The following is a 144179-nucleotide window of genomic DNA, read 5'->3' as shown; positions in this document are numbered from 1 at the left end:
TTACTGTTTTTTTTTTTTTTTTTACATGAATTTTGCCACATATATGTCTTTGCCGATTATACACATACTAACATTATAAGAAATACCGGGCGAGTTCGTTATCAAATTATATTCCTACAACAACATATTTATAGACATGCGACAATAATTTTGGACATGAGTGTACATCTGTGGACTTGGGATGAATTTTCAATTCAGGTCCTCAATTTAAAATGTCTTTGTGTTGTTCCAATGCATGTTCCAAGCATCAGGAGTAGTTAGGTAAACTCGAATATCTTACCTTACTACGAAGATTAGTAACGAATGTTAATTGTATTTTGTTAAATCTATATGCAACCCTTCAAATATCTTCTCATGCTCGAGTAAATAACTCGCGTTCTGTCAGTGTCCCGGCTTCGATTTCAGGCGATACAAGCCCAAAAGTCGCCTCAGATACAAGCTCAAGTAGTGCTTGGGATTCCAATTTAAACAATTAAGTCCTGTCCCATATAGTTTAAGTGCTGTAATGGACCATTATGCTTCAATAAACCAATCAACTCTTAGGATTAATGGCCAGCTAGTACTATACGTTTCTATAGTCGGCTAGATAATGCATGCAGTAGCATGTCAGGTTTGCTTGCTAGGGAGGAAGATTCACTCCCGATATAAGTAAAGTTCCTCGTTTTTTTAATATTATATAACTGGTTCCTTACTATATTATCGATTAAAATACATGTATCTCGAACTCAGAGGGGCATTTCACCCCCTGCTCCCATAAATGATACCCCAGAATCCATATTCAATTGGGTGATATAGATGGTCAGCGCATTTTATTCCCAACATATTGTTTCTGACGCTTTAGACCGGAATTCGTTACCTTCTAATTTAAGTTAATTTAGCTTCCCAACTGCCTTGCAATGCTGGATCAACAACCAGTCCTCCCCAGAAATCGAACTTGGGACACGTGAACCAAAGACACATGCTTTAATCATTCCTAGAATATAGGAGCAGATATTTTACTGAAGAGTACTAAAATTGACCTTAAGTTACTTTACTGGAACAAAATCAAATTGTGAATAAACTTGTTTGTACATTTTTTACTAAGGTTTCGTAAGATATCATACGTACTTACTCTTGAGGAAATAAAAATCTTTCTTTCTTTCTTTTTATATACAGAGATAATCAAATTATATTTCTATTAGGGGACTTCCGTTTTAATCCCATTTTCGCAGAGGGGAGAAGGAAAGGAAGAAAACAAATTTAATGGAAGGACCTTGCTAATGAAATTATGAAGCAGACAAGATGCAAGCAAATGCTCATGTAAGCTTTTCAAATCCAATTAAATGATAGGAGCCTCTTTCCAGTTTTTCTCGTGTTTCTGTCTGTAAATTCTGATACTGACTGTCTAGAATTTTTACATTTGGTCCGTGGCCAAAAGAAAAAAGAAAGAAAAAAGTTTCATAAGGCAAAGTGCACGCTACAACTGATATGAGAAATATTCATATTTAGCAAAAGCTTTCATTGTTATTATTACCAAGTTAATTCATTTTTATTTCTTTATATAAGAGAAACGTTACGTAATTTTAATCACAATAAATTCTAAAATTAATTAGAAGGATCAATATTGCTGACTTACTACTTCTACGTAGAGAGAATGATTTCATGTGTAAAATCATTTCAAGCAAAATATCTGGATGCCTCCTATCAATTGGATTGTTGTAATGTTCGAGGGTCGTCCCAAATATTAATTCTACCTGCGAAAGGACGGTCATGACAAATACTTAACTTTCTGTAAATGATTCCTTACACTGTGTTTAAACTTTGGAGAGTTCGCTCGTGACTAAGCGGTTAGTTGACGTGCTCTTGGCGTGGGAGATCCGAGTTGAATTCCCGGTGGGAGATCATGTAGTTCGGATTTCATGATAAGCTGTGGGTCCACGGCTCATATATCTTCGCTCCTGAAAGGGACGCTAAACTTAAAATAAAATAATATATAATCTTGGAAAATCTTGATCAAGTAAACCTTGGAAATTGTATGCTAGTCAGGGACTAAGAGAAAGGTGTCATAGCCCTCATATCTGATTCGACATTCCCTAGTTCAATATCAAGCCATACGGATTTGAAATGAAATGAAATCTGTAGCTTTACGTCTCACGATATGTCCTTTCAGGTCAGGGCGCAAAGTTTTCGGTCGCCAGGTCGCCTTCAGAAATTTAGAGCTTTCAGTAGGAATGATGTCTGCCTAAACACATAGGACTGCGCAGTTTATGTTTCGCACAAAAATAATTGTCACTGAGTGGGAGAAAACAGGGAGTGTGAAGTCTTCACAACGGACATGGAAAGCGAAGTCTTTACAACGTTGTAATTCGTCCCTCCTTTGCCATCCTCAATTGAAATGGTCACATTTTGTGCAGTTTTACCTGTGGGTACAGCTTCATGTGAAAGAGGCTTCAGCAGTTTCAACAGAGTTAAGACTGTCGCCAGGAATCCACTTAAGACTGACACACTGGATGATTTGCTCACAATTTCCATTAGTGGCCCTTCACTTAAGGACTTTGATCCGAAAACTGTAATCGACAACTGGTACTTCTGTGCAGAGAGAGAGAGAGAGCGTTACACAAACGTAAAGTCTTAGGCCCGTTACACAGTCAAGCGGAGCTCCGCGCTCCGTCTTCCGCCTTCCGCACTACGCGTGTGTGCTTACACAGTCATCCGTAGCTACGCTCTACGCGTCACGTGATTATATACAGGATTCTTCTCAATCAGTGTTGCGAGTCAACATGAAAAGTTCGAAACGACAATAGTAGCATCTTAATATTTCTGTAAGAAGGGAAAACGAAGAACACAGAAAAATAAATGTCTCAAGATTCATCCCTTAGTTTCTCAAAGAAGTCTGAAGGAAGCTTTTGTGTCTGTGTATATAGATTTGCGAGAAGACGAGAAGTACTTCATCAATTTCCGTAAGTCAATTCAGTCGTTCGATGACTTAATTGAAAAAATTCCATCGAAATTATAAAAATGCAGTTTAAATAGGATCCATATGCACGCTCTTAAAATACAGCACTTTTCTTTAAAGAAAAGAAACTAGTGGTGCAGTAGAGGCACCACATGTACAGTTCCAATTAAGCAAAGACATTAATTGGAAGTTCCAATTAAACGAAGATATTATAGCTAAATTAAAAATAACACTAAAAAAAATATGAAAATAGTATTATAGAACAGTATAAAATATTTTTTAGCAACTCTCTATCAAAAATAAGAAAAGAAATCTGGATCAATTTTCATTTTACTTGAAACTCGAGTTAGTTGGAGGAAATTTTTCGAGCCGAGTTCTCGAGTCAAGCTCAAATATCTGTTTGGAGTCGAGTCGAGTTTCGAAGAAAACTCGCTCGAACTCGCTCCTGCCTATCCTGCCTATCCTGCCTACTGCTCTAAGTGGTCATATTTGTTCCATACCGTCACCTCATCTGATGTCACTTTAAGCACTGCTGCCAGGTGAACTACAAGCCTGGGAATGGGTGTACTGTGTTGGAGTTCTGTGGTAGATTCAGCTTCAAACAATACAGGGCTATTATAAATGATGGACCCATTTTTAAAAATTCGTAGTAATTAAAGTACAAATTTAAAATGAACAATCTTTATACCAATGGAAAGAGGAAGGTTGAAAGTTTCGGTGGGCAATGATGGTTCCCGAAGCGGCCGGTAGAGTTCACGCGGCAATTGGCCTCCATTCGTTTCTCTATCAGTTGTGAGTGAGATGGCTACCGTGGAGCACAAGGTTTTCTGCCACCGAGATCTCCTGATCTCACCCCATGTGACTAGTTCTTATAGGGTTATGTTAAGGAAGGTGTTTACGTTCCACCTCTACCAATAACTCTGGACGATCAGAGGAACCGTATCACAGCTGCCGTGCACTCAGTAACAGTAGATACACTTGCTCGTGTGGGGGAAGAGTTCAGCTACCGCATAGATGTTTGCCGTGCAGCAGACGGTGGATACATTGAACATTTATAATGTATTGCAAAAAATTTTGAAACTTTCACTTTACATTGGTATGAAGATTGTATTTCCAAAGAAGTCTCGTAAATACGAGATAAAAGTTTACGTGGTAGCTGACAGCACGGCTTTCTATTCGTTGTATTCCAAAGTATACATCGGTAAAGGTACTCAAGATCCTGACTTGCCAGTTCGTACTCAAGCTATATTCGAGTTGATAGGAGTAGTTGCGGAATCAAATCGGAACATTATAACGGACAATTAATACATGTCAATCCCTGTGGCAAAGGAACTTAAGTTAGAGGCCTCATACTAGTTGTAAACATGGAAGAAAACAAGAGATGCATATTACTATCCTTTCCTGAAAGGTCAGAAGAAGGGAAAGTGCAGTACGCATTTGATAATGCTAATGGTTTTATGCTTCTGCCAATTACACCAAAGCGAAACAAAAAGGTAATCTTTTTGTCTACGATGCATCCAGATAGTGAAAGAAATTATAAAAGTGGAAAAGAAGAAATCAACCAGTTCTACAACAAGGACAAGGAAGTAGTTGATAGTCACGACCAGATGTGTACTCTCTACATAACATCGAGAAAGACAAACTGTTGGTCCAAGCGCATTTTCATTGGGCTTCTGGACAGCGCCTGTGTTGCTTTTCTCGCGGTCTTTCCGTTCTTGCCAACTCTCTTCATTCCACTGATTCATTTCTTCATTATCCGTCCGGCCTGAGCCAAACTTGCCTAAAGGACTTACAAATTAAATGCAAATTCTACGATTCCGGTTAAGTGTAAATAGTTAAGTGTAAATAGTCTTAAAATTGCATGATTCTGTGTCACTGAAACAAGTATGTAACAAAGTTACAACCACCCACTAGAAAAATCTCACATTTACAGAAATGTTGAAACTGGAATAAATCGTATATACATTAAAACGTGAAACCATATTATCCTGATCATGCGGTCTAGTAGCTAACGTCTCGGAATTGGTATTATCCGCTGCCTGTCACCTTGACTGATATTTTATATGATGATATATATGCACATATCACATAATATTCCAGGAAACACCCTTATCTTTCACTCTCAAAAGTAATCCTGAGGGGAATTACCGCAACTTGTAAGAGAGAAGTAGTCTCAAAAGCAGTATAATGGTCAAGATCTCCCAGATTTTGCCAATAGTTGTAAGAACCATTAGCATGGTAGAAACGTTTACTCCACATCGAGAATTCTCAAGGGTGTGCTCATGTGAGATCAATAGACTACCGACGATTTCTTTAGATTCGTAGCTTTGATCAGTCATCGAGATTCACTAATGTGTGATCGCATTTTGGTTGATAATTACTGAAGTAAATGCATTTCTACCGTGTAAGAGAAAATAACCAACACGGGTGCTCGAAAATTTGAATTAAGGAAACAACGCAATGCTTAGCATAGGAATTTACTGTGCGAATAATTAGATGTTGATGGGTGTTCTGTTCAGAAGAAGTTTTGAACTTCTACGTTTGGGATAATCAGTTTAACTTGGAAACACTTGTATCCCTACCAGATAACAAACCCAACACTCTTTAGAAAATGGATAATGAGGAACACTACAGATGGTGTTTTCTGTGTTTTGGTTTAGTGTGAGACATGACTGTCTCACTATCTTAATTTGTGACTTCACTTTTAATATGATTACTCTGATACTAGCAGGTCTTTTCCGTTTGGTTAGCTTTCTCCAGTTCAAGAATTTATCATAGCACCTAACTGAAAGACAAAGAAAAAAATTAAGAATTCAGTTCAGTGACCTTGATTATCGATTAAAATTTAGCGACGCTAAAGCTGAATAGAGTTCTATTTATTCATTAAGGACTCACGATCACGCTGTTACATCTCAGTGAAAGTAGTTAGTGAGAAACTATTTCAGATATTGTTTCAGTGACTCCATTTATTGTTAAGTTTTAGCTCTTGTGACACTCACGATGACATACATAAATAAATAACATTGAAACAGCGGAGAAGGGCTCTAGGTAAACCAAATTAAATAGTTCTTGCGCTCTTTTACAATGAGCGTGGGCCCGCATTCAAAGTTCGTAGGAGTCTTAATTTTAACATAATGGTTCGGAGCTAGTTTACCACAATCTATAGCAATCATCATCAGGAACTCACAGATACGCTAAAGAGTCAATAATTAATTAATCAGCATGAAAGGAGATTGGTGATAATACCGACATAACTATATGCGAGGGACATGCCAAAAGTTTTTACAGACTCCTTAAAAAACTAGATCTTACATAATACATTTCATAATATTTATCAAAATAGTCCCCACAACCATCAATAAACACTTGCATTCTTGAATAAACTTTCGCATATACAATGTGTTTCAAAACAACACCGACAGCGTTTGGGAGGTGAATCCTGACACCAAGATAAGACGAAAAGTATAGACCAACCTGGGTGCATAAATGCTTCCTTTCGGAGTTATAGGTTGCCGAAAACGTGAAATAATGAACTTTAAAGGTCCATAGCTCTAATACTATGGGAGATAGCGTAGTCGCGTCAAAGACTTTATTTAAGAACTAGTTTGTGCCCTATTCAACATCCATGTTTCATAATCCGTGGTACTTTCGCTACAATTTTTAGATTTAGTTGGTAATTACTTCAAACTGTATGCCCGTAGGCAAACAGCCTCTATAAAAATTGTTGCGTGAGCACCTTAGGATTCTGAAACATGCATTTTTGGATAGCGCACATATTAGTTCCTTAGTGGTCTTCATTCGACTACGGTAGGTCCCATAGTTTAGGACCTATGGATCTTTATAAGTTCATTTTTTCATGTTTTCGGGAGCCTTTAACTCCGAAAGGAGGCATTTATACAACCAGGTTGGTTTATACTTTTCACCTTATCTTGGTGTCAGGAATCACCTTCCAAATGTTGTCGGTGTTGTTTAGAAACACCCTGTATGATAGGTGAAATGACGGGTTTTGCCACGATGAGAAAACGTTTATGGGAAATATTTGACTCTTCTTCCTGTTAGAATATTGATTTCAATGAGTCTATTGAAAAAGATACTCTACCTTTGACATAAAAATTGAAAGATCCTACACCGCCAAAAAATACGCCTTTAAGAAATTGATTCAACCTAAAAGCTCAGATTCAAATGGTACAAGCTACCGTCCAAAAGTTATTAGAAACAGGTCAAACCTTTTCACGAAAAAAAAAAAATCGGCAAAAAAAAATCAGTAATTTTTGACGTTTTATTTTTCAGCTCTCCATCCCCTCATCATATGGTGATGAGAATGAACTAGGACTGAAATAGCATTGAAAGCGCCACTATTAATTTCAGCGACCGAGAGAACTATGGATTGCACACTAGTATCAATCGTTATGCATTATTTTTACATGTCATTCGTTCCAAGTCTCATTCCTAGGTATATCTTACTACCACAGCATTTTTCCCCAGTTTGAAAGTGCCATGTGTATCAAATTTGGTCGAAGTTTTTCCGGGCATTCCGGAGTTACACTGGATCTTTATATAAATACATCCAAATATCTATAGCTGTCCGACCAACACCTTTGATGCTGCCGTATAAATTCCCAATCCAGCTAAAATGCTCGTTCATCCTAAATGTAGCATTAAATGTCAATGTGATTGTAATGTAATAGTTTAACAAATCCAAACTATGAATTCGACACTAATCACAGTCATTTGAGACATTTTATTTCTCAACCCTTCTTGTCCCCTTACCGATGAGAGTTGATCTTGTACTTTAACACTATTGACATTGTAATTATTAATCTCTGCGATATTGAGAACTATGGATTCGATACTAATATCAGTCGCCTCTTATTGTTTTTACATGTCAACCGTTCCCACCAACCCAGGGTACTAATGGAAGCTAAACCTAGAGACTTAAATGGTATAGACAGTGTCAACAATCAACTTAGGGGCCCCGAAAACAGAGCAGGATTTAGGTTTAGTGGGGCCCTAAGCTACTGAAGATAATGGGACCCTTTAATATGTGTCCAGATGAACGTAGGACCCTATATACAGAAATGAAGAAACCAGTGATATTTTAGGAAGCAGGCTAACAGAAGGGACCCCATTACTTATATCACAGGGGCCTACACAAACGAAGCACTGTTGCTATATGTAGATTTTACTTTATTGTTTTTCTTATATTTTGGAAATGTGCATTCAATTTTTTCCTTGAATTTTTGGGCCTCCAAGGGTATGGGGCCCTAAGCTATAGCTTGTTTAGCTTATACGTAAATCTGGCACTGCCCTTCCCCATACACACAATAATTTAAAAGAAAAGGGTAAAATACTCATTATTTCTCAATTTCTATATACATGGAAACCCTGATTCTAATTTCTAGGCTATCCCTTGACTACTAACTTCTACTTTCTCACAGAACCAAATTACTGTGAAACAAACTTACTACATTAGCCATTCTGTACTTTCCTAATGGCCCACTTGATCCTACTCGGCAAATGTTATAAAAAAAATTTTCTCGAGCAGAACACTCATATGCAAACATATACGTACATTCATTAAGGTCAACAATGTTATGCTGATCTGTCTTCAGTATGTCAATATTGTTAGTCGATTCTCTATATATTATGCTTAATACAAACTATCGTAAATCATTGTTTATATAATTAAAATTTTCTATTCTTGAACTCACTGTTGTCGTTACTAAGAGCTGGAAAATTCAGTGCAGCGAACAGGGATTGAAGATAAGACGTGTTGATACTTTGCTCTTGATACAAAATGCTCTTTAAACACAAAAAAATGACCTCACGTGGAAAGTGGGAAAAGACCTCATTTCTGCATAAACATAAGCAGAAGTTTCCCTATATAGACGATCCGTCAATTACAATTAGTTGTGAACGGAGGTGTCGGGAGTATCAGAGTTGTGATGCCAATGGTAATATTGTCTATACATACAGGTTTGATGAAGAAGTAGTGACAACAGCTTTCATTTACACCTTACAAGCATTTGCTGTGTTTTGGTACTCGCTTGAGGAAAGGCGTCTAAAAGGATTACTTCCTTATGTCAGTGTGAGAACTGATCTACGCCGCTTTAGAGAGATTCATAAGGATCCATCACTCCAATTACAAGCTTTAGAAGAGTACCTGAATTCTCTCGATAGCGAAGACAGTGATAAATCAAGTCGCTCATGTTGCCAAAACACAGGAAAAGAAGAGGAAGAAGTTGATATTTTCGACGTAGAAGACCAGTTGCTTAAAGGAATGCATACACACAACTCCTGCACCACTGTTGGATCCGATGATGAACTATCAGAGCATGTTATCCTTGAAGACATAACAGAGTCTGAATTAGACCGAATCTTCCTTAGCAGCAGCACAGGAAGTGTAGCACAACCACAAGCGCCAAAGAGATCTTCGTGGAGGGGTGAAGACGACCTTCGAAGCGAGATATCTCAGCATGACATTCGAGACATTTCAGAGTCCGAGTTGGACAGAATCCTCAACGGCAGCATAGATAGTTTAGGAAAGTCACAAGCGCCAAAGAGAACTTGGTGGAAAAAGTTATTTTGTTGCTGCTTCAACAGTAACTGAATAAAGGGAAATTCTGCGAAAATACTTAGAGCCGTCTACGCAAACTACAGACGCCTACAACAGGGAACATTTTTGGCTACCTTACAGCAATGCCGAAACTTAGGAGGAGTTAATTTCCCTGATACTTCAATCCTTATTGCACTAAAAATCCCTTTGGAACCTTAAAAAAAAAGAGGAAAATTTCATTTGTAGTTGCCGAGCCTTGGCACACAAAAAGAAGTTTAGGAGGAAAAATATCTTCAACTAACCTACATCATATCATTTCGGCTTACCTGGAATAATAGTAATATGATGGTCTGCTGGAGAATTAGTTAACGAATGAAGTGGAGAATGATCAAGCATCGTCGCAGAAATTATTGAATTAGGTTAATCAGAAATGAATTAAAACATTACTTCTGCATGAATTGGCCATCACACGTGGATGTTGATATACATTGTATTAATCGATTGTTCTACTTTGTATGTAAAGAAGTATTCAAAGCTTCTATTTAATTTATTGTATTTAAAGAATGTGTTATTGTGAATGCATTGTTGAACACATTGTAAACACTTGTGAAAGCCCAGGCAATGGAGAAGTAATTATTTTTTAAAAATGAAATGACCTTTGGAAGAGAAAATAAAGTAGAAGATGGGACGATATTGATAAAGAAAGGAGCGTTGGCATGAAAGAGGAGCAAACCATATTCACAGATAATTTGAAGGATTATTTTGTTACATTAGGCACATTAGGAACTTTAAAAAAGAAGAAAAGAAAGAAAGAAACAAACAAACAAACAAATTAGCTTCGTTTCCGTCATATCAGAATGTTACCTGAAAATACATACGATAAATTTGTAATTGCTTATTTTGGTCGAAAAAAATATTAAAAATCATACGTTGCATTAATCTGACTTATTATTCTTAATACTTTTAAAACTGTAAGAACAAGAGAAAGCTGTTCACAGTATACCAGCGGTTCACAGTATACCTAGGGTTCTCAGTCTTTGTTTATAGTGCGAACAGCGTATAATCATTAGAATTTGCTTAAAAGTCTTAATGGCAAATGGCGAACAAAAGATTTTCTATACCAAAAGCCCTCAACTTACTTAAATAGATCGATCCAGGGCTCTTTTTCCATACGTCGAAATTTAAGAAACGTCGAGTTTTTGCAAAAAAACATTTTCGTAACCAAGTATGAAAAGTAAGCAAAAATCGACAAATTATTCCAAATTAGCAGTAGGTCATACCTCAGTCACTAGATGGCTCGCAAGATAGAATTTAGAAATTTAATACTACAACATGGTACAAGAGTATGGAAAGATCCAAATAAAATTCAAACCGTTCAGAATTGGAAAAAAAGAGGAAAAAGTAATGATAACAAACAAGAGGGAAAAAAAGTCTTTTGAGACATAATGGCACCATCGGCCGCCGTCATGAAATCCACCATCTTGAAATGGCGGGAAATTTTTAAAATGAGAACCCTGTCGTGCAGTAAGTACGCCAGAAATTTTTACTTGGGGGGGTGTTCAAAATAAAAGGGGGTGTGTGCTCTCAGAATAGTGATATAATTTTTAAACAAACTCAAACAAGAAAACAGTATATTTTGTTACGCAACTATTGTATTACTACTACTACTACTACTACTACTACTACTACTACTACTAATAATAATAATAATAATAATAATAATAATAATAATAATAATAATAATAATAATAATAATATCAGCTCTTCGCAGTGGTAGGTTCAATAAAGTAAGTTCACACCTCTCAAAACAGTGAAACCTCTCAAAACGGACATTGGTGGAACCGATTATTTGTCCGTAAATGAGAGGTGTCCCTAAAAGAAAGGGTTCTCTTTCATAACACCACACCACACATATTTATGGCATGGAAGAATAAAAAAGTTTGTCTTGTTATGAAGATGTCCACTATTGAGAGATGCCCGTTAAGAGAGGTTTCACTGTATTAGGAATTAACCTCCACTATTTTACCCAGTAATTACATGTGAATTAATTACATACGAATTATTGTAATTATTTTGCAAAATTCTGCTATCATTTCAATTTATTAACCCCAGCAAGTTTTAGTGGGTGATTTTTTCCAAAATATTAATTGGCGAAAAATTCCCTCGTCCCATGCTGAAATTACATTCGTTTAGTAATTAATACTGTACAAAGTTCCAATTTCATTATTTTAATATTCTAACCATGTTGTTAACGTTAATTGTTGTAATATTATTTGATCTCTTAATCTCCGTTCCTGCCCCTTCCTGGCTACGTTATTCGCTCTGAATATCTTTCATAAGAAAATTATTCATTGATTTAGTTGTTTTCCAGAAATCCAGTTTTGCAATTTACAAATATTTTGTATGTTTCTGTTGTTTCTTCTTTAATATGCCCTAATTTTAATAATCCCAGGGCTCATAGTGGTCTGGTCTCTTGTAAATAGTTGAAAAGTGACCAAAAATGGCTAAAAGCACACGAAAAAGTTACCAAAATCTCATCATGCCCCTTTTTTCCTTTGTCAATTTCTCCATCACCTCTGTCTCTGTTTGTTGTTTTGTTTCTTCTTTACTTCTTCTTTTTAAGCTTCCTCCTTTTTTAGATTTTCAAAGTATGCTTTGTAGTTACGGTAAGCAGACTTAGCAGATGTAAGAAGCTTTTGAGTAAGTGGAACCAGTTCTGGTCTATTTCCGAATTCCTTCATCCCAGACATTATATTTAACTTCGCATTAAGAGTTCTCAAAAACGTGAAATATTCAAATTCATCACCTACTCTTAAGAAGAACATATAAGAAGCATAACACAAGACGAACATGATGAATCACACAAACATACGCAACGTTGAACGGAGCGTTAACTATTACGAGAGAAAACTAAAAGATTATTATGATAGAAGAAAGAATAGACACAGAACGGTTCTCAACCCCACCTTGAGAGCTTAAGCATCCACCAACCGTCCACTATGCTTTAGAAAGAATAAAAGCTGAAGTGAGATTAAAACTGACTGTTTTACATGTGGCAGCAAATACTGAAGCTTTCAGAAGAGTAATGAATAACAAGTTTCTGCCTTTTTTTCATTTGTTTTTATATTTTTCTTAGAAAACTGCCAATGCAAAACATAAATCACACGAAAAAGTCACTTTACCTCTCAAAAAAGTAATTTTTAGTGACTTTTTTTTTAAAGTAAATTTTTAGTGACCAACTTGAAAAAAAGTAAATTTTAGTAAAAAAAAAAAAAAGTGACTCGCTAGGAGCCCTGTTCCGCTCAATGAATTTACGTGAATAAAAATATACTTCACAAAAAATTAAGCTAGCGCCAAATGCGTTCCTGCATAACACTAGACTCAGTCTAAAATATATACAATTCTTAATCCGAGCTCCTCTTGGCTAAGCGGTTAGCGTACGCGCCTTTGGCGTGGGAGGCCCGGGTTCGATTCCCGGCGGGAGCTCATGTGGTTCGGATTCCACGTTAATCAGTAGGTCCACGTCTCATATAGCCTCGCTGCTGAACGGGGCGTTAAACTCAAAATCCAAATTCTTAATTCGACCGATCTCCATTTCTAAAAACGTTTTGACTACACCTTTCTAACGTCCGTCCGTTCATACACCACTTGCAGAGCAGGCTCGAAAACCAGCCACAGAGCTTTGGGGGGCCATGAATATGTTAGGAGAAGCCAAGTAATTAAAAATGCTCTTACAAATATGTAAATTGTGCATTTTGTATTGAGGTCTGGAGGGGACATGAAAAATTTAGGAAGGGCAAGGCTCTCCCTAGCCCCCCTCTGGTTGCGAGCCTGTCGCAGAGTAGCACTTACCAACTGAATCTGGTATAGGCTTATTACTATATTGTCACATTTTTCCTTATTGAGGAGGAGGTAGGTGAATGACCACTCAAGACGTTGCCAATCAGTCATCTGCATCTGTCCATCAATCTCTCTTCTCGGAAACGACCGCGGAGCCCAGAAGGGTAGGCAGCAGCGGTCTGTTTTGTCAATTGTTTCAATCGAAACACCGCCCGAAAGAATGAGGTCATGTGGTTCTCGAAGCCGTACATGAAAACGAGGTCGCTTCGTATTTTGAAGTGAAATAAATAAGAATATTGCCTTCTTTCCTAAACGCTAAGTCTTTTCTAACTTGATGTAATAAATAACCTATATGATACTGATTGATACAATTGGATTTGGGGGAGTATTCCTTTTCCATCCAGGGGTGTGTGTAAAGAAATTTGGAGGGGTGTTAGGGGGGTATTGGGGGGGTGTAGATTACTCCCTGCTGTCGTGTGAAATATCAAATAGGACTGATTTTTTTTTTTCAGGGAGCCAGTGGTGAAATGTTTTTGGCTCTGCGACCAACCGTTTTAGAGTTTTAACTGATTTTCTTTTGTTTCAAATGGTGTAACATGGAATGGCACTAACAAGATATGAGCTTATAGAGATCGTGTTGATCTCAGGAGAGTACAGCAGCACACCGATCGCAGACGATTTCAACGCTCGTCACCCAGAACGGGAACCCATTTCCCATAGCGCAGTGTGGAAAGTTACAGCGAAATTTACAGAAACCTGGTTGGTGAAAAACAAACCAAAATCAGGGAGGCCTCACACAGCTACTGACGAAGCTACGAAGCTACATCCACTGCTATGTTACCATCATTCACGAAACGTCCCATCCGCAGTACCCCTCGCCTAGCCCAACAATGTAGTGTATCCAGTACGCCCATCCTGCGAATTACATCTGTGCATAAGTGGCACCCGTACAAGATACAGCTATTCCAATATCTAACCGAGGATGATCCAGACCGCCGAGTCGAGTTCTGTGAGTGGGCCGCGGAACAAATCAGACAGAATCCTCGACTCGCATATGACGTGCTGTTCTCGGACGAGACCAATTTTGTGTGTGTGTGTGGGGAGGGGGGGAACGAGGTGAAGAAGCAAAATCACCGATATTGGTGTGACAACAATCCACACTGGTACGACGATTCTCGGGTCGTTCGTTCTCACAAAGTGATGGTGTGATGCGGTGTGTGAGGTACCCGTGTAATGGGTCCATTCTTCATCGAGAGAAATTTAAATGCAATTACCTACCATAACATGATTGAGGAGATCCTGCCGTCCGTCGCATTAGAGGATGGCTCTATCCCTTTATTCTATCAACATGAGGGGCACCTACTCATTTCGAATTATGTGTTCGTGAGTACTTCAATGAGTAATTCCCACAGAGATGGATGGCCGGCGAGGACCTGTGGAATGGTCACCAAGTTCCCCAGACCTAATTCCACTGGATTTTTTTTTCCGTGGGGCTACGTGAAATCCGTTGTGCATGCTTTCAACATCAGGTACATTAATCACCTTCAACGCAGGATTATCGACGCGTGTGCTAGCACTCCTGAGGACATCCTGAGCAGAGTGATGGATGACTGGCAACAATTGATACATTTAACAATTGCATAACCGTGGGACGTAAAACTCAAAGATTTCATTTCATTTAACAATTGCTCAGGAGGGACAGCATATTGAACAATTGCTGTAAAGTGGGCCACACATTGCCAGGTAAGTGCACAAAATCAGTTAAAACTTTGGAACGGTTGGTCTTAGAGCCAAAAACATTTCACTACTGGCTTTCTGGAAATATTTCAATCCTATTTGATATATAACAGGATAGGTTCCCATTTTAAAAAAAGTTCCAGCCATTTCAAGATGGCGGATTTCAAGACAGTGTCGAAGGTGCCGTAAACGTCGTCAACACCTAGTGGCATATTTGCCGGTAAATATCGATCGTCGATATAGTGACGGTCGAAGGATTACCGCTAGTATGCCACTAGGGGCAGGGATTCTTCGAGTCAAAACGAAGACGGGGTGTTGAAGTTATCACCGAGTAGCAGCAAGGACTTCATTTTGGTCCGCGCTCCTTCGATTCGACGCAGAGAATCGCGAAGGGACCAACACACACTATCGCCAGTCATGTGTATGCGTTTATTATTATATATTATTTTTCCCAGACAATTTGTTTGTAAAGTAAGCTCCAGAAGTCAAGAGTAACCTCTACCTCTACATCATGACATGAAAAATCTTGAGATGAATGCGTATAATTGTATGACTTTACATGGCAGCTGTGACTGTCACCGATTATTATAAAGTGAATATGGATGAACTACGAAATAAAGTAAATAGACGTGTGCCATTTTGTTATAAAATTACATGGCGAATGCATTTGATATGATCCCAAACGGTTATCAGCGAATATGCACAGTTAAAGGAGCACTCTGATTAACCAAATTAAAACGAATCAACGATTTATCCCTCTACAAGCGATGTTTTCTTCATCGCTTCCGTGGTGAAGTCGGAAGAACACAGTAGTAGGCCCCCCCCGTATATCTAGTCGAGTCAGCAAAAATTTTCTCGATTCTGATTGGCTGAGAGAGGTCACGTGACGTTAGGCCCCGCCCACGCGGGAAATTCAAATTTTCCAGGTCACGTGGTATGACGTCATGAGTCACCCTGCGGGGAAATCCCTCATTCTCTTTTATGACTAGGATTTTTGAAATTTGTTCCCTTTTACGGGTAAGATGTGTGTTTTGATTGGTTGACAGCTGTCACATGATCTTAGACCCAGGGATATTTGAAAATTCGTTCCCTTTTACGGGTAAGATGAGTGTTTATGATTGGCTGATAGAGGTTACATGATCTTAGACCCGCTACACGGTGAACAGGTCACATGGTATGACGTCATGTTTTACCCTTGCGAGGAAATCCATCACTAATTCGTTTCCTTTTACGGGTAAGATAAGTGCTTTGGTACTTTGATTCTGATTGGATGATAGAGATCACGTGATTTTAGGTCCTAGGATTTTTGAAATTAGGGTGTCCTTTCTGATGTATACTTTGGTACCTCGATTCTGATTGGCCGACAGAGGTCACATGATTTTAGACCCGCCACACGATGAACAGATTACATGGGAAAACCCCTTACTTATTTGTTTTATTTTATGTGTAAGATGCGTGTTTTGGTACCTCAATTTTGATTGGTGGATAGAAGTCACATGATCTTAGCCCCCCCCCCAGTTCATGAGGGAAATACAGAGCGATATGACGGCGATCCATCCTAGACCGGGATCTTAGAATTTAGTTCCCTTTTTATGGTTATGTGTAAAGTTCCCATGAAGGGTTCAACCTCCTCCTTAAATAACCCTTTTTTGGTATCATGATATTGTACTGAAGTTTACATTAAATATTATCGTTCTCTTTGGCAGATAAGATGATTACCAGCTTTCTTACCTTGATGGAGATCCTGTCCTTGAATTAGTAGCCTATGTCTCTGGAAGTAACAATGGTGAAAGAGGGTTGTCGCTTGTAGATTTCTTATAACACATTGTTGTGAGTTTAAGCGATTTTTTAAACGCTCAGTAAGCGCTTCATTAATGGAAACAGTGTTGCCAGATTTTTTTAACCTAAACTGCTCCGGTTCTTTTCGAAACGGTTCCGCAGAGTGCAAGAAATTTTAAACTAAAAAATTTTTCGAACTAAAAAATTTTAAACAAAAATTTTCAAACAAAAAATTTTCGAACTAAAAAATTTTGAAACAAAAATTTCAAAAAAATTCGAACTAAAAAATTTAAACTAAAAACTTTCGAACTAAATTTTCAAATCAAAAAATTTTCGAACAAAAAATTTTCGAACCCAAAAAAATTCGAACTAAAAAAAATTAAAAATTTTTCGAAAAAATATTTTAAACTAAAAACTTTCGAACTAAATTTTCAAATCAAAATTTTTCGAACTAAAAATTTTAAAAAAATTTCGAACCAATTTTTAAAAATAAGTTTCGTACTAAAGATGTAAACCACATTTGAAAATTTTCAAATTAAAAATTTTTTCGAACTAAATTAAAAATCAAATTTTGGACACTAAAAAAATTCTTTAATTATTTTTCGAACAAAATCATGTAAACCAAATCTTGAATATATTTTCCACCTTAAATTTTCAAGATTACCATGATTTGAAAACAAGTGTTCAGGGTTTCAAGAAATAATAAAACATATTTTTTTTCAACTAGTTGTATTTTAACGAAAAGTATGTGCTCTTCCTATACATGTTTATTAACATAATAAATACAGGATCTAGTTTAATGAATATGTTGGACGCGTCATCATCTTCGAATCTTGTAGCCGTATCCTGGAAAGAAAAAGAAGAAACGATGGATTAATTTAAGAATTTCTTTTTTTTCTGAAACAATAAAAATGAGTCAATATTGATAAGAGAGAAATAAAACTTACTCGTAAATGATGGATCTGTTTAGGTTCATCTTCCTCCTCGGGTACAGGATCACTGCATTTTTTTTCACCGATGGATGTTTACGAACTTTTTCTGGGTACTGCATTTTTTCTTGGTGTTGCAGCTTTATGGTCAAGGTTCCTCCTTGGATACGAGATGACTGCATTTCTTCCACTGATGGTGTTGGTGGTGATTTATGAACTCTTGTGGGTACTTCATTTTCTTCTTGGTGTTGCTGCTTTGTGGTTAAGGAGTGGAAAAAAAGGAAAAGGAAAAAAGAAATGGCGGCCTTATTGGGTATTTACAGTTTTTTCTTCTTCATCTTCTTTTTCCAGTTCCATCTTCTGTTTTTTAACGTACCCGTACGGAACCGTATCATAAGAATTGATTTCTTTAAATCGACGTTTTGTGTACTGGATACTGTACATTTTTTCTTCCTTTCGTGTGACGATGGTATGGTCTTTGGTCCTGCATATCTTATGGGGGATAGTGATGGTGACTTGTCCACGGCATTGATTTGTAATCATTTCTTTTAGCGTATTGAAATTTAATTGTTGTCCTGCATTGTAATTTAATGTAAATCCTCTAATTTTGCATATGTAACTGGTGACGTTGGTATCCGGATTGTATATTTCTAGGCTGTAATTTTTTGGTCCTCCACTGACAAATGTTTTGATGTATGCTCGTGGTCCGTAAGACTCCATCTCATTCGATAAGCATCCCAAGTACGTTGAAGGTTCAATGGTTGGCTCCCCGGGCTTCTCCGTAAATATTACAGAATCCGTGTCGAAATATAAAACACGTTCCTGCAACATTTCCAGGTACTTGTACAGTTCCAGACGTGCCTGACATGTTGTAAATGCACCTAACACGACATTGGTGTTTCGGTTTTGAACAGGCACATGTTCATTGTACTCCCAGAACGCATACAACATCGTATCATTGATGGGTACAATTTGATGGAGTTTAATGTCGGGGGAAGTGAGTTTTTCATAAAATTCTTCCGGCCGATCAATAATTGTGGTCTGGCTAAAGTTTGATCTTTGGCAAAGCTTTCCCCATAATGAGTTCAAACAGAGCTTAGATAAACTTCTTCGTGCAGGATTATTTTCAATTTTGGACCGATCCAATGCAATACCTTCACGCTCCAGGACGGTTTGTATGAATTTTGATTTGTCTTCTTCGGTCACACAGGAACTAGGCCAGCCAGACGCTTCCATTTTCGATTTCAAAAACGTATTGATATATTCCGTGAACAAGCCACCTGTTTTCGTGATGGGATCATATTGTTCAATGTCATAATCCCAAATTTCAAAAATTTCCACTGGTTGATATCCCAATTCTATTGCTTTCTGGATTTCATATGATACCCATGTTCCAGTGAGGCACCGCTCCTGGTCGTTGTGCGTACACGTTGCTGTAGGGTCTGGGTTCATTTCTTCGGCACACGCAGCACACAGTGGAAAGAGTAGTTTCTTGTTACATCGGTAAGGCAGGAGACCATGATAAAGATGGCGACTTGGTAATATCGTCATTTTGATTAGACCATTGACTTTATTTATTGGTGGTATATTTTCATCACCCTGTAGATAAATTCGTGGATGGCCTACCGGGTATTTAGCACACTTATTGATGTAAGGATAAAGTGAGACAATATCGAAATATTTTATTACTTCCCCCGCTTTTTCGTCGACTTGGTGGTACAATTTCACGCAATTGGTCCTTCCTCCAAAAAAGCTATCTCTTGGATTTAATGGTCTGCGGTTCATGTACGGGTGATTCTTCAGATACGTCGCCATTGCAGGATTTTGTTTTAAGAACTGATTAAATTCGCACTCCCACATTTCATGTACAATGTACCCCAATTCACGCAGTCTTGCATTTTTGCGTTGCGTTCGTTCATAACGGAATTCCATGGTGTCTTCTGGATTGCTGTAGATGGGCTGATTACGGCCTGTAGTAAAACATACTTTACACCCGTGGTAAAAACAGCCGGCATGCTCGTAGACGTGCTCCTCTAACGTCTCAGGATCTTGGTAGTAACCATCAACATGGAATCCCGCAATAAACACTTCTTTTTGTCGGGCCGCATGTAAGATTTGTTTTTCTTCGGTTTTTTCAATGTAGGCCAGCCATTGCATTGCAGCGATCGATTGGGTACTTCTCCATCGATAGCCATGTGCCGGTAGAATTCCAATGGTGTTGGGTTTAAGGAAATTCCGGCGGAATACTAAATTGGAAGCACTGGCAATCGTGATCGTCTCCAAGAAGGGATTCACTTTGGTTTCTGTTTCAAATGACGTCATAAACGAAACGCATGCTTGTCGCAGTACATTGACATCTTGAATACAATACTTGAGAATTTCTTTCTGGAAATCAAACGTGTCATTACGATGATCGTTGTACCACTGCATGAACTTGTTTCTGTCTTCGACGGCCATTTCATCTGCACCATAATACTTCGTTTCTGGAAGTGGTCCAATATACGATTGATTCTCCTTGGTGTTGAAGAAATGCGGGAAGTAGCCTTTGGTTGCGGGTAAATTGAACGCTTTTGACAATTTACTTAATGCCATAGGTAGGAAGTTCAACGAGTCAATGAACGTCAGATTATTCAACGTTAAACTCAGTATCTTGGTTCCATTTAATATGACGTCGGGTCTCCATTGGCATTGTTCTACCATAGCCTTTAAAATAAAATGTCCATCGTATCCCTTAGCGTTGTGCGCGACACAGAAAATCCTATTTATATTGGGACGCCGTTCCCGCAAGTACTGGAGAAAATTATAAACTGGATCCTCTCCTTGGAAAATATGCTGGCGCTGACCACACGTACTGCAAGACTGCTCGATATTAGCGTTTTCAACACATGCATAACATACTTGTTGTGCAACCAATAAATTTGGAATGTGTACATACGTATTATCGCCAATATTCGTGTCCTGCATAGATTCTATATCATAGAATATCAACAAGGCTTTCTTTGCGTGCATGAGTGAAGGAACACCAGGTTTCAAGCATTGGCGATCAGGAAGCATAAAACATTGATGCGATCCTGGAACAATCTTCTTACAAACATTGCAAAAGATCTCATTGCAATCATGATGTCGTTGTCCACTTCGTACAAAAGAATATACTCTGTAACATCTAGTACATTGCTTCACCATTTTGCATACAGGTTCCCCTTGATGATATACAATATTACGATGATTGTTAAAACATTCTTCGCCGTAAAATTGACGATTGCAGTCGTTACACAGCACTAGCGTTTGAGTCTTGTCGCATAGAGGTCTCTGTAGACATTTGGAGCACGTTACAGGACAATTTTTCACATGTTCATTGCGTTTACTATACTTTTTATGGCACGCCTCACAGTAGAACTTGGTTGCAAAACAAGCAGTTAAGGATTGGACGATGTCAAAATGGCCAGCCAAACAAATCAAATTTATGGGAGTGCGATTTTCGTCGTTGGGCCCCTCGTACATGATGTCACGGCCTGTGAAACTGGTATACACAGTAATTTTATATTCTTTGAGGTATGCCTGGAATTGTCGAATTTCATTTACACTGGCACCATGATCCAAATTCACTCCTGCATTTGCACATAATGCATCCACTTCATCGTCCACAATACATTTTGTTTGATATTGATACTGCTTATGTCGTTTCATATCTACATTCTTGTATGCCTTCAGGCCAATAGCAATAACAAGGGCGTACGCCAAACACCTTGAATCTTGATTTTTTACACGTACAATCCCTTTTTTGCAACGTAATAATTCTTCATTTTGAAGTACTCCTTGCCGCAAACCGCCATAGCCACGTGGAATATCCACACGATGAAAATGAACGGTGAATGGTTCGTGCAGGAGAAATGCATTGTTACTTTGTAACACTCTTTCGAACGAGGCCCACATTGTTTCCAGTGTCAAGTTTCGTGCTTGGCGAAAACTCACCCAAAACGGTTTATTCGTGTTCCGTGGTGATATTACGGATAAACCAACCATCGCCTCATCGTCGACATTGGCTAATAAATGGTCCAGCATTGCTTGGAAACTATTATGTACATACTGTATGATATCGGTTCCTACGGGCGGTGCATTAAATTGAATTTCGAGCATTCTGCCCTCAATGTTAAATCGTCTATAATGGCGAGTGATTTCATTGCGAACAATAAAACCCGATTCGGCCATGTTAATAAAAGGAGAAAACAAACAAACAGGTACGGTAAAACAAATATGTAATGTGGGGAAAAAGGAATTGAGCAGCGTGAATTTACTACAAAAGAAAAGAAGAAAGAAAAATCTTAATCACCAGATAAACAGGAAATCATAACATTCATGATAAATTCTTAACTAAACAATTCATGTAAAGGTCCTGAGTTTGATTCCTGGCGGTGACGTTCAAAATCTCATTATGAAAGCACGTGTACTAGAAATCAAAGTTTTTTTAAAAAATAATTATGTTACTGAAATGAGTGTTTTATTGCTGTCAAACTCGAGAGCACTACATCGGCATTTAACTGACCTACCATTCTATAGTGATAAAAAGAATGCATGAAATGAATGAATGTTTCATCAGTACTGAGATGTGACAAAGTACGCGTCAGCATTTTTTTTCCACTCACAACGACCTTTAAATGATGCGTTTGCAAGTTGAAGAGATTCATCGAGCATTAACGATACACATACGTAATTGTCGAAACAAAATCTGTATAGCGTATTTTTTTTTATTATTATTGTGACTAAGCGGTTAGCGTACATGGTTCGGACGTGGAAGGTCCTGGTTCAAGCCTCGGTGGGTTTGCTTTCCACGTCAGGGGCATGTCAAGCCTTTTCTGTAATTTAATATTCTCACGCGTTATCATACATTCTTTTCAAAACTAAGCTAAATGGTTGACGTACACCTCATAATACATAAACGTACATAAATCGTCTATAATGACGAGTGATTTCATTGCGAACAGTAAAATCCGATTCGGCCATGATTAAAAAATGAAAACAACAAACAGGTACGGTAAAACAAATATGTAATGGGAAAAAGGAATTGAGCAGTGTGAATTTGAGTTGATTTTTTGATTTTTAGTTTAGCGTCCCTTTCAGTAGCGAGGCTATATGAGACGTGGACCTACTGATTAACGTGGAATCCGAACCACATGAGCTCCCCGCCGGGAATCGAACCCTGGTCTCCCACGCCAAAGGTACGTATGCTAACCGCTTAGCCCAGGAAATCATAACATTCATGATAAATAATTAACTAAGCAATTCATGTAAAGGTCCTGAGTTTGATTCCCCTGGCGGTGACGTTCAGAATCTCATTATGAAAGCACATGTACTAGAAATCAAAGTTTTTTTAAAAATAATTATGTTACTGAAATGTGTGTTTTATTGCTGTAGCATGTAACTGACCTACCATTCTATAGTGATAAAAAAGAATGCATGAATGAATGAATGTTTCAACAGTACTGAGATGTGATAAAGTACGCGTAAGCATTTTTTCTACTCACAACGACCTTTAAATGATGCGTTTGCAAGTTGAAGAGATTCACCAACCGTTAACGTAACACATACGTAATTGTCAAAACAAAATCTGTATAGCGTAAATCTTTTTAACCACATATTCATGCACTCGTGGCTAAGTGGTTAGCGTACATGCTTCTAACGTGGAAGGTCCTGGTTCAATCCTCGGTGGGTTTGCTTTCCCACATCGGATCGCTGTCAAGTCTTTTCTGAAATTTAATATTCTCATGCGTTATCATACATTCTTTTCAAAACTAAGCTAAATGGTTGACGTACACGCCTCTGGCCTTGGTTCAATCCCGGGGCGGTTGCTCGAATATCACGTTAAGCTGAAGGGGTCGCTAATGCTTTTAAAGGGAATCGAACCATATTATTCTCAGACATAGTTTCTAAAATTTTCTAATGCATTCTTTTCAAAACTAAGCGCACACATTTTTCTGGCCATGGTTCAATTCCCGACGGGAGTTCACATTCAACATTAAGCTGAAGGGACGCTAAACCATATCATTTATCGTGCTTACTTTTAATGTGTGGAGGTTCCTGATTCGTACTCCCACTTTCCCATTCCACTAATTTCTTCATAGTCTAAATATTTCGTACTAAAAGTAAAACAGTGTATGAGTGATCCACCCCCACAAATATAAAATAAAAATGATTTTCGAATCTTGGGTGACAAATAAAATCTCACTGAACTTACCTCAATTCAATGAATAAAAAAGTCGGTGCAATGAAGCTTAAATGAAAACACTTTTAAAAGGAGATCTTCTTCACTCGCTAGTTGAGAGCGATGTAGGATTTGAAAAATGAAATTTAGATTTTTATTTAGGTCGCTGTGAAACGATGTCACCGTCAGCCAATCAGAAACGAGGAAATTTATAAAATGACATCACAACGAACCAATCAAAACGCTCGCTGCTTTTGTCATGAATCACGAACCAAAACGATGTGTAACAATCGATCGTGACGTCATTCACGTTTCTCAATAGTTACAACATCTAGTATCGCAATTTCGATGCCAATTCCCTTCTGCCAGGATCATGTCACTACATGTCGTAACTGTGACGACATTTCATTTTCCTCATATTCCATACGTGAATGTCAATGTTTGCTTTTTTTCCATGAATCATGCTGACACGTTCGTAGTAAAACAAAAGTAATGCGATCCGCTGACGTTTGCATTTTTCAATCATATGTGCTTCTATGTCGTCACACAAAGAAGTCTATCAGCATTTTATTTTAATCCACGAACGGAAGCGTTACACTGTCAGATTTATTTTCTTAAAGTGTATGTGTATCCTTTTCAAGAACCATGGTTCGAAACCCACCAAGCATGATTAAATCCGAATTCATTCATAGCTAAGCGGTTAGGATACACATCTTTGGTTTGAAAGACCTGAGTTCGATTCCTGGAGAAACATTTCTTAGGATTTTTCTTAAACTTGGTTTCAATTTCTAGTTCGAAAATTTTAAAAGTTTAGTTCGATAAAAAGTTTGATTTGAGAAGCGTTACACTGTCAGATTTATTTTCTTAAAGTATATGTGTATCCTTTTCAAGGACCATGGTTCGAAACCCACCAAGATCGATTAAAACCGAATTCATTTAAGCTGTTAGCATACACATCTTTGGTTTGAAAGACCTGAGTTCGATTCCTGGAAAAAACATTTCTTAGGATTTTTTCTTAAACTTGGTTTAAATTTCTAGTTCGAAAATTTTAAAAGTTTAGTTCGATAAAAAGTTTGATTTGAAAATTTTTTAGATGTGATTTACATCTTTAGTTCGAAACTTTTGGTTTTAAAAAATGTTTTAGTTCGACAAAATTTTGTTTCAATTTTTTTAGTTCGAAATTTTTTTGGGTTCGAAAATTTTTTGTTTAAAACTTTTTTGTTTCAAAATTTTTTAGTTCGAAATTTTTTTTTGGGTTCGAAAATTTTTTGTTTGAAACTTTTTTGTTTCAAAATTTTTAGTTCGAAAATTTTTTGTTTGAAAATTTTTGTTTAAAATTTTTTTAGTTCGAAAAAATTTTTAGTTTAAAATTTCTTGCACTCTGCGGAACCGTTTCGAAAAGAACCGGAGCAGTTTAGGTTAAAAAAATCTGGCAACACTGTTTCCATTAATGAAGCGCTTACTGAGCGTTTAAAAAATCGCTTAAACTCACAACAATGTGTTATAAGAAATCTACAAGCGACAACCCTCTTTCACCATTGTTACTTCCAGAGACATAGGCTACTAATTCAAGGACAGGATCTCCATCAAGGTAAGAAAGCTGGTAATCATCTTATCTGCCAAAGAGAACGATAATATTTAATGTAAACTTCAGTACAATATCATGATACCAAAAAAGGGTTATTTAAGGAGGAGGTTGAACCCTTCATGGGAACTTTACACATAACCATAAAAAGGGAACTAAATTCTAAGATCCCGGTCTAGGATGGATCGCCGTCATATCGCTCTGTATTTCCCTCATGAACTGGGGGGGGGGGGCTAAGATCATGTGACTTCTATCCACCAATCAAAATTGAGGTACCAAAACACGCATCTTACACATAAAATAAAACAAATAAGTAAGGGGTTTTCCCATGTAATCTGTTCATCGTGTGGCGGGTCTAAAATCATGTGACCTCTGTCGGCCAATCAGAATCGAGGTACCAAAGTATACATCAGAAAGGACACCCTAATTTCAAAAATCCTAGGACCTAAAATCACGTGATCTCTATCATCCAATCAGAATCAAAGTACCAAAGCACTTATCTTACCCGTAAAAGGAAACGAATTAGTGATGGATTTCCTCGCAAGGGTAAAACATGACGTCATACCATGTGACCTGTTCACCGTGTAGCGGGTCTAAGATCATGTAACCTCTATCAGCCAATCATAAACACTCATCTTACCCGTAAAAGGGAACGAATTTTCAAATATCCCTGGGTCTAAGATCATGTGACAGCTGTCAACCAATCAAAACACACATCTTACCCGTAAAAGGGAACAAATTTCAAAAATCCTAGTCATAAAAGAGAATGAGGGATTTCCCCGCAGGGTGACTCATGACGTCATACCACGTGACCTGGAAAATTTGAATTTCCCGCGTGGGCGGGGCCTAACGTCACGTGACCTCTCTCAGCCAATCAGAATCGAGAAAATTTTTGCTGACTCGACTAGATATACGGGGGGGCCTACTACTAACACGCGGTTCGCAATCATAAGGTGGGTGGTTCATGTCCATCTGGAGCACTTTTTTTTTTTACTTTTTTTAAGTGTTTTAGACTTACACTTTAAAAAATCGTTTGTTATTTCAACGACATGCCTATATGTTAACACGATTGTGTTAAAATATAACACAAACAGGTGGTTAGAACAACTCACTCTCCATTTGGAGTTGTGTCAAATGCTGGTATTTAAAATGACACACAGCCTGTACCCAGGCACGTAGCCAGGATTTCGTAATAGGGGGGGTCCGAGACATGAAATACTGTGATTATCACCCCAGAGTTCGATTATTCTAAACTATTTTACTGGTAACATATATTGGTTCGTTTAGTCAGGATTTTGTGGTGGTGGTGGTAGGGGGGGAAAGCAACATATATTGGTTTGTTAAGACTTTAAAATTAGGACATATTAGCAAGGGCGCCGATTTCTCTGTAAATTTCGGGGGGGGGTCCATTCAGATTCAGAAGGCATATATGAGGATTTTAAGACAAATTGCATTCAAATATGCCAATATATTGTAGGCCCTACATTTATAAATACAACAAGGGGGTCCACATGACCCTTGGGGGGCCGGCCCCCCAGGATCGCGCCCATGCATGTTAGTAAGTATTTTAGTAACAAACTATGAAGAAATTTCGAATAAAACAATATTTATAAAAATATGTTTTTTTTTTTTTTAAATTACAATATCTACGTTCCTTCTGTTCATCCAAATATGACAATTTTCCTTTCACTATGACCTCAACTATTAAAAAAAGTACGTATCCAATAATGTCTTGTACAATATTTTATATCTGCGTTCCTTTCTCTGTTGAATCAAATGTTAACAGGACTTGCTTCCCACATAACTTTTTTGTTTTTATTATTCCGTCAATTACTGTCTGTTCCAAATGACAAGTTAAAGGAGCAGTAGAAAACAGTTTCTGAAATAACATGTTTGATAGTACAGGGAAGCGATGATAAAAATTTATTTTTATTTTAGCTTTATTTTTATCTATTTTTAACGCTGATTCTTCCTATTTCTTGTTTCTTTTTGTTTCGTCCTTCCTTATTTTTTATTTCTGGTCTCGAAGGGGGGGGTCCGGACCCCCCGGACCCACCCCTTGGCTACGTGCCTGCTAAGTGCAAATATGATTTGATAAGCTATCTGTAATTAAATGTACAGTTTGGTGTGTAAATAGCCCTATATTAATGACTTTGTATATTTTGGGAAATTTTCCTTTCCAGTCCAAATGTTAAGGAACGTGAAGTTCAAGTCCACCTACATTACCAGATAAAGAATAAAATCACTTAGCCCACCAATATACCTCAAATCCTCAGTAACTCTTATACTGGTTCCCTAAAAGAGGGCGTAACCTTTTTAAGGTAGCTAGTCTATCGATTAGCAATACTTTGTAAGGTTAGCAATAATAGTAAACGCCATCACTAAATAGCAGTGATATCTTTTCCCTAACTATTACTTTCAGTGATGCTAGTGTTCGGATCTTATAAAATTCGGAAGAAAGATCTTTCAATGTTTAAATTATTTTTGATTGTATATTTAATCATATTCGTTTATTTTTCACAGCGGTTTGAAGCAGTACCTCAGAAACTGCCGTTCGAAACGCAACAGGCGACACAAATCATTCACAACACATTATATATATATATATATATATATATATATATATATATATATATATATATATATATATATATATATATAGAGAGAGAGAGAGAGAGAGAGAGAGAGAGAGAGAGGTGGGCCATAATTCACAAAGGGAATGCAACACAATGTTTTCCATTTTCCATGAGAATAACATTACTGTGAATGTTTCTTGTGATCACTATAATAGAAGTAAAGGAAAAACGTGCTAACCACTATTTTCCTCTTATTTTGCAGATTACATGAAGTAGACGTCCAACAAGTGCGAAGTGCAAACATTCACAGTTGCGCATAGGGAACGAAAATTATTCATCTGTATTTTGAACACCAGAGGTCAATTGTCTTCACAAAGTGCGTATCGCCGATACTTTTGCGTCAGGGATGCACCTCCTAAATCAATGATATGTCGTTTCGTTGGACGTTTCAGTAACTGATTTACCACGATCAGTGATTATAATGAAATTCGGAAGAAAGATTTTTCAATGTTTAAATTATCTTTGATTGTTTGTTTAAGTCATATTTGTTTATTTTTCCACAGCAGTTTGAAGCAGTACCTCAGAAACTGACGTTCGAAATGCAACAGCTAGTTCAGGCGACACAAATCGCTCACAACGCATCTTACATTTCATGTGTGGGAGTAAGACGAAGTCATTAGGTGTTGAGTCAGGTGTGTACGGAACAGACAATGAATCATCAATTCGAAATTTTTATTGAACAGAAAATTCATCACTGAGTAAAGTGCAACCATGTTGAAATTCGAAGCGTTATCCGAAAGAATTCACGAGAAATTTCCATTTTTCACACAAAACTACCTCTTCAAACTGCTGCGAAAAATAAACCAATTAGCTTAAACCAACAATCAAAGGTGATTTTAACATAAACGGTCTAGTCTTCCGAATTTTATAATAGCGGAACTACCAATGCAAGTAGTTGTTTGCAGAAACTTTTCCAGCAGCCCTCATATACTGGTAAATGTAACCGTTCTTCGCATGGGGAGAATAAAGTTAATGCAAATTAATTCTAAGGTAAGATCTGAAAGGTATGCAACCGAAAACATTGAAAACATGATTGGATTGCCTACCTCACAAGTTCTACGATTCACTGTATTATCTGTCACAATAAAAAGTTCATGTTTTCCGCGGATTTTGACGTTTCGCTCTACCTTTCGGAGACGCAGTTTGCTGCTATACGAGAAACTGGCCTCAATCGTGAATTCTTTTGGGGAACACACTGCGCACTGGCGAATGAATGTGCTTTGGTCCTTAGCATCAAAAAGTCTGTATGTAATGGCACGAATTTTACCAGTCTGTGAGCTAAATCCACGCCTCATCAAGGGTAACAAACCTACCATTACCGCGAGATGACGTTCATACAGCCTCCTGCAGTTTCCTTTTTGCTCAGCCACGTGACACGGTTTCAGAGCATATTGCTCTTGCGAATGACCATGAGGCGTAAATTCCTGTGAACGGTGCGGCTGATTGTCGCCTGCGATGTGCAACATTTGCTGGGCATCCCATGCTGTGTGTGTGGATTTTCGGAGGTTGCCATACGCCGAACCACATACAATAGCGGCTGGGTCCTCTTCAGGGAAGGCTGGTTTTTAGTTGCTCGTATCGGTGTTGTGGATCCAGATACTCTGTGCCACATACTTGTATAATACGATTCACAGTGTACCAACCTACACGAAAATTACGTACTTTACACACTTCTATGATGCGCGACGTCGTGAACTTAGGACCACAATGAACCCTTTCCAGAATCTGTTCTGTTTCGGCGGCATCAGACTACGCTCGACCACAATGCTCTACTGTGTAACAAACGAAATACCGTTGCTCGCCTTGTTGTAATCTCACGGCGATGGGTTGCACATACATGGCATAGCTGCACATTGATTTCGGCTCAATATAAATGAATCAACCTCTGTATGTCTTCTGGTTTCAACACTGAGAAAATATCACCTGACTTTACTACAGGTTTAAATTTATATCAAGTAGTCTCGATACTCAGAAGATAAAATTTCGAACATTTTCGCTATGATTTTACTAGTGGTGATATACAGATGGTGATCAGAAAAATGAAAACATCTGAACGAAATTGCAACTTACCAGATTAATATGGTGTCGGGCCACCTTTCACCTTCAGAACAGCCTTGATGCGAATTGTGGGATGGAGGCATAGAGGTCGTGAATGGTAGCAAGTGGAATTTTACACCATTCCTCGTGCAGGGCATCGGCCAGTTCTGTGAGAGAGGATGGAGGTAGAAATCGTCGCCGGAGTCGTGTTTCCAAGACGGACCACAGATGTTCAATTATGTTGAGATCTGGGGATTGGGCGGGCCAGGGGAGGTGTTGAACTTCATCCCGATGTTCCTCAAACCACGCTGCAACAACGCCAGCTGTATGAATGGGTGCATTATCATCCTGGAAGATGGCGTCATTGTCCAGGAACAACATTCGGACCATAGGATGCAAGTGGTCTCCTAAAATTGCGACATAATCGTTGGCAGTGATTCGTCCGCTAAGTGTCACCACAGGACCCAATGAAAACCATGATATGGCGGCCCACAGCATCACCGAACCGCCGCCATGTTTCACAGTTGGGCGGAGACACTGCAGATCATAAGCTTCTTTGGGCGTTCTCCACACATAAACACGGCCCGTGGTTGGGAATAGGGTGAAGGATGACTCATCCGCCATATCACACGTTTCCAGTCCTCAACGGTCCAAGTTGCATGCTCGCGGCACCATTTGCGGCGAGCGAAAGCGTTATGGTCCCTGATGAGCGGTTTGGCCCGTGCAACACGACCCCGTAAGTTCATGTCATGTAATTCGCGGCGGACTGTGATTGTCGAAACAGGGTGGGGGAGGTGCTGATTGAGTTCCTCCGTCACTTGCTCGGCAGTGGCACGACGGTTCTGCGTAACAACGCGCTTTAATACCCGGCGTGGCCTGTCACTCATGATTTTCTTCCGCCCACTGTTCCGCTTCCCTGATGTGGTTTTCCCGTGTGTTGTGTTGGCCGTCATCACCTTCGACACTGTCCCACGCGACACACCTAACACAATAGCCACTGCCGTCACACTCATTCCACATAACCGCGCACCAACAATTTGCCCTCTTTGAAAATCTGAGAGGTCTCCCATTTTACACTACTCCGTCTGTTGCAGCCACTGGACACTGCTGTTCCACTGCGCCTGACGTAATATGGAGACCGACCTAACACCACCACCAGCGCTGAGGGCGCCACGACACCACTGCCAACCCATACATCTGACGTGTTGCCAACTACAGGTGTTTCCATTTTTCTGATCATCAACTGTATACAAAATATATAAGCGAAATATTTTATTTAATGTTGAGGTGAACACACGCCTTATCTTTGACCAACTTCAACCTCAAGCATTGAGAAATCTCAAAGTAGTACTTGCTCCATCTTACGAAAATCGAGCAATTTTTAGAAAAAAGTATTGGTGGATTTTTAAAAGATGGGAGAATTTACCTCACATACCCTGATTACAATTCTAAGCAACATTTCTAATTGTAAATTTACGTCTGACCAATTACAAACACCAAACAATACGGGCAAGTCTCAAATTCAAAGAAAATACCTTACGAAAATCGTTGAAATTCAAAAACATTTTTCAAGTACTTATTTTTTAAAAATGGGATAAATTCACCCTCTTATTTTCGATCGATTTTAACCCTCATTAATGGGGGTGATTCCTAAGTTTTAAAGAAAGTGTAGGTCACACACCATCATGATAGAGTATTTTTTGCGAGTTATTTTTTTTTCCTTTATTATTTGGAGTTGATCCGAACCGCATATCATTCCTATATCCAAATGGAAAGAAAACTGCAATACTTAGTTAAAGTAGTAGCAGTCAGCAACCACTCGGTTTTGCCATTGATTAGCTAACGATTGAATTCTGTGACGAAAGAAGTCTGGATTCTGCGATGCGAAGAAATCCTCAACGGTACGAACCACCGCCCGGTCATCAGGGAAGTTCTTCCCTCCCAAAAAAAAAAGTGATCGAGATGGCGGAAGAGTTATACGTAGTCAGCGGGAGAGATACTGGAGGAATACGGTAAGTGAGGAGTTCCATACTGCAACTCATGCAGAACCAGCACTGTCCTTTGCACGAAGCATTGTCATGTAATATGAGGACACCATTGCTGGAAGGTTGCGGTGCATTTCATAGAGTTCAGCACTGTAACGATCTGCATTTATGTTTTCACCTCTCCTGAGAAAGATGGTGGACCACTCCCATCACAGACCACCATACCAGCAATAGCTTATTCTATGACTGGAGAGGTGGTTTAGGAAACTGTCCTCAACATTAATCTAGATTCAACCATTATCTTCACTATTTACGAGTGACATAGCAAATCCATTTTTCATCTGACGTGCAATCCGATGTAGAAAACTTTCTTCGGTTATTCCTTACACGCAGAACTGCATACCTTCAAAACAGTGATTCCTGTTGGTCGGTGCCAATTCATGTCCCACCTATATCTTTTTCACCTTACCGACTGCATGGAGCCGCCAAACGACAGTAGTATAGTGTATGCGTAATTCGCCTCCAATCACACGAACACTTTTCTGAGGGTCTGCTTCCACGATGTTCCTGAGTAGCTTAACCAAACATGATATGGGTCGGTGCCAACAGACTGACTTTGCAATGCTGTCAGCGGAACAAAGTTTGATAAAACAACGACGAATGAAGCATTTGTTCGCCATTCCTGGCCCAAATGAATTTTTTTTTTTTTTTCGGCTGTGTAGAACGTCCCAGTTAGACGTTGTAAAGAAAAATTAACTGTGTTTCTCATGATGCATTTGCATACGATCCTGTTCAACAACGCACTACCTCCTTACTATCTAAGTATCCCAGCCTGAGTTCGTGACGTTACACGTGTGACTTTAGTGCATCTTGCGTTGCTGAGGTGAGTTTCCCACCAGACGTCAACATAAATATTTCATTCGTATCAATCTAATATTTTCTTTATATCATATTACATTCATACCAAAACTTTTAAATTTGAAGTGAATTCGTCCCATATCCTTGATAGATAATATACCCACTAACAGGATTATTTCTAATGCTTCAAAGAAATCAGATGCATTCTAATATATTTTATGAAATTATCGCTGAACTCACGAACACACACATGCATGTTTCGCATTTGAGATTGTGAAAGATGCTCCTATACAGGTATGCTAAACTTAAGGCCGAGTAAGTTTCGCATACTGTCATTCCCAAGTGGCATCGACTGGTGAAACTTGAACCATACATAAAAAGTAATGCTACAGTATAAGAAACAGCAGAAACACGTGATTAAAAAAACATAAATGATACTTTCATACAGAGGCAATAATTTACTCTAAAAGTACTATGGCTCGTGATGCACCCCTGATATTACAGGAATGAAATGATCTTTAAAGGATGTGTGGTCACTACAGACAGCAATGCATATTCTACATCATCTCCCGTTCCGCTAACAAAGTTGGTTATGAGTTGTGGTATGGAGTTCCATTCCTCCGCCAGAGCTGTTGACAACTGCTGAATGGTCCTTGGAGACTGGACGTGCTGCAAGACGTCTCCCCATAGCATTCCAAATGTGCTCGATGGGATTCAAGTAGTGAGAGGCAGAGAGAGGTCAGTCCCAAAATCCTTTCGTTTCCAAAGCTTCGCCACCTACGCTGTTTGATAATATCATGCATTATCACCCATTAGAAGGTTGATTCCGGCTGCACCTCTAAAAAGACGCACGTGGAGAAGGAACAGTGTCACAATAACTAACGTTGATTGGTGAGTGTACGTTCAAAAATTTGCAACTCGGTATGCCTATGCAATATTATACCTCCCACACACACAAGAACACCGGACCACTGAAATAATTATGTTCGACAATGTTCCTGGGTTCATTGCACGTTCTCCATCCCTCACCAGATGAGTGTATGAATCTGCTCTTATCGGAGAATTGAATGTGACCTGTTTCTTATTTTTATATAAGGTCAATTCCGAGATAAATAATCCGGGCGTGTGATGAAATTATTTTTTCTAAAAAGTAAAAAAGTTAGAGTTGTTTGAACTGTTTGGCTTTGTTTGCGCTGTTTAAGTTCGATAGTTTGCTCTATAAAAGATATTCTTTTACTCTTGGATTATTGATTATTTTTCTGCCTATATTATTATTTAACGGATTTAAATTTTCTCGTAAAATTAATTTTTGCCTTCTGTTATTTCTTTATTTGCTAATTTATCCTAAGTTTTTTGGGAGGTAATACCTCTTATTTGTCGGAAAGCAAAGGAATTTTTCAAATTTTACTACAAGAGTTCATGAGTAAATCTCATTTGATGCTTGACTTAAAATATATATATATATATATATATTTTTTTTTTTTTTTTTTGCAAAAACATATAATATTAGTGGTGTAGTGGTAAGGTCCTTGATTGGCCATTGAAAGTTAAACTACGATTGCCTATTTGAAATAAAGCTTTGAACTATTTTTTTAATGTTCGCCTGAGGATTGACCAAATCTTTAACTAACTTCAATCTGGGAGTTGTTATGATCGACTGATGGGATCTAGTCCTGAATTTTGCAGAGCAGAGAACTTCATAATTTGTAATATTATTGTAATAAAGTTTTTGAATTGAAAGTGTTGTTATTTATTTAAAATAAATAAATAACTGATTTGTGTGTACATTTCTCTCTGGATTTTCGAAAACTGAAATAAAACAGCAGCGCATATTTGATGTGTCTGGTGTAAAGCTCCTTCTGCGTCCTTTACTGGATTTTTTTTAAAAATTTTTTCACTTTCTCTAATACGCTACGCATGGGGGCGTTACAGACCTCACTCCTCGGTCCAGTCAATGTTCTTGACACCAGCGCAAATGGTATGAAAGTCAACGGAATACAACGTAATGACGACTAGGCAAAGAAACCACTCCCATACAGTGAGACTGGGTGCCTTGCAGTCCTGTTAAATGTGTCTGCAATTACACCCGGTGTTTGACGTCGGTCCCTCCTTGCCTGTTTCACAATGTAGTGGCTGTCCTTTGCTATATAAATTTGAACTAAATCATTTGTATGTAAATGCTAATGAAGAATAGTTAGTGTCATATAGACACTTTCATATTGTGAGTTAATATTGTACAGGCTTTGACTGAGAAGTTCCAGGAATGATGTTTTGTCGTTAGCAGACGGGACAGAGCTTCGAGCGGAGACATTGGTGGGTGATCTAAGCTTTTAGTCGAGCCCAGTATCAGTCGTCTGCTGGCAGTTGTCACGCTCTGTGCAGAGCCCTGTCTACTGTACTCTCGTCGAGCAAACAACGGAGCAGTTTCTGAAGCAGCGTTCTTCTATCAAATGTTGTGGTAAACTGTAAAAATTGACGGAGATTCTTGAAATGCTTCAGAAAGCATACGGTTACAGGGCAATGAAAAAAAAAAAACAAATGTTCGTGTGGCATACACGGTTTACGGAAGGTATGTAGTCCGTCAATGATAGAACCCACACCAAGAGATGAACTCTCTACCACTAAGCCACTCTGTCTCCGGTATAAAACTTATCATTGCATACTTTTGTTTGATTTGTTAACTAATGTTCATAAAATTTTAATTAGAGTAGCGGAATAGGGTTAAATAAACATGTATTAAACTGTTTTTAAAATTGAATACAATTAGTACGATTTATTAAGAATAAAAGATAATACAAACACACCGGGAAGAAATCCTTTACAAATTACAAACGAAATACTTCCCCAGATAATGGCTTAGCATGTAGAAATTTTGCATGTTCAAAACATCCTGTTTCAACATCTGCTATGTTCTTCAGCAATACTGGAACTATTACATCGCAAATTTTTACACTTAATTTGAATGAATGATTGTCCGAAAAGAAGCACTGCAAATACTAAACGTAAAATGAAAAAAAAAAATGAAATCTTTGAGTTTTACGTCCCACGGTTATGCCGGTTAGGCTAAAGGAGATGGTGATGATGAGAGATGAGTGAAATGGTGGAATGAAGAAAGTGGGAGGAAACGGGAGAACCCCGAGAAAACCCACGCACACGGTGTTTGTCCACCACAAAGTTCACTTGGCGCGGGCTGGGATCGAACCCGGGACCCCAAGCACCAGAGGTGAACGCTCTACCACTGAGCCACCGCGCCAAAAATACTAAACGTGTTGCAGAAAGGAAACTATAGGCGGAAAAAGTTTCCGAAATTCGTGGTCGACTACCACTTCTCCTTCGCATAACATTGTCTGTGGTTCAAAATACTTCTCATGCACATCGAACAATGCTGTGGGCAACGCCAAACTCATGGGCCACATTTCGTCCTTCCAGTTCCCAAAGATGCTTCCACGTGTAAAGTCATTCAAATGTCTCTGAGCAATGTTATTATAACATTACCACAATGCACCTTAACAGCTCTCTGACTGAGACCACTGTCTCAGGTCTCGAGATCCCTTTCATTCAATAGTTTCGTAGACTCATTCGACGCTTAACGCCTTGTCCCCTGTGTACGTGGGGGAGATCTCTCGTAACATGCTGTCGGGCTTACACTCATTTCCATTGATTACACAATATTTTCTGTTACACTATCTATCTCGTCCTTAAGTTTAGCACACCAGCGTATTACATAGTTTCATGAATGATGCATAAATTTAGAAAATGACCCAAAATAATCAGTATCTAATAAGAAACACACATATATCACTTCAGTTGTAGTCTGGAAGTGTCATATAGCCCCACGTTCAGCATATTCTGTGTTGTAGCAAGAGGGAGATTTTATAACTACTTCTGGAAATAAAAGGTCTTAAAACGATTGTTGGGAAAATAGAACTAACATTTTCGTAATCAACTTGCAATAAATGCCAAAGTCTTCAAATAAAATATTGCAGATCTAAAAGACACGAAGAAAGTTTGAGTTATTAAAAGAGACTATTTGTAAAGTTTTTTTGAGTGGTAATCTAACACTGATAGTTATTACAATCTACGCTTACGGAAGTGTTCGAATGAATACTCTTCATCGGCGACTAGAATTTTCTCTCACACCGATATCATGTGTCCATAAAGCCACTATCCATTTCATGGTCAATGCTGACATTTTATTACAGAAAGTTGTCCACAATAAAAATAGTTGACTTTGAACCACTTACCTGGCTAGTACATTCCCTTTCTCCATGAACTCGAACAACCGCTCGGCGCTATAGTATACTTCTGCGTAGAATGAGAACGGGAATGTCTTACCACACAGCTTTGGCAACATTCCAAAGAATTGCAAAGTACGGAGACAGCGTCATGCAAGTGCCTGTTTGACGAGTCCAAACCTACAATAGTCCATTGGTGAGGCAGCTGGAGATTTTACAAGGATGGACGAAAATAGAATTCCCTTCTTTTAGCTTCGTTGTGTAGAACGCCTGGAATGATCGAGTGATATGGATGGAAACCTTGTCTATGTGGATCTACAGTATACATTTGTGGTCTCTACACCGTACAAATTAAGGGTGTGTGTGTCATACACAGGAACCATAACGTTCTCCTGGAACTATGCTGTGCTCATGGAAGACACTTCGACGAGTAGCAGTGTTCGCCGCTACCACCAGAAACTTTTCCTTATACTGCAGCACCAAGTTGCAATGGCTCTTGTGGTCTGTTTGACAGTAGAAAATAAATCGAATTCTTCTGTTCTCATCTATATAGAGCCACCACTCAGCCATTTCTACTTGTCCCCTGCGACGTTTCATACAGTTTCTGGCATTTGTGAACCTCTCTTGGATGTGGTACTCTGAGAGAGAGTGTCCACGAACTTTGAATTTTGCCCGAGAATACCAAAACAGAACCATTTCCTGGGAAATGAGCAAGAAGGAGATCACCACACCTATTGGCTCCCAAGGCCTTACATCTTCGACTTTTCTGCTTGAGGATTCATAAAGTCCAATTTCAAGACAATGAAGATAAGAAATGAGCTATGAGATATAGCCTCAATTCTTCGTAAACAACTACACTTGTTTCAATGTTGCAGAAATATACTTATGTGTAACTGAAAACTATAGCTACCATTCAAAGCGTCATTTCCGTCTTACTCCATTCAATATTTAATTGCCGCACCTTATAGCTTTATAACACCGTCTAGTCATAAGTTCTGCCCAAAACCTATGCTTAAAGATTCATGGTATATGAACATAAATTAAATTAAAGTACCTCTGTTGTGAAAACTTAGCGTTAGTTCTTCTTACACCATATTTTTTTTTTCTTTCTTTCTTTCTTTTCTTTGTGTATTGCAGATTCAAGATGAAGTGGAGAAAGAAACTAATATTCCAGTTTTGGCCTTACATGAATGTGGAGATCCTCCAAGAACAATTTCAAGTTACTGTAAAAACTGAACATTATCCAGAACTTTATCACACGATTAATAGATACGAGACCTTACCTCAAAGTGATAAATCTCGCATTGTTAGAATACCATCAGTTAGTAAAGCACTGAAGACCCGAATTGCCCATAATTCTGTCCAAAAGTAGGAACTAATGGCTTTGCAAGTGAACGTGCACAAAGAATGATTAACCCGGCAGCACTGGCGTCTAGTCTCACAGACCCATTTGTTCAAGTTGAGAGAATTACAATTACTATTTAATAAAAAGTTCAAAAGTTTCAATATGTTATCACACGGTAATAAATCATGTTCAAGAAGCGTCCACTCAAAAATAAAATTTTCAATTTGAACCCCAATCAGAACCAACGGCCAGCTACTATAATAGTAACAAGTAAAAGGCTACAAAAACAGGTGGCATGGGTCTGTGAGACTTAGCGCCAGTGCCGCCGGGTTAATGAAGACCTACGACTACATGCCTCCATAGGAAAAAGGCCATCGTCTCAATCAATCCCTAATTAAAATACGATATGAAATATCCAAATTATTCTTGTAGCAGTATATGAACAAACATGGCGAAAGTTTGTTCATAGGTGAGAAAATCTTTGTAGTTGATCATATCTAAACAACGAGACTGATAACGTGTATGCTACAACCCGTACTACGACTGCACCACGTGAACAGTTTCTCCGACGCATGTTATAGTTTGGTTACGTGTATCTTATTTGGGTCCCATTCAAATCCATTTTTGCCCCAAAAAGAAGTTGTAACCGCAACTAAAGTAAACAAAGAGGACATTCTCGAAAAGGTAGTTAGAACTCCTTGGTACAACAATGTTCAAAAATTAGCTTTGGTTGGCAAGAACCAGCACTAGCTCAACAGGCAAAGACGACTGCAGTCGGTTTCGTCGTAACAACATTGCGTTCATTATCCCAGAATAATGGCTCTCTTCAAGCCCTCAAGTCTCTGAATTACAAGATACAGTCACATTTGGAGAAAGTGTATGCTAAACCTCACATGAATTTGGAACCCTTAAAATAATATAAAAACATCTTTAAAATTTGTTTGTTTTGTTTACTGAAGTTTATCGTACCAAGCTCCCTTTTCAGAACCAAGATTATATGAGACTTAGAATATACAAGATGTGGTGAAGACTAAACATGACAAGGACGTAACCTACTACTAGAAGTAACAGGTTCTACTTGAACTGTTCCCTTTCAACAGGGGAACATTGAATTCATGGAATTATAACTAGTTGGAGCAGAAGTAAAGAAAAAGAAGCATCGAAGATAAATTTATATTCCGTATATATAATTTGTGTGTTTTCACTGAATTAACTTCTTGCTGAGGTATAAAATCTTGTCTATCATTAAAATTTGTCAAACAAATATTTAAAAAAATATATATCCATGTTCTCTACTGGTAACTTTATTGTCACTGATACTTTTACGTCGTTCAACACAACTTTTGGTGCAATACAAAAGTGATATTTTTCCAGAAACAATACATTTTTATATCACAGTCAAGTTGTATTTTTCTTTCCGTGGGTTACATAACTACATCATCACATATTAAGTCAAATTACAGAACACACAGGCTGGTTCTAATAAAATCTAAAATTTCATACTTTGTTTTTATAAAGCTCTTAACTTCTTACCAATACTTCGGTTTCCGTGTAAATACAGTGGCATATTTTGTGGTTTGCTCTCTTCCAAATGCAATACACACTATTAATATTATATAAGTAGATATATTTGTACCTTGCATGAAATACAGTTTACTCCTGAGCTGTTTATATTTACATTTATTACATTGCGTATAATAGAATTTTGTAACTGTATCAGCCTAAAAATAACTTTTTTAACTTTCTCTCTTGTAAAATACAGTCATTTTTGAAAGTAGGATTTGTGTGCATTGAAAAGTTACGGGTTGGATTAATAGCACACTGGTCTGCAATACACAATTTGCAGCAACTGACTAAAATCAAACCTATTCACATAATATGTATATGAACAGATTTATATATGTGTGGATTGTTTTTTAACCTAGCTTGACTTCTTTTTCGTAGTGCTTTAGTAAGAATTTAGTTACAAACCCTAGCTATACTTACCATCTGTTTTAAACATTATGTTAGAAGCAAATATAATTTTGAAGTAGATATGGACTCTGGTCAAGAAAAATACGTCTTTGTATATCCTATCACTTTAAAAATCTTAATTCTAACGTATTCGAAAAATGAAGGAAAAAACAGGCTTTATTCTATTTTTACTATCTTCCTCTGTTTTGAACTTCCTTTCGAAATTCAAATGTATCTGGAGCGTGCTCAAGTGAATCCTATGTTCAATACTTGTGATTGTTCCCCTCTGTTAAAATAGCTCACAAATTAATTACAAATTTATATATTTATGGCACTACCTTATTACAACATTTGCATAAAGTGATTTTGCTTTATAACAGTAGGTCACCAACAGACATTCAGCACCGCCCCATAGTATGAAAAACCCTGTCTTATGTGAAGTGTCTACATGATTTCTATTCAATTACTGCCATGACATGCATCCTACGGTTTCTTTTGATATGAACTTGGAACTAGTGTTCAAGTTTGTTACAAAAATTCCACTTTCGTTACATGTGGTAATTTCCCTATTACGCGCAACGTTTATTGACACTATTAATATATTCTAATTTAGCCAATTTATATATTACCTCAATAAAGGTGTAACGCACAGAAATATTCTCGCTAAATAAATTTTAATAAAGAAGTTTAGTTTCAAAATGCTAGTAAAACTCAATTTCTAACCTGAAATGAAACTACACTTCCTTCTTTTATTACAAAATAATAATACCAATAAACCTTTTGTATGCATGAAAAACTAGTTTATACGAGGATATTCCAATAGCTTTGCTGTTTTCTATTTATCTTTGTCTTCAAACAAATTGAAGAACAAATAATAATAATAAACTGAAAAGCATGGTTACAAAGTGTTAACCAAAAGGTAACAAACCCGAAATGATCGATTTAATGAAGACCCAATTTATAACTTCAATGGCAGTCATTATTTCATTGACAGAGATCTAAAACCTTCTTCCTAACAATCAGTATCTCGTAAACTGATTTGGTTTAAAATGAGTAACTAATTTGGTTCAAAATATTTGTAATGAGTGACTAATTTGGTTCAAAATATTTGTAAGTCCATACTACTAATATTTTTCAATTTTTGGAGTCTCCTCCCCTTTTTTCTTCTTTCAAACAAAATGGGAAAAGTAAAAGAACAGTGATATTCTATTTATCATGTTTTCAGATATCCTTTTGAAAAACAGAGTTTAAACTTTGATTTGACATACAGAACTATTTATCAGAGAACTATAGCTATGTTTTTAGTAGTGAAGAAACCAACTCCTATGACAACATATAAATATATTCAACTGCACACTATCTTATGTTTGGACACTGAAAACCAAATTATGTAATACTTAAAGACATTATTCAACAATTATAATACAAGGAAGTTAATTAAGTTAACTTGTACAGATTATTTTAGTACGGATTCCCACCGAATGTATGGCCGAAGAAAATACTTAACTATTTAGTTCTATGAAATAAATAGATCATTGAATCAACATCAGGAATAAAATAAGTAAAAGAAAATTTATTATTTTTTTTGTTTCCACTTGTTACTCCTAGACGTATTGTAATATGACGCATGACAGAAATGCATTTTTTTTCATTTATAATTAATAATATGCAATAACCAACACACAAAACTAGTGAAGAATCTAAAGTGCAGCACTAAATGAAACAAAAATACCACAGAACCATTTTAAAGCAATTTAACTCTCCACAAGACTTTTTCTTCTAAGTTACTTAAAAAGAATTAATCTTTCACCATTATTTACTATGAAATACTCGATTTAAAATACATGATTAAAACAACAAACTTCATTCAGTTAATGAATTACAACATTAATTACATTATTAGAACTTTCTCGTGAGAATCAAAAATAGCAGAAAACATGTTCTTGTTCAGAAACATCACTCAAATAACATTCAGTCTTTTATGTGACATTTTTACATGTAGTTGCAACGTGTTTCTACAATTGAAATATTTTGGCATATACGCAATAAACTTCTCTGAAATATACCAGTACAACTAAAATTTTAAACAAGAAGAGTTTTAGTCAGAATTCTAACACTTGACATTCAGCACCGAATGTTCTGTCCACTGAGGCCGCGGTGGCTCCGTGATAAGACCGTTCACCTCTGTTGCGTGGGGTCCCTGGTTCGATACCAGCTCGAGCCAAGTGAGTTTTGTGTTGGACAAACACCACGTGCGTGGGTTTTCTCGGTATTCTTCAGTTTCCTCCCACTTTCTTCATTCCACCATTTCATTTGTTTCTCATCATCACCGTCTCCCTTAGCCTCGGTGCATAATTGTCGGACATGCATATTATGAAAATCGAGTCGTTGAGCCCTATTCACACTTTCTTTAGGGGCCAGGCGAAAGCCACAGCAGCAGCTGAAAATTAGCTCACAAAAATTCTACATATAAGATATTATATCGCAAGCGGAGAGATAAGTTCCGAGGAAAGAGGACGGAATACAGAAATGGAAAGAAATCAGATAAAAATTATCCGCCAAACGGCGATGAGGCTGCTTCTAAGAAACAGGACAGAGACACATCGGATGCCCAGAGGGAGTCTTCGTGGAACAGAAACCGTGGTAGGAGACTACCGTGAATATCGTGTAAGGAACAAGTACAGCCCTGTTAGGAGACACGACATTTCGCCACCCGTAAAACGAATGAGAACTGAACCTAATTTTACCGGTAACAGAACTGAACCTAATTTCAGAAGCAATTCATTCCACTGGATTGATGAGGAACACTTATCGGACACGAATACGAACAGTGCATTATCAATTTTACCGGCAATAGAACTGAATCTAATTTCAGACGCTAGTAATCGTACAACATTTAGAAGTAAGGCAAACAATAGATCTAAGTTTCATCAAATTGGATTTCGTAATAGTTACCTAGATGGCAGAAATCGAAATAAGAACCAAAGTATTGTTGATGTAAAGGACACGCCGTATTACATTCATGATTGTGTAATTTAATGCAACCTAACCGAACTCTTTGGCAATGTAACTTAAGCTAGTGTTGTGGCGTCCGAGAAAACCATATTCAATTGATTTTTGTGTTAGTTCACAATCAACAACATATAATTTCTTTTCTTCTTCTGCACCGTTATCCCAAAACCAAAATATAAAAATGGAAGTAATCCAATGCACCAATGCAATGATACACGATATCGTTGTAAACCTCGAGAAAAATATAAAATACCTCAAAATCTCATTGTATTACATTGTGATGTAATCATCTTCAAATAATGGATATAAGTCATTCACAATTTTAAAGCAGATTATCATAACTTTTCCAAATATAATCTTTTTGCTTTTCCCAACTACAAGTAAAATATGTACACATCTAGAAGTGAGAATCTAGTCATCTAAAATTCAGAAATTCAGAAAAGGCTTGTATTAATTTTCCATTATATATATAAAAATAGCTCGTATCTTTGGTTGTCTTGAGTCTATTTGGTGCGCATATGAGTGAAATATCTATTTCATAAGTAACTTCTTTCCATTCAAACATAACAGTACCAGTAAAAATATATATTCTAACCAAAAACAAATACTAAAACGAATACTACTCTTTTAAAATTTAATTTGTCATAATTATGGTATACATTCAAATTTTGAATGAGACAACAATTTCATTTTGCAAAATGTGATAAAACTAATGTACTTAATTCCATCATATGTTTAATTAATTAATTAATTAATTTTTTTAACAGTTTCACCAATGAGGGTAACCTTATCTTTTATTTGGTATTTCTTAATATAGCTTTGTAACCACTCACACACGAACGTTACTACTACTTGCATTACCGACTATTAAACCAGATTACTTGTCAATTTCCATTTTATGTTTCAGTAACAATACCAATATGTCTTATCTTTATAAATATATTCTTTCTTTCTTTACAGAAAAATAATACAGCAAACAACCAAACATCTGAAAAAGAAAAGACTGATGAAAGTATAGCACAAAATAGAAGATTAGTGAGACAAGACCTTGATATAAAACATATGCATCATAATTATGAAGTACACAACACGTGTATCTTTCAATTAATTTTAAATAATTCAAGACGACTGCAAATGCTGCCTAACCTTTACAAATTTATGTAAATTTCACTTCTGTATACATATCATATTTACTTGGATCTAAGAAATAAGTCTGGTTGTTCTCGATAGTACACATTATCACATATAAACAATAATGAAGTTCGAATGACCCGACGTAGCCCTTCAATAGCCCAAAACAGTAATCGAAACTGAAGTGAAGTGTCTGACTTTGCCCTCTCTGGAAAAATCTTGGCGATGGCTATGTGTATGTGTGCTTAATTCATCCGCAAAAAGTACGTGTCTTTATGCTGGGATAATAAAATTACAAAAAAGTAAAATGAAGTCTCAAACTTTCGCTGGACTCTTCATTAGGCACGAAGACTACGCAAGAAAAGAGAAAAGAATGAATAACACGACGAGACTTCTAGCTGGAAACAATTAGGAGGAAGGGAGGTACGTAGGCAGACAAATCAATCGATCGACTTCCAAAAGTGCACTATCTATTATTATTACTTCATAACATCGTCGGTCATAAAATTGTAAAGCACGAATAAAAATAATATAATGAATCCAATGTCGAGAAAGTGATACGGATGCCGCACGATAATATGACCAACCATATTATGAAATCTTACAAATAGTACGTGCGTCATTGTAAAAAGAAATCAAACAAAAATAAATTCAATCTGATATATAAACTTCCTATATGAAAAAAAAACAAAAAAAAAAAACAAAAAACAATGATTGTTTCATCTCTCCCTCTCCTTCCGTTCCATTCCTCTTCGAGAGGACGAAAAAAGATACTGGAGGAGGTGGTAGATTTTTTCTAGAGAAAGACAATTAATGAAAGAAAAAACAATTTAGAAAACAAGGAGACAGGTGAAGGGAAGATAACGAAAAATAAGACTTGGAGATATTTTTCTTTTTGGGGGGGAAGAGATGGAAAGAAATAAGAGAGAAATGATGTTCCTTTCTCTCTCTTTCTTGGAAGGAATGAAAAGGGAACAAGAGAGACAGAGAGATAGAAAGAGAATTATATCTATCTATCTATCTATCTATCTATATATATGAAATGAAATGAAATTTTGAGTTTTATGTCCCACGATTATGCCGGTTAGGCTATATATATATATATATATATATATATATATATATATATATATAGCTAGCAAAACAACATCGACAACAATTAGAAGGTGATTCCTGATAACAAGACAAGACAAAAAGTATAGACCAACCCGGATGCACAAATGCTTCCTTTTGGAGTTATAGGCTGCCGAAAACATGAAGAAAGAAAGAAAACTTTAAAGGTCGACAGCTCCAATATTATAGGACCTACTATAGTCGGATCAAGATTTCACTTAGGAACTAGTATATGCCCTATCCAAATACGCAAGTTTCACAATCCTGCGGTATTTCCGCAACAATTTTTATAGAGGTGATTGGTGAGTACTTCAAATTATATGTTCGTAGCCAAACTCCTATAAAAATTGTTGCGTTGAGTACCTTAGAATTCTGAAACATGTAGTTTTCGATAGCGCATATATTATTTCCTAAGTGAAGTCTTGACCCGACTACGGTAAGTCCATAGTTTTGGAGCTATGATCTTTAAATTTCATGTTTTCGGCAGCCTATAATTCGGAAAGGAAGCATTTGTGCACCTAGGTTGGTCTATATTTTTTGTCTTATTTTGGTGTCAGAAATCACCTCCCAAACGTTGTCGGTATTGTTTTGAAACACCCTCTCTAAGAGAAGTAAACGAAGTAAAGGAGAAAGCATAACTGTTACTTCTAGTCTTCTCTCAACCAAAAAGAAAGAAAAAAAAGAAAGAAAATAAGACGGAGATCCCTTCTCCATTTCTTTCTAATTTTTAAAGAGGGGATTCATTCTTTTTTCTCCTTTCTTTCTCTCTTGAGAAAAAGTTCCTCTCTACCTCGTAATTCTTTTTTGTTCTCTCTCTCTCTCTCTCTCTCTGTCTCTCTCTGTCTTTCTCTCTAAGAAATAATTGTTGAAAAATTATAATTCTTTCTAAAACTGAAAATTCTGTAATAATCTAACACTAAATTTACAGAGAGCGCGAGAGCATTTATTAGCCTCTCTCTTTTCTTCTGACTCCCCATATTTTTCTTAAAAAGTAGATACATTAGTAACAAAAAAAACTATCTTAGCACAGTGAAAACTCCATTTATTATTATTATTATTATTATTATTATTATTATCCACAAAGTACACTTGCTTCTTTTATCATTAACCTCTTGTAAATGAGGAACGACAAATAAAATCGTGCTTCTACAGTACAACTCAGATATTAGAATAACTACAAAAAAATACACTATAAAACATCTAATTTTTTACTTCTGCGTAGTAGTAATTTCTGTGATCTGTTATCAGAAGAAAGAAAATCGGAATATTCCTTCTGTAATGGCCCGTTTTGATACAGTAGCTTTCTGAGATGCCACCTCCTAGGTGATATGCTATTCTTTCTTATTAATGTTTAATAAAGTTTATTATATTCCATGCTACATATATTTTTCTCTTTGTGTTATTCCGCAGACAGTTCTAATTTATTACTCTCTCTCTCTCTCTCTCTCTCTCTCTCTCTCTCTCTCTCTCTCTATATATATATATATATATATATATATATATATATATACTGTTTATATATTTATATTGCCATATTTTTAATGCATGTATATTGCATTTTAAATTGAGTACTTTTGAACTAGCCAAAATGATCAATTCTAAGGAATTCTAACTACTTCGTACTCTGTAATTTATTATCTATGGCTTCAAGGATTTGGAAAAGATATACAAACTTCGGTGAAAATCGAATTAATATAACCAAATATTGAAAAAATCGAATTACTATAACCAAATATTGCAATATATTAAAGTAGTATGTAGGAGTACGTGTGTCACTGTGGGGTGTCTCATTGTTAGGAAAAATATGTTCTGATATTAACAGCATATTTTTTGCATACACAGTGCATAAATATAGCTTTAAACAATCTGTTCTAGCACAACTCTCAATTATTATTGGCAAAGGACGATACTTTTTTTTTTTTTTTGGTGCCAATTAAGTTTATTTTTGTCGATTTTCTCGTAAACGACACATCAGACTTCATCATTAAGCATATCATTTTTTACGCTCTGTGTGATCTGTCATTTTACTTCCAGGTTTCTGTAATTATTTGCAGCTCCGAGTTTTCGACTCTCTCCTGGAGTCTTCTTCACGGAGGATAAGAACAAAAAGAAGGAAAATAAAAAACACCAGGGAATAATAAATGGAATGAACTTATCAAGGAAAGAGCGGTGCTGGAACATACTTCATCAAATTCAACGATCATACGTCAAATGGTGCTAATGCGAGTTGCAATATGGCGGAGTTGATTTGTGCGCTCTTTTTTCCTTAGTTGAAGGTTGCCAGCTCGTGTTGTTTTTGTTATTCCAATGTTGTGCGAAATTTGTAATTACTGCTTCCCATTCATCAGTTAACCAACCTCTGGTGCATGAGGCCCTTGCTTCGATGTGGACAAGCACTGTGTGCGTGGGCTTCTCTGTGTTCTGTTTCCTTCCACTTTCTTCATTTCACCATTTCATTCATTTCTCATCATCACCGTCTCCTTCAGCGTAGCCGGCATAACCACAGGACGTAAAACTTAAAGATTTCATTTCATTTCATTTTCACTTAAGCATTTCTTGCTTAAATTTAATTTAGGTCTTAAATAAATAAATAAATTTTCAAATACAAGTTTCTTTACTTAATTTTTGGCTTACAATATATATATTTTTATCTTCTACTTTGTGTTTATTCCATTTAAATGTTTCCACAGACCTGTCACTGGGCCTTCCCCTTTCCAATTCGCAATATGTTCCTTGATACGAACTTCGCAATTTCTTTCGTTTTTAGCTATGCAACTCTCATGACAACTGTATTTTATTTTATAAATATCCGATTGGGATCCGTATAATAACACTTAAATTGGGTGATGTTCTTTTCTAAACTTTTAAGGTTTTTATTTTTATTTTATTTTATTTATTTATTTTTTGGGCGGAAGGAGGGGGTGAAAGCTGTACGGAAACCGTACTGTGAATAGATCCTGTTCAAGGCAGTTGTCAATCTGGAAGAAATAAGGAATCTCACTCATTTTATATCATTCGTGTCGGTTTCAGGTCTATCAGAAGTTAAATCCCTTCTAACCTGTTATACCAATTAGTAAATAATGGTACTAGATACCCGTTCATACTATCTTCCACTAGAGAACAAAAGAGCCGCAAATCGTCTCCGCATATTGCAACTCACATTAGCACCATTTGACATATGATTGTTGAATTTCACGAAGTGTGTTCCAGCATCGTTCTTCCCTTGGTAAGTCCGTTCCATTTATTATTCCCTAATGCTTTTATTTTTCCTGTTTTTATCCTTCGTGTCGAAGACTCCGGGGGAGAGTCGAAAGCTCGCAAGTGCAAGTAATATTCAGGAATGACAGAAGCCTGCAAGTAGGATGACAGAATTCCTAGGTGTAGCTTCAAATTATCTCTCGATATGATCCATTAACTGATATATGTAGTATCTTTAGGCAATTTTAGTTAAATAAAATTAAAGATTAACAGTTAATCACAATTTCAGATTATACCTTATTAACCCTACTACGTACTGGCGTTTTGTTAGTATTATAATGAAGAGATTCATGAGGATTAACTGCAGTGTTAGTCTCAACGTAATAGGTGTACGCTTTCCGTTCAGCACTAATTTTAGGATTTACAAAATAATTTGTTTTTCTCAATTTTCTCCAAAACTACGCATGAGCTTTTACACTGATCAGTATCATTTTGTTCTACACAGTGACATCTATCAGTACCGGGTGTATAAGCTTATATCTGCTGTTTTCTCATAGAAGCTATCATGGGTACGCCATACCTGTTGTTTGTATGAGTTGGACATCTGGCAACACGAATCAGTGCATATTGTCAAGTGAAGACAAAAAATATAGTGTTCCGTTGGTAAGCATGTCTAGTTTTGTGCCACACAAAGAGCATATGCGGGAAGCTCTGCTTTTCTGGTTCCATTTGAAGAAGTCTGCTGCCGAATTGCATCGAATGCTTGTAGAGGCCTATAGTGACAGTGCTGTATTGGAAACAACATGCCGAAATTGGTTTCATCGGTTCAAAGACGGCAATTTTGACCTGAGCGACAAGAAGCGTGAAAATTGGCTCCAGGAAGTTTGAGAACCATCAATTGCAGGCTTTTTTGAACGAGGACGACACCCAATCGCAAAAAATGCTTGCCGAGCAATTGAGTGTTACTTAAGCAGCCATTTCCAAGCGTCTACGTACCACGGAAAGGTTGAAAAGATCGAAAAATGGGTGTCCGATGAACTGACCGATCGGCAGCTGGAGGGACGCCAAAACACATGCTAAATCTTCCTTGCTAGACAAAAAAGAAAGTCTTTCCTGCATCGGATTGTGACGAACGATGAAAAGTGGATATATTTCGGGAATTCTAAGCGTAAAAAACTGGGTTGATCCCGGCCAACCCTCAACATCTTCCTCGAGACCAAATCGCTTCGGAAGGAAGACGATGCTGTGTGTTTCGTTGGATCAGCAGGGTATTGTCTACTTTGAGCTGTTGAAACCTGATGAAACTGTCAATGCCCACCGCTACCACCAACAAGTGATCAAATTGCACCGTGCTCTCGTAAAAAAAGGCCAGGGTATGAACAAAGACTTGACAAGCTGATTTTCCTCCACGACAACGCCTCACCGCACACGTCAACAGTGGTCCAAAACTATTTGAAGACACTCAACTGGGAGGTGCTATTCCATCCCGCTTATTCCCCAAACCTGGCCCCTTCCGACTACCATCTGTTTGCGTCGATAGGCCACGTCCTCGCTGAGCAGCACTTCGATTCGCATGCAGACGTCCGCAAATGGCTTAATGAGTGGTTTGCCTCGATTTTTTAAAATAAAGCGTGTTACTTAGAAACCATGCTTATATAGTTCATTCTTTCAAATCAAAATTTCATATACTAATTATTCATTTTATACACGTCTTATACACAATTTGTATTATGCCGAAAACGTTGCATTTGCTTTCTATTTAAAATACGGCTAAACTTGATTTCAGCATTTTTTTAAAATCAATGAAATGTATGCTGAAGAAACTGAAAGGAACTGAATTTCGTACTCATACTTTATTTGAAACATTTATCGTCAAAGTTGTCAAACAATAATGTTTTTAACTCGCTTTATTCTTTTATTTTTAACATGCTTTACTAAAAAGTTACTATTTCTTACTTACCTTTTCAGTCTTGCTTCATGCATTCATTGCAAACTCTAACTGGCATATCCCACCCTCGTCGAGGCACTGCCTTCCGTCCTTTTGAGCAGTCATTACAAACTCCTCGTCCACAATCTCGACAATGATGTAACGGAACACGAGGATCAAATTTCACGTCACACACACAACAATTTGTGATCTCATGATCTGGAACCCAATATGTTGGGCGTACTGAATCTTTAATAAAACCTACAAAACAGAAAAGGATGACATCAATGACAAGACTACTACTGTTAACAATACAAGTGCATCTTACGTTAACTACGATAGGCGAATTCAGAGGATGTTATTACTACTAACTTTCATCTTCACTGGTTACACTTCGCTAATTTTAACGTACCTACATCCCCTCAGTACAATTCGATTAGAAAGTACTCGAACTCAGAGCTGAAATTATTCAAGTTTATTCAAAGAATGCAGGATGCACAACATATACATACAGTAAATACCTACATTTTACATGAAATAGAATATACTTAAAAACACAAAAAGCAATGTTGAAAATGGACTCCATTAACAAGACACAAATTGACCAGTGACATGTTAGTTGCCATTTTCTGCAATGTGTTAGCCGAGATGTTTTCAAGGCTCAGCTTATGTTGTACCATACATCTTTGAGTGTCCTGTGGTAGTGGTAGTATGCTGTGTTCTTCAGAGAATCCTATAAATACAAATTAGTGTTCTCAAATCAGGTGAGCCAGGAAGGCACTCATCTTTCGATATCAGTCCATCTTGGAAGAAATAGCGAGCATATTAATGTTTCATGTATGGCTCTTTGCTCTGTTCCTACGGAACAAACATATCGTTCATCTTCTCCAAGCATAGCCACAAAGACGTCGATAATCTCTACGAACACATCTGAGTTTACAGTTGGGTCGAAAAAACATGGCTACAATTCAAGTTATCCCAGCAACGTTCACACAATTTTGATACAAAATAAATATACAGGGTGTTCGAAAAAGAACTCCCTAGTTTTAAGTATAAATTTAATTGGGAAATGAATGAAAACTTACATCAATGAGTACATATCATGAAAGAGAATTCCTTCAAGTTTTGTATAATGTTGGTAGACTTCAACGTGGGATCCATTTGTGGCCTGCACACGTCAAGACGATATTCCACTTCTCGCCACGTATTCACCAACACTTCAGGTGTAACTGTCCCAACCGCCGCGACGATTCTTTCCCGTAAATGATTGATGTCTCTGATCTTTTCACTGTACACAACATTTTTTATGTGCCCCCAAAAGAAAAAGTCCAGTGGGGCTTCGTGGTGGCCAAGGTATTGGGCCAGCCCTGCCTATCCACCTTCCTGGAAAGCGAGTGTCAAGAGCCGCACGCACATGGTTACTGTAATGAGGTGGGGCGCCATCTTGTTGGTTAAAACACAAGCCCCTTTTCCGCCTCAATATCGTTCATTTGGGGAAAGACGCACTCTGTCAGCATGTCATAGTAAACGTCCCCGTTTATTGTTTTTTCTACAAAAATGAAAGGACCAATCACACGATCTTCCATCAAACCGCACCAGACATTAAGTTTGAGAGTCACGTTGATGCTGAATAACTTCATGTGGATGCTCTGCCCCCCAAATTCTGCAGTTATGACGATTAACTGTTCCACTGACATGAAATGTAGCCTCATCAGAAAAGAGAATCTTTTTTAAAAAAATTGACATCAATTCTGTGTAAAAAGTCAGCAGCAAACTCATACCTTTCAATTTTATCAGTAGGTTTAATGTCATGTAACAGTTGCAATTTGTAGGCGCGCAACTTAAGTCGTTTACGCACATCATACACAGTACCTTTAGGCACTCCTAATTGTAGACTACGTCTAGCCAATGACTTCTTCGGGCTCCGAACACAAGAAACACGGATCTGTTCAACATCTTCAGAAGTTTTCGGTCTACCTGATGATTTTGCTTTTAAAACATTACCGGTTTCCTTGAAAGACTTTAGCCAATGACGGATAGTTTTTGCTGTAGATGGTTCACCACCATACTGACGTCTAAAATTACGTTGCACTGTTATAACTGACTCAGTTTTTACAAGCCAAATAACACACTGTGCTTTCTGTTGCAGAGTACACATTGTTGCTGAGTTGCTCTGCACTGCACGCCTGCCTGGACTGAAATGAACTGCGGAAACAGAAGGAAAAAAAAAAAAAAACAGCACTGGTGCTGTCTCAAGGTCAAGCAGACCTTCCAACTGCAGGGGAGCCAAACTTGGAAGTGTTGATGGATCAAACACCACAAACTAGAATAGTGTATGTCATTTTGTACAGATTCTAGGACACATTAAAACTAGGGAGTTCTTTTTCAAACACACTGTATATCAAAATTCTTGGGTTAGTATCATGGCAGACTGACTTTCCTTCGTCCTTGCCTTCTTGCAAACTCTAGAGCTTGCGCTGTTCCCTAGTGGTGACAAACGTTTTCCAAGATCCCTCACCAACATCGCAACCAGTAATTATTGTAAATATTTTCACGCTTTTCTATTATTAGTTCGGTTACTACTGAAACGCACTAAATAATCAATATTACACTAACTTTTCGAGACAGAAAAAGAGTCCTTTCCAGAAGTACTAAAATATTTTATATATTTAGGGTATGAATATTCTTCTCATCGTCGGTGCTGCATTTTACTGAAAGTTACATAAATAAAATTATAATTGTAATATAACAAAAAGAAGTTACTTTAAAAGCAAGCGTCATGTGAAGGAGTTCGTTTTGTATGGTGATATTTTCCCAATTAATAATGAAACAGGAGATCTACCACTTTCAATTTTATTGGAGAGATTAGAATGGAAATGGAATATATCCTTGGATGCTTATTTGATTGCAGAAAGCAGTTTTTTGATATTCATTGCTGTTTTCACTATAGCGATCAACGTTAAAACTGGAAGTAGTAAGTTTCTGGCATTTCCGGTTTTAACAGGTTAAGAGAGATGATGATGATATCTGTTCTTAGGAAGCTAAATCGATAATAAATAAATAAATAAATAAAATAATGTAAAACTCTTGGCTATCTTTTACACTTTCTGCTCTATGTAGATTAATATTGAAAACGGAAGCTGCAGTGGATTTCTATTATTTCTGGTTTTAGTAAAGTGTTAAAGATGGAGATGAAATGTATTCTTAGGACGTTTAACCGATTGCAGGGATCATTTCTCGCTATCTATTGCCGTTTCTTCTCTATAGTTATCAACGTTAAAACCGGAGATGGTTGATTTCTATCACTTCCGGTTTCAATATCACCTCCATTAGTGAACTCGATTCCTAACTTTCGACCCTCCACATCCTAGCAAAAACTGATGGTGATCAATCACATAATTCCTGAGATTTCTTGTCTCCCAGATGAATCGACACATGTGTATCTTTTGCCTCCCGGACGGACAAACGGACAGACAGGGTAATATATAAAGAATCTTTGGTAAACCAAACTCCTTAAAAAAAAAAAAAAAATCTTGATATACTGGCATGATATTGCTGAATAATTAAAATTTCTGCATATGCCCTTCCCCTTGAAACTTCTATCCAACAGTATACTTTTAATATAGTGCTTCCAAAATATGAAAATAGCTGAATACACAACTGGGAGACATTTCGGAAATTTCACATATTCCTAATATAGTAGAAATAAAATCTTATCAGACTCTTGTCACCTGGAAAAATCCTACTCATATGCCTAATCTCTAACAATTACGATTCTCGTTTTTATATATAAAGGAAAAAATTACACTCTAAGCGGACGGAAGATTACTCATTTAAGAATTCTCTCATCTATCAGTGCTATGACAACAAGCGATAAAGAAAGAAAAAAAAATATCAAACATTACTAAAAGAAGGACTTCCAACATCTCAACAGAAGATAACACACATTCTACCATTTCGGTAATTGTAATCCTTCTAATCTCATATACATCTTTCAACGTACTTATAATCCATCCTTCCATGTCGTAGAAACATTTAACTAACTCCCCTTTCGATCACTATTCACGGAGATTTCAAATTCACCATGTACCGGTCCCTAACCCAAAATCACAACTCATCACAAAAGTATGTGTCCAAATTTCCGTGTAAGTATCTTCAAAAATCAGGTCGTAAGTATTCAGCCTTTTGCGCACAATATGGCGTTTATGTCCCAAATCTGGGTATATGAGCTGCGGCGAGTCAGGCCTAATGTTATATTTGACAACTGAAAGTTGGAGCTAATAATATGCAAAAAAAGGGTTGGAATTCTTATAATCGTGCGCAAGGTATTGCTCCATGAAGATGAGTGAGCTTGCCGCAAAACTGCATTACACTTTATAATTTCTTTCGATAAAGGCAGGCCCACGGGGAAAAAAATATATGTTTTTATTGGCAAGGTAAGTCATCAAAAGCAACAACCAAAAGTTGATTCAGAATCTTTCGTTCTGTAAATTTCGAGATCAAGATGCTTGTCGCAGTGCGCGACCCTCATTAGCAAAAGTGGAGCAAGAGTGCATGGAAGCAGTCGTGACATCGCTAATGACCTAAATATTCATCACCAAATAGTGTTAGAAACATCTGGAGGAAGTTGGCTCCAAAAAGAAGCTCGACGTTTGGGTGCTACATGATCTAACTCAAGAACATTTATTCAATCGAACTTCTACTGAAACGTAAGGAATACAAACTTCTAAAGCGGTTGATCACAAGTGATGAAAAGTGGAGGACGTACGAGAATACGCAAAAAAGATCGTGGTCGGAGCGATGAGAAGCTCCATAGTCTATGGCAAAGCCTTTACTGATGTCCAAAGTTATGCTGTAAGTTTTGTAAGACTGGAAAAACATCGTGCATCACGAGCTGCTGCCGCCGGGCAGAACAATAGACTCAGCCGAGTGCACCTAGCGCGAGTGCACCTAGCAATTTAAAAAGAAACGTCCGAAACTGGTAAACAGAAAGAGTGTCGTGTACCACCCTCACAGCGCTAGGCCGCATACATCTTTTAACAAGCCGTCTGGGAGATTTAAATGTATCCACCACATAGCCCAGCCCTGGCATCGTCCGACTCACATTTGGTTCGGTCTCTGCATTCCATGAGTGGTCTTAAGTTAGTTTTAGGAGGCCTGTGAAAACTACATGTCAACATTTTTGACAAGAAATCAGAGAAGTTCTATAGCGACGGATAGTGGTGGGATTATGGTCTTCCCAGAAAAATGGCAGCAGGTCATTGAACAAATAGTGCATATGTGGTTTCATAAAACTATTTTCAAATAACAATATAATATATGTATTCTCAATTTTCAGCTCCTAACGCTCAAAACTATTTGGACATGATGATACACGAGTTTTGGTACAGCCTATGTGATCTGTTGAACACCAACTTCAAAGACATGTTCAGGGAACGGACTGGGTAGCATAGCAAATTAACACGGTGGTTTCCAACTTTTATTATTATTATTATTATTATTATTATTATTATTATTATTATTATTATTATTAGAATGATGACACTATTGAACGCTAACGACATAGTGACACATTTACTTGACTTCTAACTACTAATAATAATATAGATTGTAATAGTATATGGTAGTGAAGTTTCTATGAAACAGTGACTCTATGCACTAGTTCGCCAAGTTATATTACATGGACACACGAGGTCGGATTGCATGGGGGAAAGTGCTGGTAAGGGACCATAACGCTTTAGCGCGATGCCAATGATGCCGCGAACATGCTACATGGACCACTGATGATTAGAAACGTGTGATGTGGTCAGATGAGTTACCGTTCACCTTATTTAAAAACAAGGGCTTGTTTGTGTATGGCGGACGCTCACAGAAGCGTATGATCTAGGGTGTCTCTGCCCGAATGTGAAACATGAGAGAGATATTAGACGCTGTGGGCCTGAATATCCTGTTTTCCAATGGGTACTGTCCTGCCGTTTACCGGTCGCGTCACTGTCCGTGATTATGTCCCCTTTTAGATATCATGTGAATCCTATGGTCCAATTGTATCCGGGCAATGATGCCATATTCCAGGATAATAATATCCATACACACTACAGGAGCTATTGTTGCGTGGTTTGAGGAACAGACAACGATACAGTCACGCTGTGGAAGACAATATTGCAGGGAAAAAAAAAATGAATTTCCTTCACACAAGACGACGACGATATCTGTTCTAGTTACGTTTATAAAAATGGTCATTTATCATCTACGTAAAAAAAAATTACACAAACTATCATTCTTATTCTAACCAAAGTATGTTTATTAAATGCAACACTTACCTCGAGGATATTCCAAAACAGACGCAACAGTGCTTAAAGTACTAACTACTGCTTCTCCATATTTCCTAACACGGACCTCTGCATCATCTATTTCAGACAAGTCCTCAGAGGACTTTCGAGCTGCAGCTGAAATAAAGAGAAAACATATATAAAATACACCGTTCAAATCATGAATTAGTGTTAAAGAACTATTTAAAATGCCAGAAAAATTATAAATTCCTTATTTATTCAGTGTAATACTTCCTTCAGGGTATAGACGGAGCCTTTTCAAATTTCTTCACTAAATCTACGAATACTTCAATACAAGATCAGTTTTAGCACACACATTAAAACTTGCACTTGGTGAAAACTAATATTTAAAAAATGAAATATTTCGTTCTGTCCCATATTACGCACTTCAGGATTTAAAAGAAAACTATGATTAATGAAAGTGAATGGCTACGGAAGAATCCGGAAAAACCTATGTTCATTATAAACTCACTGAGATCAAACAAGAGATCCCTGCCCCTTACGAGAAGTAAGCGATGTAGCACTGGGTTACCGTTCCTTAACGAAAATTAAAATATCAGTAAATAGAAGAAAAGAAAAAAGATAATTCGACATTAGAAATAAAACTATACAAGCTTTGTGCACGTAGTGGCAAGTAGGAGTGTCAATAAGATGATCTCTGTGATATACCTAGTGAATTACCTACCAGAAAATAGTAAAAGAGACACACACCACAAAAGTACAGTATCAGGAGTTCACTAAACGCTTCATTAGATAGAGAGAAGAGAGAAAAAGTTCTGAGTGACCCAGTGGGAGCATGTTGAAATACTATATCATGTAGTCACGGAAGTATAGTACAAGCTACACATACAACGATACTTATCAAAAATAATTGGAATACTTATTATTGCAACACACTTTTTTCTTCGTAACACTGAACACTGATGGACTGCAACTCTCTTATGTAAGTGCTGTGTTGGTTGGAAGAGAATATTACGCGGAGGGTTCAGTAAGGATTCAGTGTGCAACACACCAGACGTTTGTGGCAAAATGAAAGATATTTCTGATTATCAAACAGGGCAAAAATTGTACGCGGTTAGTTGGACTAGTGCATTAAAGACTGTCAGTGCATTAGATGATAACATACAGAGCTCGTGGTAAGATAAAGAAAATGAATCGAAAAATAAAAATTAATGAGGAAACTAACAAGTTTCGGTCGTAATTCTGCTTTGTAACTTTTATTATTTTTATAAGGATTGCTCAAGTGCAAAGGAGACTGATTGTAGCAGTGGTGATCTAATCGAAGTGGAGAAATATGTTGGCGATAGATGTTGCGGTGTAATTCTCAGTCTGCACTTGGAACGAATGGCGTCGCCTGCAGTTTCCTCAATCGGGGAAAGCTGTTTAGCTCGATCGAGTGCATGATGGCTTTCTCCAGACCACATGTAGCCAAGAAGAACTGGACCTGCGGAAAACATTTCGATGGGAAGTCCTCGTCCTCTGTACAGCCCGGATATCTCCCCATGTGACTCCATGCATTCGGCCTTTAAAAAGTCACTGAATGGTCAACGGTTCACCTGTAACAAGAAGGCGCAACACACCGTGGAACAATACATCCGTCAGCAACCCAGGAGTTTCTACACCGAAGCCATTGTCTCTCTACGTGTCATGTTACACATTAACTGTACTTCACACATTTTGTAATAAACTATTCTTTAGATCTGACCGTAGTCTTCTTTTCTTTTGGGCAAACTTTATATTTTAATCAGTTTCTTGAATATGACAACTGGTACTAACAGGAAGTATCCATAAATACGCACCCTTATGAAAAACCTCTCTAAATTTAATTTCGATAAAGATAGCCTGGATAGACAATGAGATTATATAATAGAGAGCTTTCATTGAAAAAATCCGTACTTAATTTGACACAGAGATATCATTACACCAGAGAAGCTAAAAACTTTTACAAATTTCAAATATGGCACCACTGGACCCAAGCGCAAAATACGCATGACAGCTACTCTGATAGTCAGTGTATTATCAACTTTTCTTCTCAAGTCTTACACGTTGGTATTTCTACCAACAGGAATATGTACTATCGTGCATCAGTGGATTTCTCAGGAATTGGCCTGATAGTGTCCACAGCAATTGTGACAATACAATATTTCTAAGTATAAATCAAACTGCAAAATAAGGTAAAAAAAGAATATTATAACTTATCGTACTCGTAAGTTTAGTATACAAGTAATTTCTAAGTTGATCTAATTATTTATTTCTTCGATACTTCAATTATATTCTTAAATCCGGTGACATTTTATCAAAATATTTCCCGCAGAAGTCTCGAAACAGTTGAACTATTTTATCTATTTGTTCTTAATTCTTCCCATTTGTAAGGAAGAAGAACATATTGATGATTCGTGATGATGATTCATGAAAGTATTTCCTTCATCTCTAATGTAATTTATGATTATTATATCACTACTCCGGCATTGTATATTACGACTTCTATAATGAAATAATATCAAATAAAAATGATTCCATTATAAAGCTCGTAATCCATTGTCGAATATATATATATATCCCCTTTCCTTAAAAATTCTCTTGTAACTACTACAACGACGTTCATGATTAGCTTCTCTGTCGGTGACCTTAATAATCCTGTAGCATAGATATCCTTCTCAAACATGAATTCTCACATGGTTCTGAACTCGAAATTCATTTTTAATTTTGCTCCATATATAGCAGAATATGGGTACCCCTTGTTCACAGTGCAAGATGGTAGTTTCTAAAATAAAGCTTAAGTAAAAGACAGGACTTTTCTGAAACAAGGAAACCACTACGACAAACGTGGATGAATTTGAAAAGTTTTGGACGGTCATAAAAAATCACGTTAGTTTCGATTGCTATCCTATTTCATTCATTACTGATACTTTTAAATCGACTTAAGTTACCTTTTGCAAAACAAATATCACAGACTCGAACTGGCTCATCCCAACCTCTATCAGGAACAGGCATAGTTTTTGAAGAGCAGTCTCCACAGAAACCCTCTCCGCAAGCTCGACAGTGATGCTTAGATTCTGTAGTTGGAAACCATTTCTTACACTTAAAACAATTCTGTTGGAAAAGAAAGAAGAAAGATAACTAGCATATGCTACTTACAACTTGAAAATTTAATGTAATACATGTACTTACTTAGAATTGAGTGAACAAGAATTATTTATACTATTTTACGCTACTAAGTTTAGGACCTATAGAATAACGATGAAATAATAGAAAAATAATATGCTCATTGGAACGGTTAAAACTCGAACCCTGATTTACTGATTATAGGCAACTGCTCTACTGATGTAACAACAGCAACATGATTTGTTTTCTTCTGTATTTTATTGTTATATTTATCAAACCTCTCTAAACAATTCTTTTGTTGGTGATTTGTAGAAAGAATCCAATAACAGTACGTAAACCAATGCATTTTTTAAATATAATCATTTCTTCCAGTTGTTGTTTAGAAGTAAATATATATATATATATATATATATATATATATATATATATATATATATATATATATATATATAATGAATTTTGTAACTAGCATCTATTATTTATGACTGTTCCAAAGAAAGTATGCAGCTATAATAAATATCGTGAAACAACTAGAGAGCCTGTTGAAAACTAAACGAGCACAGGTCAAGAAATCTAGAAATAATGGCCGCTGGAAACGCATGGACAAAGCGCTGATCACGTATTGCCTAGCTGTGCCTTCGGAATCAATATCCAATCTGTTGACCACAAGTCTTCATTGACTACGAAGGCCAGTTTATTATTACAACAGACACAGAAACGAAAAACTACATGTGCTTGAAAATATTAAGTTACAAACGTATATGATCGTAAGCCATACCTTAATTTCATGGTTCGGACGCCAGTACTTTGGTGCTATCTGATCTGCCATCCAAGAGGAAATCATTCGTGTCGGTTGAGATCCAACACTAGCTACAGCTTCTGACAGGAAAGTAACGCCATCTAAGACCTTCTGTGCTGCATTTTGTGTACCTTGTAGCACAGTACTTGCCTTTAAAAGAAATATAAGCATCGGTTGGTAAGAATTAAAAACAAATCAGATCATGAAAATGATTAAGGACGTAATGTATAATAAGGTAAAATTTAGCGGTAACAAGAAGTCTCGAAGTGATACCCAAAGTCGGATCATAGTAGTTCATATTACGTAAACCAACTATTGAGGAAAAACGCACACTCAGGATATAAACTAGATTGTATCTGAATTACCAAAAAATTGGCTACTTACCAATGATTCCTTCCTTGAAAAATTTAAAGATTTAGACGTTTCGGAACTCTCAGCTGGTTCCCTCCTCAGTGGCAAGGTAAAAAAGGATTAAAACGGAAAGGAGATAAAAGAAGTAAAACCAGGAATACATACTACTATATAAAAGTAACGTACAAAAAAGATCCTGAGATGAACAGAGCAGAGTGAAAAAAAGAATGAACTGAATAAAAAAGAACGCGGTGTCTATGTTAGGCCACTATTGCCAGATCCAAAGTATGCATCAAAGGTAGGTATCCAAGTTCGATCAATGTTGCCAGTATCAAGGTTCAATGCAGGTTTGTATTTATGAATAAAGAACGATTCTTTAATTTCCCGTTGTTGTTTTTGTTTTTTTATTTTCATTTTGCTGAACCTATTACCTTAACCTGTTTTATATTATGTGAATGTTGTTTTAGATGAAGCGCTAAACCCGACATTGCCTTCTTCTTGTGACTTTTTTGATTGCCTAACATGTTCCTTCACACGCGTGTTAATATTACGTTTAGTTTGGCCAATGTATGAGGAATCACATTCGCAATGGACGCGGTAAATACCTGCCTTATTTAATGGATCGACAAAATAGCTTTTAAATCCAGTGAGATGTTTTTGTAAACTTTTGGGGGAGAATACTTGAAGCAGATATGTTATGCTTTGCAAGAATACGTTGAATTTGTGTTGAAAGTTGTAGAAAATAAGGAATTCTAATCCAAGTTTTTGCTTCTTTGGAAGTTACCGTTTTGGGGACTTGCAGCGATCTACGTGTTTGATTAAACCATTTTTGTAAAATACACAGCTTATAACCGTTTTCTTGTCCTATTTTATATAAAAACTGTATTTCTTCATTGAGATCTTTTTGACGGTCACAAATTAATAATGCTCTACGAAAGAAGTTCTTCCAAATATTGGCCTTGTACATTGGCGGATGAGCTGACTGTTGATATATGTAAGTAGTGTCTGCATTGGGTTTTCGGTATACTTTTGTAATAAATTTATTATGTGATCGGGTAATCAATAGGTCTACAAATGAAAGGCCGCTATCAGATTCACGTTCAAGGGTGAACTTCAGCCTAGGATGCTGATTGTTGAATTGTTCAAATATTTGTGTAAGTGTATTTTCGTCACGAACAAGTAGTAGAATATCATCAGCATAACAGTAATATCTAACGTATTTAAATGTGTCCTGCAGTAAAATAGACGTTTTAATCTGATTTAAAAAGATATTGGACAATATTGGGGATAATGTGTTACCCATGGATAAGCCATCATTCTGAGATTTGGAAGAACTTCTTTCGTAGAGCATTATTAATTTGTGACCGTCAAAAAGATCTCAATGAAGAAATACAGTTTTTATATAAAATAGGACAAGAAAACGGTTATAAGCTGTGTATTTTACAAAAATGGTTTAATCAAACACGTAGATCGCTGCAAGTCCCCAAAACGGTAACTTCCAAAGAAGCAAAAACTTGGATTGGAATTCCTTATTTTCCACAACTTTCAACACAAATTCAACGTATTCTTGCAAAACATAACATATCTCCTTCAAGTATTCTCCCCAAAAGTTTACAAAAACATCTCACTGGATTTAAAAGCTATTTTGAGTTGATTTTGAGTTTAACGTCCCGTTCAGCAGCGAGGCTATATGAGACGTGGACCTACTGATTAACGTGGAATCCGAACCACATGAGCTCCCGCTTAAAAGCTATTTTGTCGATCCATTAAATAAGGCAGGTATTTACCGCGTCCATTGCGAATGTGATTCCTCATACATTGGCCAAACTAAACGTAATATTAACACGCGTGTGAAGGAACATGTTAGACAATCAAAAGAAAAAAAAAATGAAATCTTTGAGTTTTACGTCCCACGGTTATGCCGGTTAGGCTAAAGGAGACGGTGATGATGAGTAATGAATGAAATGGTGGAATGAAGAAAGTGGGAGGAAACGGGAGAACCCCGAGAAAACCCACGCACACGGTGTTTGTCCACCACAAAGTTCACTTGGCGGGGGCTGGGATCGAACCCGGGTCCCCAAGCACCAGAGGTGAACGCTCTACCACACAATCAAAAGAGTCACAAGAAGGCATGTCGGGTTTAGCGCTTCATCTAAAACAACATTCACATAATATAAAACAGGTTACGGTAATAGGTTCAGCAAAATAAAAATAAAAAAACAAAAACAACAACGGGAAATTAAAGAATCGTTCTTTATTCATAAATACAAACCTGCATTAAACCTTGATACTGGCAACGTTGATCGAACTTGGGTACCTACCTTTGATGCATACTTTGGATCTGGCAATAGTGGCCTAACATAGACACCGCGTTCTTTTTTATTCAGTTCATTCTTTTTTCACTCTGCTCTGTTCATCTCAGGATCTTTTTTGTACGTTACTTTTATATAGTGGTATGTATTCCTGGTTTTACTCCTTTTATCTCCTTTCCGTTTTAATCCTTTTTACCTTGCCACCGAGGAAGGAACCAGCTGAGTTCCGAAACGTCTAAATCTTTAAATTTTTCAAGGAAGGATTCATTGGTAAGTAGCCATTTTTTTGTTAATTTTGAATATCCCCCCATGCGCCCATATAATTGCAGATTGTATCTGATTAAAAAAAAAAAAATGCACATCCACAAAGAATATAGAACTAGACTACTACTTTAGTCATTTGTTATTAGAGATTTTGTGAGATGGGATTTAACCCGGACTTGAACAAAATATGGAGTTAATTAGAGTGAATGATGATTAGACCATTCGATAGGGATTATGATCATTAGAAAGGCAAGGTGGAGAGTTCTCGGCCTTGCATAAAAATGTCGTTGATATCGTTTTTGTCATGTTGGTACATGTTTCGCAATAACGCACGTCAAGTAACAACCTGACCTAATTAATAGTTTGTCCATACGGTTTTTGAAAACAGAAATGTTGCGTGTGTTGAGTTCTAAAGGATAATCTGAAATACCCTGTCGTCATAGAATTGTTTTAGACGATTTATTGCCAACGGAAATTCATCCAAAATTGGTGAAGGTTTATAAGATGTCTGCTCCTTCATTTTCAACAGTTAACAAATGGGTGGTTGAATTGGAACGTGACTGTCCTCCTCCTGAAGATGATTTACGTAAAGGATGTCCCAAAACTGCAACCACAGATTGAAAAAAAGAAAAAAAAAATACAATATGATACTGGACGATCGGTTCTTAACTCTGTATGAAATATCTCAAGATACAGACATGTCGGAAGAGTACGGTGCATTTTACATTAAATAGGAGAAATTCTGTGCAAGCTGAGTGCTAAACTTTTTTAATGCTGACCAAATACAATTTTATTAGGACAATTTACCTGTCCACAAAAGTGCTTTGCCAATGGGAAAACTGAGGAGCTTTAAATATGAATTGTTAGAAGATCCACAATATTCACCAGATTTGGCACCCCCTGATTTCCACCTATTCCCGTATCTTAAAAAAATGTTGGAAAACGTTTGACTCCAATGAAGAGGTTATGGCAGTCGTCGATCGATATTTTGTAAGACCTTCCAAAATTGAACTTTAGTGAAAATTCTACTCACTGGAAACGTTGGACAAAATGCATTGATCTAAAAGGGGATTATAGAAAAAGTAAGAGCGTTCTGACCAAAAATAATTTTTCACTGCCAGGCTGGAACCTTTTCACCTTGAAAAAACTAATGTTGCACACACCTTCTCAAGGATTTTGGTCATACTTTCAAAACCAAAGAAGATATCAAGCTACTAAGTTAACTTTCATTTTCGCGACTTAAAATGTTACTCACATGTTAAGTTGTTCATAATAACACATCCTTTTTTTCTGCCTAGTCAGTCTTGGTGCAGCGTTACTGTGTCACGTTGTTACCTCTTGCCCAAAATACCACTTTTATTCTAATTAACATTGTCCGCTTAACAAAATATGGATGTATAGCCGGCAATGAGAAAATCAAGCTGCGACCACAAAAGTCAAAATTTTTTATCACCTAGATGCTCGGACTACTTCAATACAATGATACGACAATTAACATAGATAAAAATCCTTCAAAATTGGCTATATGAAAGTCAATTATAAGCATATTCAGGTGTTAACGTCTTTTGCCTGAATTACTTTTCTTTTGTGAAGTATATATACACACAATACAGAATCACCTGTGTCAATTACATTACTTAAGTAAAACTGTCTTATTTTAATTTATACATTTGCCAAGCTAGAATGCAACGAAATTTCGAGAGAGTCAAAGCTTTTGCACTGTAGAAAATGCAGTACGTTTACAGTAATTACGTATACAGGAACTCATAGTATTGCATACATTATGCTTGATACCTCAAAGGTTTCTTTTCATTATATCCTGCTTGGTTTCCAGATTACGATCAACATTTTTCGAAAACCTTTTGCAACACTGAGTATGCTGTAGGCAAATAGGCTGATTGGAGTTTTTCTTTTGGAATACGCTGATCATATTAACGAATTCCATAGAATTCTCTCCCAACTGATTCCCTACTCCGTCTGGGTGCAGGTACGAGTGAAATGGAATTCGAACATGATACTTCTTTTGCAAGATCAAACGCGGGAACACGAAATCCAAAGACGGCCGTGCTGACCACTCGCTTACACAGAAGTGAACGTATCATAGATGTACAGCTGTTTCGAAATAAAAACCATTGCAAAACTACCCACATACTAGTCAATGACCAACCTCAATTTCATAAATTACACGTGAGTATTTCTAGAAATTGGCACGTGTTTATCTGATAAGTATAAAAGATGCTCCAAAAAGTGCGCAAGAATTCGAGGAAACAGGTTCAGTTGCGGAAATAAAAGCGTTTGGGCGTCATTCGCTCCACCAGTTTTGCTGTAAACATTGATAGCGTTAGGTCCAGGAACCTCGATTCATTATCACTCATAACAAATGACATTCATGTTAGGGTTTAGGTGAGTGTATATCGGACAAGGTGTTACGTACGTTTTATCGGGCAAGGTGTTAATTTGTAGCAAAAACAATTGAAGGATGTAACTATATTCATGTTTATGTTTGTAATGAAAGTTAGATTGAGTTGGATGAATTGAGCCATATGTGGCTGAAATTTTGGTAGGAGTTTTAAGTGATTAAAGAGGTTTGAGTTCAGGGTATATGAATCATTTGATGAGTAGTTAGCTTGGAGAAGCTACAAAGCGTAAAATACAAGATTGTGTTATTTGAGAAGTTGATGTCTCTGAACCTTAGTGGTTGTCATGTGTATCTGTATTTATCCAAAAGCTTATAGGCATATTAAAGATTGAAACAGGCTTGAGAAGAGTTAAGATATTCATTGGATTAGTATTTACTCATACGGATGTTTAATAGTAAACAATCAGCATTTAGGTACACGGCGCAGGTCTTGCATAGCTCAAAAATTCTGAAAAATAACCACGAAGCGCAGTCTCAAACGAAGTTCAAGTGACAAAACATTTCAAGCCTTCAGACCATTTGAAGCGCGTGGATATGTCGACTGGATGTTGAAAAACCAGAGGTAGAACGTCAATTTCGTGAGGAGAACTATCTTCAATGATGAGATGCATTTCTATCTTATTAATCCGTGAATAAACGAACTAGCAGGATATGGGGCACCGGCAATCCTCGCGTGAATCATGAAACACCAGTCCACGCATAACAAGACACAGTTTAATGTGGAATGTAAATTCGGAGAGTGATTGTCATAATATGTTACAAATGAAGCCAGATATGCACTATCCGCGAATGGAGCATCTTACTGAAACGTAACTAAATTCTTGTAACCTCAATTGGATGGTATGGATCTGAAAGCATGTGATTCAACAGAACAGAACCACCTATCACACTGCCTATGCAACATCTGTACTTTGCACAAGAAATTTCCTGGCGGCTAGAATCCCCCCCCCCCACACACACACATTGTGGTCCTGTGATTTTTTTTTTTTTTTTTTTTGGAATGTCTGAAATGTTGTGTCCACGTCAACAAATCAGAAACAACACATGCATTCAAGATGATAATGCGACGTGTCATTGACAAAACTACACCAATAATAAAAGTGAAATGTCCTTGAAAATTTTAGAGGAAGAGTAAGATACGGGTAATGCTAGCATAGTTGTGACGGACACTTATCAAACGTTCCAGTTCAACCATTATGTGTGTACTTTCACCTGGTAGGCAACTGTATTTATTTAACCCTTAAAATGTTTGCAAAATTTGTATTTAAAGACTTTCTGCTCCTATATTGATTTACATTTCAAGATTGTTAATCTTACTTTAGACTTCGTTGTAATATTAAATTACCGCACAGTTTCAACAGATATTATCATGAGCGATTATATTTAAAATTCAATTGCTAATCTACCACGTACTTCTAGTGCTAACCCTAACTTCTTGAAAATATTTTTACCTGAACCAGTGGCGTATTTACGATTTTATTTCGGGGGGGGGCTATGCCTGAAAATGTGAAAATTCTGCAAGATATTTCATATACTTTACTATAGTAAGTAAGATTTTGGGGGTGGCTTAAGCCCGGAAGCCACCCCCTTAAATACGCCACTGACCTGAACACTACTAATAAAAAGCATTTCAAGAAGTTAATGTTACTACAACAAGATGTGAGGCTTTAGAATTTCGAGATTGATTACTGATTCCAGCTTTTACAATTGCTATTTGCTAATTATTCATCAATTACTATTCAACAATATCCTTATTACACACACCATAATGTACTCAGCTGGTCAGCACGTTTGTCATTGTATTATATATGATTTAGAGTTTGATTTATATGCTATTCACAACTGACGATAAACTGAAGCAAGTTAAAATAAAGCCCCTAGTGATAAGGGAAAAGTCTTCCAATCAAACCTCATCTCATCGTGTATTACTTCTGTACACGACAATATGCACAGTTCTATTCTTCTATTTTTGGTTACATTCATATATCTTAAGAATGGGAGACATATGATGCACAGTTACTGTTAAACTTACATATTATATATATATATATATATATATATATATAATATCAATGGACTATAAATTATGTTCTAAATTCTACTCTCATGAATACTTAAGGAATACACCCTATCTTTAATTTATATTATTACATATAAGAATAGTATTTAACTTTTCATTCTTGCTTCTCTTGCACAAAATTTCCAAGGACCAACAACTTTTAAACTAGTTTAACGAGACTGCTTGTTACTGTGGGTAAAGTTTTCATCACACACTGAAGTACCGAATGTAAGTAATTCTAGCAGCTTTTATTGTTGTTTAAAAATTAGCCACTCATTTTACATTAGCAGGTGCAAAAGTTCTATTCATTTCTCCATAAAATGTAGATAGAAGCGGGAACACAAAATGTAATTAATCTAGGACGGTGCAAAATCGCCACCGCAATTGATGACCTCTTGTCGTTGTGCAAGCGAAATGAATTCTACGCTGACAAAAATCCTGAGAATTAGAGTCGAAGAACTTTCGTAAGACAGTTTACACAGCCTAAACATTATCGATGATTTTCAGAGCGGTTTTACAACGCTTGAGACAGGTAGGAGTCTAAGAGAGAAGCAAGGAGAACAAGGTGAGTGGGGTAAAACTTCCCAGTAAAGTTCAATAAATTTTTATGTGCGATGTTAGCAGCAATTGCCTGGCGTTATCATGTGAATGACTCTTTGGCGATTAATAAGATCTGGCCGTTTCGACTACAATGCTTTAAGTAGTTTTGGTGGTCCTAATTAATGGTTTAATTAAGATCAAGGACCTTCCAAATGAATTATTTTCTTCACACGTCACTTAACAACTAACACTTAACTTCTTGGGACTAAGTTCTAGTTTGAAAGTCAATGGCAGCATTCAAAAACGCAACACGTTTTAGGTTCCGGTACGTAACTCCACGTTGCCCGTCACAGTGTGTGGCAAGAACTGAGCATTGTTGTGCCAGAAAAAAAAAAGAAAAAAGAAACGAAAGTCGCGATCGCGATCTTGTTGGTTCCAATTCAGCTGATGTGAAATCAAACTTTTTTTTAACCTTCTTTGAACTGTTCTCCTGTGTTCCTGGCACATTGATTTCGCTACTATTGGCTTCGGACTGTCTCTTATAACTTGGCCAAGAGCTTCTCCACTAAGAGACCACTCGTATATTGGTCTCTATTTTACCGAAAAACTACTCTATCCCTTATGAGCTCCTCGTCAACACTTCATTCCATCTAAGATTCCCCCAATTACAAGATCAGTGATTCACACATTAGTAGCGCCATTTGATTGGTCAGTAGTCTACTAAATGGGACCTCCCAAAAGTAGGCAGAACTTTTGCATCTACCAAGTACAATTCTATCGAAGAGCCAGAGTACAGGTCTTTTGAAAGAAAAACTAACCATAATTTTATTTAAGCAAGGTGTACAAGTGCAGTACAATGAATCTTGATAAGCGACACAAACAAATCGAATATTTCAAGTAATTTGGGTAAAACAATTTTACCGAGCATTGTATTTTCTTATACAAGATTTCCTAAAAATTTATTGAAATACTATACATGTTTGTATTCACATCAAAGTACGCTCAAAATTTACGGACGTTATCATTTTAGATCTCTCTCTCTCTCTCTTTTTCCAACGTTTTTATGTAACACCCACGTAAACACCAAGATAACAGACATATACAGCTCTAAATGCTACCAACCCCAGGCCAAACATGACGTATTTCTGTCCGCACAGCAGCATCTTCGGGATTTTTATTGCCATACCAATATTGGCGACTCCTATATATCACACCACAGTGTGGACATTCCAGAACGTAGCTGAAAAGCAGATTTTTACTTTAATTCATAGAATCAAGTAACTATTACTTTCTAAACTACAGACATAATTAAAACATTAAAAAATTTTGTTATGTATTCTGTTCTGTATTATAGGCAATACATTACGTAGTAAAACTTTTACTGTTTAACCTAACACATCACTTTTCATGCTTAATTACTTGGCTACAAAAACGTTAACCCAAGATACAACACTATTTCTTCATTTCTATTCTGATCTGTCAAGTTTAATCCTGTAATATTTTATTACACTGTATTAAGACTCACCTACAGTTAAGATACTACAGTTCCGTGTCTTTCATAATTCATTATATATATATATATATATATATATATATATATATATATATATATATATATATATATATATATATATATATATATATAAATTATATTTATATGTATCATACAAAATAATTTGAATATTCTTAACTTAAATTGTCTTATTTCAAGCATTTAACTTAATTAATTGGCTCTGAGATATCATATCAGTCTCCATGCACATAGATTAAGAACATTATACACGTTTTCATGACCCAAACTTTTTTTTTTGAGACTGACCTACCTTAGAAGTAAGTTATTTGCTCTTATTCACATACATTGAAGTTCCATTTATGTATGGCACCGGTCGCGTGGAATGTACTTAAACGACCTATACATCATAAAATAATGAAGTAGTCAGAAGTTTGCAAAGGTGTAATTTTAATTACAATTTAATTATAATACTAATAAAAATATTAGTATTTATTTTTGCTCCTGGGAAAACTCTTACGATCACTTGTTTCGCGTTCTTGCATCTTCTTTCTAATGCACACGTAACAGATAGAATGGAAAATCCCCGCACGGATAAATGGAAATTCAACGTTTTACCATTTTTTTTTTTTCATACTATTTCTCATTAAAATAAGCGGATCGTGATCAGGGTGTCTACTAAAATTCCAAAACGAAATTTCGTGACCTTTTCTTTCCCAAATCACAACATTTAGTATTTCTCAAGAGAGATTTGGGTGCGAATTGGGCCAAATTTTCATGCATGCGATAGACACGTGCTTTGCTTGCGATTTGGTAGCGTCTAAAGCAGACCAGAGACATTTTTAGTGGTAAATTTTGACGTTTTATAGAACAAAATTTTCCAGTCTGTACATATAGATAAAAAAAATTATGATCCAAAAGCTAAATTTCGTGACTTTTTCTTGACTTGCATAACCGTTTTCTGATTTCGTGACTTTTTGGTGACTTTCGTGATCGATAGACACCCTGGTGACTTACTTGTTGTCTTCATTTCTTTCTGACTGTATTTAATTTATTCGCTAGTAATTTATTTTGGTCACGAATTATCATAAAGAAGCCTTCTCACTGTAATATAAAGCCCTTCAGTACGTTAAACCCGGGTTCGATTCTCGGCGAGAGCTCACATGGTTCGGATTCCAAGTTAATTTGGAAATTTACACCTCATGCAGCTTCGGTGCTGTAAGGAATGTTAACCACTAATTAAATGTAAGTAACTTCTTAACACCTTTTTTTTTATTATTATTATTATTCACACAACTAATATAAGTGGTAACATTTCTTAAATTTATGACTGTACAATAGATTACGTAAGTCGGTATTCTCGTTTTACTGAATTTAACGAAACCAGAAAGATGAATACCAGCTTCTGTGCCCCATTGTACATAATCTTAAAAAAATATATATTATTATAATTACCCTGACCATGCATATTTGGCTAATCCAAACCACGTAGTGTCTGTTGATGCGGAAGTTTTGGGTACTACTACTACTTCCTTCCCATTACTATGACAACTCTTGCAAATATAAATACAATTTTCATATTGATGCTGGTATCTGAAACAAAAATAATAAGTATCTTTGGTAATTGTGCGGAACGAACACACACACATCAGCGTAGTCCGAAAATAAGTTTTTATTTCTGCGCACTAGATGGTGATTTAATATTCTTAATGTTACAATATAATTTTAATAGGTACATGTTTCAAATAATTATAGTGTGTTAAAAGTGTTCATATTATTTACGCAAGTCGTGTATATTATATATATATATTTATATATTTGGTCTAGGAATTAATTCGTGCGGGTGGACAAGAGATGGCGCAACGAACGGAGCGTTCCACAGTTCCGTGTATCCACACATGTGTTGCAAACCCCTGTCATCGCGTATCGTTCGTAGTATAGGGCAGTGGATTAAAGCGTCAACAACACCAGTTTGTAGTTAAGTGAACATGGCGCAATTTGTGCCTGATAAAGTGTTTTTGCGGGGTGTCCTGCTGCATTACTTTAACATGCAGAAAAGTGCGACTGAAAGTCATCGTATTTTGGTGGAAGTGTATGGTGACCATGCTCTAGCTGAGCGAACGTGTCAGAAGTGGTTTGCACGGTTTAGAAGTGGTGATTTCGGCTTGGCAGACCAAGAGCGAGCTGGACAGCCAAAAAAATTTCAAGACGAAGAATTGACAGCATTGCTCGAGCAGGATTCGTGTCAAACGCAGGAACAACTTGCAGCAGCATTAGACGTTGATCAAACAACAGTCTCCAAACGCTTGAAAGCCATGGGAATGATTCAAAAGATGTCACATTGGGTTCCACATGAATTGACAGACAGAGACGTTGAAAGACGAAAAACCATTTGCGAATTGCTGCTTCAACGACAGAGCAGAAAGGGGTTTCTGCATCGAATTATTACGGGTGATGAGAAGTGGATCCATTACGAGAACCCTAAACGAAAAAAGGCCTGGGTGAAACCAGGTGAACCAGGTCCATCACAACCAAAACGAGATATTCACTGTGCAAAGGTTATGCTGTGCATATGGTGGGATATGAAAGGTGTGGTGTACTATGAGCTGCTGCAACCGGGTGAAACTATGAATGGAGAACGTTATCGACGACAATTAATGCGTTTGAAGCAAACTCTGGCCAAAACACGACCAGAATGGGAGAACAGACATGATAAACTTATTGTTCAACATGATAACGCTCGCCCACATGTCGCAAAACCGGTCAAAACCTATTTAGAAAATGTCGGATGGGAAGTTTTACCCCACCCGCCGTATTCACCAGACGTTGCTCCTTCGGACTACTACTTGTTCGATTGCATGAACAACGATTTGATTTGACAGCGGTTTACTTCTTCAGAAGATATCGAAACATGGGTCTCTGACTGGATCGCTTCCAAGGATGAGGACTTCTTTCGCCACGGAATCCGTACATTGCCTGACAGATGGACGAAAGTGGTGGCTAGCGATGGACAATATTTTTCTTAAGGTATTTATGTATTTTGTGTTTGTACTACAGCTTCAATGTGTGCGTACCAACCGCACGAATTAATTCCTAGACCAAATATATATATTACGTGCGTACGTTGCACAAGGTACGTAAAATATATTTATTTCTATATTAACTATAATGTTCTTTTAACAGAGTGTGTCGATGTAGTGATTTGAAGAAACACTTGTAGGAAAACACGTGTCCGACCATAATGACAGATGGCAGTGTTAACTGATTTGGATTTTAGCGTCCCGTTCAGCACCGAGACTATATGAGGCGTGGACCTACAACTTTACGTGGGAACCAAACCACAAGAGTAGAGTTGAGTTGATTTTAGTTTAGCGTCCCTTTCAGCAGCGAGGCTATATGAGACGTGGACCTACTGATTAACGTGGAATCCGAACCACATGAGCTCCCGTCGGGAATCGAACCCGGGTCTCCCACGCCAAAGGCGCGTACGCTAACCGCTTAGCCACGGAGGAGCTCTCCAAACCACAAGAGCTCTCATACGGAATCGAACCCGGGTGCGCTAACCATATACCACGCAGTGTTGCCAAGACTGGGCTACAAGTAGCTGATTGGGCGATTTCTTAAGTGCCATCGTTACCAAAATTTCAAAGTGGGCGACACGCTAGTTTTTGGCCTACTTTTAATTATCTACAGGCTATAACTCAAGAATACGCTACTTTTTTTTTATTTTTGTAAATGAAATCACGAATTATTAATTTATGTAATACAATAAAAATTTTGTTTGTTGAGTATTCTGTTTACAATGTACAACATGTTTAATAGTAGTTCAATTCTTGTGTTAGTACATTTTTATCTTCAAATCTGACATGAGACTTTTGTTAAGTATGCATTGTTTCAGTATCACTGTGTTGCTGTCTCAGTTAATGTCTGGGCCCAACAGTTATAGAGAGCTGTGTAAACATGAACATCGCAAATTTAGTTGTGTTACTTGTATTGTCCATATTAACATAATCCGTAAGAGGAGTTACAATGAATCTTTGAAAATTCATGGCTCCCAGATAAAGAATTTAGCAAGTGAATTAAATAAGTAAAGAATATCAGTAAATCAACATACTGTAAAAGTTGTGAAGTGTATTTCTGAATCCATAAAATTGGCTTAAGCAAACATGTCACTTTGAAAATCAGACAAGTCGCCCATTTTATACAACACCGCCTCCCCGTTCATTGCACATTGCCAGTTCTACTGCAGCTTACGTAGTATGGGGTTTGCCCTAACACACCACCGCCAAAAGTCCGAAACTGCTGTCACCGTCTGACTATAGTCAACATACACATCTGACATTTTTATGTTTGGGTTACAAATAGTTAAAATCCGCTATTTTTTCAATCTCGCTACTTTTTAAATTTTCAGATCTGGCAACACTGTACCCAAGACAGCGTTCAATGGAGATGGTGGTGTGTTACAATCCTGGACAGGAACGGAGATGCAGGGCACGTGGAACATCATGTCATCAGAAATCCACAGATGCCTCGTACATATCTATGATTCCAAAGTCATGTCAGTGTAAATGATAAGACAGTTGTGCAGGCAGTTTGCACATGGGTGTGAAAGTGCCTGATGATCGCGCAAGATCGCCATCGCCATCCAGTAATGTGAAAAACGTTGAACGAGCGAATGAACTTATTCGAACGAACAGAATGTTGAATGTCGATGAAACTGTTGAAGAACTTAGCACTGGGTATGCATACACAATCATTCATGATGTTCAACAGTATCAAAAAGTTTTGGCGCGGCGGGTGCCTTACTAGATGTCTCCTAATTACAAATTAATGAAGGTCATCTCCCTACAGAATTTCTATACGAGCGGCAGAGCAACAGGTTCCTTTATCAATCTCTGAAGTGGAAGTACCTCAGTTCACAAGAGGTTCAAGTGGTTCAATTGACCGGTAAAGTGCTCCTCATTATCTTTCGACATGAAAGGGTTCTGCCCTAGCCCTTTGAAGATGGAACTGTCAATGCACAGCATTGTTCTGAAATCCTAACGTTTGAAGACTATAATCACGTGAAAGCAACCTAACATACTAACATCAAATGACCATCTTCTTGACGTTAACACCAGACCTCACGCAGTCAGAAAAATTGTGAAACATCTACATAATCTTGGTTAGGACGCATTAAATATAACCCTTACAGTTGCATCTTGCACCCAGTGACTCACCTATTTCACGCCTTGAAAAGTGGTTGGGGAAACGAGTTTAACAAGCAATGGAACTGTGAAAACTACTATCTGGCGCTTCTCTTATGTACAGGACACGAATTTTTATGAACAGGTGTTCTTCAAGCCAGGACAGCGGTGTGACAAGTACCTTATGTCAATCAATGGTTACTACACACAGAGACCGACATACACCTACTTCTATACAAAATGCAAACGTTCTAGAATAACTACACCAGTATAGGAAAAATTATTTATGGACTACCCTTTATACTTAATTTACGATAAAATGCACGAACTTTTCTATTTTCTCATGTTTCAATTTTAGATTTCGATTGTCTAAGCTGCATTCTTCAATGAAGTTAAGAGGTTTCAGAAACCACTACGATCTATAAATACAAGGAAATGTTTTAACTAATTGTGATTATACGGTACTTTTCAAATCACCTTTTACTCTTTCAAGTTTAAATATACCGACACCACCGAATTTATTGTTAAAAACCACTAACAAGTACGAAGTTGGACTTTTTAATCATATATACCGACCTAGGAGTTCGTAGCAGACTTATTGTATAGTCCGTTAAAAACTGCAGTATAGGCAACTGAAATATAAGCTGTAATTTTAAACTGAACCAGAGAAAGGTTAAAGTATTTTATTTGAGACAAAGTCTACAAGAAAAAAAAAATCATATTTCACAAAAGTATTAATATATCACAAACAGACAAGTAAATATAAAATACAATAAAATAAGAACAGGACAGATTTTGAGACTAGCATGAAAACCAATTTCTTCGGGTTCTTTGGTATGCTCCAATGATACCACAATCAATTTAACTTAATTTTAACTTTAAAAATACGTTTACTTTACGTTGATTAAAAAAAAAAAAAAAAACTTTAAAAATATATTACCTGCACCGTGATGAGTTGGCATGTGGTTTATTTTCTTGAAGATGACCCATACTATTATCGCATCTCGCTTCACACGAGAGGCATTTGGAGGGACAAGTAAAATACTGATCTGGAAAAAGATCTGGTGGAGTATTCTCAATTTCACCAGAAAATTTATCATTCAAGACCTGAAACATGAAATAAAATTCTTGTTTACGCATAGGTCAAAAAGTAAAGCTTTTCATCACAACTCACTGAAATGGTTGAAAATCTAATTTAGGACTTTAATTGTGACCTCCAAATTAAGTTTATCGGAGGCAATCAGTTTCTTAGCACAATTGGCTAGTATTCTCCAAGTTTCAATCCCATTTTAATCGTATTATACCTTGAGGCGTTATTTTAATTTATGAGGATTCTCGCTGAACAATAACCTTCTAAATCTTCTTTAAAAAGAAATTACTCGAGAAAATTGTGAACTACAATAACAAGTTTTATCATTAAAATGGTCACAAAAATGCAATTATTATATTTATATTTAATTACCATCCATATAAAATACATTTTCGCTATTCCAACTATCTAGCAAGATATAAAACACGAAAACGAAGTCCTTACAATTTCTTCTTACAAGTATGTTAAAATTCAATCTTAATTCTTCGTGGTGAGTAAGGAACTTCCATAAGGCTATCAGCACTAAATTCTTTCTCATCTAACAGGTTGGTGCGTGATCAATCTGCTTTGAAGTTTATACAGGATTGATTCGTGTGTCTGATGCAGGACTGACTCTTGGAAAAGACTTGGCATGAAAATATACTTGAGATCGGAACACTGATTACAATCTCTCTTACAAATGAAGTATAAAAACTGACAGTCGTAACTGGAAGAAAGAATACACTTGGAATTGGTCTTTGTAGAAGAAAATGGAAAGGGTAAAGTAAAATAGTCTATATGAAGGAGGAAAAGGATGGAACGGAAATAAGATACTAGTCAGAATGGAGTAGGAATACCGGTAGTAAGAATCTGACGGAACGCGTCGAGCAAATCAAATATATTTTAGACAGAAGCATTAACTGCACAAAGGTTGCATCACGAAAATTACTTTTTCGAAGATTGAGAAAGAAACACGCAACGTAAAATAACAAACTCTGACTTGTGAGATATGAATGTGTAACTGAACAGAATAGGATTTGATAAAATACTTGAACACTTAAGACCTTGGAGAACAAAACATAAATGGCAATAGCTTCTTACATTTCAGTCAAAGGAAAGAACTACAAATTGGGAAAGGATATTTCTTTTAATTTTATGTAACTAAAAAGCACAGTAAAATTTTCCATACGCAAGACAAAATTTCAATATGTAACTAATTAAGCAGTTTTTTTTTTTTTTTTTTTCACCGCACCGAAAATTATGGCACCCAACTATCAAAACTGTATCGCGACTTTTCTTCATTTAATAATAATTTGAGATTTTTTTAAAACGTTAAATACACTAATTATCGATCAAATATTGCGAAAAAGCACTGACGGGCATAAGAGTGATTCGTAACATAAAATGGATGGTGACCACAGTATATTAACCGGAAACATCAAGAAACAGATGCCAAAAAATATATAAGAAAAGTAAAATGAAAGCTTTTGGACTTAGAAAAGGATGTAATGACGGCAACACAAAAATAATGTACGAACTAATAAAGAACATATAAAGGAAGTAAGGCCAAACACACTCAATCGACGATGACAGAAAATCCACAAAATGAAATAGAGGGAATATTTTGAGAAATTACTAACAAACAATTCCACACAAAACGGGAAAAGACAGAAAAATACGAACACAAGTTTAAAATATTAGTCTGCGAAGAGAAGAGGCAAAACTAAAAATAACTAAGGGCTTCCGCAGCATATGAAATAACGATAAAAATTAAATGAGAGGCAGGTCCAGTGTGTGCACACTGCCTCGACATAATGTGTCTTAAAGTCAGAAAAAGAAATACTAAAAATTGGGGAAAATGAGAAATCGTGTCAATCCTCACGAAAAGAAATAATAAACAACATTTCAAAAATGTGTACCACAAGTACAGCATTAACAAGCCAATGTACTAGCTGTTATACATATAGCGCACAGCAGCTGTTATTAAGAAGTCCCGGGAAAATGGAAAAAGGAATATGATAAGACGTTGGAAAAGCTTTCTCCACATCTATAGCACGATATTTGAACCAAGAACTAATCTTACAAGTGAACGGGACGAAGATTGAAAACAAATTGTAGTCCAGAGTCTTGTGTTGAACCACACTGTGACGAAAATAATGAGCTATTTGAACATACGCGAAACTACGTTCTGAAAAGTTAAAATAAATGATGGAACCCGATGGGTTGATCACACATCACCCACCTACAGACATGTCGTTAGACACAGTATTTCGAGACTGTAATGAAACTTTTCTCTAACTTCGTTTCTAATTTCTCTATCTCCGTTTTACGTGTTCATACTTCCTTTCTCTTCCATAGTGTCCCAAAAGAATTTCCCAACTATTACTACTGAAAAGAATGCAGAAACTGTAATTTCCTCCTTGTACTGCAAGTGAAATGGAACTTAAATATATTCATAATTAGCAAAATTGCCAGTACCCTCGTCATACGGAATACGACAGAGTACTCAAGTTTCTAATAACGAATACTACAACCTTTATTCACCAACGTTAGTCCCATATGCAATGAGTAACATTACTTTGATTAACTCATGTATTTTTAAACTTACATTATACCGAGTCAGTATAAATCTGAGCCTCGGTTCAATAATTATAAAATTTAAGTCTTTTTTTTTTTTTTTTTTAAATAAATAAATACTTCGTACGAGTTATAACAGAAAGTTATTCAGTCTCCAATTTTAATTACTAGAAGCAGTGGTAAGTACTACTTTTCGATTTACTAGTTTCAAAAATGTACTATTTGCAGTGATATATTAATGGGATGGTGTTCTAGCCTTTGCACACACTTTTCGTCACTCAATTTAATTAGAATTAATCGTTTTAAACAAATTATAAACTGTATGCTACATACACCTTCATGTACATCGCAGGGAAACATACTCACTAAAAATCAATTAAGAGAGAATTGATTTATATATTTTTATACTTAAAACAGAACTGTCGTCACCCTAAGCTCAAGTAAACATGTAATCAGGCTTTTCAACCTGTGGTATCCGTATCACTGCTGATACATCAGCGAAAAATGTTCGAGAAACACTGATGTAGATTACTCACTGTACTTTTTTAAAAAATAAATATTTACATAAACTTACTTTTAACGTTTGATAAACAACATGTGGACTTCGTGCTGATCGTACAGTTGTATTTTCTAGTTCGTTTTGTACTGCTGTCTTTAACCCTGAGAAATCGGTTGACCGTTTGACTGTTCGTATACCAACATATTTTAATGAACTAAAAGCTTCCATTTCCAATTTAAGTTCGGAAAACTTACGACGAAGCATATCTTCAGTACTTTGTGTTGGAGCTGCGAAAGAACAAATTACATAAATAAATATCTTCGAAGAGATTTGATCGTCTGGGATACATACAGTATCTGGTAGCAGTAAAAGCAAATTACATTATCATTATTAATTTAAAATATTATGTGAGTGATTTAACCTGTTGAAAAAGGGCACAAAATAAGTAGCAGAACACTGTTCAGGAAAACTTTATGTCCATACTATCTATCACTTTTAGAAACGGTATGTTTTCTATAGTATTTTCTACTTCAAGAATTGAGCATAATTTCGAAATTATATGCTGCACACACTTACTCTTAATTTCAATAATAAGTGGATATAGACTGCATTAGTAAATAAACTATATTAATCGTTTTTAACTAAAGAAAGCCACACATTTAACACTTTGAGTGCCAATTCCGTATTTTTACGGAGTAGCTGATCTTTTGTAGACTGCGGTTTCCGTATTTACACGTAATTTGATTTAAAATATATTTCAATGGTTTTGTTCCTTTATTATACGGAGTTGGTTGTTCTGAAATATCCCTTGGATTTCGTAGTTCGAAATTTGGTCAATAGATGGCGTGAAGATCCTAATTAATACTTTGTTATTATGCCGCCAGGGACCAAAAACCATGTTCTCATTGTTTGACCATCAAAATGGCCAGAAACAGCCTGTCGAACAATTCAATGCGCTTCAGTTTAGAAGTGGAATTGATCGAGAGGATGGTGATTTGTTGGAAGGAGAGTTATTGGACGATTGTGAGAATGATCCAGACTATATAGCAACATAAATATCAGATATGTCAAGTAAGTAACCGTGAGATAGTAATTCTCATATTCGCATTCATTTTCCTTCCGCTACGTATAAACGTTATTTGTGATTTGTAATGGTTTTGTGGTTGGAATTCAGATAAGAATAAAAAGCACGCTCTATTCTTTCAAACGGTGGATGTTGTATTTTATTATTTTAGATTTTCTAGATTTTGAGATATATTTTTTTAAATGGTTGCAAAAAAGCCCAGCATTCTTGGGAAAGCCTGCACTTCTAAGCCCAGCACTCAAAGTGTTAATGTTACAGAAACAAAAGATCATAAGCACACATTAACCTCACCGGAAATATATTATATATATATCATTACTTAAATATGATATATAATACTTTATGTCTAAAATTACTACCTACAGAAGCTTGAGAAGCGTACAAGTGACCAATTTTTAGCATTTACCCCTATTCACCAAGTAGACTGATACATACAATACATGGATACGTTCTAACAGGAATCTATTATTACTACCGGCCTATTAGCAAGAGTTCGTTATTTTGTGTCACAGAATGTGAATCGATTTTAAGAGGGTTACGTCGTGCTCTTTTCCACATCATATTTTTAGTTCTCTCGACTCAGAAATTGTGGTTAAGTAATAAATGAATCGCTAACCGCCAATAAGACCATCAATCGGTGCATGAAGCATAAACCGGAACCATGATTCGCCTGTACGATGTGTTAAAATAACCATGTACGAAAGCTAATCTTGGTTTCCAATTTCTTGACAAAAATTGAAAAAAAAAAAAAAAAAAAAAAATCAAACGAATCCTATGGCCCAAGGTTTGCAAGATCATTTGTGGAAGATGTCCAAAGTTCGCAGCCTGCAGTCAACACCTTACAGTGATCATTGATACAACCGAAAAGCCAACTGTAGAAGACTATGAGCATTATATATATCACGAGAAAGATGAATTTATAGTACCACTGGATGAAGCAGAGTTTTATTTTTATGACTATGAACATATTCAGACAATTATATACACATCAGCAGATCGAAATGTTCCCAGTGAATTTGTATACATTACAAATAAGCTTTCCGATATTTTACAATCGTATGTGGCTAATGATATAAAACGATAAGTTAAGATCAGAAAGGTGTGAAAAACTGCAAAGTGAACTCGGCAGTTGATTATTAACACAAGTCTCAACCTACAACAGCAGTTACCCTAGAATTTAAGCTATTCCATTCCAGAACACCAGTCATACCACCTCATGCTTATCCCATGAATTAGGGCCTGTCAAGAGTATTTCCTCTGCCGCATCGGAACCCGTGACTCTTCCTGTTTTCCAGTAGAATCCGCTATAATAGTAATCTTATAGAGTTATAGTTCGGCACACGCGAACACAGAAAATTCCAACAGGTAACAGAAGAATAACTTTTCCTGGACATTCTAGAGTTAAGCTTTGGTCACTTATATGCGTCTCAGATCTCTGTACATCAATAACATCTAACCAATAATACTCACAAGATTGTAGTGGTTTAGTATGTTCCGTTTCATGAAAGATAATCACAGCAGGCCCAAGAGCAGAGAGAGGTCCTTCGAAGTCTCCTCGACGCCCTACTGCCTGAAGTGCTAACTGGAAATGATGGGTATAAACACGAGAAGCTCCACCAAGGAACGTAAACATGTCTCGATGTAGCCTTTCAGCTCTTGTTCTATATATTACTATGTCAGATAGTGCCAACACCTGTAATTCAATCGGATGGCATTATAACAAAAATACATAATTCTTTATGCAACTACTACCTTATCAGCTGCATTTATATATGAAATACTGACCCACTCTCATGATTTTCTCAACAGAACTAATAAATGATAGTAAACAAAGAAGAACTGTTTTGATGCTCATAACTAGAACAGAGTAATTTTTCTGCGCTTTTCGATTTTCATAAATTTTCAAATGGGAATGCAAATAAACACAAAATAAGATTATTCAGTTATTAGAGGTTTCAAATACAACCAGTATGGGGAAATTTTAAACTGGACATTAAAAAAAAATCGAAAGGAATCTTTTGAGATCAGACCAGAGGCCCCAAATTGAAAGATAGCATTGTGTCCTAGTACCATTCATTAGATGAAACACCTACCCACGTAGTAGGCTGTGAGATTTGATCTTGATACCCTGGGTCACTCCAGGTAGGTAGATGTAGGTAGGTAGTTGTGTGGAGGGGTATCTTATTTCTCGGCAACTACTGGTCGGATCTGAACGAAATTTCGTGGACAAATAGCCCATAGTCTCAGGATGAGCCCACTATATCTGGTGGCTGAGCTGCTGTGTTCCACAGCTTTGCACGCCAGAAGCCTGACTTGGTTCACCTCGGCTTGTCATTTTATTTTAAGATTTCTGTAACTACCTGGGAGGATTCTGCATTAATATGGCAAGTACAGGTGACAAAATATCTAAATGAAAAGATCTTAGGTAATTCTCTCCCAGTAAAAGAACTGTGATTCTCGACCAGGTAGACAACGTTCAGTTAGAAAGTACTAGAAAAATCAATGATTCTTGAATCAAATGAGTTAACAATTACTATTCATAAATACGATGATGAGATGGGACCTACTGATTAACGCGGAACCCGAACCACATAGGCCCCCACCGGGAATCGAACCCGTCTCCCACGCCAAGGCGCGTACGCTAACCGCTTAGCCACGAAGGAGCTCTGAGATGGAGTTAGTGTTGCAAATCTCAAAGTATTAATATGCAAGTCACAGCGGATCAGATCCAACGACAGCTGGCAGTTAAGCTTGCAGATGTCCAAAGAAGTATTGAAATTCTTAAGAATCAGACGTACGATATTGCGTCTGACCTTTCTGCAAAACTGCGCTATGTTTTACAATTATATTTCGGTAAGGGGGGGGGAGGGGTTGCGCTGGCCCTTGAAATTCGGGCCATTTATGGGCAAGATACATTATAAGTTGGTTCAATTCCCTTTGTTCTGGAAATTTCGGTGTCCAAGATACTCCTCAAAGTAGGTGACCAATCACAGCAAAAGTAGATAATATTTTGGTAAAAGACGAGTAAGACTGGCATGTAAGCAGTAATGACGTCGCCAATGATTAAAACAATCTTGCCAAACAGTATTAAACCATTTGGAGAAAATTGACAAGAAGCTCGACTTTTGGGTACCACATGATCTGACTCAATTTATTCCATTGAATTTATAGCTGCGAATTTCTAGTGAAACACAACGAACACGAACTATTTCTGAAGCGGTTAATCATAAGTCATCGAAAGTGGATGCCCTACGACAATAGTGTCCGAAAAAGATCGTGGTAGAAGCGAGAAGCTCCACAGTCTGTGGTGATGTCCACACTCGCATCCATAAAAGTAATGTTGTGCTTTAGGTGGGATTGGAACAGCATCGTGTATCACGCGCACATGCCGCGGATGAATGACAAGACTCTGATCTGTACTGTCGACAATTAGCACGAGCGCGCCTAGTAATTCAAAAGAAACGGGAAAAACTGGTCAATAGAAAGAGTGTCATATATTACGTTGACAACATTAGACCGCATACATCTTTAACAACCCGTCAGAAATTAAGTCAACTTAGCTGGCTATTTTAAATTCATCTACCGTATTGCTTTTGTACCTGTAACGGTAAGACTATCATTTATTATGGTCACAACAGAACCCCCTGAATGATGATGTTTCAAAAGAAGCATTAAAAAGCACGTCACAATTTTTTGACCAGAAACCACGGAAGTTCTATAGTGACGGGATTATGGTCTTGCTGGAAAAATGGCAGGTCATCAACCAAAATGATGCATATGAGTTTCTTAATATTTTCAAATCACAATATATATATATATATATATATATATATATATATATATATATATATATATATATATACACATACACATTATATCGTTTATACTTATACTATTATACATAATTTGCACATAAAACATAAATAAAAATATCATTACCAAATAAAACATTAACATAAACATTAAAAATGTTGACTTACCTTTAAAAGTAATCTCGTTCGTTGATTTTCATGATTAGTAGCTCCCAAAAGACCTTCAGTATCTAAACAGATCACTCGTAAATGAGGATCAAATGCGGCCCACACGCCAAGAGTACATGAGTCCTGCTCAGGAGAAGTTTTAAATACCTCCTCTCCATTAAAAAACGTATGGTTAAGTGTGTGAGACTTTCCATCACCTGTAGTTCCAAATATTGAAACAACTTTTACACGTATCGAGCCTTCACATCCTAATCTACTTAGAAATTTATCAGCAGAAACCTAAAAGTTGAAACGAAACCGTTAGTTAGCACTGCAGAGTTATATAATCTCACTATAAATATGAATGTACCTAAGAGATAAAAACTATTATGGAAGTTTTTTTTTTTTTTTTAAATTATATCACAAAAGTGAAAAATAATCTTTAGTAATCATATTTAAACATACATTATTCCTTGTGAAAACTGCAACACCAAAAGACACATGTAACCGGAATGAAATTTATTCCACAGGTTCGTTACATGACTACACAAAAATGCTTACAATATTAGAAGTGTACATCACTATTGTTGGTGAATCGCATTGTATTGCTGAAACGGTACGTGACGTTTGGGCGCCGCCGTTTGGCCGCGGACGTTTGGGCCCCGCCGTTTGGGCACTGGACGTTTGGGCGCGAAGCCATTTGGGCGCCAGACGTTTGGGCGAGAGTTAAATTAAAGTCATTATGTTAGGCGCTGAGTACTAAGTTCGAATCAAGATATCACAAGATGTCTACTGTAGTGGAAGTCCTTGAACTATACTGGATTTTGTTTTACATACTAGAAATACTGTAATTTCAAAATTCTAAAAACTGAATTAACAATTAAATTTTGTAAATTTAAGTTTCAACCAAAGTTAAGTGTGCTTTTTATTTGATAACTTTTCAAGCCAAAGGTAAGTAGACCAGACTAGATATGATTGATTGCATTACATTCATAGTGAGTCTATTCCATTAAAAAACTTAAAGCAGGCCTTCTACTGCAGTTATGCAATAAATGTGAATGTCAAACACATTTCTAGTGGCTAAATGACCAATATATGTACACTTAACTATTATTTTTCACTTTGAAATCTTTCTTCTTTTTTCCTTTCGTCACTTTCTTTAAAGCAGATTAAATGCTTACAATGGGACGGAAAAAAAGGTGTGTTAAGTTTTGATTCTTATATTGGAATGTTAATAAAAAAAAAAGTGATACCAGAAATACGGCATACTGTAGTTCCTAAACTCAATGCCTTAGACACCCTGTATGCGAAATATCTTTCCCTCAACTCGATTAGGATTTAGGATTTTTAGATTTCTGGGGTCTCGGCATCTAAGGCCATTTAGCCCGTCGCGTTTGAGGGAGCATACTATCCGGGGAAAGGGAAGGAAGGAAGCGGCATGGACTTACAAATTAGGTATCACCCCGGCATTTGCCTGGTGTGAATGAGGAAAGCCCAGGAAAACCTCATTCAGGGTGGCTGGCCTAAAAGAGCGTGTTACACTTTTTCGACAGAGTGCCCCCACCGAGAATCGAACGCGGGACCGCTCGCACTGAAGGCGAGTGTGTTAACGACTACGTTACGCGGGGCCACTTCTCTCAACTCGAGTGCGCGGAAATCTTTTACTGGTAGTTCTTTATTGGACTTAAGGAAGAGAAGAGTTTGGAATACGAAAGAAAACAAATTTTAATATTCATAAATATGTAATTATTAACTTTTTTTAAAACATACAAAAATTAAATCAATATATTTTAATTAACATTAAGAAAATTGTTAACAGTTCGTCTGATTCCTTCATTTCCTAGCTTTCTTATATAATACAAAAATTAAATCAACATTAGATCAGAAGTACAAGAATCGTGAACAAGCGAAAATTCAATCCATGACGAGGTTAGCAAACAAAGGCCACAAACTCATTAAACTATTTAATATAGATGAATAAGTAAGATAGAGAGAAAATATACAGATAAATGAGGTGAGATAAAGATAGAAGTGTAGGAAAAAAAAATATATATATATATATATATCTTCATTCGCGCTTAGTTTTCAGTGTCTAGCTTACTTTATATGTCGTAAATTGTGATTTTTACTATGTACCTCGCGCCCAGACGTCTGGCGCCTAAACGGCTTTGCGCCCAAACGTCCGGTGCCCAAACGGCAGCGCCGAAACGTCCGCGCCCAAATGGTGGCGCCCAAACGTCCTGTTCCGTGCTGAAATATGGCGTTCGGAGTTGTCTGATGTAAGAACTTAGAATTTATTAGATACAGCGGTCACTGTTACGACTACTGAGCTTATGGGCTCTCACACTACAATGCCTACCATTTGACCACTAAGATGCATACCAACAGTATGGTCATATTAAATCTTTCAGAACACCATGGAAGTAGAATCTCGTGTTCTTGCAATTTCAGGCGAGTAAGGTATACCTAGTGTTTTTCCAATATATTTTTTAGTATAATTTCTTTACTTATTTTTAAATAACGCTTAGCCTAAACATTATTTGAAGGTTGGTTGAACAAGTAGAAAGTACAACTATATCATTCATCGTACAGTGAAACTTGTCTATATTAGTTAACATCGGTTCCTTGAAAAGTGGCCAACGTAGTAGACAAGATAGTCAACTCACAGAAATTAAATGTATTGTGAAGTAAAATCTATCATAAACTGTAATGTAATAGGGTCTAGTGAAATAACCAGTGCTTTTTTTCTAAAATATAGTTTAGAGGCATGATCAGTTTACAGCTAATTTAACCTACTTTAAACTTTTGCTCTTGTAAACAACATGTACAAGGGCAATTGCAAAACGGTTACTATGAAGCACAGCGTATCCAAATACGATAATTGGGATTATGCTAAAATACTTGACGACTACATGTGACTAACCTCCATGTATAAACTTTTGAGTTGTACTTGTGTTTAGCCTTGATTTTGACATACATATGTTTTCTTTTTAAAGCCTGCAAATTCCACAATCCCAACTATATGGACTGAGTCTGTCTTAAAGTTTAAGGATAAGGGTACGCGTACCTCCACAAAAAAAAAGTGCAGGAAATAAATTACAAATTATGTTTTGGCTTCTGCATACAATCTTTAAAACGAATTGGAAGCGAGCACTGGTGGTGGTGGTGCTGTCTTGCACGTGGAGACTCAGCAGCCAATCTATGTGACAGAATCAAGTTCACGATGATTTCACTTAACTCATAACTGGTATCTATAGCCTCTGCAAGTCACCAGTCACAGTTATACATACAGGCCACAAACATTCCTCTTTAAATGTTGTGAATTTGGATATTTTTATGCTATTTCTGAGATGTTGGTTGGACAAGTGAAATTTCTTTTTTCTTGTTCTTTGAAGTTCGTGCAATATAAGTTGGCGTATCACTGTGACTCCTGAATTCCTTTCCAAGGGGTAATTTGGTTGGGCCATTCTATTTTCTGTTGGCGGAATCCTCAAACCTCCTCTTTTGGTAACAAGATGAGGGCTGTTGATATACATGAGTTCACCGCTCATGTAAAATCATTGGCTCTCTGAACTACAGCTGTACTTGGTCTGGAAAGATTAGGTTTTGTACCATGTGTTTCAGCAAACCCCTACACAATCGCAAGGACCCTCCCCATGACCAGCAGCACTGTATACGCACTCTACTCGAACAGTTGGTAATGATTTTTGAAGTGGCTAAGGGCACCATCAGAAATAATGATAGTCTCTGCCTGTGATTGCAGCTGTTGAAGAATTTTGCATATTGCCAACAATGCATGTGCTGAGTCATGTCCTCTGTCACTACTTGTAACTGCAACACTTGTGGTCTTGTTTTGAAAATATCTGACGTCTAAAAACTGAAATTTGGTCATTGGTCCAGTGATACCTTTGTACTTCTTGGGGCAAAATCTTAGATCAGTTCTCAACAAAATCACAAGGAAGAACTAAACAAACAGCTGTTCAGCCTCTACACGTCTTTTCACTTCTGCAATGTGCTGCTGTTGACGCAATTTCTTAAAATGTTGATGTGTTATTGCTTTCACTGTTTATTTGCCAAGTTCTTCAATGAACGTTTCAATCACAACAGCTTTCTTAGTATGTTTATTTTCCTCCCATTTACATACGTAATCCCAGAAGTAATTTGCTATATTTTCTAAGCTAAGTGTCTGTAAGCAGAATCCTCTCTTTCCAGGGCAGTAACCACATTTCTGAAACAAGCAGGTCTCTCGTTGTACATCAGAGATTACTACGAAGTCACGCCTTCAAGTTCCAAATTGGGACAATACACACTTACAAATATCTTTAGGTGGGCATGGAACCATCCACAAAGGTCGTAGCGCACAGAATTTTGATCTTCCAAAGTGAAAATGCTGAATATTTCTTCTTATGCATGGCGAAAGTTTCTTTAATACTGCGGGTCATGTAACTCCACTTTTTCCCCTGCAACTGTTATAATGATAATGCATTTTTTTGTTGGTACTCTGGCAAGTATAGTTTTCCAGATAAAATGGCTGTAACTTAAACATGTGCTTCATTCACAAGATGACCACAATAGGGGTCCAGTTTTCCAAATACTCCTTTGCAGACTTCATATTTCGTTTTGTCCATTATAATTTTGTTGCAGTTGGAATGTGATGTAAAATCTGTACCTTTGAAAAAGACACTGGAACAATTGTTGGAACTTGCAACTTTTCATTGCATGAACACAGGATTCACCACCTTAATTGATGTTTGATATAAATTCCTGACAGGCTGCACAAGTTTCCTCTTGTTTTCTTCTCAAGATGGAACTTCTAGTTTGAAGAGTTTGGTCAGTTTTGATTTAGTGTACTCATCTGCAGCTGCAATAATTTCACTTTCTATAGCTGACTGTTTCAGGGAATCTAACTTTACTTCTGCAGATACAAAATCTTCATCCACACCATGTGAGATGACTTCTTGTTTAGTTAGTGTCTTTGTTAATATTGTGTTAGAGCATTTAGAACACGAAAGTTGATCACTGAAAATTTCTTGGCTTTGAAACAGTCTTGAAATAAGTATTCTTATTCCCAACCTAAAGGTTATAAATCATTCCTTTATGGACATGCAAATAGTCAGCACACTTCACTCTCTTATGGATTCAATCAGACAACATTTCAAACTTCGTCTTTTCACAAAATACCTTCAACCTAAGTCAATCAGCAGGAACCTCACAAAAGCTTTCAAGTATTGTTGGACCACAAATTTGGTGAACTGCTCTCTTTGTTTGCCAGTTGACAACTGAACTGTGAATTCCTTTGTCCTCCCTTTTATATGCTAGGCCAAACATACAGTAATCTCTGAATGGTTACAAAATATTCTAGATTCTGGGATTATCTGGACAGTTCCAGAATGTTCTACAACGTTCTACAATGTTCTACAAGGTTTGTTACATTCTGAAAGGTTCTGGATGATTCAACATTGTTCCAGAAAACCTTTCATAATTTGGAAGGTTCTATGTAAAGAACATCAAGAACATAAAATCATTTCACAAATTCCAACTTTAATTTATTTAAAATCATATTGAACACATTGTTCTGAGAGTCGATATTTTTTTTATAAAATCATTATGAAATATTCAAGAATCAAAATAGTGTGTTCTCCTTTTCAGGATATGTAATACAATTCTCAGAATTTTTGAGACTGGTATTTCTGACAGGAAAAAAAGGAAGTTGAAAACTGTTTATAAAACCTGTTTAACTCAAAAGTGGAAGTTCTCCTTTTCAGAATATATAGAAATGATCAACACTAAAAAATATTTGAATTAGTATTTAAAATATGATTTTTTTTAAAGTAAAAAGGTTATAGCACAAGAATCTGGAACACATTTTTAAACGGAGAATATAATTTGAATCAGTAGGTTATTACCTTTCAAATAAATCAAAATCAATAAAAAATTTTCGAACCGTTCCCGAGATCAGGCATTTTAATATTTGGACGAAAACCCCCACGTGAAAAATGGTGCCCGAGGATCCATCTTATCACGGACCAGGAATTTTTGGACTAAAGAAAAAAGATTGGTTTCTTACTTTATCCTGATTTTTAATATCTGTTAATTTCAACAACATCTGAGACTATCAAGGTAAGATATTTTCTTTGCATGCCTGAATTGATATGGGCTATGCCATACCTACAAATGTATAACAATAATATGGCATTATAAACACAAAGTAGAAAGTACACTTTGGTATCTTTCGACATATCCCTCATTTAAGGATCGAAAGAAACTGGCTATCTACTGGGCATTGACCCAATTCATATACTGATTTGCAACTTTACCAGCAAATTTCGTTAAGCATTTCAGAAACAAATTTCTTTGCGAATTAATTACAGTGAAAACACAGAAGCTCAAACATAACTAATCGTATACTAAGATCCCTTCATTTGTGTGTTCAGTTACCTTCACTTAATGCAGGACAGGAAACTCCGATAAACGGAAACTACTGCAAACGAAAAAGGAAACAATGACGAATTAGCGTACGTCAAAAAAAAAATTTCATTGTTGATTCAACTACATTTTGTGCATGATTCATCAATATATTTCATTGCTCACTGGAAAACCGAAAGATAATGCGCACAGCTGCAGAAAACAAGATGTTCTCAAAACAAGCACGAAACCACATCTAGAATTGTCTTAAAATTTTCATTTTTTAATGTCTTTAAAATGTCAGCAAATCCAAATACTCTAACTTTTAGCAAAATTTCCAGACATTTCTCGATTTTCCACGCTTGTTCCCACCCTGAGTTTATAGAACAACCTCTCCACCCGTAGAAGGTGTTACTGTTGGTATCATGTCTCTCTACTGGGGCCAAATTATCACTGCGGATCTTCACAATGCTGTACTCCATGAAATGGAACGCAAACTTGTCCACAGGCATCTAGCAATGGTCAACAGAAATGGTGTCCTCGGCAATGTACTCTTAATGAAGTTCCCACCGACTATCACCTCTTTCAGCATCTCAATCACGTCTTGGTAGGGTAAAACTTCTCTGATCACCGGGCGGTACAATAGAAGATTTCTCCGCATTGTAGACTCCAGATTTCTTTCGTTATGAAATCCAATGGTTAACTGAATTTTGGCAGAAGTGTGTGGGCTGCAGCTAGCGACTACTTCGGTTAACCAAGTGTTCTATTTTTTTCTTTCTTTTTTAATTTGAAAGTGACACATGTCAGTCCAACATTTTACACCAACGCAATATTAATCTCCTCAATTTATCACAGTACTTTCAAGTACTTTGTCGAATGTCGAGGAATAGACTGAAGCATGAACAAAAGTAATAGTCATCTCAAAGAGACTAACGCCTGGAAAAATTAAAGAAGAGTTCATCTGTTGGAAAGCATGTGACCTACAAAATGTTCTCCATCTTCGCTACTAGAAGAACTCAGTTAATCAGCTGTTCCGGCATCAATGACAAACTACAGTGAGAGGAATACGGAGAACATAATGGGTCTAAATATATTATGGGTGTGTTTCCTAATATAGGTTTTTGGACACGGATTTGTATACTGGAAATAATGTGTACAACTGTCGTACTGCTTCTTTAAACATCAAAATATTTATACAAGATATCGACAATATAGTAAATGGTCTCTTCTTATAACTACCATCATAATTTAAAATCTCAATTCCCATGAAGAAATTTATTACGTCTAAATACGTATTTCTCCAATTTCCAACAAGAGAGAGGACTTCGATGTAATTTGATATAACTTAATGTCCTTTAAGTGCTATTTAAATTATATACCAAAGATGTGTTGGTTCGTTTCATTACGCAACAGTTACCATACATAAGCTTAAAAGTTAGAGTACCCATAAAACAGGCAGATAATATCAAGATTAACAGAACAATTACCATTATGGGTTTTTCCAATGCTGTTCCACAACACTGAAAATCAACTTTATTTACATACTAGTGATCGCTTATCTTAAAATTTATGAATTCATTCGCTGTAAAAATTAAAAGAACGAACTTAACATTGTATGTTTCCTCCATTTGCTAAGGGCTAGCATATTAATTAGAAATATTTATACACATACATTTAACTGAATACTAAATGTGCAATCACTTTCAACAATGCAGGTTGTCCCACGCGTAACCAAATCCAGCATTTTACAATGTTCTTGACACTAACAAAGATTTTGCAACCAAGTCTGAAGCAGTTTTACAACATGGCATAAAATATGTCGAAGAAAATAGGAAATGACCACTACTTTAGTCCTGGGAACTCTATACCCGACGCACCGTACTTTGGACATCGCTGATGTATGTTTCAAAGGCGTCTTCGTTCCTGGTTTGTTTCCGTCAATTCTTCCTCTCACTGTCAGATATTCCCATAAAGATAATAAGGCAGCATTAAATTGGGCAAGAAAGATGGCCGAAGTCCCATCGAAATAATGTAGTCGCCAAAAAAGAATTAAATCTCGGCCATGTTGGTGTGGGATATCCCTCTATCCTGCTATCCAATGCAGAGTTAGTAGTCATTCACTTGATCTATGAAGATTAAGGTTTTCATATATGCAGTTATGATCACTGTAATCGACAATGAAATCAATTAGGCGTCACTTGGAATTTCATAACAAGGAGCAATTTTCTCGGAGTAATGGATCTCTTCATGTATAGCGCCGAGATTTTCAATTGTGAATATGGAAATTTTGAACATTAATCTTTCCACTGCTGACACGTTTAGAAACTGCCAAACTCTTCTTGCTGAGATAATTTCACAATCAATAAAAATACTACATTACAACATACTAGGGAATATACTATTTTAAATATACAGTCACCACTTATGCTTTCTGGCGTGTAGTCGCTCGCAGTAAGCGGGGCGGTGGCCTCAATGACAATATCAAATCCTATGGCCGTCACTGTGACAAGAAAGACTACATCTCGTCCGAGAACAAAAAGTAGTTCGGCAACCATTGACTGTTTACCACTCGTTTGACTTTTTTTTTTTTTTTTTTTTTGACCCGTAACCATAGGGGTAAGGTAAGTATGAATATTTTTTCTTTCTTTTGTCGTATGAGAAGTGTTCCTAGACAATGTCAATTCATCTGTATGTCGACGTGTGACAGCTTGAAAGAAACCAATAGTAGTAGTCGGTACTTCACATTCTGGAGCATTTCCTCTTCACGTTTCTGTACGATGTCTCTGTTTCTTTGACAAGGCTCAACTGCTGCACTCACTCGACACTTGTCTGCCGCTAAACTTCTCCAGAAATCACTAATGATATAATTTTTTGTTAGTGAAAAAACAATAAGTGCTCGCTGGCTACACGTACACAGATTTCTTTATTTTATTTTACACGAACAGCAAAACTTGACTCACCCTCAGTCAAATGACAGGAACAAAATAAGATTAGCAGATGTGGATCAGGTACGAGGCAGATTTAACTAGGACAGGAAAACAGAAATTATAAGGGGGTTGGTGGCAAGACGATGTGATAAAATAGAGGTCGTGATAGGAATTAGGTTGAGACCACTGAACTAGGGGACTATTACTCAATGTATCAATTATATGCCAAACTACAGACATACACGATGTTTCAAAACAACACCGACAGCGTTTGGGAGGTGATTCCTGACACAAAGATAAGACAAAAAATATAGACCAACTTGGGTGCACAAATGCTTTCTTTCGGACTCAAAGGCTGTCGAAAACATGAAAAAAAAAAAAAAATGAAATTTAAAGGTCGATAGCTCTCAAGTTATGGAACCTACCGTAGTCGGGTCAAGACTTCATTTAGGAACTAATATATGCGCTATCCAAAAATACATGTTTCAGAATCCTACAGTGCTCACGAAACAATTTTTATACAGGAAGTTTGGCTACGACGGGCATATAATTTTAAGTACTCGCCAACTACCTCTATAAAAATTGTTGAGGAAGTACCGCAGAATTCTGAAACTTAGATATTTGGATAAAGCACATATTAGTTTTAAAGTGAAGTCTTGACTCGACTACGGTAGGTTCCATAGTTTTGGAGCTACGGACCCTTAAAGTTCATTTTTTTCATGTCTTCATCAGCCAATAACTCCGAAAGGAATCATTTGTGCACCCAAGTTGATCTATACTTTTTGTCTTACCTTGGTGTCAGGAATCACCTCCCAAACGTTGGTGTTGTTTTCAAACACCCTGTATTTAATTTCTCACGTAATGAAGTATTCCTGTTCAAGTTTGGTTGTAGTATCTGCCTTAACGAAGTGTCAGATTCGAAAGTGGAAGAGCATTCTTATATCTTCATATAAATATTAAGAATCTTCTATTTATACTCTTATGGCTGGAACAAAGGAATCTAGACGTTCGATCATAAGAGAATTACTTACTCTAAAATGACAAAAACATTACTACTTAACACTTAAAGATTAAAATGTGATAATCTCTGCACTATTTCCTGGTAAGTAATTAGCTTTATCTGAAGTAAGTTGTGTAAGTCAGTATTAACAAAAAGAGTATTGAATTCTATTTATAACACGAATATATTTTCCTGTGCCTTTTCTTAACTCCTAAACTTTATGTATTAGAGTTACATTTTCAGCGGAAAACAGTGAATAAAGCATTTCCACGTATTCAATAAAATGAACGGTTTTATTTCCTTAATTTCAAAATGCGGTACGAATTTGACTAGCTTTAGTCGCTTACTAATTTGTAATATTACAAATTATTTTGCCAGTGATCATCATATACTCTCTGTGGTCGAATCACAAACACGTGTGGCTTCTTACCCAATTGATTCCAGTTTAGGTAGTCAAATGTCTCATTTAGAAACGATGCTGAAATAGGAGATAATTCCAATAATTCATCAAATCAGTGAATGTTAAGTTATATAAAATACAAGTTGCCCCTCTCCCCAAGCCTTTGGCTGGTCTGCAAATTGCCTGTACATCTCTTGGCGTCACGTGAAAGGCAGTGCAGTTAGCGCCACCTATTAGCTTGACGTGATATATTGGGAATTAGCATGACTGAAAAACTGAAGCATCTTAAATGTTTTGAACTTCGCACATTAACTATGCTTACAGATTGCTATGTTTTTGCTTTATAATAAAGATTTGCAAACTCTTGACAACAGCACATTACTTCAATCATAACTTCGAAACTAGTGAAATACATAAAAAAAGTTCCCGAACTGAATTACATTTATGGAATTTTTAAAAGAGAAAAGGTAATTTATTAAAGCTGGAATTAAATTACTAAATTAAACATCTCCTTTCTAGATGTAGATACGAAACTAGGCGTGGCTTGATTTAAAAAAGGGACGGGTAAATCATACCGATTCGGCCCGTTTCAATCTACCTGTAACTACTGCAACACCAGTTACTGTCAGACTCACAGCAAGGCAGTTAGGTGCATTCACCAAAAGCATACAATATTGTGGGAGTAACAAATTGGACTTTCGTGAAGTTAGAGCGTGCTGACTGTCACGAACCTGATAAGACGACAAGAAGGAACAGTAAGTATCATCTTTGTGTACGAAGGGTATGATTTTCTGGAATCTATTGCGGTCGGTGAGTCCTGGGTGTTTCTCTTCACTTCCAAAATAAGTAAGTCCAATATGGTATGAAAACATTTCGCTCTCAATAAAGTAGTCATCTACTCTGTATGCACAAGTCCTACCAAGAGTTAATTATATTAAACTCTAGAATGTGACTCTGAATATTAATACAGAAATTTTCAATGGGAATCTTCACTTCGTCAGCAGCTTATTTATTTACATAAACACACGCAATGTTGTTTGAGTCATATCTTGTAATTTCCATTACATAATGAAGAATGATTTAAAGTATGTTTAAGTTCACCTCCAACATTATGAAAGTAATAAATAAATAAAATAAACCACACCACGATAGACAGTCTGTAATAAATATAATAGTTTCAAATACACACTGTTTCTGTTCCAATAAATTAGTAGAGCTTCAATTATTGTGTAAAAAAATTTTCTTTTACTGGTGTAGTTATGATTGCCGGTGACATGCTGAAAAAACTAAATAGTTTAGAATAATTATAGAAGTTTTACACACACAACTGATCTATCATTTTCACTAATAGTTAAATAAACGATGCAAATTGCTTCAAATTTTGAGTTTAATTATCATCATGCGTACTTTAGTCCCTTCAATAGTTCTTCCTTTTAACAAGTTATGTGACAGGCGAAGTCAACTTCCAGTGGAGTGTCGTCCACCTGGGATCACTGATTGCAACCACCTACGCAAACATATTATAAAAATGACCAAACATAATGCTTCAAATGTCAGATTTCTTCACAACATATTGGTGGAAGTTCGTGCCGAAACGACTCAATTTTACTGGAAAGTGCTCCCACACTCATCCCACAATCCGGACTTGGCTTCTTCAGACTTCCATCTCTCTGGTTTCCTACCACGATTCATGGGTGCTAATTAACAATAAGTTACACCCATCATCAGTAGGTAGTTATATGCTTAGAAAATTCACTTTTATGGACAAAGTATACTAAAACTAGAACCACTAGAAAGAATTTCTCATTATATGTTGAAAAAATAGTTAAGATAAGAAACTTCATTTTGTGTATATTTTGGTTTTGCTATCTGTAACATTTCTTGGCAGGAAAATTTAATATTCGATCTCTTCTCGTACCATAATCGTGATGATGATAAATTAACTCCATGATGATATATTAGCTACTTTGTTGAAATGTTATTATGTTCTAGTTTACGAGTTGCTCACTTTATACTAGAGAAGAAGAAATTTATAAATTCATCATGGAGTTAATTATTTATTTCATGCTGAAGTCGACAGAAAATTACAGCATTTGGGATGTTATCATAAGACTGATGATAAACTGTGGTAGGAATAAAAATTAAGAAAATTACCTAGACTAAAGTGAAAATATTATGGACAAAAGAGTTGTAAATGAAACAGAAGATTGTATTCTTATCGATTAATCGTTTCATTCTCCTTTCACTGAGACAAAATATACATTAGAACTAGAAACTTACCTTCAAATGTTCTTTGCCGTCAAGCAGTAACAGACTCTTCCCACCAGAATCATCAGATTTAGCACCTAGCTTCAAAGAAACAAGTTCGGAGGTCAAAGTAACATCTGGCAAACTGCTTAGCGACCTATTGCTCTCCTTATCTGAGCCAGCATCCCCTGACGATTTGTCGTGAATTCTACTCAGCAGAGTCATGCTGTCCACTGATTCCATGATGGCTGGAGAAGGGTACTGCACCTTCGGTTCCTCCTCCCCTTCCCCGCTCACCTCCCCTCCATACTTCGGGAATATATCAAATTGCCGTGAACCACTCAACAGGAAGTCCATGCAGTACACGTAGGAGAGCGCAACTCTGGCAAAAACAACCACCCCATGCCGAACTTAAAGGGGCGGAGAAAAACTCTGTTTGCGACAGCTATTCCATGGCCTCCACTATTATCACAGAAAGATTCCAATGGGCTTTCAGATTAATCTACAAAATAAAAGGAAAATATACTGACACCATTCTTTGTGACAGACAACACACATAATCTCTAACATTATATATACACTATGAACTCTTTTAGGTCGCTTTATCAGACTCCAAATGATGCCATGCTGAAATGTACTCACTATCCAGCCTTCTACATCGATAAATCTCGAATTCATCTTTCGACTTGTATCAAGAATCACCGATACTATATAGATGAAGCTTTCTTGAAGGGTCCAATGTTTTACCACACCTGATGGCAATTCCGTCGGCACCTGCAAATTTCTTCGATTCGACGAATCTTCAAGGATGTAATTTCTACTTCCCTTTTCTACATTTTGACCTGCCCGTTTTCACTGTAAAGACTGGCTCCTATAGGATCCGAAGTTTACAATAGATAGAAGCACGTCAAAATATAATGAAGAGATGCAGAAACAACAGACTCACAGATTCATCATTTGTAAATCTACGTCTAGCATTACATAACTATATCAAATTTATAATTAAAGAGAATGAAATCTCCGTATCTTGCGTATTCTTGGTATTTATAAGGTATAATATGGGGCGATGGAATTCTGACTACACGCAGTTCTTTAACTTCAACTCCTTTTGTTTTGTTTAGTGATCACGTTTATTCCGGTGTTATATTAAGTTGTATTTATTATTTTCATTAATTTTCTTTTCTAATTTTTAATATATTTGTTGAAACTGCTTTTAACGTAGAACATAATAGCTCCGCGTTGACAGTTGGCAACCTCGTAATACAGCCAACTTTACCCCTTCCCTTTCCAGCGGGGTAGGAAGGCAGTACATAAGTCGCTGCTCAGTACAACAAGAGGCCCTTTTCTCTTGCCTAATAGCCAAACTAGTACGAAGGGAAGTCCAAGTATAATTCCATTTATTCTAGGACAAACGCCGATAGCCGCGTGGTCCTGAAGACATTCTCTATTAGGTTCCGCGGTCCGAGAGGTTTTAGCTGTAGTGACCGACCACCCTCAACTAAGAAATCCCTTAGCCGGATATATTTAAATCAACCTTGCTAGTCCCCAGCTCGAAACGGCCATAGTTGCTGCTAGAACCAAAGCCTACAAGAAGTTCCCTTCAACACACCAACATACACATATATCATGACATTAAAACAATTCCGTGCGAGACCAGTGGTTGTCTCTCCCACTTAAATTTACGGCAGGCCCCGTTGTTGAGTTGCCTCAAAAATGTATTCACTTAAAAGGGGAATTTGTTCAGAAAATTTTGTTCCTGAATGAAACTGATGCTCATCTCGTGTAAATTACTATAAAATAAAACATACATTCTGGCAAATAAATGTATATACAAACAGCGTAACTTGGAAGTATGTCCTCATTTTTCCTAAATAAATATTGTCATCCCCTAGGCGAAGTAGAGCCTATAGTTATGTTTATATCGGAAAAAAACTTCCTTTACAGATAAGTTCCAGAAAGAAGAAAATAAAACATAATACCAGTGATAGATAAGCATTTTGATATTTTGCAGTATCCTAAGAAGTTTCAAGTTAATATGCGAATGAAGATTTCAGGTATTGGAATGTAGGTGGGCAACTGAACTTGACTTTTGGGGATCTGATGTGTGCTTCGAAAAAGCCATCAAAGGTTTCTAATATGTCGAAATAATAAGCCTTCTAAATATAAATACAAAGAATATGAAGGGTACATTGACTTCATTCTCTTGTATTATATGTAAATGTGTGTTATACAAAATAATAATAATAATAATAATAATAATAATAATAATAATAATAATAATAATAATAATAATAATAATAATAATAATAATAATAATAATAATCGTAATTTCCACATATCGAATTTAATCTCATTCGATCAAGAGCTTCTGAAAGTTTTACATCCCTCAGTCAATGGTATCTCTCTTTTAGATGTTGGATAACTTATTAATTAACACTATAATGTATTTATCTGGATATCTCAAATTAGGTGATTTACTTATACAGTTTCCGCGCGTTCTGCCACTTTCTTCAGTAACATCTTCAAATTGTTAAAACTGGACCCATTATTAAATTCTTCTTCCCTGTGGAACTATTTTGAAAGAATTTCGCATCATTAATCCGGGGATTTTCTTTTTGGAAACAATGATTTTCTTATTGGAAACTTGTGTGTTGTTCTGTTAATAAAAATTATTGCTAATTTTTGTTTTTAAACTTCATGAGTGGAATATGAAATTTCAGAGAAACGTTGATCATATTCCACACTTCAAAAAAGAGTAAATATGGAGTTTGTCAATTTGTGAGCAAAAGTTTGGAATGAATTCCTGAATACTGTGGACACAATTATGTATAGCTTTAGGAAACAGATATTTACTTATGTGCGAAGATACCTCACAGAATCAATCCATATGAAGTGATACTTTTTTTTTTGTCTGTTTGTTTGTTTCTTGGTCATCATAATTTATTTTAATACTATCAACATATTAATGGACAGCACAAAACTGTTTCTTAAAAATTTTAATCCTAGCCCATTTGTATGTGGTGGCCACTTTTCTTGAGCATTGCGTGCCAATTAGTATCTTTGCAAACGTTAGCATAAACTTGTATATCTTAGGCCTGGATTATTCAAAAATATTGCAATAAAAACAATTTTCTTCAGCACTTTCTGTTCTTTAACTTTGTCTCTTAGCATTATAAACCTTAATTGAACTCCTTACTTGAATTAATAGGTGGAAATTAGTCCCTTAGTACCGAAATTTAACTAATTCCACTTTTTAAGATTAGATTTTAGGATTTGATATTTCTAGGATGTCGGCACCGATGGCCAAGTTAGCTCGTCACGTTTGAGACATGACGTCCCTCGGCGAGCACACTATCCGGGGAAACGGAAGAAAGAAAGAAAGAATTGGGGAAGGAAGGAATCGGCCTGGGACGTACGTTAGGTACTATCCCGGCATTTATCTGGTGTGAATGAGGAAAACCTCATTCAAGATGGCTGTCCTGAAAAAGCTTTTTACACTTTTTCAACCGAGTGCCCCCACCGGAAATCGAACCCGGGACCTATCGCACCGAAGGCAAGAGCGTTAGCGACTACGCTACGCGGGGCCACTCCACTTTTTTAGAACTAAAGTTTACAATGAAGGGGTAAAAATATTACAGGTGATACTAATTGAAATATCGTACTATACTTACTATAGCTATAGTAACAACATTGATATGTGCTTTCTACAATTTTTGAAAATTCGGAATTTTAATTTTTGAAACGTTTGAAGTATATCTCTGATGGAACGTCTTTTTCTTTTTACAGAATATACATCTACATAAGAGAAACCTATAGTAAAATTTTTAATTTCGATACTTGACTTGGAACAAAATTATGAATTTTCGTAAATTGGACAATTAATGTGCACTTGCGTCTTAAGCAAATGAAAGGAGACTATCTTGCACAATAAGCATGTTTCATTTGGCATTTCTACATACACAGATATAAAAGGAATCCTACTGAAATAAAAAGAAATTCACTACTCATCAGTAAATAATAATAATAATTATTAACCTATTAATCTTAGTTACAAAATAGATTTAAAAAAGTTACGCTGGACATTTTTCCTAGTCTGAATGACTGTTAAAGTGAATACTTATTTCTTTAGAGAGGTTTTGAGGAATGCTGGGTGTTCTGCCTGTTGCCGTTGTAATTCAAGAGGTGACATATTTCTTTTAAAAAATAATAATAATATCCGTAATATATAATATATAATATCCATACACACTCACTAGCAGATTTCTAAATGACGTTCTGGGTCCTACTGAATGGTAAAATCGTACATACATATCATTTTTCTCCAAACGGAGTTGTTCAACCTCTGCCAACACCACTGTTTATCACAGGCACAAATTGGTTTTACTTTACTTCACGCTTTGGGTGCGCCTTCTACTCCATCGCAGACATTCTTGTCATAACAAGAAGAAGAACATCTAGTTTCTAATTCAAAATCTGTTCTGAAAATGATCGATTTTTTCTCTCTATTCTTATATTGGCTGCACTTCCACCCGAAAAGTAATAATAAGTTTGCAGAGATATGGTCCTTCACCTACTAAACTTTTCTTAATTCAATTACAATTATCAGTTTCAAGTTTTCCAATGCTCTTTTTAATTCGGGATTAGTTATCAATTTTATTTAATTTTCAAAATTAATTCTTTTATTTAAATATTATAAGCTTATTTTAATCTGTAAGTCATTCAACATTAAAATAAAAACAACAAACTAAAGCAATGTGTCACATGATTCAAGTTGCTGAAGTGTTTAGTTCAGAAACAAATCGTTGGGAGTAGCATAAACGATCATTTCCAGTGCAATTTTTGAAAACTTGTAACTGTTTACAGTCGACTATCAAAGTTGAAATTTTACAATACTTTTGTCTTATGTAGATGTACATTCTGGAAAATGAAATTATTCCATGTCCCAGATCAAACCTAGCGAAAATTACAGAATTTCTAATTTTAAAAAATCAAAACTGTAGGAAGCACGTCTCAGTAGGGTTACTGTGACTGTAGTTAGTAAGTATTGCACCATATATAACTAAAATGAAACAATCGACTTTGATATTTCACCCTTTCATTATAAACTTCAGCTCTAAAAAGGGTGATCTGTTAAATTTCGATACTAAACTTAGGGACTTATTTTCGCCTAATAGGATTCAATTAAGGTTTTTGATAAGAGAAAATTGAAGAACAGAAAATGCTGAAGGAAACTGGTCTGTTGCAATGTTTTTGAATATTGCACTCCTAAGATAATCCAAGTTTATGCTAATATTTGCAAACTCTATAACTGGCACGCAATATTCAAGGAAAGTTGCTGCACAGTCTGGGATTAAAATTAAAAAAGATTTTTTTTTTTTAAAATTAAAAATGGTGAAGCAACTTTCATTACATAACGTCTTATGGACTGATCCTATATAAAACTACTTGTTTTTAGTTTAACGTCCTTCCTTGGAAGTGAAATATTTAGTTTAACGTTCTATGATTATGTACCGAGGGTAAAAGAGCCTGTGGTGATGATAATGAACATGGTGGAACGAAGAAAGTACGAGTAAACGTGAAAACTCCATTGAAAACTCACACAAAGGGTTTCGTCCACCACAGAGCCCACTTGGCGCGAGCTGCAATCGAACTAGGAATTCCACACACTACAGGAAAGGATTATACCCTAAGCCACAATGGCCCGATATTACCTAACTTTATGTACAAAGCAAACACGTTATATTTAAATTATGTACCACATAGCATCTTTGTCACCAAATAATATTAAAAAAAAAAAATCAGTATACACGTTACGCTTAGCATACACAAAATAAAGTCACGGCCGTCGCTGGACAGCAATGCCATTTATATTTATATTTAAAAAAAGAAAATAAACAAGACCTCATTTGCTATTGGATTTGCAGGTCACGCCTTCGTACGACATAATATACGCACAAGCAAAGTACAAACTGATAGATATATACATAATGACCATAGTTCAGTGTCACAATACGATTGCATAACATGGCCCTGAACTTATTTCTTAAAATTAAATATTTTATCCCACACTGCAACGGTGCATGAAAATGACCTCTCGTAAGTCCATATATCAAACTACCGTTCTCACATTCAGTATGGAAGACTGGGATTCGAGTCCTGGTGGGATGGATATACGTGAAATTGAAACTGTTACCTTTAATTGCGTTGAGTTTCTTTCTGTATCGAACTTTCGCCAATTATTTCTTTCCTGTGGTCTTTATCAGGGTGTAAACCACCACTTTCTTTAAAGGACCAGTCCATTTTGTTTACTGTTGCCACAAAGTTGTACACAAAATCACTAAAAATCGTACATACGTGGACAAAGAAAATTATTACTGTATTAGGTTGTCTACTTGTGTGTGTATGTACACATAAGTGTAAATATTTCTTTTTCTCACAAGAAAGAAGAGGAATTATGAATTGTAATTCTAAGAATCCGCACTCTCTAGAAATAAGTATACACTCTGATGAAAGACCATAGGAAAGAAGTAGTGGTCGAAAATTGAAATAAATACACTCAACATAATTAAAGGTTACAATTTCATCTTAGTAAACTGCGTAAAATTAAATCTGTTACATTGGATATGTGTGTGTTTCGGATTCCACTTAAATTTCAAAGCCTCTTATAAGCATTCACACAAGCCACTTCTATGTTCCCTGTATTCAAATTTTGCGACTAAAAGAAGTAATATTTGAAAAATCCTATCAACACGCAAGTGGGAGGGCACATTGAAGTAAATTACTTAACTTGGGATACAATATAAATACGTTAAATAGTCTTTTAAATATGACTTACCTGGACATATTGTTGGTAAATATGACTGTTCAACAAACATACCAGGGAGTCATAAATGTAGAGTTTGGTTAAAACAAATTCAGTATGAGGTTTTGTGTTTGAACATATCGTATGTCTTTCCTGCTGAGCCTAACATTTATTTCAAAGCCTAAAGGGGAAATCCATTTTAATTCAGACAAAGCATGTACCCATCATCATCTCCGATATTGTTCAAACTTCTTTACAGGATAGATTGATTTAAATAACTTGATTTTTAAAAATAAAAATCGTTGATTTAAATCAAATTCCGAAATGAATTAATTTAAAGTGGAAATACGTAAAACCCTGTTTCTGTTCTGTTATTTCGATTATGGAAGATAATAATTATAATAAAATGAGACTCAAATGTATGTACTATGCATTATGAAAATGAGTGTCATGCAGAGGTTAATTAGGTAAAATCCCGATTTTTTTTTTAAATATGTCCCAGCCAAATATCAGTAACTTTTGTGAAAAATAAATGTCATTTTGACAAACGTTGCTATACTTTTTCCTTAATGCTTAAGAAACACTGTTTGAGATTGAAATAGGTTAACGACTGGGGATTAATTCAAAATTCAACCACAATATTTTCACTTAAATAGCATAATTAACATTTAATACTAGTTATTCATGTTTTTTTTCTTCAGTTTGCAACTTATACAAGGAGAAAGATGTGATTTAAATTTTTAAAAACGATTTAAATAAAAAAAATCATGATTTTCTTCCACCCTGCTTTTTTTATGGAAACTATGTGTTTTTAAGGGATTCATTTTGTTGAGAAAAACTTTCCTGCCCAAAAACTGGTTATCAAAGACAATAAGTACAATTTATGAGCTGAAGCCAAAATGGAAAATGGTCAACTTTGGAGCCCCACCATTCACCCGTAGAGTTATAATTCTTGTTGTAATATGTACATACGGATGTGATAAAACTATACTTTATTATAATTTGGTTTCCGCATATGTATCTCTTTTAAAATTTATTAATTACATGAACGTGTTTATCCGAAAAGTCAATGTCGTCTATTTGTATTTCGAGCACTTCCAGTTGGAATTTTAAAATTCTGTTTTCACAGTTTGAAAGATCTATTTACACCTTTTCTGACACAAATTTTGTATCGCCTTTGTGGGTAACTGTTTCTTTGAAATTCAAGAAATTGTCAAATTATCAGAAACCACCATTTTTGGTCTCCACATTCTCGAAAAACCCATTTTTTAAAATTCTCTTCATTTTGACATGCTGTTCATTTTACACGAATAAAAAACCCACCAAAGCTCATTATCGACCTGTCCCTCACGAATTCATTGCTACCTTTTGAAGTAAGCAAATTTTCCTTAAGTGTGATGTCCCAGTTGGCAACACTGGAAACAATAATACGGCGCCAATTGTATGCAGCTTACATTCAATAAATAGCGATTAACATGCACTATCTAAGTGCTTTTCATTTTTATTTATTTATTTTATCTTTTAATGAAAGGGAGACTAAATTTATGAAAAGTTTAAGAGTAGTTTTGTTTTTTTCCTTTTCAGCGACGATAAGGAGAAAAGGATTGTGATCATTAAAAACTCGAATTCGAGTTTTAAACGGATTTACACGTTACATGGCCCCTACAATCCGAAAAAGTGACTTCTGGATGTCTGCTCATACGATGTTAATGTGTTCATCCGCCTAGAAGCCGTACTGTTCAACGTACACCAAATTTTTAACTTAAAGTTTTTAAAGGGGGGCGGAGGGTGAATTCTTTTCCTACCCCCAAAATTAGAGATATTTTATTGTGGAGTAAAAATAAAAACTGTTATTTTTTCGGAAACGGCTCTAACGAATTTGAATTCATATTCAACATTCAGTTAAAAACCTGTGGTATAAGTCATTTTTCAGAAAAAATACGAGGAATAGTTTACTCTTGGAATTATTTTCGAATGATTTTCTCAAAAATAACTCTAGCTATCTTGCTTCATATTTCACAAGTAAATATTTAATTAATAACTTGACAATATGGTATAATTAACTGGCTCTGAAAAAATATACTAGAGGTAGTTTATTCTTAAAGGTCTATTAAAACGAAACTATTACTCTGCAAACCACTGGAAAAATGTGCAAAACCTCCAACTCAGGATTTGTCCAAGTGGGCCCAGCCAGAAAAAATCCGCCGAATTTTTCGGGTTGGACCCACCTGGAAAAAAAAAACTTTAAAACCTACCTGGGTTTTTGAGCTCTTTGTTAGTATATTATTAGTACAACTAAGGTGCTCACATTGAAAGTGATTTTCATCAGACTTTGGACTTTCCTTGGGCGAGTTAGATGCTTTCACGTTCGTAAGAACTTTATAAAGTTTTGAATGCATATAATAAATAAATAAAAAAAAAAAAAACTTACCTTAGCTTGAGATAAATATAAAACAAATTAATGCATGGATTATGCTTATAGCTTATTTGAAGTAAAATATGCATTCGTGAATAGTGTGCTCGCCGACTCGGCGATGCCGAGGGACGTTCTCTCTCATATGTTTGACGGGTTAAAGACCATGTGCAGGTACTACCAGTAAATATGTAATGCATTTGTAAAACTATTAGCATTATTTCTGATTACCTTTGGTAGTAACATAAGTATTCTTCAGTAAAATTTGATTTTCCAACAGCAACAGTTTAGTTCAGTTATTTGTCGCTACTCTTCAAATAAGCATTCTGTAGAATCAACACCAGCAATAGCGTAAAAAATCTTGTCAAATTTAAGAAGCTTAATGTTCAGAGTTCCGAAAACTACGTAACGCTTACTATTTCGAGTACTGAATTCAAACTTCCATACTAGTGGACGTTTCAATGTACAGTAAAGAAAGCTGCATTTTCGAAAAAAGAAAAAAAAAAAAGTCGCTAAAGAAGTGTTCGGGAAATTCCCGCAATTCCACGCACAAAGCATCGGAAGTGAATACTTCAACAATAAAACTATTTTACGCGGGAAGATATTTAATATCATTTAAGACATATTGAAACATTTACTATATAAAATATGAATTATATCTTCGTTAATTCTTTTACATTAATTTTCTGGAAAGACCAGAAAACTAATTTTCTGATAATTGCAACATGGGTGTCGTTAGCAGGGGATCGGGGGGACGCGTCTACCCCAGATTTTAGTCAAATCTACTTAAAGAAAATAAGACAACTTTGTATATATAACTTTGTCGGAAAGAGGATTTTGATTCATCCGACCCCCCCCCCCCCAAGATATAAAAAGCTAACGACGCCAGTGCTTGCGACAAGTGCTCGCGAAATTCCCACAATTGAACGAACAAAGTATCGGAAGTGAACTTCAACAATAAAACCATTTATTTTACGCTGGAAAATATTTATGTCGTATAAGACATTTCGAAACATTTATTTTATAAAACATGAATTATATCTTTGTTTTAAATTAATATATTTGGTGTTCATATTTGATGAACGTTACTGAGGCTCCTGGGGATGATTCGATCTAGATTTGTTCGTTCGTCTGCTTGTGCCACACATACTACAAGGTATCACTTTCCTTTTTTTTTTTTTTTTTTTTTTTTTTTTTAAGTTGAAATTTTCATGATACAAGCATGAGACACACCAAATTTCCTGTATATATTTTGGCGGCGATCAGATGTCAAATTTCAAAATGGCGGCCGATTTTTCAAAACAGCAGTGAATGGAAAATTGTTGCAAGTTGTGACAACGATAATCTTGAAATATAAATCACATTTTAACACTTTTACCCCAAAGACATTCAGATATTTCGAAAAAAAAAAAAAAAAAAAAACAATTCAACCCGAAAATATCCGAAAAAAACCCATATGGCATAGATAGGTTGGGCTTTTTCGAAAACCCGGGTTTTTTCAAACCCTGCTCCATCTTCACAGTAGTAGTGTCTTACCGCGAAACAACAGACAGTCTTGGTGTAATAAGGGATTACAAAACACCCGATACCGCTCATGCACTCATAACCATAAACAAAATTCTCAAAAATCTTGAAGAAACACGGCAGGTGTACAATTTCAGAAACAGTTAACAGTGATTTCTTATAGTCCTACATCCCACTTTGTTTTCAGATGTCCGAAATACAGAAAACTCCGATAAAGCAGCGGTCTTTCAGTGAAACCGGCCATAGCAAGGGCCCTACGACGGTATTGGATGTGCTGTGAAGAATGTGGCAACATGGCATAACCTTTCGCAAAATCAGACACAGTATTAAAATTGCAGAATTCGTGAGTGTAATGCAGGTAATCTCCGAGCGTTATTCACGTTTTGTTGCCAGAGACTGAAACAGACGATTTTTGAAATAATAATAATAATAATAAGAAGAAGAAGAAGAAGAATGGGAAAATGTACGAATGGGAATTAACTGACATTCAGCGACGACAGCTTTGGATTATGGAAAATGGTCAGGTTTTTGTGACAAAAGTAGGCTACCATCAACTCACTCCTTACTTTCCTCAAAATTTAAACTTCTGCTATAAAGATATAGATTTAAGGAGTCTGCGAAGCGGAACTTTTGTTTCTTGTATATACAATAACCACTAGTGGGTAGCAGAAATAGTATCAATACATTACGAATTACGAGATAAACTTCTGTTCACGCTTCTACACGGACTTTCAACGAAATACAGGTTTCTGGTAGAGCATTAAAAAAAAAAAAGCGAGAATTGACAATGCACTACGAGTTGACAGTGCATTTACATCTACCGGAGCATATGTACTGTTATACACCATTAGCAAAAACGATACTACGCAAACTACTGCTTCAATGCGAAAAATATTCAGTGAAGCGGTTTCAGACGATTTAAGTGAACTTAAAGAGCAGTTTGTACGTTTTGATCCATATATCCACCTAAGGTTCTAGGACAGATCTTCCGAGTTAAGAATACAAGAGGATACGAAGAGAGAGGAGGGAGGAATAATTTTACACACCTAAAGTGTCTTTTTGATTTAAAATATAATAGGTACTTAGAAAAACCTTGTTAATCTTTATTTAATGAATGTAAGCTGCAACCAATTGTCACCGTATTATTGTTTCCAGTGTTGCCAATTGGGACATCACACTTAAAGAAAATTCACTTACTTCAAAAGGCAGCAACTAATTCGTAAAGCATTGGTCGATAACGGGTTTTGGTTTGTTTATTATTCATGTAAAAGTGAACAACGTGTCATAATTTCAAATTTTCAAAAAATGCGTTTTTCAAGAATATGGCGCCCAAAAATGACGGTTACTGAGAATTTGGCGAATTTTCGAATTTTGTTCAAGAAAAATCTGTAAATCTATAAGTTATGCCGGTTACGTCCCATGGTTATGACAGTAGGCTTAAGATGATGATGATGGGAAATGAATGAAATGGTGGAATGAAGTGAGAGGAAACGGAAGAACCCGAGAAAACCCATGCACATGGTGTTTGTACTCGCAGTCTTTGATGAACAATTATTTGGCGGAAATTCTTTCAACACAACAAAAAATATAGTTCCCTTAAAAATACGTATAGTTTACATACAACAGTTCGAACAAAATCGGAGATCATGATGACACTTTTTTTTTTTTTTTTTTTTTTTTTGCCTCAGTTGAAATAGACATTCTCCAAACATGTCATTTCTGACATATATTTATATTTTGGAAACAGTTTGATATGTACATTTACACGATATTTTGGAAAGTGATTTTCACTCATATGAGTGGATTTTCACTCATATAACACCAAAACTCACTCACAGTTTCGATTTCGGCTAACAAAACGAGATCACCTAATCCTATACGGAAAATAAAATTGTACAATAGACTACCATTGTCAGTATAACAGAATATCAACACCTTTAAATACAGGAACAAGATATTGATGTAGAAAACCCTATTTTATAGTTCTGATGATTACTTTAAACTGAGATTTAAAATTACTACTTCAACTAGTAGTCATCCAGTATGTTAAGTTTTTACCGTATTTGATAAGTGTGTGTATGCTAATATTACTCTTTATTGTATTTTTATTCGTTAGTCCAGTTAGTCTCAATTCTGTATCACATAATTATTTCTATCCATTTTAAACTAACCTAAATGCAGCGATTTTCAACTCCATGTTTAACTCTTGTTTAACAAATGATTCCATGCTCATCCTAAATTAGAATTTCGGGGATACATTTGTTTTGTAACATTATGAATATATTATCTATCTATTAAAATCCTACAATAGCAGCAAAAGCCCTGAGCTCTAACCTAGAACTTTGAATTTCAAACTTGATTTACGGTTATTTGCGATTTCACGTTTAACAAGACAAATATTTTACACTTAAATACACCTTTTTCTTAAAGTTTTCTTTTTTAAATTATTGTTCAAAGCCTTTGTATTTTAAGAAGTCTTTTCCAAAATCAATGCAAATGAATTGTGCTGTCATCTTTGGAGTTCTTTTAAACTATACGTTTGTGGACGTTTATATGTTTGTGGCCAATCCTTTCGACAATGAGATTTCGGAAACTACAAGCTGTAGAAAGATGACGTTTTCAATGATCGATTGCAAATTTTATGTAGATTGTCCAATTCTAATTGAATATTTAAAAAACATGGCCATTATTTCTTTATTACGGGTACACTTAAAGTGTTGAAATTAGGAAAAAAAAACTAAAGGAGCATATCCCACGCATTATACATTCCAACACAATATAATCGTATATGGGGGTTGCATACCTCTCATGTGTTTGTTACATGGCCAAATGATAATGAAAAACGAAGGATAACCATTTCTCCACTCAAAGTGGAATCTTTATTGTTTGGAGTGTTTTGTCCAATGAACACCATATACCACTGACATTATAATTAATTGTGTGTGTAATGTATGTATTTGCTTATTACATATTGCATGCAAGAAGAAAGAAAACACTGATCATACATGACTTAAAAACTCCAACCGGAAGTAGGTTCAAATCTTGCAAACGGCGCGAGATACTGAAAAAGTCATCGAAAAAATCTCCCCTTTATGGTATCTCTTACCAGTTTTTACCAAGACGTCTTTCACTTGTGTCTGTAAAGAGACATGTACAGATGTGAGGAATAATAAGGAGATTCATGCTCATATGTGAATGATGCGCTGTGTAGAGAGCACAGGTTCAGCTAGTTTTATAATTAAAAAAACATTTTTCAAAACTCTATAGTGTTAGACACAATCTGAAATCTCTTTTCGTAAGTTTTAAAGTGACCCCTTCACGAACGTACTAGGTCCTTTAAATCAGCCTCAAATTCCATTCGAACAAATGTTACTCACGCAATTTTTCGTAAACTGAGGATTTCGGGGGCCTGTGATTTCGAACAGTTTACGTATCAACCTGAAATATCAAGGTTTGTCCTTTCCCAGTGGCACCAAAAACTACCAAATTTAATCAAGATCTGAAGAGGCAGACTCGGACTGAGGGGTATAGGGCTCCGGCAGGAACCTCATTTGGAGAGCCCAATCTTCCCTTCTCATGTAGCATGTAGGATCCTCACAAAGTATACTAAGTTTCATCTTCTTAAGTCTCGGACGGAGGGAGGAAGTTCTTCATACAGCTGTCAGCTTCATTTACGCGTGGTAATGGGGCCCAAGGGTGGGGACCTGTTCTCTTTCTTTATGGTGTTGCAATAACTTGTCGAACGACTAACAGAGGGACCCAGCTGGACTTTATAAGTCAGTCTTATTTCGGCATTCATGGGGACCGAATACACATTTAGACAATATGATACCGGGACCCATTCTCATATTGTTGAAATATATTCTTACTAGGCCCAAACAGGAGTTTCATTTCAATAATGGGACCCCAAGACTATAGTCAATGCTGGGGGCCACCGAACGCTGGGGACGGAACAAACTACAACTATGCTCCAACACAGCAGACATGTTATATCTTAGTTTCCATGCTCTATATATATTTAGAGGGCCACGGCAGGGATACCTGTGCTCCTGCCCTGGCCAGTCCGAGTCTGTGAAGCGGTACAGTAATGTAGAATTTGTTTGCGATTTTTGTTAACTTCACAAGGAATGACTTAACAGCTAGTTGTGATGGACGGGACCTACGGTATAGCTTACAATGGGATCCGAACCACTTCTCGGTTTGCACCCGAGAGAGACTGTCTTCACTTGGACTTGAACCCGGGACTCCTTGTTTACAGAGACGACGAATCTGCCGATCACCCTAGAGGACACCTGATAGAAATGAGTTATACTGGTCTTGCATACTTGTGAATATTTTAAGTCATTTCGGAAGCACAAAAATATACATACTGTCCAAATTAGATCACTGTACCTACTTATACAGGGTATTTTAAAACAACACCGATAACGTTTGGAAGGTGATTCCTGACACCAAGATCAAACGAGAAGTATAGACCAACCTGGGTGAACAAATGCTTCCTTTCGGAGTTATAGGCTCCCGAAAATATGAATGAATGAAAAAAAAAAAAAAAAAAAAACTTTAAAGATCCATGGGTCCAAAACTATGGGACCTACCGCCGTTGGATCAAGACTTCACTTCGGAACTAGTACGTGCCCTATCCACATATCTATGTTTCAGAATCCTAAGATACTCAAGCAACAACTTTTATAGAGATACGGTGAGTACTTCAATTTGTATGCCCGTAGCCAAACTGCCTCTATAAAAATTGTTGTGTGAGTACCTTAGGATTCTGAAACATGTATTTTTGAATAGCGTACATATTAGTTCCTAAGTGAAGTCTTAATCCGACTACGGTAGGTTCCATAGTATTGGATCTATAGACACTTTTTCATGTTTTCGGCAGCCTGTAACTCCGAAATGGCGGATTTCTGCACCCAGTTTGGTCTATACTTTTTGTCTTATCTTGGTGTCAAGAATCACCTCCCAAACGTTGTCGGCGTTCTTTTGAAACACCCTGTATACCTTATTAAAATAAATGGGCCATTTCAAAAGACTACAGGGAATCCAAGATAGTTTACTCAGTCAAAAATACAGCAACTTAATTTAATTAGCATTTCAATAAGGAAGTGAATAAAGATACAAATCATCATCATCATCTGGCTTTTAACCATTTATATACACCGTATATGCATTCCACAAAGCACTTATCTTTTCAATAGGTAATATACACATTACCTAAGTTTGTAATGTACCGGACGAGAAAAATTGAGACATGTGGAACGTCACCAGGAAGTTAACACGATTTGCAACATTTTTCTTATAAACTTATTTAATTGATTTAAACATTACCAGAAAAAAGTCTGGTCTAAACTAGCTAGCCCTGATAGTTTCAGGTCATGAAACTTCTAGTTTTAGTCTCGTAAGCTAATGAAGACGGATGATTGTGAAAGTGTATGATTATTACATGACCTAGTTGCCGGAATGAGAATGCAGGAACAAACTGAAGAACTTCGAGAAAACCCACGCTGCTGCTCAGCATAAACTGACATGGGCCGGGATCAAACCAAGGACCCATCGCACCAGAGGGAGTTATACCCCTCGGTTACTGAAACCCTACTTTCGTATACCACAAATTTGCATTTGTAATCTGTCTCCTTCAGTTTATATCAGGGTTGTGAAAAAACCCAGGTTAAAAAGTCCAACCCAGTGGGTGGGTTTTATTAAATTTTAGGCGTATATTTAAAGTTATATTTCTACTTAACATACCATTTAAGCCCGCTCTACTGTACACATGAAACTATGGAATTCTCTTGTGGGAACGTGGTATTTCAATCCCAGCTTCCGCCAAGTGCGTGTTATGATGGACAAACATGTGTGCATGTTTTTTCTCGGGGTTCTCCTGTTTCCTACCACTTTTGCTATGCCACCATTGTTATCCATATCATCACAGTCTCCCTTAGTCCTGGTGCATAATCTTGAAACATTGAACTAAACTTAGCAGTAACAAGAAAGAAAAAAATAACGCCCAAGAAATCCGTGAAATTCCATACGCGTTTCGTGGAACTCTCTTTGCACCATTGACACTCGCTTATATTTCGATTTCTAGAAGGAGGAAATACACAATTTTCTACAGTAACAAGGAGGTGGATAATTTTATGTAATACAGACTAGGAATAAAATCCCCTCTTACACTTATGATTCAAATCCCTGAGCCAGACGCCCTGAGTTTCACTCAAAACATACCAGGCAAATACTGGGATAGTGCCTCAAATTCAGAAACCAAAGATAAAAAATGGCTTTATAGAATGGAATATAATATGTTTTTAAGAACTGAAATGTTGAAAATTGATTTTTTTTCTCATTTTTAGTTGCCAATTTGGTTTCTCACAATAGATTTTACGATTAAAGGGGTTCTGTAACATACAGTAATTGAACTGTGCTTCACATACTCCACAAGATACGCAAGAAGAATCGCATTAACCATAATTTTCTTGCCATATGGTTAATTCCACGATCTGATTGCCGTTAGTGTTGAGAAGATAGTGGTGAATCTTTAGTAATTTCCTTTTTCAAGTGAAGCGTTCTCGATTTGTAATTAACTGACATAGAGAAATACATTTTAACTGTTTATATTAATACCAAAGTATGTAACAAAAACAAAGGAAATGTAGCCACATTACTTTTGATTCATACTTGCTGAAGTGCCCGTTCTTTGTATGGGAAGAATTAGGTGCAAGGAAAATGTTTTAGCCTCCTCTTCCCCTTAGGATACGCATATCAATGAAAGTGTAGAAAGATATTCCATTTCTGGCATGAATTTTTAACCTCCTTCTTCCTTAGGAAAGTTACCTCCCATTCCCTTAAGTCCTGATAATATCTCAGCCTGAGGTAGGTACTATGTTCTAAAACTCATTTCAAACTGTTCAACCATTTCCCGTGACGCGATCACAAGCAATAGACATCGTCGAATTAAATGTAAAGAAAGAAATTACAGAAAACACCCTCTTTCCTCCATTAAAGTTGAAATTTTCAGAAACAGGAAGTGACCTGTCCCCTTATTTTTAGTGAGGTATTTATGTACCGAATTTCATCTTCCTAACTTGACGTGACGACATACTGTATTTTTTAAATGAATTTTGAACTTCCTCTACTTCTCCTAGGATACGCCCTTGAATCAAAGTAATGTACGTAAAATTCCATTTCAGGGTAGATACTAACTACTGTATGTTCAAAAATTCATTTCAAACTGCTTAAGTTTTAATCATTTTCCCGTGTGATGCGATCAGAAACAACAGGTAGAATCGCTTTCAAATTATAGAAAATGCTCCCCTTCCTCACTTAACATGGAAACTCTCAAAATCACTACGACGCTGCTCCACTTACTTTTAATGGGAAGTTTGCATCAAAAAATGTCACCTTCCTAACTTGACATAATGGTGAGGTACTAGGATTTTCGCATTGATTTTGACCATCTGCTCCCTCCATAGAACACGCATTTTAATCAAAGCAACCTAATTAAAAATCTAGTTCGAGGTACGTGATAACTGCATCCAAAAATTCATTCCAAACAGTTTAACCGTTTTCTCGTGTTGCGCGCACAAACAAGATTCTTTTCATTTTTATATAGTAGATTTCAATTGAACTGTGTTACAGCGAATTTGATCGAGTACAAACAAATTCATTATGAATGATACACAAACCTTTTTCGCTTTGAATGGTACCGGTATTCTGTTCTCGTCGTAAATACGTACTGTAAGCCAATTTTTTAGCTAGGCATACACTAAGAAGTACGATTAAAGAAAGTACTTATAATCGTATTAAGATTATTATTTCAATCTAAGTTTTGAAGTATATCTTTTGAGGTGGGTTTTACCCCCCCCCCCAAAAAAAAAAAAAAAAAAAGGGAATTTTGTGCCGGGGAAAATTCCAAGAACTCTGGTTTATACACAAAATCAATGTAGGCCTATATCACGTGAACGATTTATTTAATTTCACTAATACAAGCTCTTGATCAGGATAAACGACTATATTATCCCCAAAATGTACTTAACATCTTTCGGCAAGGTGCTAGAACACACGTCCCCCTTTCTATTTAGCTGTAATAAAGACAGAAAACAACGTGCCCTGCGGGGCTTTCATCCGCCTTCACTCGCTCACGCTCGCTCGGCAATACTATGGGAATTAAACTAGCATAGAAAGGAACCGAACTAGTTACTAACCTATATGTGGGACCTGTGTTCTAGAACATTCCCGTATCTTTCATGATTTTTTTATTTTATTTTTTATTTTTTTTTTTTTAGTTTACCGTTTAACAGTTAGACTAAAGGATACGAATGATTAATGAAAATTAATGACTTAAATATCTTTTCTATTCTCTCCAGCAGGAATCGAACCCGTGACAACATGCACTAAAGGCACACACACATTGAACATTAAACCAGCGGGCGAGGGCTGTATTTCTCATGCAAGTTAAAAGTAGTTGGAGAAGGACATACATTTCGTTACGCTGCATCCCCCCTAGCTCTTTCCATTGCACTAAAAATTTCAAACATTCCGCATATATTAAGTTTAATGGAACTAGCAGTAAATATCACACAAAACGTTTTTATTTAGGTACAGTTTATAGTCGGCACTAAGGCATTTATAATAGTTGATTATGAGGTAAAAACAATGTAAACTACTGTATGATATGGAACAGTTAACTTAAACTTTTCATCTTTCATATTTACTCCCACAAGTTCTTCATTTTGATAGCAAAGTTTCTTGTTTTATATGATTAAGCATATGTTTTAAAATATACTTGAACTAATAGTTCTACTTTTTGTATTAAGTACGAAATTTTTATTGTACAGTAGCACTGAAGTTCTTGTTACATATTCACAATTTGACTTCTAACCTTGAAAAACGAAAGTAAATATAACTGCAAGTCATCAGTTTACTGTAGATGACAATTTCGGTATTGTTTAACCTAAACAACAAACTCGCTTCAATCCCTTCCATTAATCAACACATTCTATTCAGTCAAGGTATATAAAATAACCTATTCAGTATGATCTAAAACTATTGTTGTTATAACATATAAAAACAATTGCGAAGCTAAACATGCACAGAAATTTCTGACAATGAGCAGGCCATAGTCATCAAACATTTGTTCGATGTTCGTAACTTTCGTTTAAACTGACAATTCAATCAGAACTCACAGTCAAGTTCAGTCTACATGAACGATTTATTCCATTATCTCCCGAAATATGTCAATAAACATTAAGCACGTGCATGTTTTAATTTCACTCCGCCCTTTGTTGATAATGACATCAACTACACCTGCACCATATTATCACTGTAATTATGCTTCTTACATTATATTCATAACAAAATCTGTGAGACACTTACACTTCCTTATTTAATATAACAGATCAATTTGATTATTTCTTCTCTACAAGCGTACTTCCTACGTATATCACTTAAAGAATAGTTTTACATAACACAAAGTCACGAGACGGTCCCACTTATCACGATTTCACTGCACACAGAGACATACAACGCAAACTAGATAAAGTTAGACTACAGCTACGATACAATTACGCATTACGCAATCCACCATATATGTTTGCCAAATTCTTCATTATCATTAGTAGGGTAAACCATACAGTGATTGGCACCCAGACAATAATTGACACTTTTCCTGTTAATATTTAAATAATAAGAAAACAAATCAGTTTTTTGAAGGTATTCACTAACAAAATGGCAGTACTGGTCTTTGCTTCTATATTCTGTAAAGTTTATTTCCTACTATTTTAGTATTAGAGTGAAGTGGTTTATGGAATAGGTGGATATATTTTCAAAAAATTAAATATGGTCTTATTGCTTATGAATTTGTTAAGGATGTTTAAAGAATATTTACCATCGCCCCGACTTATTAAATGTTACTTACGTTTTGGTTTATTGGCATTGCAGATCAGGAAGTATCAAAATGTGTTTTCCCTTCAAGCAACCTTCTAATCCATCTCTGCATTGTTGAAAAAATGGGGGTGCCAATCACTGTATGAAGATGTATGTGCCAAGATAGTAATTGGCATACCCCTGCCAATAACTATCAAATTAATATTTTGTATATGGTTATGATATAAAGCTTTCATTTAGGGAAAATACAAATGTTCTAAATTCTCGTGTTTCTACATTAACTCTTTCTAGTTAATGGCACCCCTGCCAATTAAGTTACTGTATATTGTGGTGCCAATCACTGTAATTCAAAAATAATTAAATTGAAAAAAAAAAGTTAATCACTTGAGCTCTTAGTTTCGATCGCGTGAATCAGAAGACATGGCATATTAGTATAGTGTTATATAACACTAGACCAAGCGCCAGAATCTCATTATGAGATAATTAAATCTAAAGTTTTTAAAGTGAATCACATATAAGTAAACTGGTGCTTAGTCATTAAAATTATTTGTAGGCAAGCACTGCTAAGAGTTGGTAGTGATTTTTACTTGCATGACTTTCCAAATAGAGCATGCCATAAAACAGAAATTCTAATACGAGCCATACACTGACGTATTTTTCCGCCGTAGCCATAAAATTTCTTGCGCTAGTCTTGTTAGCAGCTGTCAATACGTTAGTGTATGGGGCCTGGCGTACGTTTACGTACCGAATTTTTATACGCTGGAAAAGTCTGGCTGCTTTTAACTTCGAGCGTAAATACGGCGCGTAAAAACGGCTCAGATGAAAGGGTTTTCGAGCAGCAGGTGGTCTCTTGCCCTTTCCACGGCCTTCTCCCTGGTCTGGTCTTATTGTTTTCAGAAGAGAAAACCTGTTCTTGTGTTGTCCTCGCGAATCGTTGCTGAGGTTTGCTGGTAGACTCAACAGAAATCATCATTCCAATCTAGTTTCAATCTTTCCATACAAGATACGATTTCGGCTAAACTAATATTTCCTATTGCACAAAACGAGACATTATTTCCTAATTAAAATTCATAATTCATTTTGAGTGCACAGAGAAAAAGGTATTTAAATCCAATACTTCCTAATCTGAATTCGCAAATTATGAGAGCTCCTCCGTGGCTATATAGTCAGCGTACCCGTCCTCTGTGCGGGGCGCCCTGTTCGATTCTAGGCGGAAGCTCATGCAGTTCGGGTTCTACTTCTCATATAGGCTCGCTAAACTTATTGAACCTCATGCCTTTCGACTAGGAATTTAAGATTTAATTTAATATTTGGACATTATTTTTTTTTTTCCACACAGGTAAAGGCGCATATAAAGATGAAGTCACACCTTCAGAGTTACCCACGTTGTGATACTGAAATGAAATCTTTGAGTTTAACTTCCCACGTTTATGCCATTTAAACTAAAGAATACAATAATTAAGGCAAGTGAATGATGATGAGAGAATTGGTGGAATGAAATTTGGGAGGAAACGAGAGTACCCTGAGAAAACCCACGGACATGTTGTTGCCCATACAAACTTATTTGCACGGGGATTGAACCAGGGACCCCACGCACCAGAGATAAGTGCTTTAGCACTGAGCCGCTGTGGCCCTCTGTTGTGATATATTTTTTTAAAAAAAAAAAGCATGACTGTCAATAGCATTTGGCCAATTCTTGTCGAATTGAAAATTATCTATAAATCATATGTTGCTCCCACTATTGAGTATTGTTCTCCTATCTGGTCTATGGCCTGCCCTATTCATTTAAAAAATTAAATTCCGTAATTAATTTCTTTTTAACCATTGTATCCTACCGAGTACCTCACCTCCGAACACTTCCAAAAAATAACGTTTTAAAATCCCTCAATATCAAACCTCCCCTAGTGAGAAACAAAATTTCTGACCTAATATTTTTCCAAAAAATTATAAATGGCCACATATCATATGAACAGTTGTTAAATCAGATCAATTTTCGCGTACCCGCGAGAACAACACGGTCTAGTGATCTCTTTTACACTCGAGCTGTGAGAGTTAATATTATCCAAAGGTCTCTTCTAAACAAAATTAGATCAGTATCTATAATCAGTTACCAGAAACTGTAGACGTTTTTTCAAGTGAGTATAATTTCAGATCATCTATAAATAAGCTATTTTTGTAATGTTGCTGTTGACTTGTACCATCTTGACCTCAAATTGTTATTAAATTGTTATCAAATTGTTAAAATGTTTCAGAGTTGTTAAAATGTTTCTCGCCCTCATGCCGTGTAAAGTTTAAATAGTAGTAATCCTGACCTCGAACTAGATACTATCCGATATTTCCCTGATAACACGGAGCAAATCATTGAGTTTGAATATCGAAATTCGATGACGATTCTTGCTATTTTGACAATGTGCTGCTTGTTATTTTAAATACTTTCTCAACTTTACACGAATTTATAGCGAAATAGGTTCAGAAATTAACTATTTTTTCACGCGATCTTGATATTACTCGTAAAAAACTTCAATAAACCACGATATATAATGTTTCTTTCTTCGTATATTGTTCCAAACCTCAGTTTGTGCAAATATTTAAATCTAATAATAATCCTATTTCATCATTAATGCTTATATACTAAGTCAAATAGCAAATCGTTGTACAGTTTTTTTTTTCTGTGTGGTTCCTTCCCAGCCGTAAAAGTTCTGGTTCAATTCGAGGTGCCGGCCATGTTGAATATTTTTCAACATTGTATATATTATATCTCATCATGATGGGGATATGTTTACGAACACTTACCTGAAAAGTACAATAGATGTAAGCCCAAAAGAGATCATAACTAAGACCAGAATTGAAAATTACACCCATTTACAGGAAATACACTCATAAATTTATATTAACTTATTAAAGCATTTCTCAATCTCAGTGTTGGGAGTACTATCAAACCTTCTTAGATAAATGTCAACTTAAGGTATATTGCCATAAAATATTATGTAACACTCAATACTTGTCATTTAAATAATTTATTTCACGAACAACTCAATCGTTTTACCCTGTTTGTAAGTAGTATATGCATCATTATTAGGAGAATTGACATAATTGACGCAATCTGCTACTTAATAGTGTATATTTTTCGTAGACATTACATATTGAACATAGTAGAAACTCATCTTCAAGACTGCTTCGTGTGGATGTTTCCATATTGCAGGCTATTAATTAAACATTTATTTATGAAATATGAACTATCACCTAAGGCGTTTTTCAGAAATTCGAAAAAAATTCTCCCTCAAGAGTAAACTACCCGTTGTGGATCTTTTCAGGGAAAATTAGTTACGTCATATTGTCCGGTTATTAATAAACCATTTATTTATCAATTACGAACAAAATTAACTGACTCGTGTTTGAGAAAATATCTCGAAAAAACTCATAGACAAGAGTAAACTAACCTTTTTGTATTTTTACCACAGAAATAACTTATGCCAAATAGTAAAAGTGGTAATGAAATATTAATGTACGAGAAGAATCGTTAGTCATTTTCGATAAAATCGCGTTTGTCTTTTTATTTTCATCTATCAGTGAACTTCCTTTATTTTGGGGGATAGGAAGAAAATTCGAAAACCTTCCCTTGGAAATCTGATAAAGGTATTAAGTTTAGAAATTTATCACTCGAATTTAAAGAAAATTATCCGATGTTGAGTTCGCCCTTACTACTACTCAATTGATTTGTATGTATATGTGGAAACCCTCAAGTTCGGGTGGATTTTACCCTCATGTCACATACCCAACAGCAAGAACGAAGAAAAAAGTCATTAAGTTTAAAACATTTTTTTAATACAGTAAATTACTAAAGACTACATTTAAAGAAACCATAAAAATAAACAGTGATAAACTGGCAATAAACGAAAACCAGAGTAGAACTGAATTTAACCTGACTCCGCATGCTAACACCGGGCGACGGTAATTTTGTCATCGGAAAATTCGTCACGGTAATTTCGTCACCGGTAATTTTGTCACCAAAATATTACCATATAGGTAATTTCGTCACCGAAAATAATGTCACGATAATTTCATCACCAGTGTCTTTTAGAACATAATACAAGTACAATGAATGAACTCGAAAAAGTTTTTGAAATTGTTTTCTTTAATCTTCAACTGCCAAAACTATGCAGCATAATCAAAATATATTATTATTAATAAAGGGTTACATATTTTAGATATTGTATTTGAGACAAGAGATAAAAGTTTCCAGTAATTCTATCACAGAAATATTGTCATATAGGAAATTTTGTCACGGTTATTTCTTCACCTTTGTTGAATTAAATGGAGACAAAGCAAACGATCAAACAGCTTACGTTATTTTAATAAAACTTAGAAAACAATTCAGTTGGTGTTGAACTCTGCAAAATTGAAGTTTCTGTTACTCGAAGCAAGAACAAACACCAGTAGAAGAAAATAATGTCTGCTTGAGCAAATGTTAAAAGCACAGGCAACATGGGGCACTAATGGGTTCATTATTCACTATTTACAAATATTAAATTTCGCGAATATCAAAATTTCAGAACAGAAAATAAACAAATATGGGAAGATACGCCAATCTGTTAATTTTCCCGCAGAATAGACGAAAATTTTCATCGTTCTAGTACCGTTCTCTGAGCCCAAACTCTTGGACCTTCCAAGTTAACAGAGTCATTTGAAAAGAGTGGCTTTTTTTAGGAGCTATTAAAAGAATTATATTTCAACTCTGAGTAAACATTGGCAAATTGTTATTGGATATATGTGGAGACCAAATTTCTATAAAGGAAGAAAAACGTATAAATATTTCCGGATGTTTCCTTTAAATATAGCCTTATGAAGCTATTAAAAAGTGAAACATGGATGGTGAACGCCAACTTTTCAATGGCGCCAAAAAAAAGTGTATGTTATTTGAGGTGAGACTTCCTTTACTAGGTATACGCCCTAATGTAAACCAAGACACAAAATTCATATGAAGAACTGTTTCGTGCGGTGGTGCATCAGTGCAGTGAATTTAGTGAATATCCGGTAACTATGGTAATGGATTTTGATATAGCGTAAATGCTGGCTGTAAATGCAACTTTTGGAGATTCAACTCGTTTATAGCGTTACTTTTTTCACCTGACTCAGTCAACATGGAGGAAGGTCAGGGGTGTAGCCAAGGGGGGGCCATCGGGGCCAGCCCCCCCCCCCAAATGGTTTCCTGGCCCCCCAAATGGTTTCCTGGTCCCCCCAAATGACCAGCTTTTAAAACATCATAGTAAAATTATCTCGCTTCATTAATTTAAAAGTAACAAATTTTATTGACAATTAATAATTTACGGGAAAATAGTATGGATAAATATTGTTTTTCCATACCGATCGACAAATATTATAGTATCTCTTCTTTATACCGATCGAAATAGGATACTTTTTTGTGGCAGCAGATTACACAATTTACTGCGATTTATATTTGACAGTTTGAAGTCAAACGTTTTAACAAGGTACTACAAATACAGCCATAGAACAAAGGTACTAAACTGATTTGTAAATACAGTATATTTTCATATGCTTTAAAAGTGTTAAAAGACATAGAGGATGGAAAATTTGGTGAGAAACAATGTTTTTATTCAATTTGGATTTCATTCGCGCTCTCATTTATTTCTACTGAGTTTAATAAAATAATTATGTTTTTTTTTTTTTTAGTCAGGAATAATAAATAAGTATTTTTGTCAGGAAACCGTAAAGAAATTAAGTGAAATTTCAAAGAAAATCAATCTTGTGTAGATAGGTTAAATTTAAATATAAAGGTAAGCAAGAAAAGTTCTCTCGCTTTTTCACCCACCACCTTCAAACATCGATATGTCGCCTAACCTGGAAGATCAAAAATAGTCCCCATCAGCATCGACGACCTTCTGAAAACGTTCTGGAAGACCATGGAATCCATCGCGGTACAACTTGGTGGGCCGTGAAACGAAGAAGGTATCAGGTGCATTTTGGACTTTTACTAGGGATTTGAACTGGCGTCCTCTAAGGTGATTGTCCAAAGAATGGAACAGGTGATAATCGAACGGTGCAATACCCGGGGAATATAGTGGTTGCAATATTGTTTCCCATCCAAGGCGGAGAATTGTGTCCTGAGTCATCTTAGCCACGTGGGACTTAGCATTGTCCCGTAAACGAGGACCCATTTGCAATTCAGAAGTGATGGCTTCAGAGTTTTGAGTTTTTCTTGAGCACAGCTCAACTGCTCTCTGACACAGTTGCATTGATACTCTGACCAGCTGGTAGCAGTTCTCGATGCACGATGCGCCAAACACACAGAAGGACCTTCTTCTGGTACAGTGCTGGTTTCGGCTGTTTTGAAATCGGTTCATGGGATGCTAACCAATGATGACGGCGCCGTGGAGCTTCGTATAGAACCCACTTTTTATCACATGTCAACGCCCTGTCCAGAAATGGCTCCGAAACAGTAAATAAACACAGGCGACTGTTGTGTTGCCTTCTGGCCCAGAGTCAAAATATGTGAGACCCATCGACCCAACTTGTAGTGCTTCCCAAGTTAATGGATGTGCTGCCGAATGGTTTCTCCACACACTGAATTGTAGTCTCAGTTCCTCTTTGTACATGTGTTGGTCTTCTGGTACGTGGTGTTTTCGGGTGTTTCGTCATCGTCCTTAAACTTGTTAAACCATCGCTGCACTGTCCGCGTCGACACGACACCCTCACCAAAGGCATGGCATATCTTCTATCCCGCTACAGCGGCGTTTGACCTCCATTTGAACTCGTTCAGCATACATGCTCTTATGACGCTCTGTGGATGTCCCATGTTCCCTCTGTCTTTATGTAAGTTCACGGTGTATCTGAATTGCCACAACCAGGTAGTATGTTGGATATACCCACACCAACAACTGACGTTCGCCTTATCTCCACTCGCATTCAACTCACGGTGTGAGGTCCAATTGAACACGGACCTCCACGAAAAGGGACAGAACTTTCTTGGTTACCTTTATAGTTATGCACAAAAGTATAGCGTTTGGTCCCAGGCAGTAGTTCTTGATTGAGCATAATAAAAACTATCTTGAATATAATTTATGGATGATAATAATAATAATAATAATAATAATAATAATAATAATAATAATAATAATAATAATAATAATAATAATAATAATAAGCTAAAATAGTGTTTTTAGTTTTCCAGAAGGAAACCAAAATTTTCCTTTCTTTCAGGCCTCAAAAACACTAGCAGTAACACATTTTTTTGGCTTTGTACATTGTAGCTGCCCCCCCCCCTCAAAAACGACGGGCCCCTCCTACACAAACCTGCTGGCTACACCCCTGAGGAAGGTCCAAGAGCTTGGACTCTTAGAACGGTACAAAAGCAATGAAAATTTTCGTCTATTTTGCGAGAAAATAAACAGATTTTCATTTCTTCCAATAGCAAATGTGCATCGATTAATACAAGTGACTTCGGAGGAAGAGCTGGAACTTCTGGACTATTTTGATAGCACTTACGTGTCAAACACGTATCGCCCTGTTAAAGCTCGGGCTGGGAATATTTGTTTGCGTAATGTGCCCCGTCTATATCCCCCAGACAATTGGAACGTTCACCAGGCTACCTTTAGCAGCAATTCTAGGATAATTAATATTTGTGAATTGTGGAACTAGAAGTTTCATCATCTAGTAGGAATGTCCCACGCAACTATTTGGAAGCTTATTCATGAAATTCAAAAAGTTGAAGCAACGGTTTCAGCTGTGCTTCATCAAGATGCTGTGGGGCAACCACCCAAACAGCAAACTAGAAGTGTGTTTCAGATCTTTTAGAAACGGCCCTAGTCTTTGTGCTTAACGTATAACACTGGAACTAAATGTTTCAAAAAGAATTGCTTGTTGTTTCCAATAGTAGAATGAACATGTAAACCATTTATTGCATTAATACAAGTTATATTTTGTTTGCTAATTTTCTGTTCTGAAATTTTAATATTGCCAAAACTTATATTTGTAAATAGTGATATATAAAATCCATTACTGGCCCATTTTGCCTGTGCTTTTAACATTTGCTGAAACTGACATTATGTTATTTTACTGCTGTTTGTTCTTGCTTCGAGTATCCGAAACTTTGATTTTCCAGAGTCGAACACTAACTGAATTGTTTTCCAACTTTGATTAAGATAAGGTCAGCTGTTTCGGTCGTTTACTTTGTCTCTACTTAGTTCAACAAAGATGAAAAAATGACCATGACAAAATTTCCTGCATGCTAATATTTTGGTGACAAAATTACAAGTGACGAAATTATTATGTCGAAATTTCCGGTGACGAAATAACCTACATGCTAATATTTTGGTGACAAAATTACCGGTGACGAAAATTTCGGTGATGAAATTACCCAAGTCCGCTAACACCCAACCTTTCAATAAATAAATATTTAAATGATTTTTAACAACTAGATAAAAACTACATGGCAAGATAAACTTTGAAATAAAAAAAAGGTAGGTGGAAGCAGCGGGGAGGATCCCTTCAACTTACAAAAGCCGAGGTAACAAGGATCAAACTATTTCTAAAGAATGGAGCTGGACAGCGGCGTAGTAAGTAAAAAGTATTAAATACCGGCAGGAAAAATACTAATATTTAACCTCCCTTTTAGGCGCCCCACCAGTCACGCGCCCGGGGCACGTGAATTGCTTTCTTCCCCATAGTTGCGGCCCTGTGAACTACGTAACATGCAATGGTTACGTAATGCTTTGACTTATAAATACGTACTATAAAGAAAGGAAGAACTTCAATTTTTGTTTAACTTTCCGAAAGAAGCAACTACGGGATTAAAAATAAGGTAGGAATGACAACTCATCTGTATCAAAATGAAGTGAAAGACACGCCGGTCTATGCTTTCACCCAGCAGACGTATTGTTTGGCCCTCCAGAATGTGACTTTTGGAATCATGCATTTAGGTTTACAAAATGACTCGACTCATCCATTGTAGCTTCCCCCCATCGAACGCCTGAGAAACCTACTGTGGCCCCCCAGTGCCGTGCCATGGAAATCAGCGCCTGGGGCGAGAGTATACGACGGCGCCCACGTACAATATGAGTGAGGTCGAAATAGCAACCGCGAAGCGCCATCATGGTTTGCGCGAAGCGAAAGAAAATTTTCAAAACTAAACCTTGCTTTTCCTTGATTTTGAGCACTTTTTATTACTTTTTCCTTCCATTTTATACATATGCGCATATATTTTCCTCGGGGCGAGAGTACACGATGACGCCCCCGTACATATGAGTGAGATCGACATACCAACCGCGAAGCGCCACCATGGTTGACACGAAGCGTAAGAAAATTTTCAGAAATAAACCCTGATTTTCCTTGATTTTGAGCAATTTTTGTTACTTTTTCCCTTCCATTTTATATATGTGCACACATATTTTCCTAAGATGAGCAACATTATAGGACCACCTCCTAAAGCAGAAAGAGGATTTAAGTACATACTAGTAATATTTCTCTAGTTTTTCATTTCTTTCTTTTTTCTTTCGTTCTCTTCTTTTTCTATCCCAATTTTGCGCCCCCTTACTTCGGCGCCCGGGGCTGTCATCCCGCTCTCCCCCTTATACAAGGCACTGGCTATACCATTCCCAAAACACACTTCTGTTCAGTTCTCCCTACTCGAAAAGCCCTGTGAATAGAAAGTCTTACTGCAAAACAGAACTGAAATAAAAAGTTTATACTAACCAGTCACTGCCTTGTTCTTGTTTTATTAATATCAATTCTTATTAGTTTCATTAATCTCCACAATATGCCTGTTGTCTTGTATACGCTCTTGTATCAAATGCTTTTGTTTCCAATATAACTGCCACCGAAAAGCCTCTTCTATCTGTCTTTGTTTTAATTTTGTACGCCACCTCTATTGTGCTTTTGTCAGTGGTACAATTTCTCGATTTTTTTTATTGAAGATTCTTCAAAATGTTTAGGAATATCAAATGAACAAAAGTGAAGTGTGATCACATGCAACAAGTAAAGAAGCTTTAAACGAATATATCAATTTATTTCAAGATAGGAAACTACACAAAATTTATGCCAAATCTATAAAAGAACTGATAAGTTACAGCAACTGGGTATCTAAGAAAATGTTAAACCAAATAAGTCAATTGAACAAAACGGCATTCTTCAAGTTGCCAACTAGGTATTTTAATTTGCCAACTTGTCAAGAAATTGGTAACTTTGAGGGGGAGGCTCCCCCCTTACCCCCCTTAACGACGCCCCAGGGGCTGGAGGTAGTTGTATAAGTCTTTCTTGTTTTTCCTTTCTGGCCTATTTTGAGCTGTGGATAACATAATAAAAATTGGTATCCCGTGAGGGGATAATTTATTCTATTTGTTACTACTATATTCTTCGTTAATTTTGTAAGAAAAAAAAACCGAAAGCTGCAACCATTAATAAATCATATTTTCTTTAAATTGAATTTATCATTCAGTAGCCCACTTTTTAACCACCAAAGTCAACAGTCTAAAACATTGTATAACAAAAAAATCAATCAATTATTCAACTATCGGAACACTCCTTTACTCCCTTATTCTTTGTAAACTGCAGTTCCAAACAATAGGCTTATTTCGGAAGGTAAGAGGAAACCACACATGAAGCTCGTTCAGATTGTATTGAATCATCATTGTGTCTGTTTAGAAATTTAAATGTTTGCAATTTACATCGTAAAAAATTGAATATAACTTTTTCCCTGTCCTGTGTCCTCCTTCGAAGTACGATTTATATAAATATTTAGTGATCTCAGATCACTAAGTACAATGATCTAAAATTGTACCAAAACTAGGCCAAGTGGATTGAGCTGCTTGGACGTAATATAGATAAATGTTAATTTTAATCCTCTTCGGCGTGGCTCCCAGTCTGTTTCTTCTATGCTTTCTTTTTATTTTTTTACTTAACAACACAATGTTTATAGCACCTGCACTTAAAACCATGGCCTCAGATAGACCCATCTTGTTCAAGCAACTTGAGTAAACTGGAAAACGTCCATGTGCTCAAACAACAGGCAAGAGGAAGAGCGAAAAATGACCGCTTCTTTTTCTTCTTTTACGCGCCTATTTTTACGCTAGGTGTATGGGCCAACTTACGGACCGAAATTTACGACATCATTTTACGGACCGAAAATGCGCGCTGAAAATACGCTAGTGTATGTTGGCCTTAAGAAGTGGCGCTTTGCCTATTGATGCAAAACACTGTCCATTTTTGTTGTTTTTTCAATTGAATCATTGAGTTTAAAGACCTGTCATCTCCATCGAAATAAGTCTTTCTAGGACATGGCATGTTTTCAAATTAAATAAAAATTTCAATGCTCAACATTTTCTACAGTGGGAGGAGATGACTTGTTTTCAGCTTACGTGGTGTTCCCACATCAGTTGAGCCGGAACGTGCAATAATCTCAATTTTGTCAAAAAGTGGGGATGACTGCTCTTCGAACTCATCGATTCAATTTATGGCGGCACGTTGTGTTAATGTTAACTTTTATATCTTGTACTGGAGTAGTTCCTCTTGGTTAGAGATCTAGCCCAATATTGCAATATGCCAAGAATTCGAACTCTTAAATATTATAAGCAAAGGCTTGAAGATGCTCTCCAATCAGTTTCAGAAGGCATGGGAATCATAACAGCCTCAGAGATGTACGGTGTACCAAGATCTACATCGTAATTCCGTTACAAAATCCTACTTGCAGAGATGAGTTCGGTCCTACTCTAATTTTGTAAAAAGAAGAACCTATAGAACTGAAAAAGATACAGGGAGTGTTCTAGCTGAAAATAGTGTCAAAATGTGTACGAAGTTAAAGCTAAAGATTCAATAACAGTATTGTTTACATTTAAGATCACTCCCTCTATCCTGCCAGTCGAGCTATGCTGTGAATTACGAATAGAACTTATTGCTTTGTATACAAATGCAACTCAAATACTTCAAACAGCAAATAGTGCAGCATTTCGACCTATAAAGAAGGGGTGGAGAAAAGTGGTTCGGAATTGGAGGCACAAGCATCCCGTTGAAATGTGAATGAGCGGAATTATGCTCCCCTTTTTAAAGAAGTAGTGGATAATTATATTTCCCCATTTACTATTAATAATGGCTTTGCCTGCTTTGATCTGTTTCCCTTTGACCCAAATAGTATGGACTATAGTAAATGCATTTTGAATACATCTACGTCCTCAAGAATTTTTGCTCAACATTCTTGTGCAGAAACAAACGAAACTATTATCTTAACAGCTGAGTAGTTCTCAGACATTGTAGGAGACGATGGAAAGCACAAAAGTGGAAAGAATCGTAGTGTGGAAAGTCAGCCTTATATTGTTTGTGGAGACATTTCAAAACATCTACACAAAGCAGTAACCTATATTCATTAGGAAAGGGAATTAATGCGAATGTTCTTCAAAATTCTTTAGCAGAGGACCCGCCAGTCAATTAAACAGAAGAAACATCAAGCGCCGCCATAGGCCTATACGAACAAGAACCAAACGTAAACACTCGTGATTAAAATAATTCCAACAATGTTAGACCATCATTATTTTCTGGGAGTGCAAATGTAGAGACATTTGAGAATGAAGTCAGTGCATCGTGTTCAGAAAGTGCTGAGATGAGTAAAGGCTCAAGCAGATAGTTGAAAAATGACAATCTTTTGCCTTTCTTCCATGCATTTACGGAGGCTGACACTGTGTCAAGTTTTGCAAGTATTGGTAAAACCATTGCATGGAAAACGCGGATGATTTTTCGAGACGTAGACAAAGCTTTTTCGGCATATTCTCAAGTTCTGGACATGTCTGAATATGACGACACGTTTTTACTCATTCAACGCTTTGTAGTTTTTATGTACCTTTCATCAAGTTCTGCAGAGACCGTCAATGAGGCCAGGTGGATTCTCTTTACCCAGCAAAACAGACCCATTGAAAACATTCCATCAACCAGCAACGCTCTGTTCCAACACTTGAAGAGGGCCATCCTACAATGTTCTTTGTGGATAAACTGTCTTCAACGGAACAGTCAACGCTTGGATCCTTGTGAGTGGGGATGGAAGAAGACCGCAGATGACTACGAGCCCCTCTGGTCGACAAGCCCAAACTTCACCATGGAAAAGCTAAAAGAGTTGATAGGATGCAAGTGCAAACTAATGATGAGCAAATGCAAGACCAAGACCAAGACCCGGGTGGTCTTGGTCTTGCACATCCAGTCTTGGTCTTGGTCTTGCACTGGAATCCTTGGTCTTGGTCTTGGTCTTGCATGCAAGAGTCTTGCAAGTCTTGCTTTTAATAATTTACGATTTTCATAGGTAAATTTTACTCTGGATATAAGGGATAATAAATTCTACAACGCGCCAATAGTAACGGAAATACAATGTATGTTTCTAAATGTAATACAGTAGAGCGTCAATTATCCGAAGTAATTGGGGGACATGGGTGTTCGGAAAACTGGTTTGTTCGGATAATCGAACTGTACATGTTTATTTGCCAAAAAGAAGTACTGTACAGTAAATTTATTCATAAAAAGAAGTGTGCTGATTGTTGAAACACAACGACTGGCGGCTTGGCCGGTCAGCAGCGCCTTATGAAGGCCCCATTAGAAGCAATGTTCCGCCAGCGGTGGTTCAGTGCGGCGACTACTGTGGGAAACTTGGTTTGGGAGTGAGGGGGATGATGGACGGCAGGGAGGGAGAGTAACAGGTGCGAGCGAGTACACAGTTCGGTTAAGCGGTCGTTCGGTTGACCGACGTTCGGATAATCGACGCTCTACTGAATAAGGTTTACTTTCGTGTAAGTATGATGATAGTGTACAACATAGGCGATGATTTTTTTTTTTTTTTTTTTAATGGATGACCACGCTTCACTACATATAAGATAAATCACAACGTCCCGCAATCTTTTTATATTTTTAACAGATCCAATACTCCACTGGTTCCCAAACTGGAAAGGCTACACCTGAGACGCATGAAAGAAAATCAAGACAGCACAGATTACTGAAATACCATGAATAGCAAAATTACTTTTACACTTTAAAGGCGTCAGATTTTTGTTTTCTTTTCAACCACGATTAGTTGATCTTTGTATCGAACAAACTTCCAAATAAACGTTGAAATTTTATTTTGCTGATTCTATGGGCATAAACATGGACATTACGCAAAAGAGATTTTAAAAAATTCGAGTTTTTCGAAAAGTGAGTTTGGAGAAAAAAGGAGAGAATTGAACGGAAAACGAATGAGAAGGTATTAGAAATATTAGCAGTAGGGGAGAAAAGAAGAAATTTAGATGTAATTAAGAGGAGGAAGAGGAACTGGTTGGGACATTGGCTGAGGAGGAACTGTATTATGAGGAACGTCTAGAGTGTATGGGGGAAGGAAAAAGAGGGAGGGGAGGAGACTGTAGTTGAAGGAAGGTATTAAAACAAAATTACTACTTCAAGACGAAGAGACTATCTGAGGACCACCGTACATCGAAGCTCCTCAGTTGCAGCAAGTGACCTCCCAATAATAGCAGAAAAGTTATGATGATGATATGTTTAGCAATGTTGGTCAAAAACAGAAAGAGAGAAAATTAAAATAATAATGATTATATTCAAACCTCTTAATATTTTACAATAATTTGAGTGAAAACTGAAAACGACTCAACTGCATATTTCTTAAAAATGCAAAATAACGGCATCAAACTCTCAAGTTATTTGAAATAACTGTACAAAATCACTCTCACTTGAGAACATGGATTATTTATTGTTGTATAATGTTATATCACTTAATCCTCGATGTGTCCTATACCCAACGTTCTAGCCACTAGACCAGCGACAACTGAGGCACCGCGTCCTTAACATGTTTCAGTTTACTTTTCGCTTATCCGCTTCCTATGGACACAACTACTCTCCGTATGATTTCCCAGATCCAATCATGGGCAGTCGTAAATGAATCAAATGATGACCAAAGTAAGTCAGACACTCAAGTTTGTATACCTTGTAACAATTCATAGAATTATGCTCTCGGTCGTCTCGTGAACAACCGATTCAGAAAAACGACATACTGTAGCTATATGCTAAGAGGCAGATCGACTCACACGCATTGTATAAACTACTGGGAACACATTCACTCCAGCGGCATTTTTACTGGAGCCAAGACATTCAAGGGATAGGTATAATGATTTTCCACCTTCCTTTTTAAATTCTTAAAAAAATCAAGTAGTACAGGTACTTATGCAAGACTCTTGCGCAAGAGTCTTGGTCTTGGTCTTACATGCAAGACTCTTGCAAAAACTGCAAGACCAAGACTCTTGCGCTTATCACTAGTGCAAACAGATTTGCACGCTCTGTCGATGCGTAAAAATACACGAACTTTGCACTTTACTTTGTAGTTGTGAGGGTCAATGCAGAAATTAAGTTTAATTTTACAAACTTGTCACTTTGTTTAAAGTTTACATTGTTTTCAATAGTTATGCCTTCCGCGTTAATAATCCATATGGAATATACATGTTTTCATTGTGAGAAACAGTTGTAAATATCTTTTACACTTCCCAAAAAAGAAAAGTATTTTTTTTTTTTTTTTTTTTGCCAATCAGTTAAAAGAGGGCATTGTATCCACTAAAAGATGTAAATAACTATTTTTATATTCATTTTCACTCTTTTGTGGTATAATTTATAATTAAAGATGAATCCCTCATTTAAAAAATATACTAGCATGCAACATTGCAATGGATGTAATGTGTATTTACTTGAGTTAACGCCTCTTGTAATAACAGAAATGTCATTTCAAAATATATTAAGCCAACAGCAACTATTTCAAAACATTGATTTTTTACCCCCTTCCACGTTGTCATCGCCATAAACCATTTAAAATCGAATAAAATTTTTGTAGCTTATTTCATGCTCTTTCAAATGGAACAAGAAGAATCAATAAAATGATTGGTAACGGAGTTAAGTGTATATAAGCAAACCTATGTTTTTAATCCCGGCGGCCATTTTGATGACGTCAACATAGAATTTCAGCCTGTTAAATCAAGTGTCTCCCAGGTATTTTAAAATTATTTATTATGTATATAAATACTGTGTAAAATTTGGGGCTGGTATACGGAAGTGAAATATTTTGGCTGCATTTGTCGCTATCTGTTAGAAGTCGTGACCACCATTTTAATAATGTAATTAACACTTATATGTGATATCTCAGTTATTTATGGACCGATTTTCTTCGTTAATAGCTCATTTTAAAGGTAATGAAATTAACAATATAACACGTTACTTAAGTGTTTCGTCTAAAACTAAGAGTTTCGGAGTTATTTTGTATTTCTCTTCAATAAATATTCATTAATTTATTAAATTCCTAAATAACTCCGAAACGGTTAACTATAGAGGAAATAGTTCGGTAACATGTTTTATTGCAAATTTAATTTCCTTTAAAATGAGCCTTATTTCAAAAAAATCGGTCCATAAATAACGGAGATATGGCTTATTTTTTGAATCGAGCTGTCCGCCATTTTGATGACGTCATCACAGGAGTTCCGGACGTCAGATCAAGTGTCTCCCGGCGGATTCTTGTCCTTTGGTATACATATAAGAACTGTGTAAAATTGCAGACTGGTAGCCGGAAATGAAATATTTTGGTGGTTTCTGACACTAACTCCATGCACTATACATAATAAAGTACAAACTGAAGTGTGAGAATAGAAAAGTCAGCCACCACAGAGTATGATTTTTTACAGTAAAAGAATGAATGAACGTAAGAGACCACAACAGCTCAGATTTTAGAACAACTAAAGTTTACACACACTAAGATAAAAGGAATTTACATGTTTAAATGTGATGATTTTTTCTCAAAAGATTTTTGCAATCCTGTTACGACCATACTGCTACACTTGTGCTTCTTTTTCGTACTCTTGTACGACACTCCTCTCTTCAGAGTAGGACGTAGGGTGACTCGTTTTTTTTTTTTTTTTTTTTTTTTTTTTTTTTTTTTTTTAACATATCTTTCTGTATAAATAAACTTTTACCTCTAGCAAAGAACTGAGCCCATCGTCACTTTAGAACTTTTGATTTTGATTTCCTAGGTACTTGGTATCCCACACGTAACTTTATTTGTTTACACTTATTTTTTGTTATGACAACTTAGAGGTTTGGATAAAAAAAAAAAATAAACTTAAGAGGTTTGTTTGAATATCTGCTTCAAAGTTTTTTTTTTTTTAACTTAAAACATTATTTTGTGGCATTGAATAAAGAAATAATAGTATGCGTAGTTATGATAGAAATACACTTATACATTTATTTAATTAAATATTTTTAAAAATCAGTGATCTCTTTTTAACATCGAAATTTCTGCAAAACTCTTATTGTATGTTAATAATATTCTTGCATGGATTACACTCATATCAAGATATCATCCAACTAGCTGCATATTCCTTCCAAACCCGTCAATATTACATCCATAAATCGTTGAAAAATTTTGTATTGAACAATTTAGTTCAAAAGACAATCTAAGCTGCTTTAACCAGTGTTGGGTAAGTTACTTGTAAAAATGTAACGCGTTACAAGTTACTTTACTTTCTCTTAAAATGTAACGCGTTAGTAACGCGTTACTTGCCCCCAAAAAGTAACTGTTACTTTACTTCGAAAGTAACGCGTGACTAACGCGTTACTTTTAGGTCCGAAACTTTAAAAATGTGGAAAAAATATGACTTCAATTTTCCGTACTACTATTACTACCGCTATTATTATTATTATTATTATTATTATTATTATTATTATTATTATTATTATTATTATTATTATTATTATTATTATTATTATTATTATTATTGCACGTTCTGAATCGCTTTATGTAAATGCAAGGACAAATTTTTACTTACATATGAACATTTTCATATAATGTAACATTGATAAAATGCCATACTGCGTTACTCGTAGGGACGGATACGAGTGAGTTCCAGCAAGTTTTCTTTGACACTCGATTCGACTAGAAACAGACATCTTTGGGCTCGACCCGAGAACTCGAGTCGAACAATTTTCTCCAACTCAACTCGAATTGGGGTCAAGTTTCGAGTCGACTCGAGCCAAATCCGGTGTGTAGTAGGGATGGCCAAAAATTTTCGGATCCGGATATCCCGGATCCAGTGAGATCCGGATCCGGATCTTGCCGGATCCGGACCTAGATCCGGATCTCGGATCCGAAACTCAGATCCGGATCTCGGATCCGGACCTAGATCCGGATCTCGGATCCGGACCTAGATCCGGATCTCGGATCCGAATCTCAGATCCGGATCTCGGATCCGAACCTCAGATCCGGATCTCGGATCCGGATCCGAAATTCGGATCTCGGATCTGGGTCCGGCTCTCGGATCTGGATCCGAAATTCGGATCTCGGATCTGGATCCGGAACTCGGATCTCGGATCTGGGTCCGGATCTCGGATCTCGGATCTAGATCCGAAATTCGGATATTAATTCGTATCCAAACCTACATCTGAAATTGTGATGATAAAATTGAATATCTAAAATTCGTCAAAACTTTTTTCGGATTCACTAATATAGTAGGATGCTGTGTTTTTAAATGTTTCCATAACACGTTTGTGCTACCTTTGTTCTTTATGTTATTTTAACCTTGCAATATTTACTTTCTTATATAAACTTTCTTATATAAACTTTCTTATTTTCTCATATACAAATGAAATATCTTTTAAATAAGACCCTTCTAATCGCAGGAATACTGGACAAAACAAACTCTTTATTAATAGTAGTTTCTGACTCACTAGAGTCCAACCATCAACAAATCTTTCACTTCGAAGGTACAACAAAAAATATAGACTGGTTGGCGTGGAACAACAGTAGATCTTTAAACATACACACGAGAATTTCAGGAGAGCGATATGGTTGTGTAGTATTATTAGTATTAATAAAAGTGTTCGTTGTACGACTTTATTACCTAACTTATGGCTTGCCCTTCTGAGGTCAGGAGTTTGTTGAAGGAGTAAATATAAAAGAGATTTCTGTTATTTCTTCTTCACCCTCCAGGTTTCTTTAATCATACATTGCAGGACGTAACCAAAACATATCCATGCATCGTATCATTGAAGCGTTTTGTGTTTTGTATATTAGTGTTCAAAAATATTTAACATATTCGCATTTGTTCATGTGATCTCAGGTTCAATTCTCGGTGGAACATACATGAGATAATTGAAAGCTGAAACAATATGAAAATAGTATTTAAAAGTCAGGAAATTAATATTAAAACTTTAGCTATCTATTGTGACTGTAAGGCTATAGTTAAATTAACCCACACGTTTCGTGAAGATATATTAAGTCGTTATTGTTTATTTACTATAAGCTACCAGATACATCCTCAGAGGCCACTTTACACTGTAATAATCAACAGATGAAAACATTGGGAAAGGAATGGAAGGAAGGTCTCCAGAGCCTTAGATCAAGGTACTAACCTAGCATTTGCCCAGTATAACTGAGGAACAACCCTGGAAAATCCTCAGTCAGGATAGCTGGTCTCCGAATTCGAACTCGGTATAATCCAATTGCGAAGCAAAAATCCTAACAAGTAGCCTGAGCTCACTCCGTATTATTATTATTATTTAATTAACGTAATGTTCTAAAATTAGTGCAAATTAAACCCTACTTTCTTTATTGCTGATGATATAGTTAATACGCCTACATGAGACATCAGTCTCCCATTACATAGGCCTTGCTCAAGAAAGAATACCAGAACTGGAATTCAGGAAGCGGGGGTGAAGAGATTAATGAGGATGAGGAAACTATGTGCGATGCAAAAACTGAGAAATTATGACTTCATCACAGATATATTCACTTACATACGTCAATTAATATTTCTCTGATACAGGGCACTCTACTTTCTATAGTGGCAGGGAAATGGCCCGCTTTTGTAAACGAACACATTAAGCACGTGCATATATGCACAATATCCGTGCAAAGAAACATAGGTAAAACTAGAAAAAAAAATAGGGAAAGCGAGGGGAAAGTGATAAAACGCCATTCAGCTTTTTTTTTTTTAAAAAAAAAAAACTTAGAGCTACGAAAGACGCGAGGCGAATTTTATTGAAATGATTGTTTTTCCTTAGTGATTAGCTGTGCTAACTATGAATATGAATTAAAAAGAAAACAAGTAGTTTCGCAAACTACTCTGAGTTTCGCAAACTGGTTGAAAAGAAAATATTGGATAAAATTTAATAATAAGAAGGCATTTATGATAATTAAAACAAATTAAATTCTTGGCACGACAGTCCTTTGGTTCCTACCATCGGGCTTACGTTCATTTGAAGCGGGATTTGAATGCAAGACATTTACAGTAAAAGGATCCACAGCCTAATGCCGCAGACCACTCGACTATGGCTGTCGGGTTTTCTCGGCTAATCTGTAGCACATTTACAGTAACTGATTATTTTAAAAGTTGCTCCTAAATACTGACAATCTAAGTTTTATGTATCAAATATTTCCTGCGATAATACCATACACTCTCCGACTTCTATAGACGAAAAGCTATAGTTACCCACATTATCTAATACAGAAATAAGTTCTGATTCTCTAATAGCTGCTGATGGTGATAGTCAAGGTTCACCGAAGCATGATCCCAAACCCAAACTGAGATATTGATGTCACTGGAACGCGTGAAAAGTCATTGTGGGTAAGTGAATTGCCCACTTGTCAGGATGAAGGGCGATGGTGATGTGAAATGCAGGGCTGTCAGAGGTACTACTTATAATAATTGGATTTGTAATATTCTATGTTGCCGTAAACCCTCTTCAAGAAGATAACTGTTAATTTTAGCTTTGAAAATGTTACATAAAGAGTTTTATTGCTATCATTAGGTTGCATATAAATCTCTTTATTCCGGAATTATCGGATTTATTTTACCGCTTAACTTTCACATCTCTTCTGATTTACGAATATTTAAATCACGATTATCCCCTTAAGGTCAATTAGTGATATTTTAACTTATTTCGAACCAACTATGTATATGGCTAGTCTTGTTATATGGGAATAATTGAGACTAGAAGCAGTCTACAGGCTACGTTCAAAAGAATCTTGTCCGACCTCCTGATAAACCACGTCTTTCAGCAAGGTGAATTGTGGCAATCCGATACTAACATGCGGAAATCTTCCGATTCAAGTGAAAGCTTCCATAAGAATCAGCACCCTAATCAGTGGTATGTGCCTTGCTAATTTTTCTCCAATGTGAAAGTACCTAATTTTATTGTTAAAAATGAAAAGGTTTTTATTTCAAACAAGTTGTCATTACAGTTTTCATATTTGAACACAACACTCATGAAAAGTCATGTTAAAGCGCGACTTAATCCTAAAAAAGAATATTTATCTGTTTTTAATTTCTTGTGTTCCTCAAACTACATGCGGAATTAGTGCAAGTGCCTTCCGCTCGCATTACCTAGGTACAAACGCAATGGCGTATTTAGGGGAGAGGCTTCCGGGCTTAAGCCCCCTCCCCGAAATCTTACTTACTATAGTAAAATATATGAAATATCTTGCAGAATTTTCACATTTTCAGGCAAAGCCTCCCCCCGAAAGTTAGTAAAGCCTCCCCCCGAAACAAAATCGTAAATACGCCACTGTACAAACGGCTACGATCTTGGTACTAGCACATGTTTCGGTTTCCAGACCTCAAATATTTATATTTCAGCCTGATTCTATGTATGAATCCGAAATTTCAAATCTAGATAAGAGGCACCAAAATTCATAGTTTATTCTCGGTGCTCATATTGTGATTTACTAAATAATTATTGAATCTAATTGTAGGGTATACATTTGATATTTTGAGCAGACTGAGCAAGATAAATTTACGTAAAAAGTAGTCAATACTTGTCTTAACTGTTTATGTTTTCTTAACTGTCAATGAAATAGGTGCATTGAGGAATTTTAAATATTCATCTCGGTCCTGCAACCGAGTGGAACTAGATTCGACATTTGAGCTCTCATCCGGATTATTTTTTTTCTTAAGTAAGCCAAACATTTGATCTTTAGAGTAGAATGAAGGAAACAAATAGACTTGTCAATATTCGTCTTAATTTTCTGTTCTCTTCTTCACTGTCAGGACTTCGTGAATACTTTCGGCGAATTTTAGATATTCATGTTTATCATAATTTGGATGGGATGTGGGTTTGGATAAGAATCAAGATCCGAGATCCGAATCCAGATCCGACATCCGAGATCCGGATCCGAAATCCGTGATCCGGATCCAGATCCGAGATCCGAGATCCGGATCCAGATCCGAAATCCGAGATCCGGATCCAGATCCGAGATCCGGATCCAAAGGATCCGGACCCAATCAGATCCGGATCTTCGGATCCGGCCAGATCCGGATCCGGCCATCCCTAGTGTGTAGTTTCGAGTACATTCTTCAAGTATATTACATAGATAGTATAATTATTATCAATGACACTACTACTACAACTTATTATTATTATTATTATTATTATTATTATTATTATTATTATTATTATTATTATTATTATTATTATTATAACACTGTATATAAAAATGAAACATAGGCGGTTTGTATTTGAATACTAAAAAACTAATTGATTGTTATCCTCGGTAGTCGTGAAGTCTAGGAGTCAAGGACATTGTTCACGAGCTTCTGAATTTAGGTTGAGGGTCTACGTTGAGTATTCGGGCTCGAGCCAAACAATGTTAAAAGTTACAGGTCACTGGCCAAATATCTTCAAAACTACTTGGCCCGGGTTTAGAATTGTCAAGGACTCGAGCAGCTCGGCTCACACCTCATTCACTATCGACCCGAACCGAGAAGTGAGTCGAGCCAACAGCTCACCCAACCAACTCGGCTACAGCCCTCGGCTCAGTTGAGCCGAACCGAGCAAATGGCTCATTCCTACCAAGCCAGCTCGAGCCGATGGTTCACCCCAAGTAAGCCGGCTCGAGCCATCTTCTCAGTTGAGCCGAGCCGAGCTGAGCTTGTTATAAAAAATCTCTTGTGGTCTCACTATCGAGACGAGACGAGATGCGAGCAGTATCCCCTCTCGTGAGCACCAATAAAAGTATTCCATATTACTGTTTAGCTTACATTTCTCATAGCTTTCGTTTTCCAGTGTAATCAGGCCATGATTTCAAGACGACTTAAAACGAACGAGACATGTATCAAACTCGACTGGACTCGAAATTCGACGTGAAAAACTGAATCGGCTCGGAACTCCACTCGAGGATATTACCCTTGACTTGACTCGAAACTCGACTTGAATTCGAGTTGAGTCGAGTTTTAGCTTGACTCCTGCTCATCCCTATGCGTTGGAAAAAATGGTTGCTTATTAATATTTCTGCTAAACTAATTATATAATAACAATGTTGTTATGTAAAATTAAAAATAAAGAATATAGAGAAACATTACACTACTCTATAATCAACTGGACTGTAGGATAAGCAAACTGATCTGAAATACTCCAATATCACATACCATCAGCAAATTATTTTCTAGTAATAAAATAGGCCTGCTCATCAGAACACAGTTTATTCATATTAAACCCTTATTGTAAATCGTTAATTATGGCACCCTAGTTGTTGATAAATATTTTCTGCCGCGACACTTCAGACACTTTACTTTTAAATTCTGTCCACCATCATCCTCAGCTCTTAAGAAAAAAGTATTCTTTCAAATGTGCGAACGGTAAAATATTTTCGTTCTCCATCTTTATAAAAACACCAATCAAAGTAAAGTAGACTACCGACATCATTTCACTCCTAGTTCACTCATTGAATGTATTGACTTGGAGCAGTCAAAATCTACGGCAAAATCTTCCAGGTGCTTGCAATCAGTACACGTGATTTCCCTAAGGTTGTCCTCATCTTCAAAAAACAGCAAGTGGCACTACGAACTTATCTGTTTCTCTGTGTATACGTAGTTCATGCTCGATTGTTTCATTCTGAGAAATTCACTTACAGGAAAGAAACATTTGTTTCCGAAAAAAAAAACATATATTGTAGTTACTCATTCGAAATGTAACGCGAAAAAAGTAACGCAAACTAGGTACTTTACTTAAAAATTTGTAACGCGTTACCGTTACAGTTACTTTGGAAAAAATGTAACGCGTTACTAGGAAACGTTACTTAAAAAGTAACGCGAACGCGTTACTTGCGTTACGTTACTTCCCAACACTGGCTTTAACAAACTTCAAAGCGTGTTGGTAACTAGGAATTTTAGGGCATCTTCTATCACCTCTAGCTGTAGATATGATTTTTAAGTTGAGTAAAAGAAATTATTGTGTTGAATATATTTTATTCAAAAGGTGTTCTATTCGATAGCTGACTTTTTCTGTTGCTAGATTCAAAATACGCTTGAAATGGAAGCAAAGACACAAACTACCATCTTTCTTTCGGACTAGTACCATAGGCGTGACCCAGTGAGCGTAATTGACATAACTGATTGACTACCTTCTTTATGTCATCTGTCAGAGCACAAAGTAATTAATATGCCTTTCTAAAGATTGGTGTGACCTCTTGTTTAATCGATATATGTACCTCATATTCTTCAATAAGTAAATAGATGGATTGGGAGAACACTGTGTCAAACTGCATAAGAATATCTTCTTTGTAATATTTACACGATATATTTATTGCGTTAATACAAGCCTATTTCACTATATATATATATATATATATATATATATATATATATATATATATATATATATATATATATTTTTTTTTTTGGTAAACAATGCGTTGAAGATGTTTCTCTAATTAAGTGATATTACGTCAAGCCAATTGTGTCATAAATTTTGGTACGAAATCTTTTTACCCAATACCATCTTTGCATAACTGCACATGATCTTCTTCTTCTTCTTCTTTACTTGTAATAAGCTCTAGATTCGTTTTCAATTTTTCAAGGATCTATCAAAAGTTTCTAAAACACGAATTTGAACTAATGTATGATTGGTTATTCTGGCTGATAATACAACTCCTGTATACATCTATGAGGAATTTTACATCCTCATGAGGAATACATCTATGCTATTTTAAATACAATTTGCCATTAAAATTGATTACTTGCTGCTGAATGTACTCGTTTTCGTCTCTGTTTGTCTTCTCCACTCCCAGTCTGCTCCAGACATATGTTGCAACTGTAGCATTTTTGGTAGTAAAGGAAAGGTTCTTTCTTAACGCCAAATTTGAAACAGCTCTCTCCGGGATATAGACATCGTATCTGAAATGATTAAACACATTATCAGCTGCAGTTTGCTGCAGCTAAAATCACTATTATTGCATACAAGAATATTCATTAATTGCACATAAACATATTTCGAGGTGGATATTTTTGCTATTTTCCATTAAAATTCAATATCACATACTTTTTTATACGAACAGCAATTTCCGATATTGTTCTCGTGTTACTAAAAAGAAGGGGTTCATAATGATTTGGCTGATGAGGTATATCAAAAGATAGATAATATCAAGCTGAACAAAATGAGATGCTTAAGAGTCAATTCTCATGTGTAGTTTTCGAGAAAATAGAATTTTTGGCGCTAAAAAGGATGCCATGCGTTGCCAATTTTAAT

General features: G+C 36.3%; 2 protein-coding genes across 6 annotated transcripts; both read right to left on the bottom strand.

Moving 5' to 3' along the window:
* Positions 1-17573: 17573 nt before the first annotated feature.
* On the bottom strand, positions 17574-19621 carry LOC145694061 (uncharacterized). Its single transcript, XM_081770203.1, has 2 exons — positions 17795-19621; positions 17574-17693 (listed from the first exon to the last, which is right to left on the bottom strand). Exon 1 carries the CDS (start codon positions 19589-19591, stop codon positions 18083-18085), a length of 1509 nt encoding a protein of 502 aa, XP_081626329.1. The 5' UTR covers positions 19592-19621; the 3' UTR covers positions 17574-17693; positions 17795-18082.
* Positions 19622-39940: 20319 nt separating this feature from the next.
* LOC145694900 (zinc finger FYVE domain-containing protein 1-like) lies at positions 39941-118300 on the bottom strand. 5 transcript variants are annotated; one of them, XM_081771640.1, is made up of 13 exons: positions 118143-118300; positions 98065-98533; positions 85074-85352; positions 82564-82786; positions 80085-80296; positions 76805-76971; positions 72134-72271; positions 70291-70408; positions 61203-61373; positions 60250-60412; positions 57311-57436; positions 51024-51251; positions 39941-44624 (listed from the first exon to the last, which is right to left on the bottom strand). In XM_081771640.1, the coding sequence occupies exons 2-12, from the start codon at positions 98386-98388 to the stop codon at positions 51028-51030; spliced, it is 2145 nt and encodes a 714-aa protein (XP_081627766.1). In that variant the 5' UTR covers positions 98389-98533; positions 118143-118300; the 3' UTR covers positions 39941-44624; positions 51024-51027. The 5 variants fall into 5 exon arrangements, with proteins under 5 accessions (XP_081627766.1, XP_081627763.1, XP_081627767.1 ...); XM_081771637.1 differs by having other exon boundaries at positions 39941-44609; XM_081771641.1 differs by having other exon boundaries at positions 39941-44609; positions 72140-72271.
* Between the last annotated feature and the right edge of the window lie 25879 nt (positions 118301-144179).

The sequence above is a fragment of the Thermobia domestica genome, chromosome 9, assembly GCF_964235325.1.
Source record: "Thermobia domestica chromosome 9, izTheDome1.hap1.1, whole genome shotgun sequence".
NCBI lineage: Eukaryota > Metazoa > Arthropoda > Insecta > Zygentoma > Lepismatidae > Thermobia > Thermobia domestica.
The sequence above is the reverse complement of the archived record's forward strand: the minus strand, read 5'-3'. Positions and strand labels throughout refer to the sequence as shown.

Excerpts from the sequence above, each read along its gene's own strand:
- LOC145694900 (XM_081771640.1), bottom strand. The coding sequence starts at position 98,388 with ATGGACTTCCTGTTGAGTGGTTCACGGCAATTTGATATATTCCCGAAG. Across the intron at positions 61,374-70,290 it reads TACGTCATGTTTGGCCTGGG|GCAAGTACTGTGCTACAAGG; the intron begins GTTGGTAGCATT and ends TTTCTTTTAAAG. Across the intron at positions 57,437-60,249 it reads TGATATTTGTTTTGCAAAAG|CTGCAGCTCGAAAGTCCTCT; the intron begins GTAACTTAAGTC and ends TCTTTATTTCAG.
- LOC145694061 (XM_081770203.1), bottom strand. The coding sequence starts at position 19,591 with ATGGCGACGTATCTGAAGAATCACCCGTACATGAACCGCAGACCATTA.